This window comes from Polyergus mexicanus, unplaced genomic scaffold, assembly GCF_030449975.1.
Source record: "Polyergus mexicanus isolate NDT 795.1 unplaced genomic scaffold, iyPolMexi1.0 SCAF_9, whole genome shotgun sequence".
In the NCBI taxonomy this organism is placed as follows: Eukaryota; Metazoa; Arthropoda; class Insecta; order Hymenoptera; family Formicidae; genus Polyergus; species Polyergus mexicanus.
This window is the reverse complement of record NW_027223329.1, coordinates 4,423,160-4,532,413: the sequence shown is the minus strand read 5'-3', so window position 1 is coordinate 4,532,413 and position 109,254 is coordinate 4,423,160. Positions and strand designations below refer to the sequence as shown.

The window sequence follows — 109,254 nt, the reverse complement described above, 5'->3', positions numbered from 1 at the left end:
AAGCAGTGGTATCAACGCAGAGTACTATTTTGCTTGCTAGGATATTTTGAATAATGCATTTAAGAGGATGCCGGAGCGACGGCCGAACTCCGACGAGTTAGCGCCCTCATCTAAGCGTAACTAAAATTATCGATAATACCGACCGAAATTATCGATAATATCAATAATTTTAGTTCCGCTGTTACCAATATTAATATTTCTGCATGTTTTATGCATATTTGAAAGAGAATTGTGTTCAATATGTTGAAATCGGACATCGTGTATTTCTACTGCTCTATTGCCTCGCACGCATATCTAAGCGTATCTAAGCGTATAGATAACAGTATAACATATACACGTGTCTGCCTTTATTGCATATTTGAACACAATTGCACACATTACTTATATGGACTTATATATATATATATATATATATATATATATATATATATATATATATATATGTACGTGTGTGTGTGTGCCTTTCCATATATCTTTCCAAGAGGAATAATATTTGGCCATGTGTATGTGTGTGTGTGCATGTATTGTTATATATATATGTGTGCCTTTTATGTATATATATATATACATACATCATAGATACATACATACATACATACAATAGCACAATACATATATATGTATTATAATATATAATAACGGTTATATTGCTAATCTTACATAACTATTAAATCGCATCCGGTTCAAAATATTGTAAAGCAACCAGCACACGTAAATCGCCTCTGGAATATTTTTTACAATAACCAGCACACGTAAATCGTCTCTGGAATATTTTTTACAATAACCAGCACACGTAAATCACCTCTGGGATATTTTTTACAATAACCAGCACACGTAAATCGCCTCTGGGATATTTTTTACAATACCCAGCACACGTAAATCGCCTCTGGGATATTTTTTACAATAACCAGCACACGTAAATCGCCTCTGGGATATTTTTTACAATACCCAGCACACGTAAATCGCCTCTGGGATATATTTTTAACCAGAACGCTCATGCAAACCGCATCTGGTATGAAATATTTACAACCAGTTCACGAAAAGATCGCTTCTGGGATCAAATATTTCGGCAATATTTAGCGCGCACATGCAAACCGCATCTGGTATGAAATATTTACAACCAGTTCACGAAAAGATCGCTTCTGGGATCAAATATTTCGGCAATATTTAGAGCGCACATGCAAACCGCATCTGGTATGAAATATTTACAACCAGTTCACGAAAAGATCGCTTCTGGGATCAAATATTTCGGCAATATTTAGAGCGCACATGCAAACCGCATCTGGTATGAAATATTTTCAACCAGTTCACGAAAAGATCGCATATAGATAATATATAACATACATAGTATGCTCGGATCAGAAAGAGACGGACAGAGAAGAATGGGCAAAGAGAAAGAGGATATAGTGTAAGTGAGCAAGTGTCCATACAAGTGCCAAAAGTAAGAAAAAAAAGGAAATAGTTGGATCTTTCTCCGTAGCAATACTTTATGCTCACTAATATTTAGCGACTGATGTGAATTATTAATCGATATATCGTTGTACAGCCATTCTCTCGCTTACTCATTCCTATTCTCTCTCTCTCTCTCTCTCTCTCTCTCTCTCTCTCTCTCTCTCTCTCTCTTTCTTTTTTTGCCCATGTCTGTCTATTTCTTTATAACAAAAATACTATATGAGTACTAAATACTATATGCATCATATATATATAATGTGTATGTTCATGTATTGTAGTAATTCTAAATTCTATTTAAAGATTAATTTTATGTTACAATTTTTTTATACAAAGGTCTTTATGTTGTTTTCTATTTAGGAATTGCTTTAAAGATATAATCAAAAAATAAAAAAAAAACTTGAAATATTACATTTTTATATAATATTACATTATCATACTTATATTTTTGTGTAAACTGCACGGAAAAAAAATTCAATTATATCTAGCGACATATTAGTATATACTATACATTAAAACAATTCCTTCTAGAATTATGGTATATAAATATACTAACCTTTTGACCCTTATTCTTTTTAAAGAAAGTCTGCGGGCAAAGCGAGGCAAGCGTTTTTCATTACATTTTCGCCCTATTATATGAACACACTATGACTACACAAACACAACACTCGTTTTTTAAATTCGATGCGTTATAACGCGTTATAACGGTTGAGCACATTTTTGCGGTTATCTCTCGTTACGCGTATGTACACAACACGCGCGACTGAGACTGAGACTGAGTACTGCCGCGCACTGATATTATCGGATGTGCCTGGCTGTGTGCGTGTGAATAGTACAGTCGCCTTATTCCCCGATACGTACACACATACTTAGATACATGCATGCTACAAATATCGCGTAATAATATAAACAAATGCGCATCTTTATAAACGAATATTCTGTAACCGAATAAAAAATTATTTTCATATTGATTAAAATTAATTCGATACATAAAAACATTATTTATTAATATTTTACGACATGTCATTTTAATCACAATAATGTAATTAATGCATTTAAATTATTTTCGGATATATAAAATGCGAAATACAGACATTTGATTTTCTATAGTAACATGACATATATATACAGGGTGTCCGGCGTCAACCGCATCACCGGTCATGTGCAGGTAGAGCAGGTGAAACCGAGAAGAAAAGTCCTGTACCAATTTTTTATATAATACTTAATAAAAGAGTTATTATTGAGTAAAGTCTGGCCAATCAGCGCCAATCTTTAGCCGGGCGCATGTCGGTGAACCGCGCGCTTGATAGTGTACGCCGCTGCACACTTCACAGCGCGCGGCTCACTGACGTGCGCCCGGCTAAAGGTCGGCGCTGATTGGCCAGACTTTACTCAATAATAACTCTTTTATTAAGTGTTATAGAAAAAAAAGGTAAAGGACTTTTCTTCTCGATTTCATCTGCTCTACCTGCACACGACCGGTGATGCGATTGACGCCGGACACCCTGTATATATATATATAAATTTTATAATAATTTATATATATTAATCTAACGTGAAAGATTGTAGATAAAGGGAGCCTCACAAGCGAGACTTCGGAACTCTTCGATATTTGTCGTCTGGCTTGCTCCTTCATTCTTTCTCGCTATTGCTTTTGTCGACTCTTCAGCATCGCGCGGGGATCTTTCCTTATATAAACATCTTATAAAATAAAAACTGAAACTTTCATATTGTATTTTATTAGTATAAAAATAATTATAATGGATTAATGAGATTTTTGCGATTAAAATAACACCAAATATGACATAAATCGGATAATTTTAAATGAAATAAGTAATAATTTTAATAACATAATTGATTAAAAATAATCCGATATTATGTCATGTTTCGTGTCATTTTAATCGCAAGAATCTCATTAATCCATTATAATTATTTTTATACAGATGAAATGGAAAATACAAGTTTCACCTTTTATATAGAAGATGTTTATATTTTGTAGATAAGGAAAGATCCCCGACGCTGAAGAGTCGACAAAAGCGAGAGCGAGAAAGAATGAAGGAGTAAGTGAGATGACAAACATGAAAGAGTTCCGAAGCCTCGCTCGCGTGACTCCTTTTATCTGTAATCTTTCACGTATATATGTCATCTTACTATAGAAAATAAAACTTTCGTATTTCGCATTTTATATATCTGAAAATAATTGTAATGGATTAATTACATTTTTGCGATTAAAATGACACCAAATACGATATAAATCCGATTATTTTAAATGAAATAAGTAATCATAATTTTAATAACATAACTGATTAAAAATTATCTGATTTATGTCATGTTTAGTATTATTTTAATCGCAAGAATCTCATTAATCTATTAAAATTATTTTGATATCGATAAAATACGAAAAACAGAAATTTTACGAACGATATGTAACCCGAGATATTATAGATAAAGAGAGCCTCGCGAACGAGACTTCGGAACTGTTTGATGTTTGTCATCTCGCTTGCTCCTCGTTCTTTATTGTATTCTTTCATCCCCATTATTATATTCTTTTATTTCTTCGACTTTTATTCTTTCTATATTCTCGTCTTCCTACATAATAATACATTAATTTATTCGTCTTTATTTTATACAACATAAATGAGATATTGTGTATGTCATAAATAGAAAAAGTATTTAATTATGTGCATTTTTGTATGTACATGTGTTGTATTTAACTATAATTAAATAGAAAAAGAAAATAACTTGTGTATCTCATTTATGATGTATCAAATAAACATAAATAAATAAATTTATTTATTTTCATGTAGGGACACGAGAATAGAAAGAATAAAAATTAAGCAAATAAAAGAATATAATAATGGCAATAAAAGAATACAATATACAATAATGAACGAGCAGAATGAAAGAGAGAGAGAGAGAGAGAGAGAGAGAGAGAGAGAGAGAGAGGCGCGAGTGAACGCGTAAGTGAATATGCGAGGAGCATGAAGCTAAGCGATACGTAGTACATAGCGAGCGAGCGATTAGAAAAAGACAGAGCGTATGATCGAGAGAAAAAAGATACTGCAATAATGTTAGTGCGTATATATATATTACTCTCCACGCATGAAAGAGACAAAGGTAGTACGATTATGTCTGTCCTTGTCATGTAAGATTGCAGCTCCGTCTATCGCGACATCACGCAACTAATCTACTGCTCTGTTTTACTCTTGAGTCTCTATCTCGCACACACACATATACACGAAAGTGTAGCATCGTAAAATCTTTTTTATAAAGCTTCTAAATTCACTTCTCTAAGTTCACTTATACTCTTTGATGAAATGCCGAGTGCGGAGTTCACTGATTAGGCACGTACAGATTACAAATTTGTTATATTAAGTAAATGTTGACGGCAGAAGCCGATAACAAAACTGTAATTTTCACATTTTTTTCAACTTTTCATATGAAATGTTAAACTCCGCACTCCGTTATTATGTGTACCTTAATTGTGGAAAAGGATTTGTTGATATCTATAATCAACAAAAAGATTTTGCAATCCTACTAATATTCGCATTCTGTCGGTAATCCGGCATCCTCTTAAATTGTTTTTCTCAAATCATAATAATTTAAATTATATTTTCGATAACATAAACTACTGCATATGTTTTCATTAACGTAAATAATTTGTGATCTCCATATTCTGCATTATTATTAGCAACTAATAACTCTTCATATTTAGTGCATGTATGATTGGCAAGAAACTTTTTCGCCAGAAATCCACATATATAATAAATAGCATTCGATTCTGTGAATTGTTTGGTTTCAGAGTCTATACATTGAGATTTATTTAATTCTTCAAGATCTATATTTGTTAATGTTAAAATCGATGAAATTTATTCATTATTTGTTCTTTAGTTTTGTTTATTAGATTGCACTGTATGTTTGAGTTGACTCAATTTTGTAAAAATATAACTTTTATCTGTTTCAGTTACTATGATTTGATACTTTTGATAATTGTATAATGAAAATATATCAAAGCCAGCTTGAAATTGTTTTGGGGATGAATTGACAAAACATCCATGCTGTTGCCTTATAAGAAATATATTTTCTAATGGATCTTGATTTAATTTTCTAGTGCAAAGTTCATGAATATCATAATTCTCGTTTATATTTTTAAATAACTGTAAAACTGAATTTATTGTTAATAAAAAACCTTTTCTACAAGCTGGTTGTAGCCCAATTTCAAATCTACTTTTTTCTAAAGCTTCTAAAATATTTTGTAAAAATTTTGTGTGTTCTGTGTCTTTTGTAAAAGCGTAATTTAATTTGTTAGGCACTGTTTTTTCTTTAAAGAAGAATTTAGAGTATCAAATAGTTTATTCATATCTATAATAAATTTTATGTCATTATCTTTGCGAAAATATTCTGAGAACGTAATTTTATATACTAAGTATGCAGTATACATAGATTTTGAAAAAATTTGTATCCCTAAGCAAACTTTTATTTTTGAAAAGTGTGTTAGATTAAAATGTTTATTAGAAATCTTTGGTATTAAATTTAAAGAATTTTCTTGGCTAAGTTTATATACTTTCTCAATTTCTTGCCAATCAACTATACCATTTTTTTATAATAACTTTTGCGGTCTGACATTATTTTTCATTGATTTAATTAAATAAGGCGGATCGCAAATAATATATATTTTATGTCCATTTTTTTCAAAATATGATTTCACGGGAGTAATTAATAACTTTTTTTAATAAACCTTGATTTCTTGGTCCTTGATCCAAGATAATACATTTTACTATTAGGAATACAACTTTGCTTCCGCCGTTTTTTTCCGAAATCATTCCCATGTCTTTGAGGCGTTTTGAAATTGCTTGTTGAGTCACTCCCAATGATCGTGCCAATTCTTTTTGACTTTGACTCGAGTCTTCATTAAGTAATGCCTCCAATTCTGCATCTTCGAAAACCTTCTCTCTACCACCGCTATGCCGGTCTTCATCGTGAAAATCACCGTTCTTGAAGCGTTGAAACCACTCACGACACGTTCTTTCACTAATAGCGGCTTCACCATAAGTATTTGAGAGCATTCGATGAGCCTCAGCCGCAGATTTCTTCATATTGAAGTAGAAAATTAAAACCTCCCGCAACGACGAGAATTTGGCTCGTAAACTGACATTTTCAATCGAGAATAACTTTATGATGCAGACACAAATCGACTAATGTTTCTATTGGGTTATGTTGACAGATGCCCAAGTTTATTGCATGATGTCTATGATCTATTTATTTCGACCACTACTTACCGCTAAAGCCATCTACAGGAAAACGGCGGAAGCAAAGTTGTACACCTAATATTAACCTTATTTCCATGATGGCTTCTACAATTGTTAACATAATATTATGCGTTTTATTTGCATTGTCTTTACCGTCTAGAAACCAATATCCTAATACTGGTTTTATGTTTGAATGAATCCATGTAATCATACATACTAAAGCACTTCTTGCTTCTATTGGTTCACGTATAGTACCATCGTCAGCTAAGCCAATAATTTCATCTGTATATGAATCATAATGCACTTCTGCTATAAGATTAATTCCATCAAATAAAAATGATACAACTTGATTTTTTATTGAAACATTTTCAAACTTATATTTTAATTCTGATAATATTATGTCATTTAATCCAATACGGACAGGAAATCGTTTTTGATATTCCCGAAGAGTTCGTTCTGATGGCTGAAGCTTATGATCTTTTTTAAAAACCAATATGTTTTTGGGGAATGATATAAAATAGATAACGCAATATCTTTGAAATTATTATCATATCTCTTTCCATATTTATTACGTATTAATAAACATAACTGCATTTTTAATAAAATATGTGCTTTTTTAGGAAGAAATGCCGCACTCTTTTCTATTAATTTTTGAATTCTTACTTTTTATTTTTCTTATATTGAATTTTATTATTTTTTATTTTCTCTAATCTATTTATTTTATTTCTCAATACTGCTATGACTTTTTTTTGTTTCCTCAATTTTAATATGTTAGGAGTTAATATTAATTGCGAATTATACTTATGATCCATATATTGATGAATATTTGTATGGCATGTGTTAATCTTTAGAACAATTTGGCATATCATTTTTTCTTGAAAATGTCACTGTAGAAACACTTGGAAATTCAGATACATTGCAGCTTGTTGATGTACTTATAGAATTCTGAACTTTTTTCTTCTTCATCTTATAATATACAAAGATTGATTGATTAGATGTAATATCAATTGATTAGTCAAATATATATTGGATGAGCGATTTTTTATACAAAAAATTTATTTTTTATTTTTTTAGATAATATATTTTATAATATTCACATCTCTTTATCTATATTCTTTATTTCCTTATTATCTTATTAACTTGTTACCTATTTTCATAAACTAAATTTATGTTGTTATTAATCAGATTTAATAACATCCTAATAACATTCTTCTAATTACTAATATAAAATGCTGTGTATTAAAATGTCATTTACTACATATCCTATTATATATTTTGTTTAATCTTATCTAACTTCTATTATATTTTCTATTTATATTCTATTATATCAAGAGACACGATAGTGTCTCACGCCAAGTCACGCGAAGCCAAAGATCACGCGTAGCGACAGCGAGGCACCCCGTGTATCTTCACGTGAGTCCATTAGTTGAGAGTACTTGAGATTATTAGATTGCAATAACCGCTGAATGGATCGAGTTTTTACTAGGCTTAATCAATAGCTTGAGTTTTAATTATATAAAAAAAGTATCTTTATTTTCAAATAAATAAATAGTAGTATAGAGGCAACTATGGTTCGTCAAAACAAACCCTCACTCCTCGGCCATTGGCTCCCTGCTGTGTGTTTGTCTGGAGCTCTTCCCCCCCCCCCCCCCCCCAAAGATGTTTGAGGAAAAAGAAGAGACTCGTGGACGTCTACGAGACAATTTTTATTTTAAATTTTTTAAATTAAAAAAAAATTTTTTTCCTTTAAATTTTCCCTTTTAAATTTTTTTATTTTTTCCGGGCGCGTGAACATGCTTGGGCTCGAACCTGGGTCCTCCATATTTCCAGACAGGGTTTTAGTATGTTGGACTAGCTGAAATCTTATTAGAATAAGGATTAGATGTGGATATTTGTGGAGAGTGGCCCTCTTGCATAGAGGTCTCCGCACTTTGATTGATTCGCACCATAGTTGCCGGCAGTTTGACTGGTTCCGTCAGTTCCATCGATTTAAAGCAAGTTGAAAAAACGAGCCAAAAAATAGTGCGTGGGAGAAAGCGGGCAAGATGTCTGACAGAAAGCAGACGTGACGACAACCAACAAAATGGCGACCGTAGAGACTGGAGATGCGTCTAGGCATAAGGCACCCACCCTCCCTTCCCTCTTACGGAAAACCGAAAAATATCGTGAGATATACGATATTGCCCCATCGCCCTCCCTTAGAGGAAAACCGAAAGATGTACGGTATATGTCGCCCTCCCTCTTCCACCCTTCCTGTTGAAAAGAGAAAAATTGAATAAGGTACCGCTAAAATAAACAAGGTGCTATGAAGGATAATGAACATGTTCGTGCATGTACGGGTACGCTTGTCCGAGCGGTCAAGCCCCGCTGCACAGGTAGACGTCATTGCTGAAGACGATAGAAAAGATCTTAAAATATATACGGGTATCTGAGACTGTTTGTTACGGAGGACAGACGTCACTGAGACGCCGGGAAGAAAGGAAAGGAAGAAAAATATTTTCACCGAATTGCTTTGAAATAGAAAACATCTTTATTTATATTACGCGGGAATATGGGACATTGTACAATGAAAAATTTACATATAATTTAATATTTATTTACAAAAAAATTATTTTCACCGCTGCGAAAAGTACACGAAAGTATATTACATAATATAGCGATAAAAGAGAGAAAATTAAAGAATTAATGAGAAAATAGCAGGCGATTACTTTTGATAGGAAAAGTCGGCTTCCAGATCTGGGAGTTCATCGCAGAAATCCTGGATAGCATTCTCGAAATTATTGTCCTCGGAAAACTGTGGAGAAAAAGTAGGTGTATCGCCGAGAACGATAGTAGATATTAAAGAAAACGAACGGGGGGAAAACGGTGGTTCGGGAGAAGGACATTCAGGGGAATATATAGGAGAGTAGCTGGAAGGTGAATAAAGGGGTGAAAAATTAATAGGATTGTGTGCGAGCGTACGTATGCTTTGTATGTCTCGAATGTTATTGCCGGTCCCGGATGTTATTGCTGGAGAGTAGACGATTTGAATTTTCGTCTTCCGATTCCAGCGGCGGTCTCGATGGAAGGTGGTAGCTTGCAGCTCATACTTTTTCCCCGATCTGGTTTTTACTATAATGACAATACAATATTGCTTAATTATAAGAAGCTAACCGTAAAATTAATAATAGAATAAAATAAATTAATGCTCATTTACTTTTTTATTAAAAGAATTGTTTCTGAGTTGAAATCCTCTGAACTATCGATCCGCTGATTTTTGTGGATTAATGATGTTGCTAGTAGCTCAAGGGGCGCTGATGATTGTCGACATCTGTTACTCGATGTTACACCAATCTCACGAACAAAGCACAGGTAAAACTTGCAGAATAATAAACAGCTCCAAGTTCTACGAACTCTCTTTTTATAGTCTTTTCCGTATTCTAATTTTTGGGAGTATCGATTCTGCAAAATTTTAATGAATTAAAATTACGCAGAAGTGGGGAACCACTTTACAGAATGAAAAGTAGATGCCTAGTGACATCATCGTAGGAGACAATAGAAAGTATCTTGAAGGATACGTGTGTATCTGAGGGTGCTAGAGGTTTAAGACTTTATGACGTCACAACAATGAGATGTGGAAAAAAAAGATGAAAAAAAATTAAACAATTTAAATAAAAAAATCCTACAAATTTAAGAAATTAGGCTCTCGTGTGACATCACAAATTTCAAATAATCGCGGGCCAATTGATAAGAGCCAAATGGTAGTGCGTCAGTTTCACAGAAAAATAAGTTTTCTATGAAACTGAATATGTGCACAGGGCACGAAATTTACTTGGTGCTATATCAAGATTTTTTTTTTAAATAATCTCAATTCGAGATTTATAATAACCCCTCTTTACTCCCTTGAGAGATGAAGGCGAGAAAAATTTCGGGGCGAAATCGTTGAATCGAGAAAAAATCTTATTTATTAATATTAATTTTACATAAATCAAAACATTCTTATTACATATAATTAAAATATTACATCTATATTGTATTACAATTCGAATTACATGATTAAATACGGCAACGCATAGCGTACAATGTTTCAGTTGTTTCTTTTTTCGCGAAGAAACATTTTACGAAGTAAGTGTACAATTAAGCGTTATGTTCGCAATTTTCCGTAAAAAGACTAAGAAACTGATTAGATCATAACCGTTGCATATATAACATAAAAATACGCAACTATATTGTCCACGTGTTTGAGAAAAAATTTCTTGTAATTGTTGAATATTTCAACGATGGATGATGGAGTTTCGACGAAGTCGGAGGAAAAATCCGGAATGCAAGAGTGTTATTCTGTAGCTGTCGAAGTATGTGACTGTACCTACTTGTCGAGGAAGAAGGCGACCCAATGTTCTCCAGGTCGATTGTGATCATCCGTATTAGCGACGATAGTGACAACCTTGTGCACACCCTCTGGACTCTGTCGGCTGGATAAACTCTCGCATGCCTGGCATTGATGTGGTGCAATGCTTGTAGAATTTCGCGAGAGTTCATTATTTTGGCACGGAGGCGTACGAACGAGCGGTATTATATATTCAATAACTTCGGTTTTTATCTTCCTCGGTAGTGCACCTTTGGTCGTGCCGGCTTGTACGCTGAGTTTTCAATGTCTGCTTATGTGGAGTAATTAATAGTTGCTTCGAGCTTGTTTCTATCCATCAACGACGATAATTCAGATTTTTCAAATTTCTCTTCTTTTTTTACTAACGATCGCTCGTGTAGATATTTTTTCTCTATTTTATTTCTATCGTTGGAAATCTCATCCGCGCTACTGATTTCCTCGTTTTCGTCGTCGTCGTCGTCACTGACGTTTAAACTCCAATTATCCGGAGAACCGCAAGTAGCTTGAATACTATTGTTCGTATTGGCTATATTATTTTGTTCAATCAATCAATATTTTAATTTATATACGTTGCGTAATGCACAATGAAAGATACCGAATTTTCGAAATCCGTGGTAACTACAATATCGTCCGCGCACTTCTCTCTCTGACAGACTTTTGAATGCGGGGGAAATACTTTCCAAATTATTTTCGGTATCTCTGACGTAAATGTAACGTGCCTGTTTTGTTTTTCACGTAGTTGCGTTGTAAAATATTTCAGATTAGCTTCACCGTCGAATCATTCGATACCGTGAAAATTTCGTGTGAGCCAGTTGTTTACATGTCTTAATAAATCATACATTTCTTGATAAATCGCCAAATGAATGCGGGGGCATCATAATCCAATGTCCGATGAATAGAGCATCAAGCGCGATAATAGCAACTTCCTTGGGGATAACCTTCGCATTGGTATCGCGAAAACCTTGTATGACTATATCCATAATGTGAAGATTGAAGATAGCGTGGTTATAATAGTTTAAACTGCTCGCGAAGTGTCGACGTTCGTATCTCGAATGAAACTGAATTCTTTTCTGTTACATTGCGCATTTTTTGGTATTTTATGCGGATGGCATTTTGATCGAATGTGAAGGGGAGAAAAAGGAGGGAAATTTTCCGAGTATTACATTGTAACGATCAAATACTTGAGCGCGATAAATATCTATCCGGCAAAATCGACGATGACTTGGCGACACGAGTCCATTTCTATTACATTATCGAATTCGGCGTAAATAATACAATTAACGGTCTCAGTGAGAGCTTTCTCGAATCGCACTTCTAATCGTAAACTACCATGTTTCACGCATCCAATGTCCCGCGTAATTAGCAGATAGGTCGGGTGTGAGATCAAAAGCGAATAGCGTATAACCCTTGGAATAATCGTCTTTACTTATAGAATTTTCTTCATTCAACAAATGGATACCCGTTCCCGTGAAGAGAGTTTGATAAGCTTTGATGTAAAGCGGTTTCTCCGGCGAGAAAACCGGTTGTAACGGTGTACTAGGAATTTGCATACCGTCGACGTATAGCGAGAAGAAATTTATTCCGTAATTATTGAAATTAAACGGATTTAATTTTCTATCCCCATTAAACGCTTTATTATTAACAAAACCGACTATTATCCTTTTCGGAAGTTGATCGAGTATTACATTATCTAACGATTCACCCATAACACCACTGTGAATCGTAAATGTTTTAACTTCGACTCTCGTGAGCGGATATTTGGCCGTAACTTTACTTAACATTCTAGCGTGCGCTAGTAACAATCCTGCGCTTATTTTCACCCTTCTCACGAGTAAGCTTGCATCCAGTATATGAATTTTTGACGATGAACCGTTACTGTCCATAAGACAGAACGAATCTTTCGAACGGACAAGTCTCAAGTGTACTTCTACACCGTTAATTAAAATTTTGTCTTGATTGAAAACGTCACAATGGAGATGCCCTACAAGATCTAGCGTGCGTCCGCCGTGAATGTAACGCGCACGTCTCACGAGAGCGGAATTTGATTTTGATTCCATCGGTTTGTCCATTCAACCGGATATATCCGCGTCCCATAAACAGGAGATTAGATGGGAAGTTTTTAACGCCTCGATGTACGTGCGGTACGCGTAAGCGTTGTTTGGAGGCGACACGAGCTTTTGATTGCAATACACGTCGATCTGATTGAACATGGAATGAAGTAAATGATTTACGAAGCCTATAGTGGTCGTGGCGGCTGCGCCCGCAGTATGTCCCGAGGAATCGCCCGACGTTTCTACGCGTACGCGAAGATTTAACATGGTGCGCGTAAGATCTAAATATTCTTCTCTGTCACCCAGAATGACGAATTCTATTGGGGAATAGTCCAAGAGCGAAGTCACGGGTTTATAATGAATCCATTGCGAACTCTCAATACTAGTTTGTGTTGGTGGTAAAGAAAAGAGATCGAGTTCGCTCTTTAAACACCCGCTCGAATGGGTGTGAAGAAAGGACATGCTTATTTACCGTAAATTTTTTTGTCATCGCTGTAATTCTCGCTGTTAGATGTGTTTAGAATATATGCCGTATGTTGGATACGGTGCGCTTTCTACCAGTTTTACACCGTTTCGCGGATGTCTTAAGTCTTTTTACCGTTGTGCAATTTTTTTCTTTTCTTATTTTTCAATGTTTTTGTATTTGTTCTTTTTTTCTCTCACTTTGACGAATTTTTCTTCCGCGCCTGGCGTCGTCTATGTAACGTCGCGGATTTAGCGATGCGCGTGTTGAGCCCGCCGAAAGGAAACTGAGCTACATGCATTTTTGCATCCGCCTGATAACTCGAACCCTTCATCAGACCATTTATTTTTTCTTTAGCTTTTCTCTTAAGATTGTCACGCGATTCTTCAAATTGGTGTTTGGCTGCTAAACGGCATATCGTTTTCAATATCTTCTATTATATTAGCACCGGCAAGTAAAGCTTTTTTCCCCACAGCACGTACGCTACTAGTTAAATAAGGTAGTACACTTCTGAACAATCTTCCGAAAAAACTACCAATACCGTGACCTCATTGGTAGGGCGATCCGACGAAAACTCGCGAAATTCCACCGCCGCGAGTGCCGCCGTTTTGTAACTCGTTGTAATACGTCGAATAATAATCCATTAACGATGACTTTTTTATCTCGGTCTCTAATTATTATTATCTACTCGATACGCTTAAAGTGTAATGTCACTGTCAGCGTTCCAAATTCGAATGGTATACTCTGTCCTAGTTAATCTCTTATATCTATCTCGATTATGCGAAAAGGCGTTTGACGCAGGGCTGTGTATTGAGTGTGCGAGAAATACTTTATTTGAGTAGACGCGAACGCATAATCATTTCCAACATCAAGTGCAATTATTCGCAAAAGAGGAGATTGTACATCATCAGTAATATAGGGTTCGCAAATATCGCAACAGACAAAGAGTTTGTCGGGGATACCGAGCAACAAATTAGCTAGTTCGGCGGCTATTATTACTCGATCGCGCGAAAATACGTAAAATGGCAATGTATAAATTTCAACATTGTCATAAATCCAGGAAGGTAAAACACTTGATGTACCGGTCTTATTTTCAATTTTACCATGCTTCTCATCGGTATTCTGTATATTAAAGTCGGTTTCGCTAAAGAGCCATAACGGTAAACGATCCACAACACTAGCATTGAGCTTATTGTGCGTATCGAAGCCGAGTATTCGGCAAAGTTTTTCGGAAAAATTTACATAATGAATCATATCACATTTCACAATGTCGCAGGAAAACTTTATAATAATTTTACGTCCGATAATATTGCCTCCAAATTGCCAATGGATATGCAAACCCACGGATTTTGCAGAGTAATTCACAGCTTCTATAATATCGTGCAAACTCGAGTAAATACCCGATGGTATTTCAGATTTCCTAGCGTTAATTCTCTTTTTTTGGAAACCTTTCGTGTATTCTTGAATATCAATAAATTTTATGATTCCTTCTCTAGGACGTATATGAAGAAAGCTAGTTGGAAATTGAATCTCCTTGCTACTTCCCAACGTCCCTACAGGTCTATACGTTGAGATAATATAGTGGTGAAACACGTGGTTTTATTCTCCGGAAAAAAACGCATGCTGCGATTACTCGGGAGAATCATATTAAATCCTTCCTTCATTATTTCTTATTCAAAGATTTTAAACTCGAAGCGGGTATCCAAGAATCGAATTTTGAAGGATATCCTTGCCAACTAACTAATAATTGTTTATTGTTACCGCGCCCTCTACTTTTTATCACACGATCAACAATAAATTCTTCCCCTTGCAAGTCTTTAATAACAGACGCTAATTCTTGTTCATAAAAAATCCCGTCTATAACTTCGCCCGCTAAATCGCTTAATTTGTATACGCGCGATTTTCTCCATTCGAGAACACGGTGAATTCGAAATTTTTCTTCGCTCCACTTTGCCTCGTATCCTTTCTCAAAGGCTACTTTTGCTCTAACACGTACGAAATCACCCGCGTTATATTTAGCCTTTTGCTCACGATTCTTTTTCTTCTCCCCATCGCCGTTGTCATTCCATCGGCGATTCATATTTTCACGCGCGATTCGCGCATTTTCCCTGCAGATTGCATTTTGATGGTGAAATGCCGAGTATGATTGTAAGCGCGAACGATATCCTGCAAAACATCGATGTAGCGTCGCGTGTTTTTGTGCGTAAAATAACGCCACATTCGTTCTTTAAGCATTCTATTAAAACATTCCACTATAGCTGCTTTAATATTTTAATACGCTCAGATCGTGCAAATGTATGTAATAAATCATGATTTTCTATGAGATTGGAAGAAGTGCCTATGTTGTGCAGTAATCGAGCAAATTGAATTCGTCCGGTTGCTTTAAATGTTTTTCTCTCGCGTATCGCGTCGTTTATAAGTTCCGCGATATTCGAACCCGTTATGACAGCACCGTCTAGTTACGAGTTCTCGTCTATCCCAGCTAATCTTAAATGTCAGAATATCGATTAAGTATCTTCATAGCGCTCGCACTTTGTTGCGATAAGATTTCGGTAGACTATCGAGTATATTTTTTATCATTTCAGCCGATTGTGCGCATTTTTTCCCGAAACTACTGCTACTACTATTAGCGCTACCATCACTGCGGTCGCTGCTAATTAAAGTTAACGTTTCCATAAATTCGTTATCGTCGACATCCAAATTCGTATTTTCGTTTTGCTCGTCATTAATGTCGTCGTTACCCTGTGTATCCTCGCGTAAATGTTTTTTCGCTTCCCGAACAAAGTGAAGATAACGTTGGAGTACTTTCTTATACAATTTCCATCTTTTGTCCTCGTCGACAGGAGTCGCGAGATTAAGAATACGCCACATCTTCGCATCGACTCGCGATGAAGCTGTTCCCGGTATTTGTACTAAATTATTATTATTATTTACATTTTCCACATTTGATATTTTCGTATTTTTCTTCGGCGAGTTATCAGTCATCGTAATAGATGTCATTTCCGGTTGCTGTTGCATTCGCTGCATTTTCTCAAGATTTTCGGTAGATATCAAAACTATTTTCTTAGCCCTCTCCAATGTTCAAAGTACAGATGTTAACACTTTCCTTTTTTATTATTTTTCCTATACGGAGAATGTACGGGATAATATAGCCCCTAATATAGGTCTAATAAAATAGGGTAAAAATCCATCTCGCTGTACTAACTTTTAGTCTTTCAATTACCTTGTTTTGCCGCAACATGCCATAGGACCGTTTTATGTTTGGCTAATCGCTTTTTATTGCTACAACAAAGCGGTACGTTACCCTTTAGCGTATTGAAAATGCACTCTTGAATGCACTTTATGAGCTTATTGTCGGCGGCTCGTAAGAATATAGTTCTTTGATTTCTTCAAATGACACAAGGTTTTTAAAAGGCATATATTTCTCTCTCCGATAGACCGTCTAGCATTCTTCATTACTCTATTCGATGTCCTCAACTTTTTATCAGGTTCTTCTTTTTTCACTATTACGCTGTAATCACACGACTTACAAGTTGCGAACACAAATTTTACCCTTTTATACGCCCCCACTTCTATTGTTCGATCTACGCAGTATGTATGCGTATCAAGCAATAAATATCAGTGTGGCCTTGATGTAGCGTCATAGTACGCTTTTCATAAATTTTGGATCGTCGGGATGTACTTGACGTATTTAAGCGCGATCGCGTGAATTTTTGGAAACTACTATGTAATTCGCATTGAAAGATATGTCGCGCTGCCCGTGCCCTTGATGAAAGAGATTTTGCGAGATGAGTATAACACCGAGATTTTTATGATGGCTTTCTTTGGCAAACAGATCTACAATAACGTCGCACGACAATGATTCCCTTATAAGATCATCAATTATTATTAATTTTGGCGAGAGCGGATCGTTGAAATAATCTTTCGGGCGCAGTAATCTCTCGCGAAATTCGATTATATTTTTCTTCGATTTTATCAATGCATTATTAACATAACCGGTCTTTTGTGCTTTTTTTTCTTCTTCTTTTTCGCGGCACATTGTAAGCGCTGATATCTTGTCACTCGGCGTAATAAAATAAAATTTTCTCGAATTGAACATCTGACATGACGGATAAATTACGAAGAAACGTTTTCACGAAAATTGTTTTTCCGGATCCCGTAGGCCCACAGACGATCGACGTCCAAGGATGTTTCCACCGTACATCCATTTTGCGAAATGAACGATTTGCCGATTACGCTCGCGCTCATAAATAAAAAATCATCGAATATTTTTAATTTTTATCGTAGGTATGCGTTGAGTAATAAGCTTATCCACGCTCCGGGGGCCTCACCACGGCGGCCACATGCTCGCGTTAGCGTTTCCTGATTCGTAAACGAGCGGAAAGCACCGCGGCCGATTAGCTGCTAAGCAGCCATGGGAGCGACGCGAGTAAGCATACTCGCAGGGATGTGCTCGTACTGGTATTTTTCGAACATCGCTGCTTACGAGCTTATAAGCAGTGCTCTGTGTGCGTTTATGTTAGAAATAAGATGCTCGTTTACAGCGTTCAACTAACATTTGATATTATTTTGACGGAATGTTCTACGCGTGTAGTAAAAAAGTAAAGGAAATATTAGAGAGGGGTAAAGGGAAAAAAATACTCTGTGATTTTTAAGGTGGAAAAACTTCATATTTATTGATGACAATTTTTTATTTTTTATTTTTATAAAATTAATAATTACGATTTAAAATTATACGTACAATTTCATTAAAGCCGAGCGAAAGTAATTCTTTAAATATAATGTCCCATTTTAAAGGACCCACTCAAATATCTCAGAAACACTGCGTTAAATCGAAAAATGTTTCAAACAAAAGTTATGTGGCTTCAAGGGGGCCATAAGATGGTGACAATTATTTGACCTTGGAAAATCATTTGAAGGTCATGTGAAGGTCAACTTTAAAATCTCAAATGGAAATCCCCATTTTTTATTTAGTATTCTTGTAGCTGACATCGAGAGATTTCCAAAACACTATAATAAAGTATTTTTTTATTAAGTACTTTTTGAGTTATTTTATATTTTAATCTGACATATTTTGATATAAAAAATAAAATATTTCGTAAAATATTTAGTTTTCGATAATTTTACCGTAATACTTCTATGTACAGAATAATAAGACAAATTAATTAGTGCCAAAAAAAACAAATAATTGTTTAAAAAAATACATTGTAAATAATTTTCTTAAAAACAATTTTTTGTTTTATACTAGTTGATTTGTCTCGGATGAATAAGAATTCGCATTTTCTCGCACGACTTATATATCAAAATATAAAGAAAAGTTTGTACAGGCAGCTAAATAACAGGAAAAATCATGATTTTTCACGTTCAAATTTGTTCATCGTGTTAAAAATTACGCGAAAACATCTAGAAACATCTAGAAATTAGATACATTACAAGGAAAAATTTTCTTTAAACTTTTTCTCTAAATACATTTGCAATAGGCTACAAAGCGTAAATAAAAGTTTATCAATCGTATAGTAAATTTTTATGGCTTATAAAGAGGTTTCTAATTAACATAATCCTAACTCTTCTACGAAAATTTTAATAGATTTTCACAACAAAGCCTTTACTTTGACACTTTTATAATAAAAACACCTAAGCAATAAAACTATTGCATGCAATGCCTGCATAGCATAATAAAAATAAGAAACTATTTTTTTTCCATTTCTTCCTCGGAAGAAAGGAGAAATTTTAACTCTTTTGGGGGTATTCCTTTTTGGAAAAATGAAGGAATATGAGTTTAAATAAATGCTTCGCGGTGCAGTAAAAAAATTATTTCCGAATTCGCCATCGATCGAAGTAACGCGTATCTTTCCACGAAAAGTATTATATTTATCGTGAAAAGTGATATCGTGAGTGAGCGTTGATAAAAATGCCTGGACTCAAAGAAATAATATGCAAATGGATAGCAAATTATAGGTTCAAATTTGTCGTCTACGTTAAATAGGGAGCGATATTTATCCGCGTTATGGGATGAGTCGTCGGAAATCAATTACGCTGTTTTTCGGTCTTTTGCGTGGGCTTGTTCGAACACTGTATTAGCAGTGCTATACAGGCTAGGCTATTTCGCCGATTATGATGAATTGCTACATATCGCGAGTGAAATAATAGAAATGCAGGAAGCATTCGAACATGAGGAGAAGGATGCAGGAAATCTTATAAAATTCCTGTTATCTAAACATCGAGAAAATCTCTTAAATGGTAAGCAGAATGTTTTTATTTATATTGTGCAATTGTAATGTAATCGAATACGCTAGAGCGATTAATCTAAATTTTCAAAATCATAATTTGTAGATTGAAACACGCCTGCGACTGATGACCGGGAGACTTCCTCCCAGACTCGAAAACGCCCGTTTGAAAAAGAGCTCGAAACAGGACCTTCGGGTAAGTTTTGCGTAAAAAATAAAAATATTAATCTTTATACAAATTCTATATTCAATATTGATAAAGTATTAAATTTTAGGGAGGGCACGTTTCGATGAAAATGACAGCGAAACTGATATCGTGACGTCACCAGGTGAGATACAAAATTTTACAAGAATGAAAATAATTTAGATATAATTTTTATTTTATATTTATAATTAAATTTTTCTTTTGCTTCGGCAGTACAAAGAGGCGATGGTGGTTAAAATGAAGAAGTGTCTTCTGAAGAACGAACATCGCAACCTCGTAATAATGAGGACGTAACCGACGAGGATGAGAATGAAGAGAAAGTCGTCGATGAAGAACGCTGTAATCATGAGGTCGGCAATAATTTTTATTACGTAGAATTATTATCGGAAAGCACGCGACGATTTCGGAGATTCGGTGTAATCGGGAGAGAAGCAAGTTTTGCGATACGACCATTACATACAGCTGGAGATATTTATCGTTTATTAGAAAATGCGTTGCGCGAAATTCATGCGTATGCGTTAAATTTATGCGAGCCTGGAGATTATGTGGGAATGTCTTTCCATTCAGCGAATTTAAAAAAACACGTTCCAACCCTTTGTGTTGCGCAAAAGATTTGCGAAGCGTGCACGAAAAAAAATGACATGACCGTGCGTTGTCGTTGGTGCGGGGTGCGAGAGTTCGTATTTCGTCACGATCCGGTAAAACAATTTGTTGATTTTACAACGCGAACGACAAAATACTTCATGCAGAGCATTTGCATAGCGCGTAACGTGAAAGCGTTCGACGCTTAATTTATTTTATAATGTTGAAAGTCGCAACAATTTAAAGCCTAAAGTAATTTTAAATAATACGAAAATCATGGTGCTAACGGTGGGATATACAAAATTCATCGATAATTGTGTTAATTATATGTCAATGCATTTATCCGAATTACCGAAAGCTTTTGGATTACAGGATATGCTGGATAAAGGTATTTTTCCGCATTTATTTAACACCATCGAAAATCATTCGTATAACGGTCCCTTACTCGATATTTATTATTATTCTCCGGAGGCTGTGAAACCGGAAGAGAGCGAACGCTTTCTCACATAGCATGCAGACCTGAGACAAAAAAATATCATATTTTATTTCCAACGCGAGATTGTTCGTTATTGCCGTACCGACGTTGATATTCTTCGACGAGCATGGCGTTTAGAAAAATTTTCATAGATCGTGGAAATGTATGTCCATTCGAGGAATGCACAACTATTGCTTCGACGTGCATGACAGTTTTTCGGAAAAACTTTTTGCAGCCGAATACAATAGGCGTCATTCCAGCTGGTGAATATAGAAAAGCGAGTAATCATTCGCGTAAAGCTCTGGCTAGTATGGATGGAGCGCGAGCTCGGTCGTTCTATAAATCACGCAGGGCATGCGCGCGAATATCGTACAATCGATAGCACGCTCGCCGATAAATATTACGAAACATCTGATACTAGAACAACGCAACGTCACGAACTAGTCCAGTAACTTTAGACAAAAATCGGGCAAAAGCTTGGAAAAAATGTTAACCAGCTGAATTTTGGCACAGATCTTCTTTGCATAAGATTGAAAGGGAAAAAAAGTTTACCATTATACAGTGGCCGCTAAGAAAAATAATTAAACAAATAAGGCTCAAATTCCGTTTTTCTGCAAATATCTCGTTAAATATCGATTTTACAAAAAAAAAACAAGAGTAGGAAATTAAAGAGTGGATAATTTTGCATAAGAAATATTCTATATGTTTTTTTCATACGAACAATGCGTTTCACGTAAGAATTTATACAAGATGTACAATTTTCGGTGAATTTACGGAGCGCGCCGACAGACGTTATGTGGATTGAAACGTCACACGTGCGCACAAAAAATGTCATAACTTTTGAATGAATCATCGTACAGAAATGAGCAAAAAATCGTTGAAAAACTGAAGTTTTCAGCTTTTTAATGCAATTTGTTTCGTTATTGAACAATAAGTTTTTAAAATTCTACGATGGTTTAAACAAAATGTTATATGTCATTTTTACCTTCTTTCATAAAATCAGCTACAAGTAGCTTCCAAATAGTTAAAAAAAAAGCCTGCAGGATATTACAGTATATATTTCATACTTTGAGTCTACAAAATGGAAAAATTACAAAATTTTTTTTCTTTAAAATCAAGCTATTGACATTTTCAGTAATTTTTAAAATTTTTGATGAAACATTAAACTTAAAATCATCATAAATTTGTGAAAAATTGCGCTAGAAAAGTTTTTAAAAAAACAATTGAAAGCTTGGAATGTCTACTTTTAATTCCCACATCCTAATATTTCATCATTTTTTTGAATTTTCATTTATTTACGTAAATATGCGAATTATTGCGAAAAACCTGTTTAAACTTGTACTGATTCTGATCGTTATTGACATGATGTATCAGAAATATGAACATACGAATATATACTTACTTAGAATAGTTTCTTATAAAGATTAGGAGTAGAAGGGAAAAGAGAGCCTGGGACCAAGGGTGGAAAGAAATAACTAATCGTCACAAAAAACAGTTTTATTTTACAAAAATGTACTTCTATATTTTAAGAAAATCTAATTTTATAAGAAATTTTGCATAAATTTAAATATAAGATACTTTTATATAATATGGAGATGGTCAAACTGAAGTCTAAAGAAAATTAAAATTAAACCTGTCACAAAATCATATTGTGAGTCAAATATAACAACAAAATAAGATACATAATATATAATAAGTAAATAAAATCAACTTGTCGGTGAATGTAAAATAAAAACAAACTATAAAGAACCCCGCACTAATCATATGGAAAATCTGTCCCGGTCAAATCAATTGGTTTTTACATATGTTGTAGCTTATGACCTACTGAACAAAAGATGTAATGGGCACAAAGCTCAATAATGGACAGTTATCGAGTTATAACCAGTCAAACATGAAAAATTCGGACTGCCGAATAGTCAAATCTCGGAAGGTATTGATTTTTTTGAAAAATGTTTGAAACAAACATAGTAGGGTTTTACAAAATCTGTTAGTTGGTGACATTATTTGTGAATTTTGAATGACCTTGAAAAGCTCCGGCACAGGCGCATTTAAAATTATATTCTTATTTAGAGCGCTTAGATCGTCGCGTTCTATATTACGATACGGATTCGTGCATTTATGTAAGCACAGCTAATCCGAATGAGTACGAACCGCGTACGGGAAATTTTTTGGGCGACATGACGGACGAACTTAAAAGCTACGGTCGCGGTAGTTATATCGAAGCGTTCGTATTTGGTGGCCCTAAATTTTATGCGTACGTTGTTCGTACGCCGGACGGTCGAACACACGAATGCTGCGAAGAGCATAATCTTAAATTTTGAAAACTCTCAACTAATCAATTTTATTAGTATTAGAAATTTGATGTTAGCTAAAGAGAGGGTACGGGAAAATGTAGAAAATGAAGAAGAATCGGCTGGAACTTCGATAAACGTTTTAGAGCAATTCAGCGTACTGTGTTTCATGAGCTTGTAACACGCGACGAAACTAAAGTATGCGCTCCTGTATTGCTAAAACGTAGATTTATCAATAGTCATTGTTCGTTACTATACGGCTATGTAGCAGAACGATAATTTTTCTTCTCTATTTTCTCAACTCTCGTTTTTAAAGCTGCAATGTAACAAATTCGCGTATTTTCCGACATGTTAAGAGATAATCTTTTTTAGCTACGCAATATAGTTATATTTAATTGTAAATAAGAATTTTTATTGTATAAATAATTTTATGTAAAGTAATTTTTCGTTATATAATGTCCCATATTCCCGCGTAATATAAATAAAAATGTTTTTTATTTCAAAGCAACCCGGTGAAAATATTTTTCTTCCCTTCCTTTCTTCCCGGCGTCTCAGTGACGTCATAGCCTCTGCCCTCCGGACAGAAAACAATCTCAGGTACTCGTATATATTTCAAGACTCTTTCTATCGTTTCCAGCGATGACGTTACCGTACATCTACCTGTGCAACAGGGCTCGACAAGCGTACCCGCACGTGTTTGTTACCCTCCATAGCACCTAGCTTATTCTAGCGATACCTTACCCAATTTTTCTCTTTTCAACGGGAAGGATGAAAGAGGGAAGGCGACATATATCGTACATCTCTCAGTTTTCCTCTAAGGGGGGGGGGGGGAGCGATGGGGCGATGTCATATACCTCACGATATCTTTCGGTTTTCCGTAAGGGGGAGGGGAGGATGAGTGCCTTATGCCTAGACGCATCTCCAGTCTCGACGGTCGCCATTTTGTCGATTGTCGTCACATCTGCTTTCCGTCAAACATCTTGCCCGCTTTCTCCCACGCACTATTTTTTGGCTTTTCCAACTTGCTTTAAATCAACAGAACTGACGGAACCAATCAAACTGCCAACAATTATGGTGCGAACCAATCAAAGTGCGGAGATTTCTATGCAAGAGGGCCACTCTTCACAATACTACATCTAATCTTTATTCTAATAAGATTTCAGCTAGCCCAGCATACTAGGACCCAGTTTCGAGCCCAACCATGTTCACGCGCCTGAAAAAAATAAAAAAATAATAAAAAATTTATAAGGAAAAATTTAAAGGGAAAAATTTTTTTTTTTAATTTAAAGAATTTAAAAGGAAAATTGCCTCATAGACGTTCACGAGTCCCCTCCCCTCTTTTTCTCCACAGACATCTTTGGAGGAGAAGGCCCCAGACAGACACATAGCAAGGGGGCCAGTGGCCGAGGAGTGAGGGTTTATTTTGACGCACCATAGTTGCCCCTATACTACTATAAATATAATTACATAGCAAATTAGAGTCAGCGCGATAATTAGTGTGCATACAATATTAAGATACGAATATATCAATTAGTCATCGCTTTATGACATTATTCAATGAATGTTTCATTCCTTTTTTTGAATCTTCTTCAGCGTGATATCAATATTAAAGGACATTACAAAATAACAAAAAATTAAACATAATTATAACAACAAAAAACGACGCAAACAACGGTAATCAGTATTAAACAACGATCATAATGGTCAGGAACTTAATATTTACATAATAGCATAAAACTTAACTAATTGTTTGTATAATCTCGAGGACTCCCATGCAGATGCTCGAAGAGATACATTTTAAAAGTACTTCTCAGTTCTCCCCCATCCTCGGTTGGTAGACCAGGAAGTATGAGAGAACCAAATCCATATTTATTTATATAAAATTACTTATATATGTTCCTAGAACATTGAGCATACTTCCTGAAAATAGCAAGAATGGAATAAATTATACCAATATGTTTCGCGAAACTTGATCCCGTTCATTAATTGAATAGATTAGAAATTACGTATAAATAATTAAAACTGAATAAAAAAAATAAATAGTAGTTAGAAATAAAAAAACAAAATAAAAATAAAATTGCAAATAAAAATAAATAAAATAAGTCAATTAATCACGTAAAAATTAAAAAAGTCTAAATTGTTAAATTATTACGAATATTTTGGATCAAATATCTTAAAACACATTCCTAAACATCTAACTAATCAATTACATGGTACTTCTCTGACGAGGTCTCACTGTAGATTGCCAGATCTCCTCAGTAAAAGAAATAGAATTTGATATATTCGTATTTCAATATTATCATAAAGCGATGACTAATTGATATACCATATTCGTATCTTAATATTGTATGCGCACTAACTACCGCGCTGACTCTAATTTGCTATATAATTACATTTATTTATTTAAGATTTAGAGTCTGTACTTATTATTCTATTGTTTTATGTTGGCTGAAAAAATGCGTCCGTCTTTTCTAAGTTTTTTTCAATATATTGGTTACTATTTCGGAGAATTAATCGATAAGATTAAGTATAGGAAACTAATTATTAGAAATAAAATTAAAAGCCATTTTTTACATAAATGTATTAACAATAATTTAGTCCCACCTAATGTCGGCAATTTGTTTAAAAAATTTGGCAACCTATTTGAATATCATAGATCATTAATAGTTTTGAACAATTCAAGCAATGGTTCATTAGGAAATTATTACATATAGAACTTAATGAGACTTATTGATCGTCTAGATTTGCATACGTGCAAATATTTGGGGAGGCTCCGTTTGCCTACATTCCCGATATACAGATTCCGCACATACAGATTGCACACATGACCATATTGCACACATAAAATAATAATTGGACACCGCACGATTGGACACCACACGATTAGACACCGCATGATCGAGCATCGCAAATCAATATGGAATCTCACTTCGCATTAAAAAGTATATGCGTGGAAGAAGTATCTTCCGCCCCCCCCCCCCCTGCGAGGGGCGCCACTATAAAAAAAACTAGATACATTAGTTTGCGTTGAACTTCGTTTTACGTGGAAAGTTGTAAACCCATATGAAACCTCGCTTCGCATAGCAAATTGTAAACCCATGTGGAACCTCTCTTCGCATTAAAAAGTATTTGTTTTTTATTGCGAAGAGAGGTTCCATATGGATTTGCGGTGCTCAGTTATGCGGAATCCAATCGTGCGGTATCCGATCGTGCGGTGTCCAATTGTTATTTTATGTGTGCAACACGGTCATGTGTGCAATCTGTATGTGCGCAATAAAGTCACGTGTGCAAAACGTTAATTCGATTTTCTTATTTTATGTCTACAATAATATTATATGTGCAATACGTATGTGCGCAATAACGTCATGTGTGCAATCTGTATGTGCGCAATAAAATCATGTGTGCAATGTGTATGTGCGCAATAATGTCATGTGTGCAAACGTACGTTCGTATTTTTAATTTTTACATGTGCGCAATAATGCTTGTAGGCAATCGCTCTATAGGCAATGGGGAATGTCGGCAATCGAAGCTGTCGGCAAAATCTTGTAGGCAAACGAAGCTGTTGGTAATCGGGAATGTAGGCAAACAGGACCCCCCCCCCCCCCCAAATCTTTAATCTTTCTCGCGCTATCAATTGTCACATTCTGTTGTCTATTTATATTTCTTTTTTCAGTAAATAAAATGGCTCTTTATATTCTTTCTTCAAGAAAGAGAGTAATAGATTCAACAAGAAACTTTATATATGTTGACAAGTTCTTTTAATTAAATTTTTTTTGTTTGTATTAATTTTTAATTTTTGTATAAATTTTTAATTTTTTATAGAAATTAAAACAGTTATTTAGTACAATTGTTTTCGGTTAAAATATTTGTTTAATTTTTATTTTCAGTTAGCACAATTTGTTGATATCATTATTTTTGTAGGATATATTTGTATCACTTTTTTGGTTAAAATATTTGTATAAGTTTTTATTTATCTCGTTTTTATTTATTAAGATAATATATATATACATATATATATATATATATATATTTATATGTTATCTTTTATACATTTCTAATTTTAAAATATGAATATGGTTGTAAGGTGTACTGTAAAAATATGTAAAAGAAACAATAAGGACGACAAAAAACATTCCTTCTTTAGTTTCTCAAGTGATTTTAATATGTAAGTATAAATAAGCGACTCAGTATGTTGGACGTTACTAATTCGTTATGTCATAAAACTTAAATTAATTTTTGTATATTTAACGTATTTGTTTTCTTAATTACTTATAATATATTAAATAATATGATGATAGAGCAAATGTGTCTATTTATAGAGCTCAAAAATGGTTGGAATTTGTTTGTATAAAGAAGGTTTGCAATTATCAAAGAATTTGCTTGGATTGCGCGCGCGCGCGCGCGCGTGTGTGTGTGTGTGTGTGTGTGTAAGAAAATATTGTCATTTTTGTGCTGTGATAAAAACAAATACCTGAAAATATATTTAATATACAGATTAAATAATAAGAAAAAAGATATAGCCAGAAGCTATGTGTCCAAGTGTGATATATTTTTTTTTTTTTGTAATATGTATCTTACAGATGCTTATTAACACAGTATTTTATATTTTCTGATATTTTCCTTATTTTATTGTCAAATAATATCTGTATAACTTCAAACTAATAATCCAACTAATTAATTGTCAAACTATATCTGTATAAATTTCTTCTACAGAACTTCACGTTTACTTATTTGTATTTATTGGTTATAATGATAACCTGGTCAATTTGAACAAGAAGTGGCTAAGTAATTGGGCATCAGACTCGGTAAATGGCATTGATCGTTGTATACGCTTACCTTCCGTTCTATCTAATTCTCATTGATTTATAGTTCATTAATATCAGCTTATCGTCACATTTATATACATGTGTAAGAAACAATAAAATCAGCTGTGCAGTAAAAATCAAGAGACATAGTAGTGTCTCGCGTTAAGTCACGCGAAGCAAAGACCGCGTGCAGCATATCGCGCAACCTGTACGCGAGTCGGCCAGTTCAGAATAATCTGAGATTATTAGTTCTCAATAATCGCTGAACAGATCCAGTTCCTACTAAATTTATTTGATAGCTTGGGTTTCAATTATATGAGAAAAGTATCTTTATTTTCGTTCTATATATAACATAAACGGAGATATTACGGTGCAAAGTACGAAACAAAAAAATTATGAATAAGAAACGTGTTTGTTGCCTTAGTCGCCTTGGTCGTCTCCAGACAAAAGTACAGTTCTCGTTTCTACTGTATTGCAGTAGCGGCACGGATAGCTGACAGTACTTAGAGACTCTCTAATAGTCGCGAAATAACGTTTTGTAAGTTAAGTCGATGACGCCATGTTTTGTCAAATACATGTTTCTGCTTACATCCATGTTACAGACATTATCATAATGGTCGTACACAATCATACTGTATCTATTATATGTATATCAGTTTGAAAAACATGGCTGCATCAACCAAAATCAGGGACGTTATTTCGCGACTCTTATTAAAGGGTCTCTGTGAATATATCATATCATCATCCTTGTGTAAAACTTGGTGAACAACAAAGATAACTGGCAGTACTGCCATTGAATATCGTATAATCGTTTATTTATACACTGTCGAACAATTAAGTTTCGAGACTCGCTTTGCATTTCCGAATGTTTGATCCGTTTGTGTTGCCATTTTAGTGTTATTCGCAACTCAATACTAAACATATGGTGTAAGTTTTAAATTATTTGCTTCAATAATTAATGAGATACAGTTACGCAAAGTTATGTGACAAAATTTTGTTTAAAATTCGGTGTAATGGAAGGAACGCTTGACAATGCGTCAAGATTAAATTCTGCGTTAAATTAGAGAAGTTTCCAACAGAAACGGTATAAATGATACAACAAGCCTATGGAGAGTCAGCTATATAAGAATAACGTTTCGAAGATACAAATGATATACAAAAAAGTGAATCAAATTTCGAAAGAGCTTGCGTCAGAGGACTAGGCTTGTTGAATTATTGTGACTGTAGAATTATTTGTAACGTTTCTGTTGGAGATTTTATTAATTTAACGCAGAATTTATGTTGGCGCGTTGTCAAGCGTTCCTTCCATTACACCGATTTTTAAATAAAATTTTGTAACACAACTTTGCGTGACTGTATCTCATTAACTATTCAACCAAATAATTAATGAAAACTTGCACCACATGTTGAATATTGAATAACTATGTGAATAACTCCCTAAAATGGCAGCACAAACGGATCAAATGTTCGGAAAGCGAAGCGAGTCTCGAAACTTAATTGTTCGATATTGTAAATATATCTCTATTTGTTATTATAAATTGTAATTTATTTATTATTATAAATAATTAATTATAATAATTAATAATTAATAATTAATAATAAATAATAATAATGATAAATAATATTTGTTTATCAAACAACGTGACAGCGTCACTACACCAAGTAAAAAAATGCTTACATAAAAAATTGCTAAAAAAGACTTGTCAACAGTTTTGCCTACGTACAGAGCAGTGATGCAAGTTTTGAGTTTTGTACGCGCTGGCAGCGCGCTGGCATAAAACGCAAAACTTGCATCTATGGTACAGGGGTCGCGACGCTACCGAGTAGCTTATCCGGAGTTTTACGTCTAATAAACTTTTAATTAATATACTTCAGGAACTAAAGCCGCAATTAAAAATCTAACAGCATTTTTCTTATAGAAATGGGGATGCAAGCTTTTGATTGCGACCAGTTTGAATAAGATTGGTGTAGTCAATCCTGAGATATAATAATCGTATATCAGAAATGTGATGACATTTCTCTCGTTCTTCATTCTCATCATAAATTTCAGACACTCACATACGTACGCTCGCACGCACACACGTAAAACGATTTTATGCCTTAAGGGACATCCACACTGTTCATGTACGATTATTCCTTTGAGTATATCTTTTTATAAACTTATAAAAGTAATTTTATAATACAATAAGAGAGAAAAGAAGGGGAGGAAGAAAGAGAGAGAGAGAGAGGGAGGGAAAAGAGATAGGGCAAAGGGAGGAAAGAAAGAGGAAGAGAAAGATAGAGAGAGAGGGAGTGGGAGAGAGGAGAAGAGAGAGAGAGCGAATATATGTATATGTCAGGGTTGGGAAGTAACGCGTTACTTGTAACGCCGTTACCGTTACAGTTACTTTTTTTCGGTAACTGTAACGGTAATGGCGTTACAAATTTTATTTGTAACGGAAAAAGTAACTTCGTTACATTTTTCGGTAACGAGTAACAAATTTAACAGTTACTTTTATCGTTACTTTTTTCGAATTTTTTGATTTATTTAAGATATTATTCTTGCTATTGTGCGTGATAAAATTTTTATCTTAACCATAAAGCCGTAAGCAAATCGACCAATTAGCATTCTTATTATGTTGTAAAAATGCTTGAATGTGATTGATCAACTTATGGCTCTTGCAGACCAGTGCGATGACGCGACGCGCGATATCCAATGAGAGCTTTATCTTTTCGGAAAAGCAGAGCTCTCATTTACTACCAGTTCTAAGTACCTTGCAACGAAAATTAGAAAATCTCAATAAATCTGACCTTATAGATTGCCATTCATTAGTTGAAGCTATTCAGCAAGGTTTAAATAAAAGGTAACTTATTAATTTGATTAATACATATGTTATTTAATTTTAAATAAGGATTTAATTGAAAAATATTATTTTATTGTAAACTATTGATTCAAAAGTATTAATTTCAATAAAACAAACAATGTCGCTTAATTTACTATATTTGATTTTAGATTTCTTACAATATTTGAAACAAAAGAATTAATAATAGCAGCATGTTTACATCCAAAATTTAAGTTAAACTGGTTAACCGGAGAAAAAAGAAAACGTGCTGAAAATTACTTGGAGGATTTATTGGGAATCCGATCAACTGAAAATTCTTCAAAAGCTGGAAAATCTGACGATCACGATGATTTTTTCATTTTTGAGCAAAAAACGGTGCAAAATGAATCTGAACAAGAAGAATTGCAACGGTTTTTAAAATCAAATAATTGTAATATAGAAATGTTAAACGACTATCCAAAACTTAAAAAACTTTTTATTAAATATAATACAGCTCTACCAAGCAGTGCATCTGTAGAAAGAATGTTTAGCATCGGTGGCTCTGTATTAACACCACAAAAAGGGCATTTAAATGATGATACTATGGAGCAACAAATTTTATTAAAAATTAATAAAGAATTTCGATAAAATTTAATCATTTATTTTGTAATAAACCTTGAATGAAATCTTGCTTACAATTTTTTAAAAGTTTTTCTTATGCAAAATAATTTATTAGTTTGTATTGTAAAAAAGTAACGGAAATTGTAACGACTCGTTACTTTTTAGTAACTGTAACGGTAACGAGTTACTTTTTAAAATTAGTAACGAGTAACGGTAACGAGTTACTTTTTAAAAAAAATAACGGTAACGGTAACAAGTTACTTTTATAAAGTAATTTTCCCAACCCTGGTATATGTATACCTCACTATGCCGTATTGACATACCGCCAAATATATAAACAAAGACGCGTATTGTATGCGGCGTATACAGGATGTTTCAAAACAACCTCCCGTCCGTAAAATGATGTATTCCTGATACAATTTTAAGACGATTTTTCCTTTACAAAAATTTGAATTGAAGCGTAATTTTTGAATTATAAGCAAAAATAGTTAGCAAATCATGCGTCGAGTATAGAAGGCAGGCAGGAGCGGCGCGGCGTGCCGCAGCTGACCGTCCAATTACCACCGCATGAATCGCTAACTATTTTATCTTATAACATAAAATTATGCTTTAAATAAAATTTTGATAAAGAAGAAAATGTCGTAGAATTACGCCAGGAATACGTGTTTTTTAAAATAACGTCACTTTAGCAAAAGTTGTTCCGGATCGCCGGCCGTTGGACGCTGTCCAAATGTATTGGTCGTATGTATTGATGTATTGTATATATTAAAACGCATGAGAGCTTGCATTAGGATGGATGGCAGGTGTTTCGAGCATCTGCTCTAAAATTTTTTTTTTAATTCGCTCTTTTTCGCGACCTATACAGTTTAACGTTGGAACATCATTATTCTTGCGATCTTGCGATTGACTGAACGCGTTGCGCCGCTCCTGCCTGCCTTCTGTACTCGACGCGTTATTTGCTAACTATTTTTGCTTATAACAAATATTATACTTCAATTCAAATTTTGGTAAAGGAAAAATCGTCTTAGAATCATATCAGGAATACGTCATTTTAAGGATGGAAGGTTGTTCTGAAACACCCTGTATAATATGTGTATATATTATTTATATATATATATATATATATATGTATATTATAATATACATTTGTTCTTTTTCACAAAATCTTTTTGACTTATTTGGCTCTATATAGATTTGCTACGAATTTGTTATTGTTAATAATATCTTCGTGTATTTGTATTTATTTGAAGATGTTAAGATATACTACAAAATGAATGATATCCCTAAAAAATCACCTTTTTAAAAAAATGGAAGAAAGAGGCGCCAAATGCACGCGTCATTTGTGAAAAACTGTTATATACAGGGTGTCCTAAAGCACCCTTGACAACGCTCGTGAGTAAATACAGCACAGTAAACTGAACAGAAAAGTCCTGTAACATTTTTTTCTATAACGCTTAATAAAGGAGTTATTATTGAGTATATTGAGCGCTCCGTCACTATGGCGACGCACACTAACAGATGGGCGGCTCACTGACTTGCATCCGGCTAAAAATCGGCGCTGATTAGCCAGACTTTACTCAATAATAATTCCTTTATTAAGTGTTATATAAAAAAATGGTATAGGATTTTTCTATTCAGTTTACTGTGCTCTACTTGCTCTGAGCGTTGTCAAAGGTGTTATGGGACACCCTGTATATTTATAAAATAGTGTTATTTTAAATTATTGAAAATAAAAACTCATAAAAATATTTTAATCAGAAAAATTATATAAATATATCCTACAAAAATAATGATATCAATACATTACGTCAACTGAAAATAAAAAATTATACAAATATTTTAACCAAAAACAATTATACAAAATAGCTATTTTAATTTCTTGTAAAAATGGTAAATATGCCGATGAAGGGAGGCAGTCCCGATAACCTTGATATATTGTATGTCAAGATCATGATCCTGAACAACATTCGAAAAGTTTTAGCCATCGCCCGTTTTTTATTAAAAAATTATTAACAAAAAAAGTTTGAAAAATATAGCAGTTATTTTGAGTATTGAAAGGCATCCCAACTTCGCGAAATGAAAAAAAATTTATATAAGACATAACACATAGGTTTGAGTTGAATTTCGCTTCGCATGGAAAAGCGTATGGAGGCAGTGTGCCCCTACAGGAGGCTTCGCTTCCGAGAGATATAACCTAATCCAAACCAAATTTTAGTTTTAAATTAGAAATAAGTTTAGATTAGGTTATATCTTTCGGAAGTGGAGCCCCCTCATAGGGGGGGAAAGATGGTAGGCGGAACACATTGCCTCCATGCATACGCTATTTAATGCGAAGTGAGTTTCCATATGGGTTTACAACTTTCCACGCAAAACGAGATTCAATTCAAATCTATATATCTAGTTTTTATTTGGTAGTGGGGCCCCCCGAAGGGGGAGAGGGCGACTTACTGGATCTATGCACATACTTTGCAACGCGAAGCAAGATCCACCTTACAATTCTTGTGTGGGTGGGAAAGTGTATGCGTGGACGCAGTAAGTTTAAATATAAGCTATTTATACTTTTTAACACATAAAATTATACATATATTTTTCTATACCAACTATTCGCTGCTTTAATAAAAAGACTGTTAATATATCAACGATTCACTGCTTTAAATGACTTTTCTTCGTTCACACATGTACTATTTCCACATACATATTAGTCATTCAATTAGCCTTTCAATACTCAAAATAACTGCTATATTTTTCAAATTTTTTTGTTAATAACTTTTTAATAAAAAACGACCGACGACTGAAACCTTTTGAATGTTGTTCAGAGTCATGACCTTGATAACATATATCAAGGTCAAGGGGATCGGGACTGCCTCCGTTCATCGGCATATTTACCAAAATATAACTAAAAAATAAATATAAGTAATTAAAAGAGTTTTAAGCGATTAAAAGCGCATAGTTACAAAGATGATAACTAGTAGTAGAAAGCACAATTCTCTCAGGTCATCCACGCCTAAACCATTCTCCCAAGTGTTCATATGAAAGCGAGGAAGAAATTCTCGATTCTTAAGTAGTAAATTGAAACAAAACACATGGCGGTACGTTGATATTAATTGCGTCTGTAAAAAGAGGAGCGGTTTATGTTGGAAAATGATGAGAGAGAAGGTCTATGTTGAAAATTACAATTGCAAGACTTACAAGCACGAGAGATAACGCACGAGTCGACAGTAAATTCAGTTGTAAGATCTTAGAGAACTAGACACACTGAGACTAACGACAAAGCAATGAGAAAATTATCATTAGGCGAAAACGGTAAGAAGTTAAAAACAAACATTGCTGACACCAACGGCGCAAAACAATAAAAACCAAAGAAGATTATCGAGTACGGTTAAATTCAAAGTTATCAAATACAGTAAAATTAAAGTAATAAATAAAAACGCATAATAAAAACGTTGTTGATAAAGCTAAAAATATCAGTAACGGAAAATTAAAATAATAAATATAAAATGGTCAGATCATGTAAATAAGAAAAACAATATAAATAGACATCGTTGAAGATAAAATGGTTGTCAAGTACGATAAATAAAATTAATAAATAAATAAAAACGCAAAATAAAAACGTTGTCGCTAGGTAAACAACGGCGCAAACAATTATATTTAAAAGTTATCAAGAACAGTAAAATATGAAATAATCATAAAAGTTACAATGAAACATAGAATGAATATATAAACATAATGAATATAACAGATGTCCAGTATGGTACAATAAAATTAATAAGAATACATAATAAAAGATGTTAAGTATGGTAAAATATAATCAAATATGTAGATATACTAAAATAACTTAAGGGGATCCTGGACCATCATGTTTTTATCGACCGAACGCAATTTTTTGAATTTAACATTTTTGTAATGGCTATACAGAATTACAAATGCTTTTACACGATTAAAGTACATACATCAATGCTTTATGGGACAGTCGACTTTGTAAGTTAAAAAGTTAAAAAAGTTAAAAAATTTTTAAAATTGTTGCGTTTGTTATACAAATTGCGTTTGGTCGGTAAAAACATGATGGTCCAAGATCTCCTTAAAATAACTTAAAAAATATAATACGACAGAAATATTAATTACATTTTGGAGAGTTTGTCTAGTACCGTCAAATACGCCTCTGGAAGACATTCGGTGTCTGTTTGTAAATTTAAACTATTTTGTCTCTTTATGTGTAGAATTTCTGAGATCAATTGGTTATGCAAATGTGGTTCATTATCCAATATTTCTACTCTGTCCCACTTGAAATCATGATTAAAAGTGATTGGTCGTATTTCTACGGATGTGATTTCTATGTTCCGTTATTCTCATGTGTAGTTGTCTCTTCGTCTGAGTCATAGACATATGGGTGTGTTTGTGTGTGAGAACGTGTACGCGAAATACATACACATACACGTTCTCACACATACCTACACACACCCATCACGTGTAGCAAATAGCGCTCGATCAGCTAGCGAGCGCATCACGTCTGCATCGGACGGTGAGTTGCTCCGCCTCTGCCTACCTTCTGTACTCGTCCCGTAATTTGCTAACTATTTCTTTTTATAATTTAAAAACTAAGCTTCATAGATAAAATTTGTAAAGGAAAAATTATCTTAGAATTGATTCAGGAATACGACTTTTTAAGGACAAACGGTTGTTCTGAATCACCCTGCATATATACACACATATATTTTTATTTTATATATATGTATGTATATATGTATGTATATATGTATTAATATATCCATAAAAAAATTTTGTTTTTTTCTTTAATGCGATAACAATAATGTGTACTATGTACTTTATATAATTATTGGCTAAATATTAAAACTGATTTAGCATTATCTTAAAGCAAACATAAAACGAGTATGTTTGTATTTTATATGCTTTTTATACGTATGTGTATTTACTGTGCTATGCTATTCTATATATATGAAATATATTTTTTATATAGTTTAAAATAATAAAATAAAACAAACGGTATAAGTAAGTCATGAAAACAAAAGTGATGGAAAGTCCCAGGTAAGGCGATATACCTGATGTTAATGGCTTCCTTCAGAAGAAGTTATGTGAGGTAATTTTCTGTGCTTAAAAGGTTTTCCCTACGAAAGTACCAAAGGATTCCGAAGCAATTGCACCGTCATCGTGGACCAATTCTGTCGCCACAACCTCATCGAGCAATTTCATTCTTAATTATATCCATACAAACAGTTTTCGTTAATCTAATTACTCTTTATTATAATGAGAAATAGTTTTCTCGTCGCTCATGCTTTTATTAATTATTTTATTATTAATAACAATTTTTTAATTGGCATAATCTGTGTTCACTTGTGAATATCATCGCATTATCGCTTTAAAGAAGCACACGTATATAATTATTGCACATATAATTCATTGAAAATAGAATCGATTTATAAATGTCATTAGATTGCACATTGACATTTTAATACTTAGAAAATGATCTGCGAAGAAAATTATTAACTTTGATCGAAAAAGATATTTGCACGGTCATCGAACATAATCATATCATCTCACGGCACTACCGGCATTGTCATAAATCTATGTCTATATACACACGCACACACAAATATTGTATCATACAATATCATACAATTTTATATACTTATATCTTTTATAATAAATGTATTGATTTTAGCATCGCATGTAATTAGCAATTGTTTATCCTTATGTAGCCAACTTAAAACTAAAATAAATTTATAAATATATAAATATATATATATATTTTTACTGACTTTAATCACAAGAAATTATAACCAGGAAAGCGCGTGAAAGAGGAAGAGAGAAGGGGGTGAGGGAGGGAAAGAGAGAAAGAGAGAGTGAGGGAGGAAGGGAAGGTAGGGGGGCGGGAGGGAGAGAAGAGAAGAGAGCGGAGAGGGGGCGAGGGGGCGAGGAGGAAAGGGGTGAGGAGGAGAGGGAGTGAGGAGGAGAGGAAGTGAGGAGAAGAGGGAGTGAGGAGAAGAGGGATGAGGGGAAAAGGGGTGGGGAGAGAGAGAGAGAGAGAGAGAGAGAGAGAGAGAGAGAGATGCTGGGTATGGGGAGAGGGGAAAGAGGGGGCGGAGGGGCGAAAGAAAGATAGGGATAGAGGGATGAGAGGAAGGGAATTAGGAAGGGAGAAATGGAGAGGGAGAGAGAGGGGAGAGGAGGAGAAGGTTAGTATGGGGAGAGGGAGAGAGGGAGGAGAGTGAAAGAAAAGAGGGAGGGAAGAAGGTGATGAGAAGGGAGAGAGGGAGGGGAGAGAGAGAGAGAGAGAGAGAGAGAGAGAGAGAGAGAGAGAGAGAGAGAGTAAAAGAAAGTAATAAAGAAGGAAAGGGAAGAAGGGAGAAGACAGATAGAAGAAAGGAAAGGAGAAGAATGGAGAAAAGTCTGTATTAATAAAATTATATTTTCTCAAATAATTATAAAAATTGAGTTGTTTTATGGATGCAATTATAACATATATGCTATATATTTTAATAAAATTTTTAATATAAAAGGCTAGAAATATTTTACTGTGTTTCAATTTTTTCTAATATTAAAAATAGATTTTTGTGGTCTTTAAGAATTGTTTTTAATTAAAATATCATAATAAACATATTTTAATTTTCTGATAATATTGATAAATTTTTGTGTTATATTAAATAGCCACAAAATTGTCAATATATTTGTAATGAATCCACAGAAATTTGTTTTATTTTCTGTATCAGCATCTATCATATTTTTATTTGGAATTTGATATTTTATTTCTTAGAACTAAATATATATTTATATGTTTTAACATTGTATCTTCACGCAAGAAATGTTAATTATAGATACAATAATATCTCTATCCCGATTCTATACAAATATTTCACGCGTGTTCCGTCTCATTACTCATGGGCACCATTAATTGAGTAAAGCAAGCATATTTAATAGATGCATATAAGTTTTTATATAATCAGATAAAATAGATGAGACAAATACAGAGTTGAGAAGTAACACGTTACTTGTAACGAAAAAGTAACTTCGTTACATTTTTCAATAACGAATAACGAATTTAACAGTTACCTTTATCGTTTCTTTTTTAGAATTTACTCGATATAATTTTTATACAAAAGAAAATATTGATAAAAGTGTTGGAATGTAGCATTGCAACTACTGGAAGCTCTTTTTGATATTTCTTTCTACTTTGTAAGGCGAGTAGCACATATAAAATAATGTTGAAAATTTTTTTATTATTAGTGTAAATTTTTAATGTTTAATTTAATCTTTAATTTAAAAAAAATTGTACTAAATATTAAAAAAGATAACGCAAATTGTTATGACTTGTTACTTTTTGAGTAACGGTAACGGTAACAAATTACTTCTTAACATTGGTAACGAGTAACGATAACAAGTTACTTTTTGGGGAAAAAAATGGTAACGGTAACGAGTTACTCTTATAAAATAATTTTTCAAATCCTGGATAAAATATAAATAAAGAAAGAGGAATGTAATATAGTAATAATATAATATATGTTATTTTTATGGATTCTTTGTTACCGATAAGTGTTTTATTTTTACAGGCACACATTTTTTTTATTAATTAATTCTATAGTAATTGTACAGTTGATTCTAATATATTATTTTTTATCGCAATGTTAATAATATAAAATATTGAAATGGCCTATATTGAAGTTAAATAAATTATATTTTTTATATATGATATAAATAATTTTTTAGACATGATACAAATAATTTTTGTACTTAGCACATACTATAAATATTTACTGTTTTTGAGGCTACCATTGCATCATGTGAGAAATGTCAATGCAATACTTCCGTAATAATATAATAGTGAAAGTACATCAGTAGGGCTTTGTAAACGCAAGGTATCTTATCGCAAAGAATATCATAGGAACATATTTCACCTGACTATCATTATCGTATTCATTTAGAACCACAGCTTTATTTTTTTGTAAATAGAATAACTAAAACGTATTGACTTTTAAATGCGCAATCTACTATCGCTGTCTATGTTATAATTTAATTTTTTAAGTTAAATTAAATTTTACTCTACGGGAAAACTGTAACTAATGCATTTAGGACTCAAAACGCTGCTCCCGATGTGTAGATTGTATATGATACAAATATTCTTGAGACTTATCTATCACACTATAAATTGCACTAAAGTGTGTACAGCACTTGCACGCACCGAATTTCTGATTTCAGAATTCTGACTTGGCGCTGCCCGTTCACATCAACAGTCCTGGCGAGCCCAAATTCATCACTTTTTATCAGGCATTAGAGTCAGCTAGCATAAGAAACGAAAATCTGGGCGTGAATGTGTCTCAGCAGCAAAAACTAACTGGCGGGGTAACAAAGGTAGACTCTAACGCTACTGTATCTAACGACATCAGTAATGATACTGCTAACAACAATGATACCGCAAGCCTAAAATCCGCATCTATCGCGACTACACCCTTTCCAGATATTACTACTATAAACATTACCACCACTGTTCAATCGGCAAACCTTTCGTTTGCTTCGAGATTAGCTACGGAGATTATTCCTGACAATAGACCGAAAATCACCTCGATGGCGATCCAAATACCCACAAACCCAGGTATGAGCGGCCAAACGACGACAGCACCTATTATGAAATCGTTCGGAACTAGCGCCTCCGATAACACAATGATAAATACACTGGCTAGCGCAAATATTTCGAATACCTTAGTGTTACTTAATGTTACCACGGCCGAAATAGTCACGATTGAGAATGTTGATGTAACTTCGGATACGTTGCCTTCCACGGAATCTACTTCTGATAATGTTCGACCTTTTGAATCGATGGATATAAACATTAAAACGATGGAGGTAACATCACCATCCACTATTAAAACAATCACAAATGTATTCACGCCCGCCTCTATGAATCTACAAATATCGACTAATATATCGGATACATCTTCTCCAATTACCGAAAACGTTACTATAACACAAATATTATCTGAAGCAACGACTATGTCCGTGATGAATAATATATCTGAAAATATTGAAACAAATACTGTGCAACAGTATGATGAAACATCGTCTCAAACGACAGAGACAAAAGATAAAATTGAAAATATAGAAATTAACATGATACAACAATTCGATGCGACAATTCCGTCCCAAATGACGGAAAATACAAGCACCATCGAATCCACGACAGAAGAAATTTTTAACGACATAACTGAGGTTCAAGTGACACAGGCACCTGTTACATCTACGTTTCACACACCCTTTATCGATATCTCGCAAAATATTTTATCGCATTTGGAAGATTTCACAGTTAGGACATCTATTGAAAAGCCTACTACTACGACCACCTCCTCCAAACTGTTCAACATAATATCGGATTCATCGTCAATAAATACGAAGAATTTGGAAGAGACGACTACCATATGGGAAACTAGTTCGCGGAATGTCGGAATAACACCTATTCAAGATGTCGATACCGAGTTAACGCGAACAATGACAAACAGATCAGCGCAAAAAATGAGCACCCAAAATATAGTAGATTTAGCCACTGCATTTTCAATCGCACACAATCGATCTAATGATCAGAACACAAATGCACTGAATATGCCGAATTCGAATATGACTCAGAATGCGAGAGATTCATCAATAAATGCAGAAATCGCGACTAGCTCGCGACTTGCCGATTTCATTACGAAGAACGACTCACGGTCGTCTAATGATACATTGCTTACTAAGCTAATGACTATTGCGAAGACACTCTTCTCGGAAGAAATAAATGAAACGCGACAATCGTTACTCATGCCAGATCAAATTTATGATTTCGAAACTATTGTTCCAGACATAAATAACTTGACTCAAGATAATGGTATGATAGAAAATCAACTCATGCTTTCGAACATGTTAGAAAAAATTAATGCATCTGCCGAACTCTCAACCGTTTTAGAAAATACTTCCAAACGTATAGATGTCCTAACATCCAGAAACGAAACAGAAGAAAATTCTAATCGCGGCTCTACTGTAGGATGGGAAATTTCATTAATGGAACTTAACACGCAATCCACTGATATCACAAATTCAATTGATGTAGGTGATATTATTACAACGCCTCAAATATCTCTTTTTCAGATAAACATCGAAACATCAAACATAACAAAGTCAATCAGCATGAGCTCCGAACTAACTACTAACGTGCCTGATTCATAATCATCTAATCCAATTTAACGTTTGATAATGCTATCTAATTTATGACTTTAACCATTGATTTTGCGCAAAAAATCAATTTACAACACTTTCAAATAATAATGTTGAATTATTAAATCGAAATTTATTACTACTAATAATCCTTTTGTAGCAAATTCTATTATCGCGAAAGAAATGTTCTTTTCAATGTAAAAAAATCACGATATATCGGATATGTCCACAAAAACAGTAACAGAATTAACCATTTGTGTAACTATGATGGAAATAAACGGTGCGCGAACAAATGCCATAGATATTTCTAATCGAACACCGAAGCCTATTACAATAGAGTTTACATCTGACAATGAGTTACAAATTACGGAAAATCGATGCTTTGTAATGAATATATCTGATATCATTACAACGCTGTTAACAGTGATGATAACGCGATGATAATGCGATTAATATGAGTGATTCTCAATCATCTAGTTCAATGTTTTCCATCACGGAATCGATTCGTAATCTAGAAGGCTCCACTGATACTATCACTATTAATCAATTCAACGACATAACAACAAGTGTTCTTCAAATACTAACTGCTCTCGTAAGTGAAACATCAAATCTTATTGCCCGTTTCCAGGATACAACGACAACAACAATTGCCCAAGGGACGGCGATCGGCTCACGAATCATCCAATCCAAGCAACCAACTGAAACCACCATCACTAGCATTCTTACCACATCCTCCGAGTTCCCCGCGATTGACACAACGACTATTTTATCCTCATCAATTGAACCGATGACGGACACTGCGACAACGACGTCGACATCGACGATAACGACAACGACTCTCCAAACGACATCAACAGAATCGTCATCGCAAGCCGACCTAACTACTACTGCCAGGTTCATGCCTGAGACGATCACTTCAGCTATTGATATTAATGAAAACCTTATCTCTACCGAGACAACAACCATCAATACTCAAAGCACCATGGTTGCTTCAAACGAATCAGAGGAACTGACGACAACAACGACAATCACATCACCCGTCATGAGTATGCCGACAACAACAGCCATATCACCGACCACACAGAGTACTACGTCAGATCGAGTAATGTCACGTCCGCCATTTATATCTTTCGATGTTCCAAACATGGGATTCTACCTAGGATCTTTCGGTGGCAACCAGGCGCCGACGCCAGTTTCGAGATTCAGTTCTTCCAGAAAAGCACCCATTCGCGACTACCAGATTTATGGTATTTATCCCAACAAAACTATCGTGCGGAAGCGACCGGAGAACAATCTGATCGATGCCAGGAACATAAATAGTCCGTACGTGATATTTGGCATCTTCCCGGACGGCAGATTAGTTCGCAAGTTTCCCAACGGAACAATAATACCGGATTCACCTAGGAACCCGGTCGAAGTTGTGTTTACGCTTAGCACTACCACTACTACTAACCGACCAGCATCCAGGCCGTATTATAACCAGGTTAACCAAGCGGGCACTTATAACCAATATCAATCTCCGCTATACTATAGTAACCCGATGTACTATAGTAAACCCATGGACAAGCTGAAGGGAGGCATCCAGAGTCCCAGCCCTGTTGATTTTGGATTTACCGATAATGCGATCGGCGTTCCCTCTGGAGTTGGTCCAAAATTCGCGACATCGTTTGGCCCCCCTGCTAGCACTCCGTGCGCAAACAAAATGGTATTTTTGTCTGATCTCTTTATCAACATCGTACAAGTATTCGAACAAGTTTGATCAAGAATTTTTTGATTTTTAAAGAAACATTACTCTAAAAAACGATTACTCTGATGGGATATTTTTTAAAGATCTTCAAAAATCATTGTTGCGTGAGCATATTAATAAAATAGTTTAATCATTAATAGAAGCTATAATTATATCAAGAGATACGGTAATATCTCACGCCATGTCATTCGCAGTAATAACGAGACAGATCGTATATCTATACACAAGCTGCTCAATTGCAAGTATCTTAAATTATTGGATCTCAATAACAACTATTCTTGTTCTACGTGCATTAAAAACGGAAATATTACAATGTAAAATTTCAATATGAAAATTTTTATTCAAGAAACGTCGTGTGTGTGAGGGAGAGGGAACGTCATCTTTCTGTTTTTTGCTATTACATACGTTTGTCTTTTTTACCTTGTACGTAGAAAATTTCTGTACCAATTGAAATTTCTACTACAAGATTACGCTACTTACAATATCGCAACATACCTTGCAAGATATGATATTTTATATTTATACAATTATATATACACACGTACAGATATTTTAACGATTCTATTTTCATCAATTCGATTTTCATAGTCAGAGACATTACAGTCCCGTTTTTGCTAATTTTCCGATTTTCTTGTTATTGTGTTATTATCTACGCGTTCTCCCGTTTTGATGGATGCAAATGATATCGGAATATATAAAGATATTATCAATGAAGAGTGTATGTGTGTTTTGTGATTGGAATACATTGGTAATGCAGATTACGGAGAAAAATTTTCAACAGTCCATATGAACTAAATATTTTGCTTTAAGAATGAGAGTAAAGCAGATCATCATTTCGTAATTAATATGAACAAACGAGAATGAAATATGCTATGTATTTTCCGCAAAGATAATTATTATCCACTGACGATTCCGTTGCTTTACACACACACACACGCGCGCGCGCGTATACATACATACACGATCGAACATATATTTTTCTATTCCGTGGGAAAATTTATATATTGTTTAAACTTTTCTGTGCTGTTTTTTCTGTGCAATATAAACTAAAGCTATTAATTAAGCCTATTAAAAATTTGATCATTTGATGTATGTGTTATTAAGATCCAATAATCCAAAGATCCAAAAAAGATATTTTCAATTAGATAGTTGGTGTATAAATCTTACTAAAAAAGAATGATTTAACTTATAAAAGATTACCTTTTCAAGAAAAAATGAAAAAAGGCGCCAAATTCACGCGTGTTTGTTCAGAAAATTATTGTACAAAAAAGTGTTAGCTTAATACAGTGGAAATTTTCGAAATAGTAAGTCTCTCGAAATTGCAAACAACATTCCTTCGGTACACGCTAGGTTACTCTCGAATATCATGAATGGGGGGACCATGCAGATCTGTGGGCACCTTTTTCCGTGACAATGTATTTGAAAGGACGTGTATAACGGGGGGAGTGAAGATAATCTCGTTATAATGGACTAAACTCCTGTACAGTCCACTATTTTGAGATTTCACTATACATAAAAAAGAATTATACAAGGCAACGTTATTTTATTGCTCAAATCTATCTTTCCTACAAAAAATCATGATAAAAAAAATTTGCCAATTTGAAATAAAAAATTATTTAAATTTAGACAGGGTGGATCAGTAACTCTTGCCACCTCGAATATCTTCAAGTCTAGAACAGTTGAAGAATAAGGGGTTCCATTTGAGAAAGTAGACCTTGAGATTTCCGAAGCTCCGCCACCCCGATGAAGTGTTACTTGATGGCCTCTTTGAAACTATAAAACTTTTGTAGGAAAAAAATTTTTGTAATTCTTCTAGACTCGAAAATATTCGACGTGGCAAGAGTTACTGGTCCACTCTATATACTTTCTTGTAAAAATTATAATTCATCTTACTTTGGTAATTAGTATAGTAGCGCTAAGTTTCCGCCATTAAATTTTTATGATTTTATATATTATATTTTTATATTTTTATATTTTACTTATTTTTATATTTTTATTTTTATACTTCTGTTTGTAATATTCATTGATATTGATTATAACTCTTGAAAAAACTATAGAAATTTAGAAATAATTTTTTATTTCCGATTAGCATTATCTCTTATATCATGATTTTAAAAAGCAGACAATAAAATAACGCTTCTTTGAAGAACGTCTTTTTTGATGTTATTACATTTTCTCCTTCTCCCTCTCCCTCTCTCCCTCTCCCTCTCTCTGTCCCTCTCTCTTTCTCCCTCACTTCCTCTCACCCTTTGTTCCTCATCCTCTCTTCCTCTCTCCCAACCTCTACGCCTCCCCTCTTCCTCTTCCTCTCTTCCTCTCTTTCTTTCTCTCTCTATCTCTCCTTCTCTCTCTTTTTCTCTCTTTCCTTCTCTCCCCCTCTCTCCCCCTCTCTCTTTCTCTAACACCTTTCTGTATAATAATTTTTCGAACGAATGCGTGTAGACATTTTTCTTGGTGTCTTTTTTCATCTTTATACTATATCGAATTCACATTGTACGGAGTAAAAGATTGTTTTATTTATATTGTTTTAGTTCCTATATATATATATAAGAAATTGCTTGTCTATCATTATTTTTCTTAGAGAGAGAAGAGTTATTATCATTCTAATTTGTATCATATTATACGGTTTTGAATTGCAATATCTTACATAAAATCATGTTAAATCCTTCTCTCTCTTTCATTCTTTCCCCTTCCCTTTCTTTTTCCCCTCCTCTCTTTCTTTCTTCCTCCTTCCCTTTCTCTCTCATTTTCTTCCTCTTTTGTCTACTCTTTCTTTTCTTCTTCAACAAGAATCAGATTATATTTGTTGCATAATGTAAACATAATTCAGCAATATGTAGTGGCTTATATTTAATTTTGATTTATTTTGTTTTTTCGTATTTATTGCTTGCATAAAACATTATAAAATTTCATAACTCTAATAATTTTATTTAATATTATTGATTAGATTAAAAACACACTCTCAGTTTTTTAGAATAATTTTGTAACTTATTTTTATAACTTTCTTTGGCAAATTTTCTTTTATAATATATTTTTTTTTATATAAGTAAGTATATTTATTTTGTAAGTGTATTTATAATTTTAATGAAATGCAATTTAATACTTTTTTCTAGGTTAAAAACATCATGCTACAATGCTACACAAATTATCGTTGTGAATTTGTAAATAATTATATCATATATTTAGAGCACTTTGATTCATTTCCACTTGCACTTTTGGTTTTTACGTGCTACATCTTTTTTCTGTTAAATACAATATATGCAATAGCTAATTACGTGTACATGTTTTACTAATATTAAAAATATTTATTGGATTTTAATATATCAAAAATATTTCATAAAAATTTTCCATAACAGATTTTGTATAATACGCAATATATATTATACTAAAATTAAAAAGGAACATTTTTTATTATTTTCTGAAGAGACCTAATATATTTTCGGTAAATATACATAAAAGATTATTAATCGCCAATTTTATCGCTACTTAGATATGTTGTAAGGGAGATTGTTTTGAGTAATTCGTCATAAAAATCAAATAGAGGATGGCATTGATTTAATAAATATAACAAATTAAAGTTTGACAGTAAAGGAATATGTCTAAAGTAGACAAAAGTGTTAAACACAATGCAGATCGATGAAACTCGGCAGGATGATTTATTTTCATTCTAGAATCGTGTTGAAAAAAGAATTTTCATTGTCGCTCGTTCTCATTATTCTCGTTCTCATTATTCTGATCAAATGCATCATCAGAGAAAATGTCAAATTCATATTCAATCAATTCTTCCAATTGTTCTTCCAGCTCTTCTTTAATGAACTCTTGATCAGATAGTGATGCTGCTTCCTTGAAAAAGGTAGAAAATAAAACAGTTGGAAGTGTGATATGTGATCAAGATGGCAAGTATAAATGAAGTTCAAACTAAAGAGGCGATATTGGCACACCAATAGTCTTCTTGTTTTGCATATGTAGAAGTACTCGTCAATCATCTCCAATCTTTCTTTTTCTTTATTTAATAGAATAAACAGATAATATTTGACATGAGCAGAGTAGCATGATTTTATCTAAATCTTAAACAACTTCAACAATTGTTTGGGTGTTAAGATGCCTGTTCTTTTGTAATCAAGATGCAAGTTCTCTTTTTGTCGTATTCTGTAAAAATATATTGATTTTTTTCCGAGGGAGCTGCTACCCTAATAATAAGTCCATTTGGAAAAGTTCCTAACAAGTCTCAATGAAAATTTTTATTTCAACACAATTTTAAAGCCAAAATGGATCATCCTGCCAAGTTTCATCAACTTGCGTTGCATTTAACACTTTTGTCTACTTTAGGTATATTCCTTTGTGTATAATAATCTGTTATTTTTTGATTGGAAAAATTTGTTTACGACTTTCACACGAGAGAGAGGGCAAAGCCTTTCCTCATGCACCCCCAAAAAATCGTTATCTATCTCAACTTTTCTCTGAGAAATAAAGCATTATTTGGATATATATCCAGGTAGCAATGCCGGATGATCAGATTTCGTCATAATCTTCTGATATTTATAGAAATATGATATATCTCAGTAAACACTATTTATTGCAGTAATACTATAATGTAGAAGTAACAAATAATATAACACATGTTACTTGTATGAGATATAAAACTGTAATATATCATACGTATTATTTTACAACATTACAAACTATCTATTATATAATATATTTATGATTAAGATACGTATATAAATTACTTGAAGTTTTTAATCCACCTAAAAATGCATCTCAAATCGATGATTTAAAAGAAAAAATATTCGTGTGGAAACAACAAAAGGAAAAATCATACATTTAATTAAACGAGAAATATATCGATTTTCCGATAAGTGAAAAATTAAAAGTACTATAAGAAATTTTAAATATTTTAAAAATATATCATACAATAATATTTAACTTTAGTTTCTATACATATACCATATATTTACAATATCATTACGATACACAAACGTATATACGGACCACATATATACATTTATGTCGTTGTTAAACAATAATGAATGGCGATTTTCTATATCATCTATATGAGATACCACCAATAGCGCGTTAGATTTTTTTAACGTGGACCTTCGCCTTATCGTAGCCATATCATACCACATTATATTATATAATATTTTCTATTGTATCTATTATTTACAGGATATTTTTTTACACACTTGTCTTTTGCAAGTATGATGTCAATTAATGACAAGAAATTTTTTATATACTTGTTTTTTGCAAGTGTGATGTCAACTAGTGACAAGAAATTTTTTACACACTTGTGTTTTGCAAACATGATATATATTACAGACAAAATTTATTTTACAAACATAAGATAAAAAATAGCCAAGCTATTTATTCTTAATTATTATATGAATAATAATGCCCATTAATAATACTATTTATTTTATTTTGAACATTATTATTTTATATTATTAGCGGATGAGGTATTAGCAATATCATTATGAGCAGCATATAGTGTTAAACTGCTCTTTTTCTTAGGACAAATAGAATATAATTTAAGGAAAGTTACTCAGGATCATGTCCTTGACAACATATGTCAAAATCAGTCATCGGTGAGGTATAACCTAATATGCATATTTACCAAAAATTGAACTGATAGAAAATAATTACATTTTTAATTTCTTGCCGATTGCTCTTTAACAAGCTTTATATAATTCTCATGACCAAATTTTAAATATGAAATCGCGCGTCGCATAGCGCTAAACAAACGAACTAGCAACTGAATACTATTTTTTTGTAACATTTTTGAAATATTGCGCACAGTAATATTTCTCATGAAATATTAAATAAATAATAATTTTGGATATATGAAAAAGTGCGCATCAAATTCAATTATTAATATTAAACGAAATTAATGTTAACAATTAATTGCACATGTACCATATATGTCCTCTGGAAATCCAAAGGACATTTAATATAATAGACAGGGCAGATATCCTACAGATATCCAGAGGTTATCCAGTGGAGGACATTAATACTTATAGGACATTAATATACTTATTACATATATTAAGATTTCTAAATTATATTAAATAGCTTACATAACTGAAAGTAATCATGTATGAATATTAAATTTTCATAAAATATATGTATTGTATAATAATATCTTAAAACATCCTACAAATGTCCTGAACCATTCTGGACATATTCAAGATGATCCTGAAGATGTTTTGTGCTGTCTGGATCAGAAGATGATAAAATCTATTCATCAGACATTGTTATCTGGTATATAATGATGCTTCATTTCTCAGAGAAAGGTTGAGTTAGTTTTTTTGGGAGTAGGAGTGCAGGAGGAGAAGCTTGGCCGAGGGACTATGCACTAATGACTGCGATGAACAAGTGATTTCAGATTGAAGTCAATTTCAAATAATTTTATCGATTTTATGAATATTTCAAGCAATTAGAAAACCATGTGATTTAATGTGATTTTATACGATCCGATCAATGATTTCTGAAATCATTTTTGATTCTACGTGATTTCATTCTGATTTCAAAAGTTCAGAGATTTTATTCTGATTTCAAGTTATTTCAATAATATTTTCATAACTTCGATTTCGAAAGATTTTTTCTAATTTTAACCGATTCCTCATGATTTCGATTTTGATTTTATATTCCGAAGTGCTTCAATGATTTCCTGAACGAATAGCCCCTCTCCCGCCCGCATGAAAGTCGTAAACAAACTTTTCCATGAAAAAATAATAGATTATTATGCCGTACACAAATTTTACTGTCAAACTTTAATTTATTATATTTCCTAAATCAATACCACCTCCTATTTGGTTTTTGCAAGGAATTACTCAGAACAATCTTTCCCTACAATATATCTAAATAGCGTTGAAATCGGTGACCTTTTCATGCATATTTATTGTATTTTCAAAAAGCTCCATATGCTGCGTTGAAATATTTATATCTTGCATTATAATAAATTGTATTCTGATAATTGCATATTTTTAATATTACAGTAAATATAAATTGAATCTAATTATTCCTAAATAAAATTGTTAGAAAAAAACGATACTTTTTTAAAAAGTTTCAAAACACATTGTAAAGTTTTATTGTAATATATCATCGTAAATTTATTTAAATACATTATATCTAAAAAAGATAAAAAAATTTTATGATATTAAAAGATAAAACGATATTCAAGATATAATAAATTTATATGAAAAAGTATTAAAAGTTATAAAGATTTAATATTTTTATTTAATATCACATAATAACGCGGTTGCATTTGAGCTTTCTTGCACTATATCTTGAAGAAGACGACATGTTTATAAATGTATTTGTGAATATTCATTATATTATGATGACTTTTTGACAATATTATTAAATACGTGATGTAAATTTTTCAGAGCGATATTTTATTAGATCGAAATGAATACACCCGAATGAATACGCTGCCGAATATAGCCTCAACGTTTGACAAACTGCAAGGTCCAATTGGCTCTTCTATCATGGGGAATCGCGAAAGTAGTGAAGCTTCTCGAACAAAAGTGGCATCTAATCAACGCAATTCTGTATATATCGGACAGGTAGTAAGAGATATTATGGAACTATATTGTGATTAAACATAAAAATAAGAATATTTTGACATAACTATGAATATTTCAGGATAAATTTATTAATTATCAGATTGACAATGCACCTGATATCAATCCAAAAGTGGTTGATGTGAAAATAAATTCAGTGGCTGTAAGTAATCAAGTATCACAGAACTTAATATGATAATTTCACGATGATGAAATTTTTCTATCGAACCAAGGAAAATTCTTGTTATTAATAAATTTTCCTGCCTCCTGTTTATTATGAAATCACATAAACTTTTTTTATTTTCTATGGTAACAATAAAATGATTTATTTTGCATATTAAATATAACTTATTACAAAAAAAGAAAATATCATAATGTGTTTATTCCCAAATATTGTATAATATTTTCTAATAACATATCAAACTATTAAACCTAATAAAGATTGTGAGAAAATAGTATTTCTGAAATATAAACTGTAATTATTGTAGATATAAATTAAAATTATCGCGCGTGATATGAGAAAAATACATATTTATAGTTTATAAATATATATAATATATATAAATATAGTTTATATTTGTTATAATTATTATTAAAATTTATAATTATCATTAATTATCATTATAATGATCATCTATTTTTTTTAATTTTGTTATTAGACCTTTATGAACGAAGGTGTAGCATCATCTATGACATCGATCCCATCTTTTGAAAATTTGCTGAATAATCAGTCGGGTGATGGTATAGTAACAACTCCTTCCGGTTTTCCTTGGAGAGATCCTCTTGATCAGATATTCGGAATTACTACTAATTCACCTATACAAACAGCATCCGTGACATCGAACCAATTGGTGTGTATTAATAGTATATATATTAAAGGAGCAAGTTGAATATTATTACAATATTAAAGAAGCAAATTAAATATTATTACAATATTAAAGAAGCAAATTGAATATTATTATAATATTAAAGAAGCAATTATGTTAATAATTAAAATTGTTATATTTAAAAAGAAAATATAGAATAATAAAATAACAATAATTTTAAGTATCTGTTACGTGTCTTTTTCATTTTCTCTCTATTTCATATTTTCTGCAATAAATATTCTTTGTATTATCTATAGAATGAAACAGCTGAAAATAATATACCGATTATGGCACGTCCTATAAACCCTTTAGTGGAAGTCTTCACGCCGGTTATAAGTGGTGTAACCTCAACAAATCTTGAAAACAAACCAACAACAGTATCAATTAGTTCGATTATAACTACTACTCCTATTATCACTACCATACCAATTACAACTACTACGCCTATTATCATCACCACACCAATACCAACTACTGCTGCTACTACTACAAAACCTACCACTACAACAGCTGTAATTACAACATCTACTGCTACAACAGCTGCAACTACAACTACTACTACTTCGACAACCACTCCTACAACGACTACGATAGGCCAAACAACAAGTAGTACATCTACTATTCCTCGGCTTGCAACAACTACTTCCTCCTTAAATGTTAATACTTTGTCGGATGTAGTACTAAATTCAAATACAGTTCCGCCATCACCTACTGCGACAATATCTGCGGACAACATACTAAACGGATTACAGATGAATACCCAGGAGAACGTCTTTGGTACAACATTCGAGGATTTAACTTTCCTAAATTCATTGGTAAACCAACTTCATTTCTTTCTAATTTATATCAACGATTTTTCTTTAATTTCAATAATTATTTACAATATAGGACACCTTGATAATGACATTAATCTTATATTAGTAATATTGTAAAGGTGAGAATTCTCTCTAAAATTCACGTTAACTATGTTTTAATTAATCCGCGTTCGTATATAGTTTTCAAGATATAATTAAATATATGATAATTAAAAATTTACACAATTTTTCATGCAAAATGCGATTTCACAAAAATAAATGCATGAGCAATTTAGCCCTTCTCCCTACATTTTTTCTCTAAAACAATTCTAACTAAATTCTAATTAGGATTGTAGTCGTCATTTATTGTTTATTAAAAAGTTGTTAATCAATGAACATATGCATGCTAAGTTTGAATGTAAACTATCATAAAAAATTCAATATTGTGAACATACTTTATATAAATATTATTACACATGCACACACAAAGTATATTTAATGTATACAAAAATTTTTATTTAGGATAAATTAAAATATCAAAAATATTATATTTAAGATAAATCAAAATATTAAACATTAAAGTAAATACACTGATTGATAATTGCTACAAATTTGCTGTAGAATAATGCAATTCTGTTCATCTAGCATTTGTCAACTAGTATATTTAAGCGAGGAAGAATCTCTACATAAGATTGATATTTTCTGCACGGAATAAAATTTTCTTCACATCACCTAATATTTTCGATGCAAAACAAAATCTATACATTTTTACGTAGACTTACAACTCTTCGCGCAAAATGAAGTGTGATTGTGTGATGTAAACTTGAGCACGCTTTGCGTAGATAATTGCAAATCCATGTATGAAACCGTACAATTATAGATCTCATTTGTCAGTTTTTATTCTTTTGTTCATTAAAGAATATGGTAATTATTCAGAATCACGCCTCCACTTACAAATGAGCTGCAAATTGTTTTGATAACTTTTTATACTTAGAGAATAATGTAAATAACAATTTTTAATGGGGAGAGGCCCAAAAAAAATTATAGACTAAAGTTATAAAGAGTTTTACAACTTTCCACGCAAAGCGAGGTTTCCATCCAAAGCGAAATTTAACGCAAACCTATGTGTCTAGTTCTTTTGATAGTGGAGCCCCCGCATGGGGGGGGGGCGGAACATACTGCCTCTACATATATACTTTTTAATGCGAAGTGAAATTCTACATGGATTTATAACTTTCCATGCGAAGCGAGATTCAACTCAAATCTTTATATTGATAAGTGCTATCTTATATAATTTTTGTTTGGTAAATATGCATAAAGTAGAACAAGTGGAATCTTACTTTGTATTAAAAAGTATATGCGTGAAAGCAGTATGTTCCGCCCCTCCTACGGAGGGGCTCCATTATCGAAAAACTAGACACATAGGTTTGCGTTGAACCTCGCTTTGGGTGGAAACCTCGTTTTGCGTTGGAAAGTTGTAAAACCCTTTATAACTTTGGTCTATAACTTTTTTTTGAGCTTCCCCTAACTAAAAATGGTTATTTATATTTCTTTTTAAACATAAAAAGTCCGTAAAAAAATTTGCAGCCTATTTGCAGGTGGAGCCGTGATTCTGAATATTTATAAGAATATTCAAGAAGTTATATTTTTATTTGTAATTTTTATTAATAATTTTTTAATAAACAATGAGCGCGACAGCTAAGATCTTTTAGAAATTACTCAGAATCATAATAACATATGTCAAAGTCCAGATCATTGGAGATTTACATATACTGATGTAAAGTTTATTATTAAATTAAATTAAGTTATATCTCGAGATTTATATTATGAGTATGAGTAATATTAAAACAGGGTTAATCAGAGTATCTTTATCTCTATAACATACGTGAAAATCAAGGTGATCGGAGAAGTTCTTTAGTAATGTCCCCTAAATAATCATCGTTATTCTTTCATTAAATTTTGGGAACATTAAAGTATTTTATATTCTATAATAAATCATAAATACCATAGTAATATTTTTTGCAGTTACAGAACAACAACGTTAAAACAACATCGAAAACACTAAATGATATAGAGCAAATGTTAGCAAATAGGGTGAGCAAAATGAACAATAATATTTATAATAAGCATGCATTCGAATGAAATAATATCTTTAAGAAAAGAGTTTATTATAATTTTTTGTAATTGTTGCTTATATACAATTAAACAAATATGTATGCCTCTATACTTTTATTTTCTGTAGATTTTAGCATTGGCTAAACCTGGACCGACACGATCGCCGAAAGCGATAAAAACCATAAGTTCGAATAGCATTCTTAATGCAATCAAGGATTTTCCATCATCTGAGTCATCTTCCAAGCCAATAATAATTGATTTATTGCCATCTTCGTCAACGCTATCACCAAGCATTAGTAGTACCGCATCAACTACAAAGAAATATCCCGAAGTGAGAACGACCGCATTGATACAATCTAGCACTATGCCAATTACTAGGAATAAGGCACCAGTCGTTATTACTGCTAAATCTAAAACGACAATACAACCCAAGACTACTACTCAAGCACCCATAGGATTCGCAAGTTTGTGGCGGGCGTTATTTGGCAGCAACCGTTTTGAAATATCCACAATAGCGAGTGCTAAGAAAAATCCGAAGTCTGTAACTCCAAGATCAGTTCAAGCCACTCAAAAATCCATTGAGATTACTCCAAAACCAGTACAGATTATAAAATCAACTACGCATACAAGTCATATAATGTCCGCGATCAGATCGCATGTAACGCCGAGAAACGTCGATATCTCAGACATCCAAATGATTTCGACCAAATCGCATGCAGATAATATTGAATCCACTTCTGCTTCGACGCTAAATTCGATTTCAACACAACAAACACTTTTAAATAATCCAAATCCTAGATTGAACGACGTTCCTACATCTACATACTCATCCGAAGACGATGCAAAATTCTTGGTCGCACTTTTACGAGCCATACAAACAGGTATAAAAATAGAAGTTTGTTTCTTTTTATACACTATTTAAAAAAAATAAATGAAGAACACTTTTCATACCCTAAAAAATAGGCTATTTTCAAATGGCTGAAACTCGACGAAAAATCATCGTAGACAAAAAATTAAAAAAACATTTGAAGCTTGGAGTTTCAACTGTAACATAATATCAATAGTTTCATAAAAGTTTTTTATTTTCTTATTTCTAGAAGGCAAAATGTTGTAGTTTGTGGAACTTGAATTGAATTTTTTGAGAGAAACTTTTTTATCAAGCTGCAGAGTGTCAAAAATATGTAATTTTAAGGAACAAAACAATGTGTTTTTTTTTAAAGCACCGAATCAGGAAGATACACAAATTTTAAAAAACCACCGATAGCGCGTTAAAGTTAAATCTTCTAGCTTCAAAATGCTTTTTTAATTTATTATCTACGATGATTTTTCGTGGAGTTTCAGCGATTTGAAAATAGCCCACTTTTTAGGGTATGGAAAGTGTTCTCTATTTTTTTTTTAAGTAGTGTATATGTATACGAATTTAATTATAATTATAATAATATAGATTCAATTTGACTTGATTTGGAATTACAAAAAGAAATTTGAAGATGATTATTAATTAAACTGCTTAGATTCCTGCAAATAATGTTTCTTTATATTTTTTGAAATTAATGAATTTATTTGTCAAATTTTTATGATTTCTAAATTTAGGGACATGCAGAGATTAACAGATACGTACAAATTTTTTTTAAAAAACGAAACTAATTCTTACTAGTTTTCGAAGTTATCAGTTTTTTTTAAGGGCTTTTTATTAATCCGTAATAAATTTTTAAATTAGAAACAAAAACGAGCACCTCTACAATGACACCTAAAATAATTGAAGATGATGAAGCCTTCTTGAGAGCGATTTTAAATAATCAAGCTAGTATTTCTACTCCGATACCATCATCCACCGAATTAAACCCTGCTGCTTTGCTGGCATTACTTTTAAAGCAGCAAGGCATAGAACCATCGACACCAGCAATAAAATTTAGGGAACAATTGCAATTAGCTGTAAGTAATGTTTTTTTTTATATCTTCTTCAAGATTTTCTGCTAGATATGTAATTTATTAAAAATGTTTCAACATCTATACAAAGAAATCTTGATGTGCATAATAATATTAGAATATATAAAATACTCAATGAATAAATAATGTTTAATTGCATATTATAATATATTTTTAATTATGAATAATTGAAAATTTAGAGTTATTATAAAAGCGACTATAAAAAACTTATATATTAAAGCTTCAAAAATATACATATATTAATTACGAAATTTTTTATTTCGGCTAATTTCCAGTTAGGACTACTTTAATATTTGAAAAATTTGATTTAAAATTTCATTTATTCTTAACAAGGAATAGACGATTAAAAATTGTTTAATTTATGAATTTCTATCGAAATATAACCGAAATTAAATTTAGGCTTACAGAATATATATATACAAGGTGACCGACAAGTAAGTGACCAAACGGAAAGTGAAGGTAGATTGGGTCAAACCGAGTCGAAAAGTGCTGAACTATTTTTTTTATAACGTTTAATAAAGGAGTTATTATTGATTAAGTCTGTCCAAGCAGCACCAATTTTTAGCCGCGCGCCTGGTAATGTGCGTGAGCGCTCCATCGGTACGGTGACGTACACTATCAGGCGAGCGGCTCATTGACGTGCGTCCGGCTAAAAGTCGGTGATGATGGGCCAGACATTATTCAATAATAACTCTTTTATTAACCGTTATAAAAAACATGGTAGAGGACTTTTCTTTTCAGTTTGACCCAATCTACCTCCACTTTTCGTTTGGTCACTTACTTGTCGGACACTATGTATATATATACAGGGTGATTCAAAACAACCTTCTGTCCTTGCAATGTCATATACTTGACACTATTGTAAGACAATTTTTCCTTTGCTAAAATTTTTTCCGAGACTTAGTTTTTAAATTATAAGCCAAAATAGTTAACGAATTACGTACGCAAGGCAGGCAAAAGCGGCGCAACTCACCGTCCCATGCTGGTGATTACGTGAGGCGCTCGCTGCGATCAACTATTTGCTACATGCAATAAGGTGTATGTGTGAGAGAGAACGTATACGCGTATACACAAACATAAACATTCTCTCTCTCTCTCTCTCTCTCTCTCTCTCTCTCTCTCTCTCTCTCTCTCTCTCTCTCTCTCTCTCTCTCTCTCTTTTACACCCATCGCATGTAGCAAACAGCTGATCGCACACACGCACTTCCTCTTTTACAAACTAAATATTTTACAAGATATTTAATTTTTTATATCAAAATACGTTACATTAAAATACAAAATAACTCAAAAAGTACTTAATGAAAAAATACTTTATTATAGTGTTTTGGAAAGCTCTTGACATAAACTATAAAAATATGCAATAAAAAATAGGGGGTTCTATGTAAGAAATTAAAGGTGTCCTTGACTTGATCTTAACGATACCATCCAAGGTCAAACCAATGACACCATCTTATGTTCCCCTCAAAACCATACAATTTTTGTTCAAAATGTTTTTCTCTAAAATGCTTAGTTTTTGAAAGAAAAGAGGTGTACGAGTGGTCTAGGACACCCTGTATATATATACACATATAAAGCTTGCAAAGAACAACTGACAGGAAATTAAAAATGTAATTATTTTTTATCAGTTCAATTTCTGATGCAATATCAACATAGGAAATTCAGATATTGGATTGTTTAGAAAATATTACACGGCTCAAACGCGAAAGCTAAATCGAATATTTATGTAGACTACGAAAGTCTCAAATATCAAAGGACGTAAACTATTTTAATTATTACATTTTTAATACTGGCAATAAATAACAGAACGGACGCAATTTTCAGAATTTTCTCCCTGAAACGTACGATAAAAATATCCTTAAAATATCCTATAGAAATCCTTAGGATGAAATCCACAGGATCTCCCTGGATTCTCCAGAGGCTAGTATTCGGCTATCATTTACTTTTCCTTAGGACATCAAGAGGAGATCCGAGGATTAAAATGGGATATCCTCAGGATATCCTATATGTATGTTCTGAATACTCTTTGGATGTCCTAAGGATGTCCTTGTGCTGTCTGAGATAGTTTCCCTACAAGACATATAATATATTTATTTCGGACTTCTTTTTAACTTAAAAAATTATGTATATATCAGAGCCTGGACTTAACTACTACTCGATCAATGACAACGACCACAAATAGACCGGCCTTCAGTTCAAGCACTCAATCTGCGGTTAGCACGAGAAAAACAACGACTACCCCAAGACAATCTTTGAGATCATCAGAACGGACTCGTGGTTATACGTGGTCTCCTAGTTCAACGTATCCACCTCCTCTCTTTGGAGAAAATTCGGGTAGTGGATTGATTACTGCTACTAGAGCCATCGGTCAATTCTTTGGCGCTGCCATTACGGTAAATATTTTTTCTTCTACTAATGAGAGAACTTCTACTAGCTGCTTTTCTTTCTTTTTTTGACTGTAACAAAAATATTAAATTATATAGAAATCTTAAATTTGGTACCCTACTGTACAGTAAATTATAAGTGATTATCTTTCGTTTTAAAATGTTTGTTTAATAGGTTATTATATACATTTATTATTATAGATTAGAACTAAATTTGTTTTATAAAAACAAATTAATAATATTCTTAAAAAAATAATATTATTTAAAAAAAATAAATGATAGCTATATAAAATAAATTATAAAAATATATATAAATTAGTTTTTTCTTCTATTTATTTTATTTTCTATATTCTCGAATAAGATAATTATTAGATAATTAAAAGAATAAAATAAGAAATTCTATATTCTATATACCACAAATATTAAAATAATTTTTTATAAATCATATTTTTATTAACATTTTTATTTTTGTTTTTATTAGGGTGCAGCTCGACAATTACAATCTTTTCTAAGAAATGGCACTAGAAGCATAACTGGGTAATATTAGAAAAAAAGAGAATAATATATATATATATATATATATATATATATATATATATATATATATATATATATATATATATTCATTTCCGTTCAATTTGCGAACAAAAATATCAGAATTGATATTATATCAGTTAATTAATTAAGATTGTGATTGCCGTTGAAAAGATATATAATAACAACATGAAAATCGATGCTAAGAAAGTTCAATCAAAACGACAGCACAAAGTAACCCAATAAACATCATTAGATTAATGTTATGTATATAAGTACGACACAACTGAATATTACAGATAATATTGCATAAATATTACCGGTAAGCTACATATTAATTGTAACTTTCCACTCATAAATGTAACATATAATATAATACATATTATATCGTTATCACATCATAATTATATTCTATATATACCAATATTGATAGCGATTGATCAAATGTAATTAAATAAATAATAAAATACATAATTTATATTTAATTCATGATGAAAGCTCAAGATTTAATTTGTATCTCTTATGTTATGTTGGCAGCCGTCCTTTGTAGGCTTACATGTTTATGACGGAAACTCGAACATGAGATAGTTTTGCTTGTTTTGCCCCATAACGGCGAGCAAAGAAATATGTATACAACAATATTATATTGCAATAATGTTTTAATACAGTATCATTGTTGCGAAATAATACATATGGAATATTGCAGTTTTATATCATATATAAATAACTTACGTTATATTCAAATAAAAATTAGAAACGGCACAAAAACAATTAACGGACGTCCATGTAATATATAATTTTTTTACGTTATATAATTTGTTACCACCACATTATATTACTGCAACAAACAGTGTTTACTTGAAACACTGTTGGAAACTTTCTCAAATATTGTATTATAAATGAGTTATTAAAGAACGACATGAACAACGAATACGAATAAATCAAAACATATTATATTTTTATTAAAAATTTTTCTTAAAATGAACAAATCACAGTATGTATATATTCAAACTTATATCAAATATTTAAAATTCCTTATACGGATTTTCTCTAATATGATACTCGAGTAATTTCAAACCGAATGATGTGTAATGGATATAGCTAAAATGTCGATATCTTGATCGAACATTTCTTACTAATACCAGATTTAAAAAATAAATTGATATTATATTAATTTATATATTAATATTATATAATAATTAATGTTATAATATTTATTAATATTATAATATTTTATTTGTCGTTGTTAATTATTACTCGAATTTGGCAAAATGGCATTTAAATTTAACATCGTTTTTATGAAATTTTGAAAAATAATTAATTAAAAATTGGTTTAATGTCCCAATCCCAATCTCATTTTTTAAATTTTTGTGTAATTATATTTTGTATAAGAATTTTTATACAAAGACATTTACACACAAAAATAGTATAACGAATAAAATTTCTTTTTATAATATCACAGTTTAAATACTAAAAGAGTGCAGCATAAATATCTCATATGCACAAAGAAACTCGAAGATGTATACAAGGCGATGAAAAATTAAGTACCATAAATTTGTGTAATGGAAGATGGGACAATATAAGCATTCTAAGTATAGAAACCATGGGTCGACGACATTTCATTATGGCATGACGGACGTTTAATTGAATCGTTACAATGCCTACGATGCAAGCAAGTAGTTTGTTTGTTTGCCTCTGTGGTGTGGCATGGCCTGCAAGGTTACCAGATTTAACGCCTCTCGATTTCTTCTTCTGCGATGCAATGAAAAGTATGTTGAACAAATCGAATCCGAGGATCTGATCGCTCGCATCGTTAAGACATCTGAAACCATCTGATACATGCTTGAAATATTCCAAAGAACGCGACAATCATTGTTCCGTTGTCGGAACGTTGGTGGTCGTAACTTTGAACATTTATTGTAAATATGTCAAATTGATAGAATCATTGTATCGTAGGCATTGTGACAATTAAATTAAACATTCGTCATGCTGTAATGAAGCATCGTTGACCCATAGTTCCTATATTTAAAATGCTTGTATTGATCTCTTCTTTCATCACACAAATTTATGGTTAACTATTATTAATTTTTGATCAACCTGTAGAATTTTTCATAAAATCTCTTCGAACAATTTTACATGTTTTTTTTCAAATTTTTATTATTTGCAGTGATAATTTACAACGATAGTTTTGAATGCATATTATTCTAAAACGCTTTGTAAACGTTTCTAGAGTAGATCTATCGATTTTTTTGGACGTGTACTTATAGAAATGTTTATAACGGTCGTTAATATAATTAAAATAATATATCAGTGCAATGTTTTTCATATTGTTGATTCTACTATCGACACGTCTTATTTCTACATTTTTTCTTTATTTATATTCCTTTTTTGTAATAAAGTAAAACTGTATATGTACTCTATAATTTTTTATTATTTGAATACTGCGTGCAAATGACTGTCCAGAAAACACGGTTATGTAATATTGCTGTTATGATAGTAAATGTTATAAGTATAGGCTTTTTCCGCGGCGACAAAGTATCTATTTTTAATACTTTAAGACGAGCAACAAATTCAGTTTTTTATATATTTCAATAGTATATTGTCCACAGATTATTTTAATACCAAAAATATGCGAGCAACAAATTTTTTTAGTTACTTTTACTTCGCGCAAGTGGATGGCACGGCGCGGCGAGACTGAGTATATAGTGGTATTAATTAAATAATATACTTTTTTTAAAATAGTTTTGTGTTATTTTAGAGCAACAAAATAGCAACAAATTCTGGTGTATTTAATTTTTTGATTCGAGCATTCTATATATTTTTTTCACTATGGGGGGGGGGGGGCTGGCTTAATGTCAAGCCCCCCAGTTTGAATGTAAATTCCTGCTAAGCATGTTTGAGCAACAAAATTCGGACTACGGCAACTAATTAGCACATAATTAGCTCTAAATTATTTGATGTATTTGACTTAATTTGGTGTTGGTGGGAGGGCTAACTTAATATGGGTCTCAGCCACTGCGTACAATTGAAACATATCTTAACATCGATATTTATGGTACACATTTGCCTTAACTTATGCGATCTTGGATAAAGTTCCGAATAGGTGAACCCTCCGATTTTTTTGAAACTACACTATTTTTTGTATTTTTAACGCTGATTACGAATATGATAATGAAAATTTGCGACAAGGTCATTTTCAAGGTCAAAACTCAAAAAAACTGAAAAAATATAACTTTTTAGACATTATTTCAATAAATATTGATGTAAGAAAAAAATGTTTCAAATAAAAGTTGCAGTTCTTAAAAAAATACATCATTTATGTTCTATAAATTTTTTGCGTAAAACTGATAGTTTTCGAAAAAAATTAGATAAGAAAAACCCTCTCAAACATCAATATATTCTTCGTTCTCAGCCGAACCCGGAGTCAACGACAAGGACGTGACGAAGAACTGACTCTATTTTTTTTCTTTTTATAATTTTTATATTTTTTTATAATTTTGCAATTTTTTATAAAGTTGCAAACCCATGTGGAACCTCGCTTCGCGTGGAAAAGTGTATGCGTGGAAACAGTGGGTTCCGCCCCCCCGCGGGGGGCTCCACTACCGAAAAACTAGACAAATAGGTTTGCGTGGAACCTCGCTCTGCGTGGAAAGTTTCAAACCCATGTGGAATCGTATATGTACTGCAAAGTACATGCTTAAATGGGAGAACAGATATAAGATTTAGATTCGATCGTTTTTGTTGAAAACTATCACTCGTACGGTAAAAATTAATAAGACATAAAATGTTTTTCTCTGTAAGATCTAAAAGTTTTATGGGTTTTTCATGATTTTCACTATGAAAATGAGAAATGCACCAATTTTCACTACGATATTCGTAATCAGTGCATCAAAATACGTAAGAATATTGAGTTTCAAAAAAATCAGAGATGAGCACTATTCGGAACTTCACCTGCCGTTTTTAGTCTTTAACATCGATTTTCTCGAAAACTTTCAGTTTTACGCAAAAAATTTATACAACATAAATGATGTATTTTTACAAGAACTACAACTTTTATTTGAACCATTTTTTTCTTACATCAATATTTATCGAAATAATATCTAAAAAGTTATATTTTTTCAATTTTTTTGCGTTTTGACCTTGAAAATGACCTTGTCGCAAATTTTCATTATCATATTCGTAATCAGCGTTAAAAAATACAAAAAATAGTGTAGTTTCAAAAAAATCGGAAGGTTCATCTCTTCGGAACTCCACCCGAAAAAGGAAAGAAATAATTTTGTTGCACATTTTTTCTACATTATATACAAAACAATTTATTGTGCATATACTGGGTGGCCCATTTTAATCCATCCAGTCGAATATCTCAAAAACCAAGCCCGGAAGAGAAAAATGTTTCAAACAAAAGTTGTGTGGCTTCAAGGGGGCCATAAGATGGTGAAAATGATTTGACCTTGGAAAATCATTTGAAGGTCATGTGAAGGTCAATTTTAAAATCTTAAATAGAAACCCCCATTTTTTATTTAGTATTCTTGTAGTTGACATCTGAGAGCTGTCCAAAACACTATAATAAAGTATTTTTTCATTAAGTACTTTTTGAGTTATTTTATATTTTAATCTGACATATTTTGATATAAAAAATTAAATATCTCGTAGAATATTTAGTTTTTGATCATCTTACCGTAATACTTCTATGTACAGAATAATGAGACAAATCAATTAGTATAAAAAAAAATTGTTTTGAAGAAAATTATTTACAATGTATTTTTTTAAACAATTATTTGTTTTTTTGGCACTAATTAATTTGTCTTATTATTCTGTACATAGAAGTATTACGGTAAGATTATCAAAAACTAACTATTTTATGAGATATTTAATTTTTTATATCAAAAGATGTCAGATTAAAATATAAAATAATTCAAAAAGTACTGAATAAAAAAATAGTTTATTATAGTGTTTTGGAAAGCTCTCGAGGCAAGATACAAGAATACTAAATAAAAAATGGGGGTTTCCATTTAAGATTTTAAAGTTGACCTTCACATGACCTTCAAATGATTTTCTATGGTCAAATCATTGTCACCATCTTATGGCTCCCTTGAAGCCACACAACTTTTGTTTGAAACATTTTTCGATTTAACGCAGTGTTTTTGAGATATTTGAGTGGGTCCTTTAAAATGGGACACCCTGTATATATATATATATATATATATATATATATATATATATATATATATACATATTTGAATTTTCTATATGTAAAATATAAATCAAGAATATATAAAACTTATTTTAAAAAAGATTAAATATTGTGAATAAAAAGATTAGAATTTTTGCAATATTTTTCCTAGTACTAAGCAATGTTTTAACATCTTGTAATTGACACCTCGAAACATATTTCAAATTTTCTAAAGCTGCATCATAAGCTTTTAACCAACGCAGCTGCTAAATTATTATAAGCTTTTATACAATCCTCTAATAAAATCTGCAATTTAATATCACTAATCAATTCTTCCTCCTCATTTTGATTCAAATTTGAACTACTTTTTGTCGATGACAGATATTCTAATGCTCTCCGATAACATCATATTGCAAAAGACAGCTCTATCCGAATAAACCATCAATTTCCACGTTTCTTATTGTTTTAAAAAATAAGTTCAACCATTATCTCAAAAAAAGTTAAATAAATTAACAATAACAATCTTGTCCCTAGAGAATTTAGTCTAAGAAAATAAATAATCTTTATTATATAATTTATAAACTAAATTATTACCTTATTTCCTTGACTAATGCTCAACATTTTTATTTCGAGCTCTAATTCTGACGCTTTCAATTCAACTGTCTATGTAATATTTTTGATAAAATTCTCACAATATTTGTTTTCTTATTTAATATAACATGCAACTCATTGCTTAGCTATTTGTAAATGACCTAAAAATATTAATTACGCATTGATTACATTTATATATAAAATCTAAATAAAGATTCATACATTTCCAAAACTAAACGTTACGAATAATTCCAGATCCACAAAACGTTTGTAGATTATAGAAGTGCTTCGATATGATTTTATCATTTCATTATTCTTTATGCCAATTAAAAATGTGTATTTAATGCTGTTGTTTTTATGATATTTTTGATAGAATTCTCACAAGATTTATTTTGCTATTAACATAAACTCATTGCTTAGCCATAATTATGTTAACTTAAAAATATTAATTATGCATTGATTACATTTATGTAAAATTAAATAAACATATTATATACGAATGTGCGTTCGCGAGTATAATTATTAACTTATCGTTTTCGAAAACATGATCAGCGAAAATCTTCTATAATCATTTTTCAACATTGTATTTATGACAAATATGTTAATTGACAATGCACAGATTTACTCAAATGTAAACATTCGCTCAGTTTTGCTAATATAATCAACTTTGCTTAATATAACATTGATTAGAAGAAATTACTTCCCTTCCTTGCACTAATATTCCGCGATTTTCTTAGTGACTTTATTAACCACTTTATTACTTTTCTTCTTGTGTTGCACTATTCCGCGATATATAAACATATTTAATAAATCAATAAATGCAAAAAATATTTGATCTTTTTTGGTTATATCATTTATTAGAAGGAATTATATACTATTAAAATGTATGCGTTTATTCAATAGAATAGACTTGTGTCATATTCATATTAAATGTATGAATAAGAAACAAGTCCATCTTCGTAATAAAAACAATTTCCTTCCTATTGCTTTCTATATTGATATTTATTCAGTTATATTATTATTATAGATTATACGGTTTGTATACAGTTTAATTTCTGTATTAAAATTATCTATAAAAATAAGATAGATAAGTGCTTGATACTTAAGATTATTTTTATAATCTTATATTCAATACTTATATTCAATATGGTATAAGCTTTGTAAATATATACTGTTTATATAATTCCTTTAAAAAAAAAATTTCCTTTCTATTGAATAAATTAAAAAAAAGCGCATCCATATAAATACTGCATAATGTAGTATTTTATATTTTGCAGGAAAAATGTCAAATTTTAAATTTTTATAAAAAGCAATGAGATCCCACAAAAAAACCTCACAAAGGTAAAAAAATACGCCAAATATATAAAAAAATCCCAACTTGTACGTAAAAAAAGTTTAATATTTACCCTTAAAAAATAACTTTAAAAAAAATTTTTTCTTGAAAAATTATTTTTATAAAAAATTAAAAAATGATTTTCCTCTAAAAAATAACTCTAAAAGATAAAAACCTTTAAAAAATCAAAAATCGAAACTAAATATGAAATCAAATTAACTAGCCAAGTACATAGAAACAGTTCAGTTTCTAATTTGAAATAATATTTGTTTGATAAAATCAGTCTTGCATTTATAGAAATATTATAGATTTTCTCGAGAAAATTAAAATGCACTTTATTTTTATAGAATTACGTTGTTATGTCCCCTCCCCCCCTCCCAAATAAATATTATATATAATATATAAAATAGCACAATTATATTGCGGATTTTATTACAAATGGTACATCATAAAACTACTTAACTCTTAATGCAATAGCGTCGATCATATCGATCACCAATTTCGAGTTTAAAAGTGCCCTGTGCCAAACTGATCGGGTTGTTTTGAAATTAATCATAAGCTTTACCAGATAGGCCTGTAACGAAAAAGTTTAAAATTAAAGTGACATACAAATGCTTGGCGTGCCCGATCTGAAATAAAAATTTCAAAAAGATTATCAGAAATCATTATCAATATATTAATAAAAATAATAAATGACTTATAATGCGACTTTGATTTTTTAAAGGTTTTTATCTTTTAGAGTTATTTTTTAGAAGAAAATCATTTTTTAATTTTTCATTTTTTATGAAAATTATTTTCCAAGGAAAAATTTTTTTTAAAGTTTAGTGTGTTTTTGAAAATATAAGATATGTACATATACAGGATGGACCAAAAGTATGGATATAACCGAATATCTCGTAAATAATGCAATTTTGAAAAGAAAGTTTCAGACAAAAGTTGCATAGTTTCGAGAGGGCCACATGATAAAAATATGAACTTGACCTTTAGTGGCCTTTTCAAGGTGAGATCAATATGATCGATGTTTTCTTAAATGGAATCTCCCATTTTTATTGCATATTCTCGAGCTTATCTCATACCTTATCTCATAGCTTATCTCGAGAACTTTTCATAACACTATAATAAAGTATTTTTTTATTGAGTATTTTTCGAATTATTTTATATCATAATCTGACAAATTTTTATGTAAAAAATAAAATATTTTATAAAATATTTAATTTTTGATAATCTTACTAGTAATACTTTTATGTACAGAATAATGAGACAAATCAATTGGTATAAAACAATAATTATTTTAAAGAAAAAGTATGTAATTATTTACAATAAATCCTTTTAAAAAATTATTTTTTTTACATTAATTGACTTGTTTCATTATTCTGTACATAAAAGTATTATGGTAAAATTATCAAAAACTAAATATTTTACAAGATATTTTATTTTTTATATCAAAATATGTCAGATTAAAATATAAAATAATTCAAAAAATACTTAATGAAATAATATTTTATTATAGTGTTTTGAAAAGCTCTCGAGATAAGCTACAAGAATATGCAATAAAAATGGCGGATTCCATTTTAGAAAACATCGATCACATTAACCTCACTTTGAAAAGGTCACTCAAGGTCAAATCCATATTTTTGTCATGTGGCCCTCTCAAAATTCAATTTTTGTCTAAAACATTTTTTTATCTGACCACTTTCTGCGATGTTAATCGAGATGCACGATTTATATATATATATATATATATATATATATATATACAGGGTGTCCCATTTTAAAGGACCCACTCAAATATCTCAGAAACACTACGTTAAATCGAAAAATGTTTCAAACAAAAATTGTGTGGCTTCAAGGGGGCCATAAGATGGTGACAATGATTTGACCTTGGAAAACCATTTGAAGGTCATGTGAAAGTCAACTTTAAAATCTTAAATAGAAACCCCCATTTTTTATTTAGTTTTCTTGTAGCTGACATCGAGAGCTTTCTATATCTCATAAAGAGATATATGTTGTCAAGATCATGATCCTGAGTAACTTTTCCTTATAACTTAATCGGCGGTCTCTTATAATTTTTGAGATATTTAAAGTTAAAGTTTAATTCGAAACGAAAATTTGGTTTGGGTTATATAACGTAACCCAAACCAAATTTTAGTTTTAAATCAGAAATAGGTTTGGGTTAGGTTATATCTTTCGGAAGTGAAGCCCCCCCATAGGGGGGGGGGGGGCGGAACCCACTGCGTCCACGCATATACTTTACAATGCGAAGCGAGGAAATTAAAATAAATAAAAAAATTAAACAAATTTTAACAAAAAAAGTCTATATTTTGAAAAAATATTGAATAAAAAATAAATCGAAAATTACATTCATGGATAGAAGCTACACATGGAAGATATTCGCGACAGTGATCTTCACAACATATGTTAAGGTCAAGGTCATTGGGTCCGTTTTGTAACGTTTTATTATCATGTCCAATACTTTAAAGTGATACATCTCCAAAACTATTAGTCGAAAATTTTTTTTACTATTTTTCCCGTATTCCTCATGAAAAATGTCTTCAGAAACGACCTTTCAAATATGGGGCCACAGTTATCGTAATCGTGCCCAAATTTCTTTATTTTTAATTATATCTTTAAATCAATTCCTAAATACAAAACAACATAAAGACTTTTGTACAAAAAAATTGTAATATAAAATCGATCTTCAAATGGAATTTAGAATGACTAGAATACACATAAACATACACATGATGCACTAGTATTTAATACTCATATAGTATTTTTGTTATAAATAAATGGACAGATATGGGCAAAAAAAGAAAGAGAAAGAGAGACAGACAGACAGAGAGAATAGGAATGAGTAAGCGCTGATGAGAAATGGCTGTAAAACGATGTATCGCTTGATAATTCACATCAGTCACTAAACATTAGTGAGCATAAAGTATTGCTACAGAAAAAGATATAACTATTTCCTTTTTTTTCTTACTTTTAGTACTTGTACAGATACTTGCTCAGTTACACTCATATCTTTTTTCTCTCTTTGCCCCTTCTTCTCTGTCCATCTCTTATCTTATCCGAGCATACCATATGTGTGTTATATCCCAGACAGCACAAACATCCTCAGGATCATCCTGAATATGTCCAGGACGGTTCAGGACATTTGTAGGATGTTTTAAGATATTATTATAAATATATTTATAAAAGTTTAATATGCATACATAATTATTTTTAGTTGTGTCGGCTATTTTATATAATTTAGAAATCTTAAGTATTATAATAAGTATTAATATCCTATAAATGTCCACTGGATAACCCCTGGATGTCTGCAGGATATATCTGCCCTGTCTATTACATTGGATGTCTTTTGGATTTCCAGAGGACATATACATGTGCAATTAATTGTTAACGTTAATTTCGTTTAATATTAATAATTGAATTTGATGCGCACATTTTCATATATCCAAAATTATTATTTATTTAATATTTTATGAGAAATGTTACTGTTCGCAACATTCCAAAAACTTTACAAACAATAGTATTTAACCGCTAGTTCGTTTGTTTACCGCTATGCGACACGCGAACTCGTATTTGAGATTTGGTCATGAGAATTATATAAAGCTTGCAAAGAGCAACTGACAGGAAATTACAAATGTAATTATTTTCTATCAGTTCAATTTCTGATGCAATCCCAACATAGGGAATTCAAATATTGGATTGTTTAAAAAATATTACACAACTCAAATCCGGGAGCCAAACCTAAAATATTCATGTACAGCACGAAAGCCTCAAATATTAAAGAACGGTGAACTATTTTTAATATTAGATTTTTAATATTGGCAGTAAATAACAAAACATAATTTTAATTTATATTTAAATTTTAAAATTTGCTCCTTGAAATATACGAAAAATATCCCTAACATATCCTATAAAAATCCTTAGGATGTTCCACAGGATCTCCCTGGATTCTCCAGAGGTTAATATACGGCTATCATTTACTCTTCCTCAGAACATCCAGAGGAGATCTGAGGATTACAATGGGATATCCTGAGGATATCCTACATGTATGTCCTGGATGCCCTTTGGACGTCCTAAGGACATCCTTGTGCTGTCTAGGATATTACCTACGTGTGTGTATATGTTTGTGTATATGAATAGTAACTTCAAATTTATTAAAATATAATTAATCTTTTGCTTATTTGTATATTTCACTAAGAATTGATTATATTTATTTTGCAATAGTAGTTGTGTCAGTAGTTAGCCAGAGGCGATCAATTCGTGAGCTGGTTCTTAAAAGAAATATTTCCCACCAAATGCGTTTTGCATGTGCGTTTTGGTTGAAGAATATTTCCCAGAAGCGATCAATTCGTGAACTGGTTGTCGAAAGAAATATTTCCCATCCAAAACGTTTTGCATGTACGCTTTGGTTGAAGAATGTATCCCAGAAGCGATCAATTCGTGAACTGGTTGTCGAAAGAAATATTTCCCACCAAAAACGTTTTGCATATACGCTTTGGTTGAAGAATGTACCCAGAAGCGATCAATTCGTGAACTGGTTGTCGAAAGAAATATTTCCCACCAAAAACGTTTCGCATGTACGCTTTAGTTGAAGAATGTATTCCAGAAGCAATCAATTCGTGAACTGGTTGTCTAAAGAAATATTTCCCACCAAAAACGTTTTGCATGTGCGTCCTGCTTATTAAAAAAATAACATTTTATTCCAGAGGCGATTTTTAATCGTGAACTGGTTGTTTTAAGAAATATTTCACACTAGATGCGATTTGAATGTGTGCTCTGATTATTAAAAAAATAACATTTTGTCCCAGAGGAGATTTTTATTCGTGTGCTGATTGGTTTAAAAAGATATTTTATTCCAGAAACGGTTTGCATTTGTGCTCTGGTTATTAAAAAAATATTTTATCCCAAAAGCGATTTTTATTCATGTGCTGGTTGGTTTAAAAAATATTTCATATCATATGCGATTTGTGCATAAATATTCTGGTTATTAAAAAACAGTTATTCCAGAAGAAATTTAAAGAAACTTCCGTTTTTGAAAGACTAAGTGTGCAATATCTGGTATTTCTTCATATGATTGCAACCAATCATATATACAGGGTGATTCAAAAAAACCTTCTGGCCTTACAATGTCAAATACTTGACACTATTCTAAGACGATTTTGTCTTTGCCAAAATTTTTTCCGAGACTTAGTTTTTAAATTATAAGCCAAAATAGCGAATTACGGGCCACATACGCGAGGCAGGCAGGGGCGGCGCAACTCACCGTCCGATGCTGGTGATTACGTGAGGCGCTCGCTGCAATCAACTGTTTGCTACATGTGATGGAGTGTATGTGTGAGAGAGAACGTATACGCGTATACACAAACATAAACATTCTCTCTCTCTCTCTCTCTCTCTCTCTCTCTCTCTCTCTTTTACACCCATCGCATGTAGCAAACAGCTGATCGCACACACGCACTTCCTCTTTTACAAACTAAATATTTTACAAGATATTTAATTTTTTATATCAAAATACGTCACATTAAAATACAAAATAACTCAAAAAGTACTTAATGAAAAAATACTTTATTATAGTGTTTTGGAAAGCTCTTGACATAAACTATAAGAATATGCAATAAAAAATAGGGAGTTCCATTTAAGAAATTAAAGATGTCCTTGACTTGATCTTAACGATGCCATCCAAGGTCAAACCAATGACACCATCTTATGTTCCCTTCAAAACCATACAATTTTTGTTCAAAACGTTTTTCTCTAAAATACTTAGTTTTTGAAAGAAAAGGAGTGTACGGGTGGTCTAGGACACCCTGTATATACATTGATTTTCTTTGCATACATATAACTATATTACATTATTTTATAAAAAAAATAAAAGCTTATACATATCTCGCATTGCACAACATGCTACTATAATATTATTATATGTATGCAAAGAAAACCAAAGTATTCATATATACCCAGATAGCCAAGAATGTTAAAATCATGTTTTGCCACAACTTTGCGACAAGGTGTGCTTTAATTTTGACAACAATTGTGTAGCAAACATTTGTCTTGTTTTGGTTTGTCAAAAAGTTTGAAGCAAATTAACGGCAAAATTTTTCGTCTTACGATGCTGTAAATAATAGAAAAAGGCTTGCCTGTAAATTTTACGCATAGAAGAACACGTATGATGCTATTCACAGTATAACACAAACTTTACGTCAATTAGTAGCAAATTTTGTTATACACGCTATAATAGCAAATTTACGATATGAACAGAGCAAACCTTATTGTGCACAATATAATAACATATTTACGAAAAAAACAGAGCAAAGTATACTCTGGCACAACAAGATGCAAAATTCACGCAAATAACAGAGCAAACCTTGCCATGCACAGCATGACAGCAAATTTACAACTTTACTTTATTACAAACTTTACAAAAATATAGTATTCAGCCGATAGTTTGTTTATTCATCGCTATACAACGCGCTATATGCATCCATCTCGTATTTGATTTTTAGTCATGAGAAGTATATAATCTTGCAAAAAGCTACTGGCAGATGATTAAAAATATAATTATTTCTATCAATTCAATTACTGATACAATCCCAAACATAGGGAATTCAGATATTAGACTGATTTCTCTTAGATCGGATTTCTCTTAGATCGGGCAGATAACTGCCTGAAAAAGTTTAAATCCTCCGTTTATTGTTTACTTAAAATGTAAATATATAAAATTCATATATTCATCATATTTTATGAATTCATTTTCAATTATTCATATATTATCATCATCTCATAATTATAATAAATGCCACCTAAGACTCTTGTCTGCTCGGTTTCTTAAACGACGCGTCAGAAAACATGATGGATTGCTTCACAAAAAATATTCCTCTTTGCGAGATTTATCGTTCCTCAGAGTTTGTCACAGAATTTATGAATCATCCTATACAGAAAATTACCATAAATTTGCTGTCATCCCGTGCACGGCAAGATTTGCTCTATTCTTGCCACAAATTTGCTGTCATGCTGTGCACGGCAAGGTTTGTCCTATTCTTGCCACAAATTTGCTGTCATCCCGTGCACAGCAAGATTTGCTCTATTATTTGCGTAAAATGTGCGTCATACTATTGCGACAAATCTTGCCGGCAAAAGCTAGGCTTTTTGTGGACACACCTTGTCACAATTTTGCTATAAAGGCATGCTCGTGTTTGCTGCAAAGTTTGCATCATTTTGTGCTTGCTGGGTAGTATTTACTTATTATTTTTAAAGTGGATTTTACTGCAACAAAATGTTATTCACTTCGTCAGTATACATACATAATATGTATACTAAATTTTGACATTGTTGGCATTGACATCCTGCAACGACTCTTAGTCTTTCGAATTTATTAATCGTTTTATACGTATGAGCCTTCTCGAATTTTATTTTAATTATTATATATAATATGTTACAATTACTGTGATCGATATATGTCCTTTCTATAATCTGCCCCACATACGCAATAAGATAAAACCATTTATATTTTTGAATAAAATATTAAAAGTAAAATCTGATCAAAGCTTTTGCACACACGACACATCACACTCACAAGTCATAACATAAGACGTACACGTTCTCACGCCCGCGGCAGGCGGCGTGACGGCTGACGGCCGCTATGTTTCCCCCACTATTTTGCGCTAGAAAGAGATAGACACCCAAACTATTCAGTCTATCTTTTTCATTGTGGAAGACATCTCTCACTACCTCATAAGCAGAATCGAGCGTGGGGCGCGAAACGAGTCTATACGTTCCTTTTGTCGGTGCATCGATATACTCAAAAATATAGTATTTTTAAGTGTTCTGAGGTAATTTTATTGAGCCCCATTGGGCTAGGGCCCGCCTGAGAATAGATTAATTAATACTTCTGGCTGATTACTATCCCCCGCTCTATTAAAGTCCTGAAAAATAGAGAGAACCTAACCTCTGCATATACAGCGGGGAGGCCTTTTTCCTTCCCACTGGCGGGAACAAGGATAATGGACACAGATATGAAAAATACAATACAAAAAAAGGACGATTTATCAAGAGAAAACATTATGGAAATTATTGGTGACTCAGAGAATGCGAATCTTAAAACTTTGCAGACAACGTGGTGAATCAATAAAAGAAACGATCTCGAGTTTCAGATTTTAATAAAGAGAACACTTTGGTAAGGAAAACAAAGAAAACAAAAAAGTTACAAAAGGTCTCTTCTGAGAGTGGTTTAAAATCTCAGATCAATGAAAAAGTAACTGAATTAGATAGTGAGTCAAATACAAAGGAGAATTATCCAACGTATTCAGAAAAAAACCGTCCTCCTTTCTTTGTATACATTAGATATACAAAGAGCTCACAAGATAAGGAAGGAAAGGTCATTCCCATCCTAGAAGCAGCCAGAAGAATAATCAAACTAAAACTCAATTTCAAAAAGATTGAAAATCATGCAAGAAATATCTGGAAGATGATTTTTAATACGGCATCTTAGGCAAACGCCATAATCCGTAACAAGAAAATGAAAAAAAGTGGATTTGTAGCCTTTATCCCTAAGTTTAAGGTACTAAGAAAAGGAATGTTAAAAGGGATTCCCGAAGACATTCCAGACAAGGAGATCCTTCAAGTATTAAGAGAAGATAAACCAGTCATATCAATTAATCGAATTTTTAGACTTAAAAGAAAAGATCCAGCCACAAAACAATGGATTAATTCACAATCTATCTGTGTTGAAATAAATGGGCAGTTGCTCCCACAAAATATACAGCTATAGAAAGCAATCATCCAAGTTTCGTTGTATATACTACAGATAAGATGTTTCCATTGTGGTTTAATAGGTCAACGTGTTACAATTTTTTTGGACTCAAAATTCTGTTCTTACATCATTAAAAACATATCCCTCTGGCAGTAAAACTTCTCCTTTAATATACCTGATTAAAGACAAGATTAGGAAATTATACAATTGTAATTATAGCATAAAACTGATATGGATATCCTGTCATTGTAATATCATAGAAAATGAACTGGCGGATATGAGGGTGAAGTCAGCTTTACTTTATGATATTGAATGGATAATGATAAGATCCCAATAGATAATTTTAAAAATTCATTTCAAAACTCCTATATATAAAGTCCTTTGAACGATGTGATTTTACAGGAAAAGAAAGGGGCAAAGTTTACTTCCAAAACTATTTTACCAGAAATAGAAAAACATAGTTTTAAGACATAAATCTCCCTAGAAGGGCTATAGTATCTTTATGTAGACTTAGATGTGGACATACCTCTTTGAATGAAAGTCTAGGACGTTTTAACATAGTACCATTCCCTTTGTGTTCAACTTGTGAAGTTATAGAATCGCCTAATCATATTTTTTGGCAATGCCCAAGATTTAACATCCAGAGAGAAAAACTTATAATTAATATATCTGAGAGAGGTGGAATCTTGCATCACCCTATCAAATCTTTACTGGTAGATATTAGCGAGGGAATAACTTATATTCTAAGCGAGTTCATTACTAATATTAATATACACTACCCAAAACAATTAGGGGAGCGCTTTAAAACTTGTAAATTTTGCCGATTTTTGAGAAGCCATATCTTAGCTTAAGGAAATCGTAGGATAACGATTCTTGGCGCGTTTTAAAGAGTGAAACCTCGACTTTAAGACGGGTAGGATTGAATTATTTGCCTCATCGAACTATTTTGTTTGTGAGGGCTAAAATCAGATCGTGAAAATATTCTGGAAATTTTATGACTTTGTAGTCGTCTATGGGAAAAACAGGGATGGGGCCAAAAATGCCACCACATGAGCTTTGAAGTGGGAAACTTTCCTTTGAAAATGGCGCAAAGAATATTGCTCTACCGTATCTAGGAGCCGAGTTATCGGGTTTCATAGTCACCCCTGTATTTTGCAAGACTTTTGGTAATACCGTCGGCATTCGTATTATCCAATGTGCACCACGGGGATGTTGCTCGGTCGGATTTTACACATCATGTGTATGGTGTGTGTGTGTGTGTGCGCGCGCGCGCGCGCGTGTGCGTGTGGGTATCACATACAGAGATTAGGACCTATGCTCGTCACTTCCACGGTGTTTACTGACTCCAAACCCTCTCCGGTGCGAGTATGTGGATCGTTAGTTGAGAAATCGTCCAAGACAGCCAACAACATTAGCCGAATTGAAAAGAATCCTCCAGGAAATCTGGCAGGAAGTCCCTCAAGTTGAAATTAGCAAATGCATCAATATGAATGAAGTGATTAACCAAAGAGGCGGCAACACCTCATTTTTAAAATAATGCGCGCGCGCGTACACACACACACAACGCACACATGCACACACGCACCAGAGAGGATTTGGAGTCAGTAAATACATTGCATGAAAGTTACTTATACGTTACTGGTACGTTACTATTTCTCACTTATATATGTAACATGTAATATAATATGTTCTATTGTGATTATATACGAGCATCAATTCTTCCCAGTCAGCCAGGTCTGTTCTAACAGATATTGCCAAGTGCTTGCTACAAATTATTGTCAGCAAAAAGGCTACAAATTTGGTACAAGAGTTGTTATTACCGATTAAGCTGGCAGATTGCCGGCAAGAATCAAGCAAAGCTTGCTAACATAACTACACAGCAAATTGGCGGCAGAAACCGAGCAAAGCTTGCTGACATGACTGACATCAGATTGTCGGCAAAAACTGAGCAGGATCTAGAGTGCGCAATCTGATGGCAAATTGGCAGCAAAAACCGAACAAAATCTGCAGCTTATTACAAAGTATTATAAAATAGTTCAGTCACTTATCGCTATGTGGCGCGTTATTCATTATCTATACCCGTATTCAAATTCTTGTCATGAGTGTATATATAAAGCCTACAAAATACTAATAATATTATAATATATATATTTCTATCAGTTCAATTTTTGACACAATTCTTATACAGGAAATTCAGATATTGAATTGATTTTTTGCAAATTGGACAGATAATTGTTCGATTTTCACTTATTCAAACAATTTCTGTCCAAAAAGATCTTTAATTTTATAAATTAAGTTATTTGAATTTACCTATATGTTTTAACATATTAATATATGATTTTATATAATGTCTAATTATCTAATGGTCATTTTATGACCAAAACTTATCATCATTTTGTTACTTAGGGTTAAGGCTTTAAATCTATTTAAATATATACTTTTATATGAATGGCCAAAAGCTGCAGAATTTGTTCGGTTTTTGCTGACAATCTGCTATCAGATTGTCTTGCGCAGATCTTGCTCGATTTTTGCCATCAATTTGACGTCAAATCATGTCAAGCTTTGCTCGGTTTTAGCCATCAATTTGCTGTCAGGTTATGTCAACAAGCTTTGTCACCAAAACACAAGCTTAATGCGGACACAGATGGCACTGGATTTGTTACCAAGTTTTGAGCGAATTTGATGCCAATTTGGCAACAATTTGTTATCAAATTGCTTACTGGGTTGTTATATAACTGTAAAGTAACTGCATAATGTTTATATAACTATAATTAATTATATATATGTTATATATATATTTTATGTAATTAATTAGGTTAAGTTGGGTTTTAAAATAAAATACATAGAAATTAGAAATTTTAATAACGTTTAATGTGATTATGATTATAATTCTGTTAAAAGACAAAAATAAAAATTTATTTTGGATATAAACATATATATATTCTATATATACTTATTTTATAACGAAAATAAAAGTTTGTACTGAATAACTATTTATATACTTATTTTGTAACAAAATTTGGGAGAATATTGAATATTAACTATATACTATATATATGTACACACTATATATATTTATATTTATATACTATAATTATATAATCTATTAGAGTTTAAAGCTTCAAAAAAAATATTTTTTGCGATACTTTTTTCAAGAACTTCTCTTTTAAAAAATGTTTGGTAAAAAGTCTTATAGTTGATTTTAGCCTTCCAAATTATTGATTTCTCTATGAAACCTTTGTTTGCCAAACCGGAACCATTTCGCTACAAAATCATCTAGTTATCTTTCTGTTAATGTATGTTGATCTAAAATTATTTCTGTAAAAAAATATATAATTTAATGTACATATTTAATAAACACGCGTGTAATAAATATTAACAATAAAAGTGCTACCTTTCATAATATCAGTATGTGTGCGTATTGGTTTATAAGCGGATTTGAAAAAAATTAAAGAAATAATTGTTGTACTTACCCATACAGCACCGCAAGATTGCAATAACATTGCAGCAACATTTTTCTGCAAGATTGCAATATTGCAGAAACATTGCGAAATGTTGCTGCAACGTTGTTATGATATTGCAGCAACAGTAAAATGTCCGCCTACAGAAATATTGCAATATAATATTGCAGCAATATAACAATATAATATATATGCAATAATGCTTTATGTATATTTATCAACATAATATTCTTAACATATGAAAAAAATAATAAGAAATTAGGCTTATAAGAGTCAGGATCTAGCGTGTATATAGATTTTCTGTATTATAATAATAACGAAATTATAAAATGTAAATTTTTCAGTATACATTTGACTTCCTTCAGTGACAGAGAATATCTAAGAGAAATAAGAAAAAACTCAATTTGCAATTGTGTAAATTCACAATTTCTTTGTATCCGAAATATTCAGATATCCGGATGCAAAAAGATTGTGGTGAATTTATGCATACGAGTTTTTTCACATCTCTCTTGTCTTTATATAATCTCAAAATTTATTTATTAAAATCTGAAGTATCTTGCATATTAGAAAATTATTATCAAATTTTTGATTTTATATAAGAATAGAAACTATTAAAAGAATTCTTAGTCCAATGTCTGAGCCCCTGTATTGGGGTCATATCATACGACTTAAATTAACAAAAATAGTTATTATATCTTTTTAATCTTACTAGCCGCTCTTTGTAAACTTTATATAATCATCTTGACTAAAAATTAAATGCGGAATAGATAGCGCAACATGCGCCGCATAGTGATAAACGAATGAACTAGCGATTATTGAATACTTTTTTTGTAATATTTTCGGAATGTTGCTGTAACATTGCTAAAGTTATATTGTAAAATAATGTCTTTGCAATATTTCTGCAACATTAAACTGCAATATGCAATATTACAATGTTGCAGCAATGTTGTTGCAAGCTTCAGTGCTGTATGGGTACATTAAAAAGTATATCTGAACTGTCGGATGACTGTGGAACGCACACTTTACACAAATGTTAATGTGCGAAATGTCTTTGCGTCCAACAAAGAGGTAAGCGTAGTTGCAGTAACAATCCTTAATATCGTAGAACATTGTAACACAAATTCTAAATAAGAACACTTGTATATCGTTGTATTAATATTTGAATTGTATGAAAATATAAGTATGTAGTGTAACCGTAAATTTCTTTTAAAATTATTTAATTAATAATTATTTATTCGGCGGGCGGTTCTCCGATGCTCACGGTACACCTTCGGCGCGTATTTCAAATATCGATCTCGCGATCCACAAAAATTCCCGGAATCGCAAAATAAACCAAGTTGGGCGCCAGGTACGGCAGGCCACACCATTCACCATAAACGCAACACCAAAAGATAATCGCGCGACCGATAATTAACGCGACGGCAAAATTCCGCGGCTATTCAGTATACCCGAAATGGTAGAGGGGGGGGTTCGGGGAAGACGGGAGAAATCTTGAGAGTCGAGAACACGGGAGCCAAAATGAGCATTCGGTCGATTAAAACAAAGATAACAATAATATATTTAAAACGAAAGAAACAAGAGTATAGAGCAGTTCGTATAAATAATAGCCTTGGATGACAGTAATTATTTTACAGGCGAATAAGATACATCATTTCCGCGGAGATCGGCACGACCGTGCGCAACAGTATCAAATTACCGGGCGTCTTACGCGCTCTAACTCGACTTTTCGGCCGCGAGGATTTCCGCCGTACGAGACTTAATTAGGCCGCGACAGCTAAAGAAATCTCTCGAATGCGCCGGTAACTACTTTACGCACGCTCGTGAATCCGCTTCGATATAATAGAAAATACTAGGTTGCACGACTCAAATCGGTCCGTTGGTCCGGCTCGCGGTAAGTCGATATACGTCTCAATAACAATGACGGTGACCTTTCCGTTGAAATACCGAATATCTAATTCGCAGGACTCACGGAAACTAATAGCGGGCTCAAAGACACCCGATAGATTTCTTGTACGAATTTTTAGGATTTCGCTTCCTTCTGACTCTAATTTCTTACAATACTCACAAAACACGCGCTAGCAATACACAGAAACAATACGGAAACTATCGATAACGACTGTGGTGTACGAGTCGCGCGGCGCAATATTCTGCGCGAGTCGGAATATCGATCGCGCAACTGCAAAATCCCGATAATGCGCAACATCCAATTATCACAAACGCGAGACTAACATTAATGACTGCCGGCGGCGGCGAAATGAATAGAGAGAGCCTATTTTACATAATTCGGATGAGCGACATGTGCCCGTCGGCCGTGCGACTTAATCTACCAACTATTCACCAAATTAATCCACCAAAGCGCGTGGCTCGACAACTATTAAAGGCGCGACTCATCCGAATTAATTACCTACAATAAATCGGCAGCAAATTCGGGTCGACGACGCTCGTCCCACCGGCAGGAATATTTCGGCTCTTTCCTTAGCGATCTCGTTCTCGCTCGTACGCTCTGGGCGACCTGCGTCCTTCCTCAAGGCTCGCCGAACAGTGCCGAGCGAGAGTCCTGCAGGAGACACTTCGGCGCGATAAATCGCTATCGCGCCACTTGTGGCGCTTTCGCGTTACGCAGGGCCGTCCTGCGGTCCTCGCGATCCTTGTTGTCATCACGGCCGTGTTGGTGGGTTCATCGCCCCGGAGTTTCCAAGATTTTCTTGTTCGGCTTAAAAGTGCGGGCTTATGGCTGCGCCCGATCGGCTCTCTTCCCTATTTGATGGAATAGGTTCCGGATTGAGAGTCCGCTCGTCGCTCCGTCCTTGGGACTCCCTCGCTTCGTGCGGGTGGAGTGGCCTCCCCTTTGGCCGGATTATTCCGGCCCTCCGCTCTCCTTTCCTGCCATAAAAAATATACATTACCGGCAGCGATGTTTACTAGCCACCAAAAGTGTCTTTTAATAGTTAACAATTACGACCTGACGTCTCCTGTGTCCTTGGTGTCCTGGACTCCCGCTCTTCTTTCTTCCTCTTCTTCCGCCGGATGGGATCCCGCCGTTCGACCTCGTGCCAACAACCAATTCGCGGGCTCTTCTCGAGCTTACATTTTCGATTTTTTCTAACCGAAAGTCAGATCCCGCTGATCTGACCATCGGGCCGCTCTCTCCCTAAATTAGGAAGACGCAGGCCCCCGAAAAACCGCTCCCGATCTGGCCATTCGGCCCTTGTGACGGACGTCCCAAAAATGTCACGTCACAGTAGATATGTGTGAATGTGTGTATATGTATGTGTGCGTATTGACTTATAAGTGATATCGAAAAAAAAAATAAAAAAATAATTGTTGTATTTACATATAAAAATATATTGTCAATTTCACAAAGATTTAGACAACGAGAAGCGTTTATTTCACAGATTATATTTAAGCAAGCACGAACTGCGCACGAATTTTCTCGAACATAATATGGCCGAACTGCCGAATGTGTTGCGATGTACCGATGTGTCTGCCAGCACATAGTTATCACGCACTTGAAATTCTCGAAGCTGGCAAGCCTCATAGGCTTTATGGCGAAGAGATCCTTTAAACGCGCACAACAGAAAAATGGAATTTTGCGAACGAATTTTGGAACTTCCCATTAATCACGCGAGTTAATCTTTTTACGTCTGTATTCGACAACCGTTGCTCGTTTTTACCAGTCTCGACTAGTAATGCCAGAACGAGGTCCCGGCTCACCGGCTCGACAGTGGAGGGGATAACACACACAAACGTGAACCGCGTACATGTAATGCTCGTAGCGCTCTGCGCATCACATATACGCAATTCACGCTTATATTGCGTCATCCCCGCTCACTACCGAGTCGATGAGTCATGACTCGAACCTAGACCCGGGAATTCTGGGATCTCGTTGTCTCGATCGGCGCGGCGTCATGGGCGATGGGCTCATGCTGCTTCCTATCTTTATTTTTATGCAGGAAGACGCTAATATAGAGATCCTTCAAAATGTTTGAAACCAATCAGGATAAAAAGAATTAGAGATTTCTTTATCCTGATTGGTTATTTATGAAATGCTTCAATAATAGCGTTTTCCCGCAGCCTTTTAGTGTGGTGCCAAAACTTATTTTTGTAATCACAAACTTATATAATTGATTTAATAATTGTATTTATTTACCTTATTTAACTTAATTTTTTAAAATTAATATCTTTAAAATAAAATATATTAGATAATCATACAATATATATATATATATATATATTTTTTTTATAATAAAATATATTACAAATAAATAAATGTTATATATTGTATCATCAAAATAATATTTACATAACACTTGTTATATAACATGTTACATTTAAGTTATATTGTCATAGTTCCCAGACAGCACAAAACATCCTCAGGATCATCCTGAATATATCCAGGACGGTTCAGGACATTTGTAGGATGTTTTAAGATATTATTATAAATATATTTATAAAAGTTTAATATGCATACATAATTATTTTTAGTTGTATCGGCTATTTTATATAATTTAGAAATCTTAAGTATTATAATAAGTATTAATGTCCTATAAATGTCCACTGGATAACCCCTGGATGTCTGTAGGATATATCTGCCCTGTCTATTATATTAGATGTCTTTTGGATTTCCAGAGGACATATACATGTGCAATTAATTGTTAACGTTAATTTCGTTTAATATTAATAATTGAATTTGATGCGCACATTTTCATATATCCAAAATTATTATTTATTTAATATTTTATGAGAAATGTTACTGTTCGCAACATTCCAAAAACTTTACAAACAACCCAGACAGCACAAGGATGTCCTTAGGATGTCCAAAGGGCATCCAGGACATACATGTAGGATATCCTCAGGATATCCCATTGTAATCCTCAGATCTCCTCTGGATGTCCTGAGGAAGAGTAAATGATAGCCGTATATTAACCTCTGGAGAATCCAGGGAGATCCTGTGGAACATGCTAAGAATTTTTATAGGATATGTTAGGGATATTTTTTGTATGTTTCAAGGAGCAAATTTTAAAATTTCAATATAAATTAAAATTATGTTTTGTTATTTACTGCCAATATTAAAAATCTAATATTAAAAATAGTTCACCGTTCTTTAGTATTTGAGGCTTTCGTGCTGTACATGAATATTTTAAGTTTGGCTCCCGGGTTTGAGTTGTGTAATATTTTCTAAACAATCCAATATCTGAATTCCCTATGTTGGCATTGCATCAGATATTGAACTGATAGAAAATAATTACATTTGTAATTTCCTGTCAGTTGCTCTTTGCAAGCTTTATATAATTCTCATGACCAAATCTCAAATACGAGTTTGCGTGTCGCATAGCGGTAAACAAACAAACTAGCGGTTGAATACTATTGTTTGTAAAGTTTTTGGAATGTTGCGAACGGTAACATTTCTCATGAAATATTAAATAAATAATAATTTTGGATATATGAAAATGTGCGCATCAAACTCAATTATTAATATTAAACGAAATTAATGTTAACAATTAATTGCACATGTACCCAGTAAGCAATTTGATAACAAATTGTTGCCAAATTGGCATCAAATTCGCTCAAAACTTGGTAACAAATCCAGTGCCATCTGTGTCCGCATTAAGCTTGTGTTTTGGTGACAAAGCTTGTTGACATAACCTGACAGCAAATTGACGGCAAAAACCGAGCAAAGCTTGACATGATTTGATGTCAAATTGATGGCAAAAATCGAGCAAGATCTGCGCAAGACAATCTGATAGCAGATTGTCAGCAAAAACCGAACAAATTCTGCAGCTTTTGGCCATTCATATAAAAGTATATATTTAAATAGATTTAAAGCCTTAACCCTAAGTAACAAAATGATGATAAGTTTTGGTCATAAAATGACCATTAGATAATTAGACATTATATAAAATCATATATTAATATGTTAAAACATATAGGTAAATTCAAATAACTTAATTTATAAAATTAAAGATCTTTTTGGACAGAAATTGTTTGAATAAGTGAAAATCGAACAATTATCTGTCCGATTTGCAAAAAATCAATTCAATATCTGAATTTCCTGTATAAGAATTGTGTCAAAAATTGAACTGATAGAAATATATATATTATAATATTATTAGCATTTTGTAGGCTTTATATACACTCATGACAAGAATTTGAATACGGGTATAGATAATGAATAACGCGCCGCATAGCGATAAGCGACTGAACTATTTTATAATACTTTGTAATAAGCTGCAGATTTTGTTCGGTTTTTGCTGCCAATTTGCCATCAGATTGCGCACTCTAGATCCTGCTCAGTTTTTGCCGACAATCTGATGTCAGTCATGTCAGCAAGCTTTGCTCGGTTTCTGCCGCCAATTTGCTGTGTAGTTATGTTAGCAAGCATTGCTTGATTCTTGCCGGCAATCTGCCAGCTTAATCGGTAATAACAACTCTTGTACCAAATTTGTAGCCTTTTTGCTGACAATAATTTGTAGCAAGCACTTGGCAATATCTGTTAGAACAGACCTGGCTGACTGGGTATATGTCCTCTGGAAATCCAAAAGACATCCAATATAATAGACAGAGCAGATATATCCTACAGACATCCAAGGGTTATCCAGTGGACATTTATAGGACATTAATACTTATTATAATACTTAAGATTTCTAAATTATATAAAATAGCCGACACAACTAAAAATAATTATGTATGCATATTAAACTTTTATAAATATATTTATAATAATATCTTAAAACATCCTACAAATGTCCTGAACCGTCCTGGACATATTCAGGATGATCCTGAGGATGTTTTGTGCTGTCTGGGAATAGTATTCAACCGCTAGTTCGTTTGTTTACCGCTATGCGACACGCGAACTCGTATTTGAGATTTGGTCATGAGAATTATATAAAGCTTGCAAAGAGCAACTGACAGGAAATTACAAATGTAATTATTTTCTATCAGTTCAATATCTGATGCAATGCCAACATAGGGAATTCAGATATTGGATTGTTTAGAAAATATTACACAACTCAAACCCGGGAGCCAAACTTAAAATATTCATGTACAGCACGAAAGCCTCAAATATTAAAGAACGGTGAACTATTTTTAATAGATTTTTAATATTGGCAGTAAATAACAAAACATAATTTTAATTTATATTTAAATTTTAAAATTTGTTCCTTGAAACATACGAAAAATATCCCTAACATATCCTATAAAAATCCTTAGGATGTTCCACAGGATCTCCCTGGATTCTCCAGAGGTTAATATACGGCTATCATTTACTCTTCCTCAGGACATCCAGAGGAGATCTGAGGATTACAATGGGATATCCTGAGGATATCCTACATATATGTCCTGGATGCCCTTTGGACGTCCTAAGGACATCCTTGTGCTGTCTGGGTAAGTTACCTTTATATTACTAGTGTTGCCTTGATTTATTATGGTTAATTTAAACACCCATTCTTTGTGTTAATTTTAATTTTAATTTTTTTTTGTTATTTCATTTTATAACCGACATACATACTTTTAAATGTTATGTATCGACAATTTACCACAAAATTTAATGTAAAACGTAGATGGAAGATGGCTATACGGTCGACGTCACCATGCTTATATCTCAATAAAAAAAAAACCTCGTAAGCAGTTTGTACTTGCTATGTCTATGGTAATTATTGGCTGCTCCGCCATCTTGATTGTTCATATCCGTTAGTCCGGATTTACAATAGGTATAGTAAGCCCTAAGCCTTAAGAAATTGACTAATTACAGTCGAGTATTCTCTTTATACTTGATTGATCAATTTCTTATTCCCGGTCTACAACGAATCGTAAAGACCGTATTACGCTATAGGTTGTGGGCTTGGTTGCGGTTGGTGTTACAGTTGACGATTACGGATTGACAAATCAGACCAAAGCAGCTTGTCGGTTGATTGGTCAAACCGTAACTATCAACCGTAACTCCAACCGTAAAGGTGCCATTACATGGCAGCATCGAGCATCGAGAATCGAGCGTCTGCGTCTACACAGAAATCATTGCGCAGGAATCTGGATGAGATAGATTCTAGCTTCTAGCTAATAGCATGATGAATGATATGAATTCGGTCGAAATAAAAGAAATTATGTTCTGATACATATTACCCAGCAAACACCGAATATATCTACTATATAACATAGATGTAACACGTGCTCTTATTACGTACATATTATATAACAATTATATCTTGGTTCGCTGGGTTATTAATACTGAAAATTGATATTTATTTATATTATACACAATAGATATTATTATATAAACAAAATATATATAAAACATTACTATCCTCTAGCAGAATATTAGAATCTAATCAAGGATTAAGGGATGTAATTTTTATAATTTTTTTTCCTGCATGTTTATAACATACTGCTCCTTTAAATCATTTCCTACTTTTAATAATAGTTTTTCAAACTGTGTCATTTTGTCGTTTGTGAATCCCTTTTTGTGTCTTATTTATTTGAATATTTCAACCATTCAAAATCTCTTGCTGCCTTTGTATTTTTATTTTATTTTAATTTACACTGCCAGAGTAATAACGTTTTATAATATATTTTTGATTAATAATAATAACACACATACACACACACACACACACATATCTATTATATAATAAAATAAACAAAATAAATATAATTCTGGGTAACAATATTCTGCACAGACGCTTAACGCTCGATGCTCGACACTTGATGCCATGTAAAGGCACTTTAACCGAGCCTGCAACTCGTAATATAATATGGCCTTTAGTCGTTAGTCGCAAACAAATTGACTAACCACAGTCGATTATTCCTAGAATATTCTTGGAACAATAGACTGTGGTTGATCAATTTGCTTACGACTAACAACTTATTGTAGACCGGGCTTTAAAGCTAAAAACTTACTACACCTATTGTAGATCCGGACTTAAGGTCATCACACACAAAATTCCGAAATATATAAGATGTAAAGGCCATATTACACTACGGTTTGCCGGTTTGGTTACGATTGGAGTTACGGTTGATAATTGCGGATAATCAATCAATTGACAAGCTGTTTGTTCTGATTGGTCAATCCGTAATCATCAACTGTAACACCAACCGCAACCGAGTCCGCAACCCGTAGTGTAAAGGCCCGTCTACATAGGACGCAACACGCCAGACGCAGCTCGCAGGCCGGTATTCATAGTTAGTTCTTATATATAAGATCGTCTTAAGCATAATCTTAATATGTCCTAAATCAATCACAGAGCCGTATTAGCATCTTAAGATATTACTTAAGGCGGTCTTAAATATAAGAACTGATTATGAATACCTGCTTGTAAGCTGCGTCTGGCGTGTTGCGTCCTATGTAGACGGGCCTTAATATGCCCTTAAGCGTAAGAAAATGGACCAATTCCAATCGAGTATTTGACTCTCCGTAATTCCTCTACTTTTACTGAAAGCCCATTGATTGGGATTGATCAATTTTTTTACGCTTACGTTTTATGTCCTTATGGAATTTTGTATGTAATGGCCTTTACATTAAAACTTTCAATCCTTTTTCCCTTTTGTTTTCAAATCCGCAGCAATACGCTCCGTCCAGATATTTCTTACGTCTATGGAATATATAGCAGAGAGTACACACTTTTGCATAAGCGCATAATCATAAGCATAAAGAAATTGATTGGTCAATTTCCTTATGCATAAGGAAATGGACCAATCAATTTCCTTATGATTATCACTTATGCACAAGTATGTGCTCCCCGCTTAAAATCTATCCAACCCTGCTCGCATATGATTATCATTAAACTATATACCATACTGGAACACGCACGGCTATACCCCCACCACTACTACTGCGGCCACTAAAGGATAGCTGCAGCTTTTCAGAGCTGTCTCTTTTTACCGTAAACTACCATGACTGTAAACATCGTCCTGCCACGCAATCACACACGATTTGTGATACCACGCGAATATTTATTTCTATGTTAGATGATCGAAAACGTGTTAAGAAGCAGAGAATTAAAATAAATATAAAAAGTGGTCTTCTATCTTAAAAAACTGCACATCAAACTATAAGAATGGTTTTAGAATGAATAATACATCTGGTCACGTGGTCGACGTAGTTAGATAGACAAGAACAGATCTGAGAAGCGACAACTCTTGCAGTCCCATATTTTTGGCCGCCAATCAGCAAAGCCGTGCGCGTTCCAGTATGGTATATAGTTCAGTGATGATTATAGACAGCTTTGCTCCAACATCGAAAAGGTACCGATACGTAGTGTTGCACTAATGCATTATATTTGATTATAGTGTGATATGACGCCGCGTATCCTATATGGACATTTCGTGACTTTGGTTTAAGACGTCAATGGCTCGCCGTTATTCATATTTGCAATAGTCTTAAGATAGTAGTGAAGGTGAGAGTCGCAACTTTTTCTCTCATTCTTTTATTCTCTCGCACGAGAGATTATCCCGCATTATTTCAGCATCCGAATTTCATTGCGATGGCTGAAAACCGAGATGCGATACTGGCTGATTTTCAGGTAAGCCAGCTGATTTTCTGCTGAACTTTGCTCACATAAACGTAAATGCTAATTGTTAGGTTATGGTTGTTTCGTTTAGATGACATTGTGATAATTGGATACTTGAAGCAAGTTTTTTCTTCTGTTTTTTTTGCGAAATTGTTACAAGTACTCGAAACAAATCGAGCAATCAAATATGGTCCTTTCATATTCGATCTTGTATCTCTTAACATTGTAAATTTACAAATATTACTAAATATTGCGAAAACTATCGATTTTTTTGTTATGTCATTTTTATAAGTTATTGTTTTTGAAATACGAGAAATTTTTATCATTATATAGATTTTATTTTAATTTTTTACTTTTATATTATATATTTTTTATTTTAATCAAGAATATTATCGGTGCTTGTAACAAATAGATTATTACGTTTTACGATTTAAAAAAATGCAGATTCTTAAATCGAATACATCTCAAGAGATATCCAAGTATAAATTTTATATCACATTTGTAGGCATGTACTGGAATCGATGATTTCGGAGAAGCTATTTTATATTTGGAAGAAACAAACTGGGATCTATTGGTAGATATAAGTTATAACAAAGTCATAAAATTGTAATAATAAGTTTTATACATTAAGACACATATTTTTTCATACAGGCTGCAATAAATAAAGCAATGCCTCAAGGTACACAACAATTACCCTCTGAAATGACATCGGATATAGAAATGATAGAGGAAATTAAAGTAACACCACATTCTTCTTCTTCGTCAAAATTACAAACTGCACAAAGCTCAAAAAAGATAGGGACAACAAAAGCAGATGTAGTGGAAAGTGCAAAACCTGGAACAAGTAGACCTAAAAGTTGCATGAGGAATAGAACACTTACATTCCACATTAACTATCTTGATAATGTTTATAAAATAAATATGTCTGAATTATCCACTTTGAGTAAGTAAGGATTATTGATAAAAAAGAATTGTTGATACTTAAAGATTTGTAATTAACATAAATAAGTATAATTACTAATATCGGAATATATTTTTTAGAAGATCTTAAGCAATTTATATGGTATAAAACAAATATAGCACCCTGTCAACAACATCTTCATGGTTGGAAAAAGGAACCCCAAACATCGAATACAATATTGCAAACATTAGACCTGCCTAGAGAAAATACATTGTACCTGTCATCATTATCACAAGATGGTGATTCATCTCACGAGACGTAAGTTGTAAAATTTTACTTTAATACAATTTTGTGATTGTTAATAATAAAGTTTTTTTTTTCCCCAATTTAAGGGTAAGCCTGTCGGATCGTATGATTCAAACTTACACTTTGAATGTAAAGGATGAAGTACATAATAAAACATACAATCTGAAATTCCCTGGTACACGTACTGTATTAGAAGTGAAGACAGACATCTACTCATTAATAGATGTACCTGTACGAAATCAGCAATGGAAAGGTTGGCCTAGTTCATTGAAGGATGATAATGTAATACTGGCACAAAGTGGGATTTGTTACCCTGAACATGATTTATCTGTTGGAAAACTTCCTGCAAAGGAAGAAAAGAAGGTAATATCTCATTCAGAATAAATTCACTCTTTTTATAACAATAAATTTATATATAAAAATTTATAATATTTGTCTCTCTCTCTCTCTCTCTCTTTCTCTCTTTCTCTCTGTGTTTAGAAGATTATAGATTTGATTGACAGCGATAGTTCCATAGATGAACCAGAGGATGTGGAAGAATTTGAAGATGTTCCTGAAACATTTACTGTCGAGGATGATATTTTCATAGATGATGTTAAATCTACTAAAGTAGAGCATCTCAGTGAGTATATATAGAAACATAATAAAAATGCTATGTTTTATTTAAGTGGTGCGATATGCGCCTAATATTGGTAAAACAATGAATGAGACTTTTTTATTAAAAGTGCCAGAAAATGTAGTGGATGAGGTGATGGGCACATTACATTTTGCGGAGCAATTCGAGAAACGGTATGGCCCAGCACACCCGGAATTTTTTGCTGGTACATTCGAAGATGCCCTGAAGGAATCATGTCTGAAACCAGCAAAAGAGGTTTATACATCTTGTCTTACATCTTGTGCCACAAAAATATTGTTTTCATTACAAATATCTGAAACCGAAGTGTACTTTTCATGTTACAGAGAAAATTATTAGCTGTGTATTTGCATCATGATAATAGTGTATTAGCGAACGTTTTTTGTACTCAATTGTTAGGCTTTGAAACTGTGCTTCAACTTCTCTCGGCAAATTTTATAGTGTGGGGTTGGGATATCACATATGAATCTAATAAAGAAAGGTATCATTTATATAAATAATATCATATATTTAAAAAATAGCTGAATTTATCAAACAACTATTAAATGCTTGTTTAATTCTCAGGTTTCTATATTCCGTAACTCAAACTCTTGGTACTGTTGGTTCATTGGCTGTGTCAAGCATAGATGTTGATACTTTGCCAGTTTTAATGATTATTATGAGATCTAGATCTAATACAGAGATATTTACTATCGTACATGGCAATGTGGGAGTTAATGAGTTACTAACAAACTTGGTACAAGCCGTCGATATATTTCAAGTAAGAAGTGCGATTATTTTATATGCTATTGAGAAATATTGTTATTTGTTATAAATATATAAAGCATATTGCATTGTTCTATCAAACTATGAGTATGTAAATACAAATTTTATACAATTATTATCCTTGTTAAAATATAGGAACAAAGACGAGCTGATATTGGCGTAGAAGAAGAACGACAGGCTAGAGAAAGAGTTAAACAAGAACAAGACAAGGCATATCAAGAAAGTTTGGCAGCTGATAGGTAATAAAAAAAAAAAAATTCAAAATTCATTATACATGATGTTTTAAAGATAAACAATAAAACTTCGCCAATATGTTCTATAAGTAGAAATAAGAAAAAGAATGTAATATAAACATAGGTCTGGAAACTTTTTATTAAAACATTACAACAAAAATAAACATAAATAGCAAATGATAGCTTTTACACAGCGGACACTATAATGTAAGAGTAGATCAGTGATGTTTTTCTAAGTAGGACCAATTGTTTGGTTCCCCGAGATCACCAGATCTTACACTGTTAGACTTTTATCTATGGGAGAATATGAAAACAATAGTGTACCATATAAGAATTGTGTGATTCATGATTGAAACTGATAGACAGACAGGCTCAATGATGCATTCATTAAACTAAAAATAAAAAATTCGTAGCGTGTTAAATTCCATTTCCCAACAATGTCAATCTTACATTAGAAAGAGAGGACGGCAGTTTGAAATGAAAAATTAAAGAAACTTTTTTTCCTTATTACTCATAGAACATACTGACAAAATTTGATCATTTAACTTTGAAACACCCTGTAAATAAAATATATGTATATATATATATATATATATATATATATATATATATATATATATATCTGTATGTACAATATTTGCACAGAACATAGAGATTTTACATTGAACAATAAATGTAATATTTACAACATATTTTAAGAGCAAAAGAAGAAGCGAAACAGATGCAAGAAGAACTTGAGAAGAAAAAGAAAGAAGAAGCCGAAAACGAAAGGCTAGCAGAAGAAGCGAGGAAAGAAGCTCACAGACAAGCTGTAGAGTCCAGTTTACCACCTGAGCCGCAACAGGGAGCCGGCGATGGTGTAATGAAAGTAAGAGTACGACTTCCAGCTGGGAAATTCCTGGAACGTAAATTTCAATCGGACACGCCGTTACAAACGCTCTTTAATTTTCTTATTGTGGAGGGTTATCCTACAGAAGAATATAAACTCTTGTCTAGTTGGCCTCGAAGGGATGTAAGTAGATGATGTAAGCATTTAAGTTCTTATAATGTAGATATTTATTTATAATTTGTATTAGATTATATTCTTTGTATGCTTGAAATAAAACTAATCTCTCAGTAAAGATTCTATTTTTATAAAACGTTATTCAAAATATTTATAACATGTCAATATATCAACAAATTTGTGTACTTTGTTCCAGTTAACATCGATGGACTCAAAACTCACCTTGATGGAACTAAAATTCTGTTCACAGGAAACAGTAATTTTAGAAGAACGATAAATAATAAGTTATAATTAAATTTAAATATAGAAATTAAGTGTCGCAAATATTCTACAAAAATGTATTTATTTAACAATTTCGAGATAGAAACAGCAAATTATAGACTCCTATTTATCTTGCAAATATGTATACATTTTTACGCTAAACTTTTTCCATACAATGGAGTCATATATGAAAAATGTAATGTTATTTCATAAAAAAAGTTTTTTCCATTCATACATATATTATATACTTTAAATTCCCAGGAATAAATTGAATTCTAATCAATTTTAAAAAAGATCTGTCTTTTTTGTTATATACGCATCGCAATCAGGCTATGTAAATAACAGGGGTAAATACATTAGAATTTATATTTGGATATACTAGGGATATACTATATATGTATGTGTGTATATGTATGTGTGTGTGTGCGCATGTGTAACGAAAAAGAAAACAGAAATTGTTACTTTGTGGCTCTAGTTTGTTTTTCTTCGCATCATAAATATAAGGACGCCGCAAACACAATATCACGTTTTATAAGTTTGATCGCCTCACTAAATTTATTTTCTAGATCTGTATTCCCAATACCCTTTGCAGCTTGACATAATTGTCGAAGCACTTCTTCTAAGCGACGCATACATCTAATAATAGATCCTGAAATGTGTTTTATTTATATCAATACAGAGAGAAAAGAAAAAAAGAAGTTTGGGATTTATCACTATCTCAACACAAGATATACATGCTAATATGTTACCTTCAAATATATCTGTCATCTTGCAAATTTGTAAGAACGTTGCGCCTTTGCACCAAGCGTATATAACATCCATTAAATATGGTTTAAATCTGTCAACATATGCATCCTCGTCTAATTCCAAGTTGGCTTCTGTTGAAACCTTCGCTATTCTTCGAGCTAAATCTTGCATCTGTCGGAGCGGACCGCTTAATTCCTCTGTGCTTTTAGGCATTTCGTTTGATTTTTCATCGCATACAAAACAACTTATTAATGCCACCATCTGTGGCACGCTTAAAGCATTAAAAAGACCATTGAAGATCATTTCTGTCATTAATAGCTCGTCAGCACCGTTCAGTTCGCAAGCTACACGTCCTTTCAGTTCTATAATGTCCGCCGACGTGCAATATGCCATCCTTCTTAAAACTCGTTTCCTGCATTTAAGTTCATCCATCTGAAGTATAGACTTAGCCTGCTTAAATTCTTCCTTGGCCTGCTTAAGCTGTGTAGCCAATTCCTCCTTGTGTAAAAATTGTTCATATAACATATTCACATCAGAATCCTATAAATATTACAAAACCAAGTTTAAATTATATATAGTTAGATTATAGACAAAAAGAATATATACACGATGACAAATTTTGAACAATTAAGATATCTCACATAATAAGCGAAGCATATTGCATGCATATATTGAAGCTTTGAGAATCTTTTATGTAAAAATATGTTGCAAATATATATACAGATATATTATAGAAACTATTTTGATAGATGTATATAAGAACTGTCGAAAAAATCAAATCATAATGTACAATATTTAGATTCTGTTTCAAATTATCACTTTTTTCTACATATATACCAAATCACTTACCTTGTGCAAAGGATGTGCATACAATCTTCTTTCTAGCGCTTCAATTTTTTTAACGATATCTTTAAAAGCTTGGTCTTCTATGTGCATATCTGTAATAGGATTGAGTAATGGAGGACCATCTGGGAATCTTTTTTTTACTTCTCGTATTGTTTTCAGTACACTCTTCCTATTATCAGGTGGTCTGAGATCTTTCGGGTAATATAGCCTGAGTGAACTGATTTGAGAAATTAAATTATGCAAAACTGGAACTACTTCCATTTCGCCTTCTTCATCTTCGCGACACGGTATTGGATTGCCTTCTTTAGAATTTTTCGATATGTGAAGTAAAATATCAATGACAATAATAGTCTTATCTTTTACTGGATTCTTTGGATTTTTCTTTTTAAAGTTAACTATAATGCCCCAATCGAATGTTTCACACTCGTTTCTCACCTGCAATATGCATGAACAAATTAAAGATTCCGTCCGAGATGGCAGAAATGTACGTAATAAATAAATATATACTTTTACTAGTCTTCCAGGTTGTAAAAATGGAACCAAATACTCTGGTTGCGTCAAAAATGATCGAAACTCTCCGCTGAGCCGATCGAGTTGTTCGCGTATATCATGATAAGAAGAAATCTCATCATATCTCTTGACATTCACTGTATTATAGGTAGTGTATAATTCCTTCATCTCTGTAAAAATGGAATCAAGGCAGTGTTGACAATTAAATTTCACAGCTTTTAAACTGCTAATATAATATTAATGAATAACAACTTATTGTTAGATTAACGACGTTAATGATGACTTACTATTATACAAAACCGGAATACCAGCTTGATTTTGAAACTGGAAGAAACTTCTTTCCAGCATATATTCTGGATTAATCTCTTCCACTCGGAGAAGATTAAGAACCATATTATAAGTCAAATGAAAGGCAGAATTGATTGGATCTGGTTTTCCTTGAACAATAGCTTTACCGACAACTGGACTAACTTGTTCGTCTATCATTAATATGACGATCCCTTTGTCATCTAGACCTCGTCTGCCTGCACGGCCGGACATTTGGATATATTCACCCGATGTGATCCAACGAAAGTCCTTACCGTCAAATTTACGGGGTGCCGTAAACAGAACCGTTCGCGCAGGCATATTCAAGCCCATCGCAAATGTTTCAGTGGCGAAAAGCGCTTTGATCAAACCTTCGCCGAATAATATCTCGACTGTCTCTTTTAAAATCGGCAAGAGCCCACCGTGATGAATACCTATTCCACGCCGCAAAAGTGGCAGCAAGTTCGTAACCTGCGGTAACTTTTTGTCCTCATCGTTAAGGACATCTATCGCATTATTGAAAACCTCATCTACCAATTTCTTCTCTTCTAATGTGTTCAAATCTAATTTGGCCATTTGCATCGCATAAATCTCGCAGTCTTTCTTTGAAAAACTGAAGATTATCACGGGGGCGAAATTTCTCTCCATGATCATTTTTACCATTTTGAAGATATTCGTTTGTCCACTGTTCGTGGCGCGCAAGCCACCTTTACGTCCTTTCGTGTCACCTTTAGCCGCATCACCTATATTCTGCAGACAAGCCATGGCTCTGTTGAAATTTTCCTCTTTAAATTGACCGGTCTCATCTACAACCTGTTTTATAATAGATAGATGTAGTAGATAGATATTATTGCACATCTTCCTCTTTTCTTTTTTATCGAGCTTTTAAACAGGCACGATTTTATAAATTATCACTGACCAGATGAATACCATCGCCGCCAACTGGAAATATATAATGTTGTAATGGGGTAGGTCTGTAGTCTGTTGAAACCACATGACAAGGCTGATTGTGCAAGTGTGTCACCCACTCTGCAAATTGTCGTGCATTCGGTATGGTAGCAGAGAGAAATACGTAATGTACATTATCTGGCAACAGTATAAGCGTCTCCTCCCATACCACGCCTCTCTCTTTATCGCGCATGTAATGAATTTCGTCGAAGATCACCCAACCAACCTCGCGCATCACCTATATAATTCATATATACACATAAATAGATATTATATTAATATATATTTTTCTTCTTATATAATATATTTAGATTGTAATGAGACACTTCGTATTTTCATAGTTTTAATAATAAAACAAACCTCTGAGCCTCTGTACAGCATATTACGCAAAATTTCGGTAGTCATAATTAATACGCTAGCTGTTGGATTTATAGTAACATCACCTGTTACCAGACCAACATCTTTAAATTCCTCATGAAATTCTCTATACTTCTGATTACTCAATGCCTTAATTGGGGTTGTATATATTACTCTCTGCTTATCCTTAAGCGAACATGCTATTGCATACCTGTATGAATCACAAGATGATAAAATGGAAAAGCTATTAGGAAAGATTGCTCAAAATGACATTTTTTTAAAATAAAATGTAAGATACATACTCGGCTACGACAGTTTTACCAGCTGAAGTATGAGCGGAAACAAGAACCGACTGATTGTTCTCAATGCATAAAATTGCTTCTTTTTGGAATGGATCAAGTATAAATTTATATTCTTTGGCTGGTTTACTCTGTTTACGTTCTAAAGGTATATATTCTTGCTCAGGAGGAATAGCAATTTCGTGCATACAAGATTCCATAGTTTCTATATTATGTACTTTTATTCGACATACCACATCTTCTAGGCTGAAGAGATAATGTTTAATGTAGTTGCATATTATAATTCCATTTGCAATTCTATATCATATTATTAAATAATTGAATATAATTAAAATTATAAAATTATAAAATATGTATTTCTATATTATACTTATTGCAATTTCATAAAATAATGTGTACAGTGTGGTATCAAAAATATAAACTACTAAAGCTATTATATAATATAATATATAATGTATAGTGCTATTATAATACATAATATGCTGTTTTAAAAATTGTACAATAATTATTATATAAATAAATAGATGGACTTTTTCATCAACTTGAATTCCTTCGCTTTGCGATAAAATTTTACAATTAAGATGTTACAAATTCTGGAAGTCTTTTTTGTAATAAAAACATAATCGATTTTTTTAAATTGCTATGTTAACTTTATATAGTCAAATGTTTAATAGTCAATATATTTTATCTCGGATTACTCTGATTAAAAAATTCAAACTAATAATTCCATTTATTAATAAAATATACTGAATTTATGGCACATAAAATGGAGCCTTACTTGATGTCATCCAGAATAGGATCATGTCGCAATTTTTTAACAAGTGATTTATCATCTTCCGTGTCAAGTTGTCGCTTTATTCCAGCATCCAGTTCGATTTTCCTATAAATTTGGTTAACATAAATAAAAAAAATTACGCTAAATAAGAATAAAAACTTATGCTAATTTATTTTTTATTTTTTTAATAGACATTTCAACCAAAAAGAAAATTGTTGTACAAAATAGTTTTTTCAATTTCCTACAAAAATAATAATATTAAAAATTAAACACAGTCATGAGGCTGCTTTTTATAAATATTAGGTTATGTATTATATATATAAGAACCGCTCACTTACTTCGAAATGTCCGGTATTTCCATATCATCACCATGCTCGTCAAAGACATCAAATAAATCTTCGGTAAAATTCGCCATTATTTATTAAAAAAATTATAATTACTTCGATACTATTATCTTTAACACACTTTGGCGAAAACTATAATACATAATACGTTAGACCATAGACATAGAAAATATAGAGACCGAGCATAAACTCTTGGTTTCGGCGAGGGGTGTGAAGCCATTGCAAGACGAGGTAAATTGTGCCTAAGGGCTCGTTCCCACTGAGCGCGTCTCGCGTCGCGTCACGACGCGACGCGACGGCAGTTCAAGACATGGCGTTTTTTGTTATTCACACTGAACGCGTCGCGGCAAATCAACGCATGCGCAGAATGTACTAGTTCGCCAGGTTATTGGTTGCAATAAATGTGAACATAACCTTTAAATTAAAATATAGTACAAATCTGATTATCTGTTTTCTGTAAAACAGTATATATGACCTAAAACAGTGTATTAAATATCGGAGACATACGATTGAAACAGAGTGAGTATAGTATGTATGTATGAAATTATGTTATTATCAAAATTTTTAAAGTTACTTTTTCTCCATTACTAATTATATCACAGCAAGTCAATCTGTTGTTTATTTTTATTTTTATGTCATTTGTTGGGTTTGTATTTGTAGAATTATGGAAGCCCACAGTGAATGAGAATCCGAAAAACAATTATTTTCTATGCCAAGCACTATGCTGTTGCATATCATTATCATATCACTTACAAATGTCATTTCTGTGTCGGTGGACATGGTGACCAACAATGGCAAACGCGAGAATGTCGAGCAACCAAACGAACCAAATCGACGCGTCGCGCAAGAAGGTCGCGTCGGAGATGATGCAATAAAACAGACGTTCTGATTGGCTATCTTGTAACGCGACGCATGACGCGACGCGAGACGCACTCAGTGGGAACGAGCCCTAAAGGTGCTTTTATATGGCAGCGTCGAGCGTCGAGCGTTAAGCGTCTGCGCAGAATATTGTTAACCAGGATTATATTTATTTCGTTTAGTTTATTATATAATAGATATGTGTGTGTATGCATGCGTGCGTGCGTGCGTGCGTGTGTGTGTTATTATTATTAATCAAAAATATATTTTAAAACGTTATTACTCTGGCAGTGTAAATTAAAATAAAATAAAAATACAAATGCAGCAAGAGATTTTGGATGGTTGAAATATTCAAATAAATAAGACACAAAAAGGGATTCACAAATGACAAAATGACACAGTTTGAAAAACTATTATTAAAAGTAGGAAATGATTTAAAGGAGCAGTATGTTATAAACATGCAGAAAAAAAATTATATCCCTTATTCCTTGATTAAATTCTAGTATTCAGCTAGGGGATAGTAACGTTTTATATATATTTTGTTTAATAATAATACCTAGTATAATGTAAATAAATATCAATTTTCAATATTAGTAATGTATATCAGAACATAATTTCTTTTATCTCGATTGAATTCATATCATTCATCATGCTATTAATAGCAAGAAGCTGATGGAATCTATATCATTCAGATTTCTGCGCAATGATTTCTGTGTAGACGCAGACGCTCGACGCTCGATGCTGCCATAGCACCCTTAAGGTACTGTAATAGCACCTTAAGGGCCCGAGCACAGACTTTTGCATAAGCGCATAACCATAAGCATAAGGAAATTGATTGGTCCGTAAGCATATGCATAAGAAAATGGACCAATCAATTTCCTTATGCTTATGGTTATGCGCTTATGCAAAAATCTATGCTCGGACCCTAAATTTAATTGGCTATTATATTGCGCAAGCACAGTGATGCTTGTATCTTTTGTGTTTTGTGGTCAAACTGTCATGCGAATCTTGAAAGTTTGAGTGGCTGTGAAAAAACAGAAAATTAATGAAAATAAAGAAGATGAAAAATAGGCAAAAAAAACAGAGAGAGAAGAAGATAGAGAAAAGAGAAAACGAGAGAAAAAGAGACAAAAAGACAAAGATATTTACAGGGTGTATCTGAAATGATGCACTAAACTTTAGAAGCGTATTCTAGAGGTCAAAATAAGACTTTTTTCCTTATGAATATGGGCCCGCAAATGAACTCACCTCCGAATTTAGCAAATTAATGTTTTCATAATATAGGTTTTTATTTTTTGATTTTAGTAGCTTACTTTACTTCATAATTTACTAGGCTATACCAAATTTCAACCTTCTACCATTTTTTTTAAATACACCAATTTTTAATTTTTTCCTCAAACTTTAGAGGTCTCTAGCCCAGAGAAAGGTTCATTTGCGGACTCATATTCATAGGAAAAAAGTCTTATATTGACTTCTAGAATATTCTCCTAAAAGTTAGTACATCACTTCAGATACACCCTGTATATGTATATATATATATATATTTTTTTTTATACTAATTGATTTGTCTCATTATTCTGTACATAAGAATATTACGGTAAGATTATCGAAAACTAAATATTTTACGAGATAATATTTTTATTTTTTATATCAAAATATGTCAGGTTAAGATATAAAATAACTCAAAAAGTATTTAATAAAAAAATACTTTATTATAGTGTTTTGAAAAGCTCTCGAGATAAGCTACAAAAATATGCAATAAAAAGGGGATTTTCCTTTAAAAAATTAAAGTTGACCTTCAATTGACCCTCAAGGTCAAATTCAAGGTCAAGTTCAAAGTCACCATTTGATAGAGCATATCTGATTTACTTAAAAAATGTTCGCGATTTTTGATAAAAGCCATTTATTTCCATTTTAAAAGGAGTGTACTGGTGGTCTGGGCACCCTGTATATGCTGAGTAGCCCATTTTAATCCATCCAGTCGAATATCTCAAAAACCAAGCCCGGAAGAGAAAAATGTTTCAAACAAAAGTTATGTGGCTTCAAGGGGGCCATAAGATGGTGACAATGATTTGACCTTGGAAAATCATTTGAAGGTCATGTGAAGATCAACTTTGAAATCTTAAATGGAAACCCCCATTTTTTATTTAGTATTCTTATAGCTGATATCGAGAGCTGTCCAAAACACTATAATAAAGTATTTTTTCATTAAGTACTTTTTGAGTTATTTTATATTTTAATCTGACATATTTTGATATAAAAAATTAAATATTTCGTAAAATATTCAGTTTTCGATAATTTTACCGTAATACTTCTATGTACAGAATAATAAGACAAATTAATTAGTGCCAAAAAAAACAAATAATTGTTTAAAAAAATACATTGTAAATAATTTTCTTAAAAACAATTTTTTTTTATATTAATTGATTTGTCTCATTATTCTGTACATAGAAGTATTATGGTAAGATTATCAAAAACTAAATATTTTACGAGATATTTAATTTTTTATATCAAAATATGTCAGATTAAAATATAAAATAACTCAAAAAGTACTGAATAAAAAAATAGTTTATTATAGTGTTTTGAAAAGATCTCGAGGCAAGCTACAAGAATACTAAATAAAAAATGGGAGTTTCTATTTAAGATTTTAAAGTTGACCTTCACATGATCTTCAAATGATTTTCCAAGGTCAAATCATTGTCACCATCTTATGGCCCCCTTGAAGCCACACAACTTTTGTCTGAAACATTTTTCTCTTCCGGGCTTGGTTTTTGAGATATTCGACTGGATGGATTAAAATGGGCCACCCAGTATATAATGTAGCCCTTTCAGTTTGCCTTAAAGCAAAGATTAATTTATAAGATATATAATTAATAATTATTAATAATTTATAAGATATAATTTATAATTTATATAAGATCAATTTGAGCTGTAGAGTCCTATATAATCAGAGAAGCGATACCCCTTCCATGCTTCTCATGATCGCCATGTTGGTCCCGCAGCTGTCCATGTGTAATCTAAATGTCTTAAAAATGTCTCAGAAATATTCAAACTGTTTCTTTTTAGAAAATAACATTACGAATATAATTTTTCTCACTTACGATACGTCGGTTGCGATTAGTTCGCAACCGACGTATCGTAAGTGAGTAGGATTCACTAAGTGCAAACTAACCGCTAACATAGGATGCGTTTACTTAACGACCGCAACGCTTGCGAGTATTATCTATCTTTGTTTAACTTTCGGTGAACAACAAAGATGAAATGATACGTGAGCGTGCGGTTGTTAAGTGGTACGGGCCTGTAGCGGTTAGCCAATCTGGCCATTGAGTGCGTTTTGGTAAGACACCGTTACCGTAGCGCTACTGTTTTTTCGCTACAATTGTAGCGATAAAATTGTGAGAGCGTTTCGGCGAGATACTGCTGCTGTAGCGCTACGATAGCGCTACCACACTAGTGCGTTTCGATAAGACTTTTCGCATCCGCTACAACTGAAAAAATGGATCTTAGTAAAGATATTAGTGAATATCTTCTTAGAACCAACAAATCAACGTCGAGTGTCGACAAGACAATAACTGAGCGCTTTTTCTGCTGAACGCGGTCATTAATTCTTTGTTCTCTAACAACGTCTTAAAGTACTAAGGTATGTATGGTAATGTCGATAGAATATTCTATAAGAATCTCGGAGAATTTGGCTCTTTTAAGTATTGAAATCACCTATAATCGCTTTTGGCATTTACAACGTTATAAGATATTATAATATTTTTCGTAGAATTTAATGCGTCTATGTAGCGCATACATGCGTTAACCTCATAACCTTGTAACGATGCACCCCCCATCGTTACCCGGCACGTAGCCAGCCGGAAGTCTGCCGCCCGGCGAACACCAGCCGGGCAGTGGCAGAGGCGCCTAGCGCCCTTTTTAATATCTCAAAACCGCGGTTGTGATAAACAACCATACGGCCGTTATACGGCCGCCGTTACGCTGAAGACCGAGCATCGCCGAGCGCTGCCGGAAGATCCCGAGCGTCACCCGCCGAAACTCCGCGTCGTTTCGCCCAGGGGAAGCGACGCGTTTACCGTAATTTACCCGCCGAAAACAACGCGTCGTTATCCCCACCCGGGGGCGAACGACGCAATTACCGATAGACGCTCGGGTATAAGAAGACAGCGTTTCGGCATCTCGGGACCAGAACGATTCCTGAATCCGCTCGAGCAGTACGCTCCGAGATACCAGAACCGATCCTGAAAATCGTAGCAACGACGGAACGTGAGGTTGACGTGTTCGCAGCCTCCGCCGAGCATTCTCGGCTTCCGTGCAGTCTCCGAACTCCTGACACAAATCCGACCGACTCAACGAGAGCGGAGTGTTCGCCGCTCTCCTCGACTACGGTCTATCATTCGACCGCTCCAGCTAGCCGGACCGTGGGTTTGCGAGTTCGCTGCCCCGTCGAGTTTTCTCGACTCCGCCACGCTATCCTCAACTCCGCGAACGGAAGCAGGGACGGAGAGTTCTCCGCCCGGTCGAGGGTACTCGATCTTCGCTCGCATTCCCCGACCACTGGGAACACGCGATTAATCTCGCGATCACGATCGGAGCCATATTAATACTAGCGAATTATAATTATCGCGCCGAAATACCTATCACCTGATATTTCATTATATTCCGCGCGCCGTCAAAATAAACACGGCCTTGCCGTATACGCGCCGACCGACCGCGCCCAATTTCTTGCGCGTCTCGCGCGCCGTCAAAATAAACACGGCCTTGCCGTACACGCGCCGACCGACCGCGCCCGATTTCTTGCGCGTCTAGCGTGCCGTCAAAATAAACACGGTTACGAATATTATAAGCGGTTCGATATATATCGAACATCGCGCACCGAATAACGAACGCGCATTGCATCTAGCGCGTTGCATCATCCGCCGCGCGCTCACTATTGTAAATCGACCATTGCCGAAAGAGGCAAATAAAGACAATATCTAAATCTTTCGTGTGTCTCACCTTTTCACGAGCCCTGATCCCGACCGAGTTTATCCACGCACTCGCGAGAAGTGACCCCGTTACAACCTCAATTCGATCACATTTATAATTCGAGTCATATTAAAAATGCATGCTCTTTATTTTTCAGCAAAGATGCCAGAGGGCAGACGTTTGCAGCCATAAAACATGTGGAGGGGATACACTAGCATGAGTCTGGCATCTATGGGTGCGTTCCGTTTCACGCATGATGCGCATAAGAGCATGAAAATTCGTTCTGTTTCTCTTCATGCGCACTCGCTGCATGCATAGTCCAACTTACTGTTAACTGTGTTGCCCCGTCTCTTCCGGTGCATGAGACTGCATGAAGTGCCTCTTCCGCGAGCTGAGGCAACTCGTGCAGTTCATGCATTTACGCGCGAAATACATAGATTTCAAGTTGGTCCCGGATCTGCATACTTATCTGTCGTGTGTGCTTGAAAAAAATTGCAGAAAATACTCTGCAAGTAATACTCGATCCTCTTGTTTCTCTCACCATAAGTATAGCATACAGAGTGGAAATTTTATTTTCTTCATCACTTGAAAAATCACTTTCAGATGAATCATTACTGCTGCTTGAAGAATATAAATCTTCTTCCGTGTTCATCACGAAAGTAGATGTAATACTAATCACTAAATTCGTCTGTGATTTGGTTAACCTCAAATTTCTGTCCATGTTTATTTAATATATTGCATGAACTGCACAAAAACTGTTCCGTTATTAAAAGCGCATGATCAGTGCATGAAGTGCAGTAGAAAAACGGAACGATTCCTGCACTCCATGCCCTGCATCAGTACCCTATGCGCATCATGCGTGAAACGGAACGCACCCTATATGTTTATCAGTCAATTTTCTAACTTGAATCATATAGTTACGACTAGAGAGCCTCTAGGAGAGAGAGGCGCCAACCAGCCTTTTCGTGATTGGCTGGCATAATATAGCCGATTTAGTCATTGCAACGGCAATGCAGAGCAAATGGGATACGAATTCTCGGATCAAAGATATCAAATGTTTGAGGTTATATTACGCATTATATTTTGTAATATGCGTAATATAACCTTAAACATTTGATATCGTCGGTCCGAGAATTCGTATCCCATTTGCTTTACATTGGCGTCGCAATGACCAAATCGGCACATATTATGCCAACCAATCACGAAATGGCTGATTGGCGCTTCTCTCTCTTAGAGGCTCTCTAGTTACGACGACTTCCGTTACAGCCTTCGTCAAGTACAGACGTTTGGTGGAAGAAAAGAGCACATGGTCATTCAGATTTCAAAGACTTTCGAAGAAAATTTTTTAAGTGAATTTGTAAATTTTGATCTCCGGTGAAATACGAGCTACTCCATTTGCATTATTTGGAAATCTCGATAATTCTCGGCGTCCCGACGAGCCATAACGTGGATTTTGGAGCTAATCACAGTCGATCTCGACTGGATAACGAGGCCATTTGAGGCGAGTAATATAAAGTCCTCTCGTGCTCCATTTCGACCTGCAAATACGAATCTGAACGGATACGCCAAAGGAGGCGGATTTGAGCATACCATCAACTATTGTACGGCATCCTCCAACCTAACGCGTGGCTGACGTGCCTACGTGCGATTGCTCCGAGTTGACCGCGGCGAGTTGCGACTCGGCGCTATTACACGCAAGTAACATTCTATTATTCTCCCATCTCGCATGATGGTAATTGACGAAATGGATTACTGTTCTGAGAAGGACGAGGATCATAATGCGTCTAATTCTCTCCTTAGCTCCGCTAGGATGTCCAAATCCAATATAACAAAGTCCTTTGCTCCAGAAAATAGGAAAATAAAAAAGAGAAGAGCAATTAATGGGCTCTCTTCTCGCCCTCCCTTGCAACAGCAAAAACGTTCTCTCTTGAGTAAACACGACTCGCGTATTTATAACAAGTACGAGAGGCCTCCCTATATAATTCACTTAGAAAAAACCCCCGAATTTATTCCAATTTTGGAGAACGATGATTATAATAATAATTCTATCGCTCTCTGTTCCTTGACGGATGACTCAAGCACGAAATTAAGCAAGGTCCCAATTTCAGAAACCACCGCGGATATATCCTCTTTTGCTGTACGAATCGGGGTCCTCGCGTTTGGCAAGCAGATTGCGGGATGCGTTAAGAGGTTCTCGTCAGCTCCTTGGGAAGAGGTAAATTCTGCGTGATCTTTTCTGGCAATCCGTTAACAAGTTTACTTAGGACTTCAATCACGAGAGAAACGGTTTGTTCAAAGGAGAGCCTTGATTAACCTTTGTTCCCAATTTCAAAGTAATTAGACAATTCATAATCAGAGGTATCGATAAAGACGATTCCGAGAAGGTCAAGCATTCGTCCCCTCCCCCACCCCCCGGAGTGGGGTGCTTTATGGACTCTCCCGTTTGAAATTCTCCGCCTTAAACGAAGATCGACTCGATCCGATGTAAATTCTGCCAGTTTAGACGCTAGCAATATTAATAATGATGGGAATAACAATTCTAACTTTACTTAGATTAACACAAATTCCTGTATAGCAAAATTCAGATCCACCAATGTTCCCCCCTCGCTTATTTATATAGGAAAGAGAATTTACTTAGAGCCCTTTGTTCAGGGAGTCAGGCGCTGTCAATTTTGCCAAAGATTTGGCCAATTGGCTAAGATTTGCAAGGCATCAACAAATCGTCCCCCTACCTGTGCGAGGTACGGGTCTGACAAGCTTAACCATAACGCGGCAATTTGCAAAAAAAAGGATTCCAAATGCATCAATTGTGTGAGAGCAAAAATTCCAAATATGGATGGAGTGCATAAGGCCTCCAGCCTCAACTGTCTCATTTTCTTACGCCAGAAAAATATTAAAAGACTAATGGCCTATCACGATCTGACTCCCCGAGAAGCTGAAAGGCTATTAGATGAGGGGGTTATTCCTCCCAGTGGATGGTCGCGTCCTCCCGCGGGCGTTCCCCTGCTATCCTTGCGGGAGTTTTTCCTCCCATTACCAACCAACTCCGACCCAAGGTTGAAACACAAGACTGCCTCTCCCAAGTCAATTAGCAATATTACAAAACTCAAAACAAAAAAAGGTAATAAGTTGAAAAGCACAAATATCTCCGTTGAAGAAGTGGACAATTTTCCTTTTTCATCCCCTACTAAAAGACGCCCCCCTTCTTGGCCTTCATGGCCTTCTTCTCTTCCACATCCCTTCTCCTCCGTAGACAGTGGCCCCCATCCTCTTCCCTCTTTCCTTCCTCTTACCTTCCCTTTTTGCCTACCCAACTGTTTTTAAAGATCCTCTTCAATCGCGGCTATAGAGAAAAACGCCCCTCAAGCAAATCTACACATAGTCTCTCTTCTACATAACAAAATAGTTAAATTATAGGCAAAAGAAAGTTCAGAAATAAACATTCAGATCTGAAACTCCTCCGCCATGATATACTGTTTGAAATTGCTAATGACCTATTAAGACGGGCCCTTAACCCTGATACTTCCCTTTAGACATGCATAACAACAATAATAAAATAAAAATTAACATAGTTCAATGTAATTGTCGCTCCTTGGTGAGACGGATGGACGGCCTCTATTACATTTTGGATGAATTCCAAATCTACAATGCTTTACTGTGCGAGACACATATCGATGCAAACACTCATCTCTTCTTCCCCAATCACGTCCTCTCTTCTCTCGACCGCAACAGACACAATGGAGGAGTGGCGCTACTAATAGATAAAAAATTCAAATTCATAATCATTCACAACGACTCACTAAATAACACAGCAGGGCCTAACGCCATTGAACATATTTTAGCTAAAATCTGGATTGGCAAGAATTCATGGATACATATAGGCGCAATATACAGCCCTCCCGGAGCCCGTGCCTCTTCCTCATCGAATGCATAGACCGAGTTCCTCTCCATCTGCGAGAAATACAATCCTACTCTTCTGGGTGGGGATTTTAACGACAGAAGCCCTTTGTGGGACTTTAGTGTCACTTGCCCTAACCACGAGGGCCAAAGAAAAGAGGAGGCCATTGAGGCAAGGCAGCCTCCGGCCTTGTATGTTTCAACTCTGGTTCTCCCACCTGGTCCTCGCGTGACATGTCTTCCTTCTCCGCCATTAACCTTATCCTTTCCTCGGTCCTCCTGGCCGGCCGATGCTCCTGGTCGGTCCATGAAGACAAATTCGGTAGCGACCATTTTCTTATCTTTATCAATATTGACGAGGTGTCGTCGATCCCGTTTCCCTGCAGACCTTCCTTCTCCACTTCTCGGGTGGACTGGACTGCTTTTGAGCGGGAGTGCCGCACTTCTACCAAGCAATTGAAGCTGAATTCTCTTACTCTGGGTAATACTTATGCTCTACTCATTAATCTTATTTATAATGCATTATTAACAGCTGATGCAAAGAGACACGACCACACAAAAATATTCGCAAGCCTCCTATCGCTTAGTGGGATGAGGAATGCTACAAATTGATAAAAAATAAAAGCGAACACTTCAAGAATTTTGAAACCGATACCACTATTAGCAATTGCGATAAATATATCACAATATCTAAAGATGCTAAAAAATTTTAAAAATAAAAAAAGAAACCAGTTCAGAGAATTCTGCTCCACTTTATCT

At 33.3% G+C, this 109,254-nt stretch overlaps 7 protein-coding genes across 9 annotated transcripts; 4 read left to right on the top strand and 3 right to left on the bottom strand.

Moving 5' to 3' along the window:
• Positions 1-12,389: 12,389 nt before the first annotated feature.
• Positions 12,390-13,133, bottom strand: LOC138936466 (uncharacterized protein F54H12.2-like). The gene has a single exon (XM_070301886.1). It carries the CDS (start codon positions 13,131-13,133, stop codon positions 12,390-12,392), a length of 744 nt encoding a protein of 247 aa, XP_070157987.1.
• Positions 13,134-13,577, bottom strand: LOC138936465 (uncharacterized). The gene has a single exon (XM_070301884.1). It carries the CDS (start codon positions 13,575-13,577, stop codon positions 13,134-13,136), a length of 444 nt encoding a protein of 147 aa, XP_070157985.1.
• A 6,153-nt stretch (positions 13,578-19,730) lies between these two features.
• Positions 19,731-41,788, top strand: LOC138936464 (uncharacterized). The gene is made up of 4 exons (XM_070301883.1): positions 19,731-19,829; positions 19,912-20,001; positions 20,224-20,286; positions 39,794-41,788. The coding sequence occupies exons 1-4, from the start codon at positions 19,731-19,733 to the stop codon at positions 41,786-41,788; spliced, it is 2,247 nt and encodes a 748-aa protein (XP_070157984.1).
• A 442-nt stretch (positions 41,789-42,230) lies between these two features.
• LOC138936463 (uncharacterized) lies at positions 42,231-43,535 on the top strand. Its single transcript, XM_070301882.1, has one exon. The coding sequence runs from the start codon at positions 42,231-42,233 to the stop codon at positions 43,533-43,535; it is 1,305 nt and encodes a 434-aa protein (XP_070157983.1).
• A 7,409-nt stretch (positions 43,536-50,944) lies between these two features.
• On the top strand, positions 50,945-59,729 carry LOC138936462 (uncharacterized). Its single transcript, XM_070301881.1, has 9 exons — positions 50,945-51,088; positions 51,168-51,248; positions 51,745-51,936; positions 52,209-52,766; positions 54,771-54,839; positions 54,988-55,741; positions 56,578-56,792; positions 58,940-59,197; positions 59,670-59,729. The coding sequence occupies exons 1-9, from the start codon at positions 50,945-50,947 to the stop codon at positions 59,727-59,729; spliced, it is 2,331 nt and encodes a 776-aa protein (XP_070157982.1).
• A 29,514-nt stretch (positions 59,730-89,243) lies between these two features.
• Casp (Fas associated factor casp) lies at positions 89,244-94,314 on the top strand. 3 transcript variants are annotated; one of them, XM_070301165.1, is made up of 12 exons: positions 89,244-89,549; positions 90,043-90,111; positions 90,189-90,480; positions 90,579-90,756; positions 90,831-91,107; positions 91,228-91,366; positions 91,470-91,615; positions 91,705-91,859; positions 91,943-92,138; positions 92,279-92,382; positions 93,076-93,388; positions 93,576-94,314. In XM_070301165.1, the coding sequence occupies exons 1-12, from the start codon at positions 89,511-89,513 to the stop codon at positions 93,654-93,656; spliced, it is 1,989 nt and encodes a 662-aa protein (XP_070157266.1). In that variant the 5' UTR covers positions 89,244-89,510; the 3' UTR covers positions 93,657-94,314. The 3 variants fall into 3 exon arrangements, with proteins under 3 accessions (XP_070157266.1, XP_070157265.1, XP_070157267.1); XM_070301164.1 differs by having other exon boundaries at positions 91,225-91,366; XM_070301166.1 differs by having other exon boundaries at positions 91,225-91,366; positions 93,076-93,401; positions 93,576-93,661.
• On the bottom strand, positions 93,467-99,203 carry Mtr4 (exosome RNA helicase Mtr4). The gene is made up of 10 exons (XM_070301163.1): positions 98,767-99,203; positions 98,432-98,533; positions 97,657-97,899; positions 97,358-97,565; positions 96,969-97,235; positions 96,031-96,862; positions 95,741-95,913; positions 95,237-95,668; positions 94,390-94,927; positions 93,467-94,289 (listed from the first exon to the last, which is right to left on the bottom strand). The coding sequence occupies exons 1-10, from the start codon at positions 98,841-98,843 to the stop codon at positions 94,132-94,134; spliced, it is 3,030 nt and encodes a 1,009-aa protein (XP_070157264.1). The 5' UTR covers positions 98,844-99,203; the 3' UTR covers positions 93,467-94,131.
• Between the last annotated feature and the right edge of the window lie 10,051 nt (positions 99,204-109,254).

What these genes read in the sequence shown, in the direction of transcription:
- LOC138936466 (XM_070301886.1), bottom strand. Translation starts at nt 13,133, where the DNA reads ATGGACAAACCGATGGAATCAAAATCAAATTCCGCTCTCGTGAGACGT.
- LOC138936465 (XM_070301884.1), bottom strand. Translation starts at nt 13,577, where the DNA reads ATGTCCTTTCTTCACACCCATTCGAGCGGGTGTTTAAAGAGCGAACTC.
- LOC138936464 (XM_070301883.1), top strand. Translation starts at nt 19,731, where the DNA reads ATGCAGGAAGCATTCGAACATGAGGAGAAGGATGCAGGAAATCTTATA. An exon ending in GCTCGAAACAGGACCTTCGG is followed by an intron (nt 20,002 to 20,223) that starts GTAAGTTTTGCG and finishes TTGCTTCGGCAG; the next exon opens with TACAAAGAGGCGATGGTGGT. An exon ending in AGAACGAACATCGCAACCTC is followed by an intron (nt 20,287 to 39,793) that starts GTAATAATGAGG and finishes TTCTGATTTCAG; the next exon opens with AATTCTGACTTGGCGCTGCC.
- LOC138936463 (XM_070301882.1), top strand. Translation starts at nt 42,231, where the DNA reads ATGAGTGATTCTCAATCATCTAGTTCAATGTTTTCCATCACGGAATCG.
- LOC138936462 (XM_070301881.1), top strand. Translation starts at nt 50,945, where the DNA reads ATGAATACGCTGCCGAATATAGCCTCAACGTTTGACAAACTGCAAGGT. An exon ending in TTTACGAGCCATACAAACAG is followed by an intron (nt 55,742 to 56,577) that starts GTATAAAAATAG and finishes TTTTTAAATTAG; the next exon opens with AAACAAAAACGAGCACCTCT. An exon ending in GGGAACAATTGCAATTAGCT is followed by an intron (nt 56,793 to 58,939) that starts GTAAGTAATGTT and finishes TGTATATATCAG; the next exon opens with AGCCTGGACTTAACTACTAC.
- Casp (XM_070301164.1), top strand. Translation starts at nt 89,511, where the DNA reads ATGGCTGAAAACCGAGATGCGATACTGGCTGATTTTCAG. An exon ending in GGTGATTCATCTCACGAGAC is followed by an intron (nt 90,757 to 90,830) that starts GTAAGTTGTAAA and finishes CCCCAATTTAAG; the next exon opens with GGTAAGCCTGTCGGATCGTA. An exon ending in CTGCAAAGGAAGAAAAGAAG is followed by an intron (nt 91,108 to 91,224) that starts GTAATATCTCAT and finishes CTCTGTGTTTAG; the next exon opens with AAGATTATAGATTTGATTGA.
- Mtr4 (XM_070301163.1), bottom strand. Translation starts at nt 98,843, where the DNA reads ATGGCGAATTTTACCGAAGATTTATTTGATGTCTTTGACGAGCATGGT. An exon ending in CCTATTCTGGATGACATCAA is followed by an intron (nt 97,900 to 98,431) that starts GTAAGGCTCCAT and finishes TTATCTCTTCAG; the next exon opens with CCTAGAAGATGTGGTATGTC. An exon ending in AACCTGGAAGACTAGTAAAA is followed by an intron (nt 95,669 to 95,740) that starts GTATATATTTAT and finishes TGCATATTGCAG; the next exon opens with GTGAGAAACGAGTGTGAAAC.